Below are 144,179 nucleotides of genomic sequence, written 5' to 3'. Positions count from 1 at the left end.
CACTGATTTGTCCAATCTTCCCTTAGAAACTACAGCAAATACATTCTGGGGCCTTAGAAGCCCTGTCCTCAGCAGTCTTTTCCCAGTGTTCAGCCTAGTATCCAGTTCTTTTTGCAGCAGTTGCATTCTATCATCTTTTATCTATTTTTCCTTTGTGTAGAGAACAATTATTTCCTTCTTGCAGCTACTTCCAGTTATTTGGATTGCCATGACCTACAATTCTTTGCCTCCAACTTGAATAACTCAATTCTTTGTTTTTTGCCATAAGTCATGTTTTTCCAGACCTCTACTTTTTTTTGTGTGTTCCTCTCTTCAGTTGACTGTCTTCCTCAAAGTAGACCCAGGAATGCAGCTGAAGCCTTTCCAGTAATAAGTGGAAAACAACCTGTTTTACAGACCAGGACTTTTCACATCCCCAGGGAATATCTGTTTCTTTCAAAACACCATGACATTGTCAGTTCTTTTATGGGCATGAGCTAGTATGAATTTCAGTGCTTTCTGAAGAATCTATTCACTTGTGTCTCCTTCTCTTTGTAATTTAGCTGTAGAATCTCATTTTTAAACTTTCTGAAGTGTATTCTTTTTCAGACTGTGTCTCCAATTTGTCAAGCTTACTTTGAATTCTCATCCTGTCCTGCAGCAGCCTTGCAGCAACTCGTATCTGCAAATATACTTTGCAGTCTTATTCTATTAAATTGGTCATTAAAGCAAATGTTAGCTAGTACACAGTTCAGGAATGCCCATCAATACGTTTACCATTTTGACAATGAATAGCTTTCAGAATATAGCTTTCCAATGTATAATAGTATCTTCTGAATGTGTGCTTCCCTGTTTTCCTTAAGAAATTGCTGACATGGAACAGCACTGGAGTTCTTACTGAAGTAAAAATATGTGATGTCTCCCTGAACACGTCCTGTTACTTTGCCATTGCAAGGAAAAAACAGCTTTGACATGATTTGTTTAGAACAAATCCAAATCAGCTGTTATACATCTCCTTGTTTTCTTGTAGGAAATTGTGTGTGTATATATAAAAATGTAAATGTTCTGCCAGTGTTTTTTCTCTTTGTTAGGATTAAGCAGACTACTCTCTAGTTTTTCTTTTTCCTGCTTCTTAAACAAAACAATACTTTTTTTAGTCTTGCAGAACCCCACCCAATATCCCTGAAACAATTGTTATAACTCTGGGATTATTCATTGTCACAGTATTCTCATCTCACTATTATCAGGCCAATTGAGTACCAAACACTTACCTCATTCTCTAGTTGGGACAACAGTTTTTTTTTTCACTGCTGGTTTTACTTGGGTTTGCTGTCTGACTGCAGCCGACCTTTTCTTGAAGTACTTTGTGCGGCATCATCTACTGGTATTGCCTGCCCTAATAACAAACCAACTTCTTAGAAAACTTGGCATATTTTCATGGTTTTAGAATGTTATTTTTGATGTCCGTGTTAGTTACATCTCATCTATGTGTGGCTCTCTGGGGTTTGTCTCTTTGCTCATACCGTGTTGCTTACACTGTTTCAGAAATAACCTCATTTATTTTGATCTTTCTGCCTGACTTTCCTGTGTCAAAGTCACTGGAGAACTCTGAGTTGTGCCAGCTGGGATCTTGCCTGTCTTATCCCTGTACTGCATTCACTTCTTATCTTTTCCTTTGTTTTCTGTGGGCTTAACTGCCCATGAGATCGTACATAAGGATATTCTGTACTTATTGAAACCTGTTTTCCCAAAATACTTCCGGAATTATCTTGTCCTTGATCTCCTCCTTATAAAGTGTATTGAACATTCTCATATCTTTGCCACTTCCCTGTAAATTCCTTTCAGCAAGGTGGTTTTTTTATTTGTTTTTCTGTATTGGTTATAATAATATCTAGGAGGCCATCTCTAGCTGTTATATATTAAAAATTGTCATCAAATCTTTTTCTACACACATACTTCTGATTTTCCTATACCAACACATGATTTTGTAGTTGGAATATCCTGTTTTCTCCAGTTTTCTTTAATAATCCTTCACCTACATGGACAAGGTAGAGGCCAGTCATGAATGTCAGTGGGTGCAAATCTGTGTCTTCAAGGTTTTGGGTTTTTCAGTGTAGCTATTTTGTTTGGGTTTACTTTCTTGAAGGGGAGGTTTATGGTGGTGAATTTGTCTTAGTATTGTTTATGCTTCTAAAATGGTTTGTACTTAAAAATTGGTAGGCATTTCTATAGCCCAATTAAAGTGTTTTTCTGATATTTTTGACTTTATTAATGGAATATGAAAATATGGTTCCGTTGCTTTCAAGTATCTAGGAATGTGTTCACAATTAGGTTTTAGTTTTCATATTTTGAAAAAACCACAATATTTTTAATTAGAAATTTTATTTGCTAAAGAAATTAAGGCTCGACGGATAAAAATCTTCAGTGCTATGAAATGTACAGTCCGTGTGTAACAGTATCACTACTGCTAATAGTAATGGGCTCTCTTCTGAGTTATTGCATTGATCTTCCACACATATGTGAATAAAACAAATTATATTACCTCTTTTATGTTAGCCCATAAAACTAGAAAATGTTACTCTCTGTATGTATCACATTTGCATCACGAGGACTATGGGGGTGCTTTCATTGCATAGCTTCATATTTTTTAGAGGGTACTATATTCAGGTATTCTGAAGGGTGGGAAATAAATGGGTTTAGTGATGGAGCTGCTTAGCAGGACTCATGTGAATGTAAGTGCCTGATTTCATATTTAAAAGTACAATTACTTCATTTAACTAAGATTTAATTGGGAAGATTCACTGAACAGTTTTGCTATTGAAAATGTGTAGAATGTCTCCCTTAGATGCAAATTTTTTAAATGGATAATTTTTTCAATTTATAAAATACAGAATCTTCCAAAGGATTCAAAATTGATCACATTGCTTGTCTTGCTGAAAAACAGTCTTGTTCCTATCCAAGCTAATTTTAAAAGAAACTGCATTTTTGTTTGGTTTTTATTTAGCTAGAATTCCTAAATAAATATTTGAATACCTGCAAGACTTTTATCAATCTACATTATTATTATTAAATATATATAATATATATAAAATATATAATGTATAATAAATATATAATAATATATAAAAATATATTTAAAATATGTATAATATATAATATTAAATACATAAAATTATATATAATATAATAATTAATATATAATATATTAAATATATAATATATCATATTACATATAGTATATTAATTATATATATATTATTAAATATATATAGTATATATATAATAGTGTATGTATGATAAAATAATTATAAAACATTATTAACATTAAAGCTATGATCTTGAAACTAAAGAAATCATTATTTTTAATTGTATTGGTAATTATATTATAAGTTGAAATATCTGTATTTCATCAACTGCTGCAGACATTTTTCAGTTGGAAAATTAAAACTTTTTTTTATGAGTGCTTCATAATTAATTATTAAAGTGGACAATGCAAGCAATTGAAATTTTGAAATTATACCTGAGGAGCATCTTTGTGTTGGTTGATGAAAGAATAATGTTGTGGGTTATAATTTCTTTGGACTCAGACACTGTAATCCTGTAAAGTTGAATTCTGTGAGGATTTGCATAGATGCTTCTCTCCGCATGCAGTGAACATTCACACTGATTTCAAGCAGGTCCTGTGTCTGCTGTTAACTCAGTAGCCAAAGAACTCGTCTTTGCCTTCTTCCCTCTTCCTCATCTTGAATTAACCTATGTCTTGGTTGCTAGCTCTGCATGATCTGGACTTCTATTTTCAAAATTTGTTCCAAAACCAATGGTAGTAGAGAAGATGAGGGTCCACATTTCCATAGGTTGTTTGTAGTATAAATATTAATTTAGAATTCTAATCATTATTTTTAAAAAATTGAAAGTAATTTCCTTAATAGCAGCTTCTCTTAAAAAAATGAATTGGGAAGTAGCTGTAAAAAGCTTACCTGTTAGTGTTTCCTTTTTCATTTATCGTGCTAAGTAGCAGGAGTATTAAAATGTCCATAAATTGTTAATCAGGCTAGTTAATAATGGAAATTCCCCTATTAACTGTTACTTTCTGTCTACCAGAATAGCTAAAAATTTTCAGAGACTCAAAATACTAAAATATGTTTGAAATTTCTGCAGCTATAAATGCGATACTGAAGTCAGCCTGGTAGGAAAATAGTGTTGCTCCAGCATCGAGTTTTAGGACAGTCTGCACATGTTCCTTTAGGTGCTCAATAGCACTTTTATTTTTTCACCCATGCACACATTTTATACATTATTGTGTGACCCTTTCTTAAAAAAAAATAGCCAGTAAATAATTCAGTGTTAGCATAACATTGTTTTACTACAGATGTAACAAATATTCTTTGTTTCTCAAAAATGGCAGGACAGGACAATGTTGTGTGTAAAGCTAGAGTCCTTGAGCACCATCTGCTGGCATTCAGTTGAAGCTGATCTCAGGAATGGATTCTAAGCACCATATAGTAAAAAATTAAAAATACCTATTCACATTTTGAAGGCAAAAAAAATTCATTGGTAGTATAATTTCTTAGCCTTTTTGTTGAGATTATAATGAGAAAATACAATGTGAATTTAAGTTCAACATACGAACTGAAACAGAAATAGGTCCAGGAGTATTTTGTTAAGTGGGACCATAAAAAGAAATTGATTACATTTTTCTTTTTATTTTAAAGGGCTTTAAGAAGCACAGTGTTACATTTTTCTGTGTGTGTTACAAGTACAATTCAGTACAAAGTATATCATAGAGAAGATAGATGAAGCTTGGAAAAAGTATCCGTAGCATGTTTTTGAAAGGTATAGCAACGACTAAATATTCTTTTACCTAACATTTATTGCATTAGTCAATGTTAGCCTTGAAAGCCTCATGAAAGCTTAATGGACAGAACCCCTGATGCTGTAAATGGTCCCACAGTTCCCTGTAGCTTCACAAGTAACAAGGACTGGTGCAATCTGCATGAATCTAGAACAGAGCCTTAAATTCTGCAGCCACAAAAGGTCACTGTCCTTTCTTCTTTCAGCTGTAACACATTGATACCTCAAAGAGTTTGAGGCCTCATTGAACCTCATTGTATGGAGGCCTCCAGGTACTCTGTAAATCACATAGAAATGATGGTTCTACCTTCCACATATTTAACTGGAAAAGAGATGAGGAATAACAGGTGGATAAATTCTGGTATATCTGGAAATCTGCAATGCTGACACACAAGCCAGATAATTTTGTATTTATATAATAATAAAAGTTGTGTCACAGATACCTATGGGGACAAGGTCTTCATTGAGAAGAGTTTCAACAGACAGTTTGGAAAGCAGTTAAAAAGCCATAGTGGCTTGGTACTGATAAGCATGTAAATTTGTGTGCCATAAAGATTTGTTTTGGCTAAAAGTATATCCTACAGTATTAGGTGTAACATTTCTATCATCCTTGTTTTCAGTTAGCTAAGAGCTTGTGTGTCAGAACTTGTCAATCAGTAATTCAAAGAAGCATTGTAGAGCAGGTTTTGAGGCAACCAAGGATGTGTGTATTTTGAGACTGGAAACACAGAAGGAGTTTGGATGCTGCTCTTTTGTCAGTATCCAGCTTCAGGTGTTATTAAAATGGGATGCATGGAATTTCCAGCAGGATAAAGATGTTTAGTACTGCTTGATGCAACACAGACCTTTGAGTTCCAGGAAGAACAATGCTCTATTTATGACTTGTAACTAATAGTTGATGTGGTGAAAGGAATTACATTCTGATGGTAAATGAATACAACCTTAATGTGCACCATATACAGAGTTGTGGGATGATGTACTAATGCATCACATTTATTTACCTTGGTTGGTTGCTGAGAAAAATCACCATTCAGTTTAAAGTCTATACCATGTAAGACAGAACAGAGTAGTGCAGAAGATATAATTTATAGTCTAGAATTAGATCACAGCATAAATGTTATAAAAAACTATTTGATCAATACAAGAATCCTGACTTTGGTGAGAAATTATTTTAAAGTGTTTCTGGATCAAAATTCTAGTAGTAGCACTAGTACCATGGGGATACTGGAGTTATGGCCTGCTTCATTGAAAAAGTATGTGGTTTAAAGAGTTACTTGTAAAAAGACAGCTAACTTATGTATTCTCTGAACTTGGTGTATGCCACCAGCACTCCCAGTTACATTGGTAAGTAAAGGTGGTAAACATCTCTGTAGTACAATATCCTGCTGGTGGTAGTATTGGTTTGAAATTACCTTTATAAAAGTAATCTAATAGCTCAAGCGCAGACTTTAGAATAAATTATTTTGATGTATTTTAATAGGGGGAAATAAAAAGAACATAAAAATGTGCCAAACTAAGTGAAAGTATCGTGGGAAACCTCTCATCTCTGATTATATTTTGCCCAGTTTATGAAATACTGTATAGGTTTTAACTAGATGTAGTTATCTTGGTTTATCTTGAAACAATTTCTCAGTAGCTGCTGTTTCTGACAGAAGTAGTTGTTTGCTTGGGTTTTTTTCCTGTTTAGGTTTATTGTGTTTTTTTCTTGAACTCACTAGGTAATGGTACTATAAACCAAAAGACAGAAATATGAAGAAAATAATTTTTTTTTTAGTATAAACAAAAAAAGTCCCTTCATAAGTCTATTTTAGAACATTATTAGATAAAAATGACAGTGTTCTAAAACTTCAAAGCTGCCACTTAAGTAACAGTTTATGAAGTCAGGATGGTGCAAATATTAAAATTTCAGTGTACTCTGACCCCAAGTATTCACCTGCAGATACTTTCCGGGGCTTCAAAAAGGCCTGGGTTCATTGGGAGGGATCCTGCTGAATGACTTCCAGGACTTGCAGCAGATCAATCCCCACTTATGGAGAACCTGTTCCAGAAAGTTTTGTGTTGCACATGGTGTAGGAATTAAGAGGCTGGGGATTATTGACTTTTGAAGTCTGAATTGTAATACCCAGTTTATGAAGGCCTGTTAGATCTTCTTTCTTATTCTGTTTGTTTTGGAAGCATAGTTTTTGTGACACAGCATGTATGAAAAATCTCTCATTAATACTGATTAAATGTTGGTCACTTGTTGCACTGAGTGACACTGAGCTAAGTATAGTAAGCCCTCCTGGGTTATATTTACTGAAGCAAATCCTACAAGATAAATCTAATGTATTTTTTCCTTACTGAACAAAATATAGCATCTCCTGTGCTTTGCATGATTAGATTTGCTTCAGGATAGAATGATACATTGTTCAAAGATGTTGTTCCCTTTTCAGAAACTACAGGGTTGAAGTGTTTTTTTTTATAAAACCAAAAGTTGCATCTTGGCATAAGGTTGTACTTTTTGTGGTAAAATAAGTCTTAACAGATGGGAAGTAGTTTGAAGGAATTAAGAGGAAATGCTGATGGAGTGTCACATGAAGACACATAGACAACAATGAAGTTTCTATATAATATGAAAATATTATATTGTTATATAAAAATTCTTATTTACAAAGAAAAGATCATTCAAACTGAAACTTTAGGAATATTTCAACGATTTTGTGTGGTATCACTTGAGTAAGATCTCTCATCCATCAGGTAATTTTCTGTGCCAGTGAAATGGGGTTCTAATCATTTGGCCAATTATGTGATCTATAAATAATGTTAATGCACAGACTTTATATAATATTTGACAGTTATCACTTCAATGCAATTAAAGTCTGAAACCTGCTATATAACCAACATAGGACTTTAGCAGCAAATTAGTTTTCTTTATTTACCTATATTTTGCTGAGAGCATTTTTGTCCAGACATCCTATATTCTGTACATACCTCTGTACTTCCCATGTTTATTTCAAACCTTTTATTGTTTTCTTTATTTTTTAAATCATAAAAAGCAACTCCCAAATTGGGAAAATTTAAAAAATTATTTTGGAAGGTCTTTCTTACACATATAGTTTGGTTTGGTTGATGTATCATTCTAAGAAGGCACTCAATCACTTTTGCAAGAAATAGGTAAAAAGACAGATTAACTGGTGCTTCATTTGATTTGGATTTTGTATTGGCATAAAATTGCATAATTAATTTGCCATTTAAAAGTGCTCCACAACCTCTGAATTTAGAGAATAATTTAGAAATGGCTGTGACATAATAATTAACTGTCTTCTCAGTATAAAACATAAAAAGGAGCACAGTCAAGTATTTTATATTTTAATGTGTTGCATAATATTATCTCACCCATACATAGTAGGAAGAGTATCTTGTATTTAATAGTGCAGATTTTTAGCTTATCTCTCTTTTGGTTTCTTTTTAGGAAGGTATTTTTCTTCAAATGAGTTTTTGTGTTTGGCTCAGCTTTTACATCTTAGTGATGAAAATAAAGAAAGCAGCCATTTCAGGAATTTGCTGATGGATTTAAAATGTCATGATCCTGCTTTGTATTGTAACATCACCAAAGCTAAAAAAAAAATAGCAGAGAGAGACCCAGTAATACAAACCAATTTCTTGTTCTCTCCACTAAGGCTTTTCTTCTTCTGGATGTCATTAAACTGGAAGAAAGTTTTGACTTTGCCATAATCCCACTGTTCCTTTTTAAACATAGTCTCCAAAAGCCTAACATTTTTTCACTGATATATCACTACAGGCTGACATGATATCACATGCTCTTCTTTTATCTTCTGAAGCTTGAATTTCATGATTTAAAATGTACTTTAGTAACTTAAGTAAGAGTGATATTTTATGTTATTTTCTATGGGAAAACAGCTTTGCAGAAATTATTTATTGGAATGTAGGTGAGTTCTTTTGAAATAATTTGAATGGTTGCTGCAAAGGTAAAGTATTCTGTCCATTACTGGAAAGTAACTTTATGTGTGCCTCCTGTTACTTAAATAAATCATTGATGGCATTTGTAGCAATGTGAATGTGGCATTAAGAATGTTACAGAATTCAGCTCCAAGCAGCGATCCAGGGATGGGATAGTCTGAGGATATCACTATATCCTACACTGAAAAAGCACATCTGTAAAACTATTGTGTTCTGGTTATTAGTGCTAGGATTTGAACTATCTTTAATTTCATTTGACTTGTTCATCTTCCTTAAGGATCTCCATAAAGATTCTCTGAGTGTTCTTTTCAGCCCTTACTTAGGGTTTGCATCAGTGGTCGTAAACCTGCTTAGCGGACAAAGACTCTCTTCCCTTTGAAGTCACTTCCCTAGCTTTTCAAAAGGGTCTGTGAGTCTGTTCTCCTAAAACAATTTAGAGAAGTTTGAAGTGGTGCCCCTTAAACCAGCAACAAAATAAAATTTTCTCTTTGCATTATTGAAAACCATGACAATCTTTTGAACCAATAACAGTTTAAAAGCTTTTAAAGAAATCTGTTCTGCTCTATGACCAGCTTTTAAGTTGACCCCATTATTTGGGAAATCAGGCTTGGAAACCCCTAAAGACTCGACATTCTTATCAAAGGAGTCAGCCTGACTTTTCACAGGACTCTTCTTTTACAGTATCTATTCAAATCCTGAGTTCTTTAAAGATAATACTTAGTTTTCTTCTTTTTTTTTTTTGTTCATTTGTGTTGGGTGTATTTTTGAGGGATTTTTTTGTTTATTTTGTTTTAGTATAATTTAGTATAATAAATATATTTTAGGAAACAATTTCATGCAATCTATGAAACACTGATCCTTCTGCTTGTAGATTTATACTCTGTTATGTTTGAAGTCAAGTCCAAATTCTGAAAAGACTGTGAGTGTTACTTAGGCAATTTTATTTTTTGTGAACTATGATAAATATATATGCTCAGTTTCTACTTCTTGATTTAACAGTCTTATCTCCTACATTTAATGGATGTAGTTGCTGACAGCCTTATGCAGATAAAACCCAAAATAATGTAGTTGCTGTAAGCAAGAAGTTTACTCTCATGATTTTGTGTATCTGCAAGTCCTAATAATTCATCCAGGCATTGCTTCTCATAAGTGCTTCTAACTCCAGCATCTTACATTCATTACCTCCTGCAATGTTGTGTATTTAAAACTTCTCTGATTTCAAAAGTTGCATTAATGTGAACTGTATAATTAAAATAATTCCTTGCTGATCTATGTGAGTGTGTGTTAATTCAATTTCTGAAAGCAGAAGAAAGCAATAAAACCAGAATTCTAAAATTTTGCTAGTATAGGCAGCTCATTAAAAGAAAACAAACTAACAACACCTTTAAACACACAAAGTTGGCACATTTTAGGGCTTGGTAGTGACAAGGAGAAAGAATTGGGTCAGCAACATTAAATTGTTACTGGATAGTATGATTGTTATAGCTGCTGTTACATTTTCCCCTAAAACTGCAGGTTTGTGGCTTGGCTATATAGAGCTCATTTCTGAATCTTCTGAGGTGCCCAGCCCATGTTTGGTGGGGCAAGGTTCAATAGAGCAATTTGCTCTAAAAGGTTTGTGAGCAAAATTCACAGGATCAGCCACCTGAGAAGTACCTAGAGTACCTAGAGGTCATTAAATCCACCCTTATGCTTCTAATTTGTTGAGAGTTTTTTTTTTTTTTTTTTTCCTTTGCTCCTGAACTGTCTGCCATACTTCCTGGGCTTGGGTCTGTTTTTTCAAACATTATATGAAACAAAAGTGACAGCTTCTAATGACTGTTACTTAAGAGATTAGAACGATTCAGCAAATTGCTCTAAAGCATGTTCACATTGAAAGTGCTGGCAACATACCTGCCTGGGTGTGTACATGCATGCACACACATATATAGTGTCTGTGGCCATATCTAAGAAGAAATAGATTTATATACTTTTCAAGATTTTGTATTGCTGATACAAATTGTAATAGCAATGGCAGAATAAATCAAATTTTGAAAGGTCAAAATTCTTGATTTGAGGTGTTGTCAGAGATTATGACCTTTACTTAAAAACCACTGGAATCTGGCAGCTGCACAGATGTTTTGGGAGATTTTTTGGTTTTAGTAAAAATATTTATGCAAGCCCCGATCTTACACCTCTTTTGCAGAGAAGTCTCTCATGGAGAGTCTGAGAAACTATCCCTTTAAATACAGCTCCATGATCTCTAATAACAAACACTCAGTACCCGTATTGCTGGTGCTGCTCTACATGGACAGATTAATGACATTATGCTGGGTTTATCTTTTTGAATTTACAACCCCAAATGTAATTTGATTGATGCTAACTTAGTAACTAATGGAATCAATTGGTCCCACTATTACTCTGTGTCTTTGTAAAACCATCTCCTCTTTTGCAAGTGAAAAAAGAGGTTGATTTTACCACTGCTTTACTGCTTTGTTGGTGTCTCACATATCATCATTCATTGTGAAGCGAAATTATTCCCTGCTGCTTAAAAACTCATCTAAACCTTCTGAAAACTACATGACAGCATTGCCCAAGAAACATCCTTTGAGTTTAAATGCTTTGTAGAATGCTATGAACGAGCTAATTGTATGGTAATACAAAAATAACTTTGTGATTTTTTTAAATGCCAGCACTTTTGAAGAGGACAGTGAATAACCTATGAGCAAAGATATAAAACTATTTAAAGAGCTTTATAGCATTTGCTTACCCTTTCTCTGCCTTGACCTGGAGAATAATGTTTTTTCCTTTAAATGTGCCAGTTGTACATTTCTTCTTTTTTATTGTATCCATGTATGTTTGATTATAAAGAGAAGTACAAAAACCCCACAGTTCCTGTAGTAGGGAAATGTCTAATAGGAGCACTAATGTTGGGTTTGAGTGTGACTTCTTTGCAAATTCATCAGAAATTCATCCTGCCTGTCATCCAAAGAACTGCCTGCCTATCAAAGACCTAGACTTCATACTGTGGTTTCAGCACTGTTATTAGGTTAAAATAAAATCAGTCACTGGAAGTTTTCCTTCATCTTTGGGCACTTTAGGTGTCTTCTCTTGATAGCTACTCTAGTGATACTTGCATTTACTAATGCCTGTTGTAGGAAAGCGTAGTAATTGACTTAAATCTCTCCCCCCAGAAACTATAAATTAAAGGGGGAGAGAGAGGGAGGGAAAACCAACTTTGGTTGGTTTTACTGCACACCTGACTTTCAGTAAATATGCAGGTAGAGTGCTGCTGCTGTACTACACATGTAGGGGTAGAACACTCCCATATGCAAACAGGAGCATTGATGTGATTTGTAAGCAACATAAACATAAAGAGAGCAAGGAAACAGAAGGTTCTTCAGTGATGGAAAGCAGTGATTTTGGGAATAGATTGTAACCAAGATTGCTTTTATTGTTTTTTCACTGAAGGTGATTTTGCAACTCCTCGAGCTGTTCTGACAGGACACGACTATGAGATCACCTGTGCTGCCATTTGTGCTGAGCTTGGTCTTGTAATAAGTGGTTCAAAAGGTAAGGTAGCTCTTATCATTTATTTCTGTTTGTGAAGCTATAGTCCTAATGCCAAGAGTAATATAGTTTCAGGTGATAGAATTTATAAACTTTATGGTGATTTTATTTCTAAATTTTGTTTAGTTGCTGTGGAATTTGAAACCTCTTTTTAAACATGTTGAAACTGAGGATTGTTCAGATGTTTATAAGAAGAGAAAACCACATCAGTTTTCCTCCTGATTGCTATTTCTGTTTGTTTATCCAGTGTGCAATTGCATATAGCATAGTTGGATACAGCCTTTGAGGGCCAGGATGGTGAAGAGTGGCTGTAATGGATAACTTCTCAAAAAGGGGAAGCAAAAATTAATTTTGAGAGAAAGAGAATATATTGGTCTGTTTGTTTGATGAAGGGTGTATATAAACTGCTGGTAATTCTGTTCAGGCTCTTTCAGCTTGGCTTCAGAACCTCTAATATGCTCCATTTGTATTCTCAAAGACCTGCTTTTAGCAGGCAAATTATAAAGAGTGATGTTGATTCTGTGGATATTCTGTATCATTTTCTTTTTTGCTTAATGATACGATTTTTAAATTAAATTCACAATTATTTTTAAACTGTAAATTTCTTGGAATTAGTATCTTTCTACTTTAGTGTTTCTAAAATAGCTACCCAGAGACACTTCTTCAGAGTTAGGTATATTCATGGTCTGTACCTGTGGGCCTTTCTGCATTATGCATGTGAACTCCTGTGTCTTATGTGCAAAGCAGGTATTTGTCAGAATGTGTTGAAAAAGCAAATATTTAGTGGGTTGTGTACGGCTTACAATCTTAATATGAAAACATACACTTTAGAATACCTACATATGTAAATTCATTACTCTTACTCTGTGTGTCTGTGTTTTGATAATCTCCTTTCAATGTTTACTATGTTTAATTGTTCAAAATTAAATAATCTCAAAATTAACTCTCAAAATTAACTCTCAAAATTAACTACTACCTGCTTTAAAAGAAAATCCACAGAAGGCAATCTAGGTACTTATACCTTAATGTAAAGCTTTCAAGGGATAAGCTGTTTATCTTAGTGTCTGGTACCCTTAAAGTCACAGGCAATTCACCTAAACATGGTAACAACCATTATAAAGTAATATAATAGTGATTATTTAATTAGAATTCATTACTTTATTTTTGAAAATGATGTCTTTAATTGAGCATATGAATCAGTAACCTGAGATCCTATTCTGTCTCACCAGAAGGACCATGTCTCATACATTCTATGAATGGAGATCTACTGAGGACATTAGAAGGTCCTGAAAAATTACAGGCTCCCGAAAGCTGCCTGAGACCAAAACTCATTCAAGCTTCCAGAGAAGGCCACTGTGTCATATATTATGAAAATGGTCTCTTCTGTGTGTTCAGTGTGAATGGGAGGCTGCAGGCCACGATGGAAACAGATGACAAGATAAGGGTGAGTGTCCTCAAGTGTGTGCTACCTGCCAGCTGCATGGGGAAAAGCTGTCAATGCTGGAGTTGGGTGGATACATGGCCAGACCATGAATATCTGGTACCAGACCATAGCATAGCAGCATTCTGAAAAAAATTAAGGGAACCATGTACTCTTAATAACATTAGTGTGTAAGCATTTCCTTGAGCTGGAGAATACAAATATTACGAATTGCTGACGAAGAGAGGCTGTGCTGCATCTTTGCGTTTCAGTCTGAAGGCAGGAGGTTGGTGACATGCTATTTTGGATGTTAGTTTTCCCTTTCTTTTGGCATCTCTGACTGCATTCCAGCATGTGTTGTCCTGAGCTCCAGGAAGTTTATAGGGATATGTCTATGCTTCAACTCTTTTAGCCCTTTGGCATTTGTGAAGTGGGCAGCAGAGTTCCACATCTTTAGCTGCAGGAGACCTGGAGCAAGTCCAAAACTATGCAGGAGGCATTTTAAGCCTATGGCTTTATAAAAATTATTTTATAATACAAAATGGAGGTCTCTTGACAGTTCCTGTGTAATAGTACCTATGAAACAGAGCAGAAGCTGCCAGCTGTACTAGAGTACCACACCTCCAAGCTGATTTTTGTAATCTGATGGAAGATCCCGGGAACTCAGCTGCTGGGATTTCCAATGTTCTCTTGAGTTGAAAACTCTAAAAATTTTTCCTTTATTTGGATTACACATGTCAGGAAGAAAATCCCTCTCTGCCATCATGTTTGTTTCACAGAATTATTGGCATTCTTTCAGCTGTTGTGCAAAGTTGTGAGCACTTCTTTCCATGCTAAAGATAGAAGTATGTGTTAATGTATTTTAAAGAGTTTTGATCTTCCTTATTTTTACTTAATAGTTTGTATGGAACTGCTTCATTAGCACTGAAGGTTGTGGTACAGTTCAGTAAATTTCACTTAAAATCTTTAAAAACTCCTATAATGTACTATGCTCTTCTAATCCAGTATCCCTATGTCATCCATTCAGAAGGTCAGCTATGCTGGTGGTGGAATATACAGAAATAACTCTCTGTGTAGGTCCCTTTTCCATAGTGAGAGTGCAGTCTAGTGGGATTAGGGGCATTTGACTTCTGTGTTTTGTGGCAGCCACAGGTGCAGGTTTGAGGCTGGGGAAGTGAAGTAAAAATGTATATATTTCTGTTCCCAGACATTTTTTCCAAATTAATGTAGATTTTTGCATCAATTCCCTGAAATTGTACCTTTGGCCATCCTTGTACAAACACTTCTGAGATTTTCAGCCTGCCCTTCATCCCAGAGTTCTTTCCATAAAGCAAGACCATATCCCAGTGTTTTCTCTTTTTACATTAATAATGTTGATAATCTGTCACTTTCAGTTGAGATTATGTTGTCAGCTAGGCCAGCAAATCTGTAAAATATCTCGAAATCCCTTGTCGGCTGAAACAATTTCTGTAGTGTTTCAGTCAGTACCCACAGCTTTAGGAATGTTGCTGGAAGCAATTGAAGTTCTGCTCTCTGTAGGCCAGAATTATGTTTGTAGAGGGGTTTGGGGTTTATTTTGTTTTGTTTTGTTTTCTTTCCGTCCCAGTGGTCCGAGCTGAGCTTTACGCTTAAACAACCTACAGCGTCTCTGCCAGTGCTCCTGCACTACATCATCGCTGAAGGAGAGTGGCAACTGCATGATTAAAGTGGGGCATTTAAAATGAATAGCACCTACCCATGGGCTGTGCTGAAAAACTCTCCTCATTGCCTTTTGCTTGGGGAGGATAGAAAAGGGAATGAAAAAGGTCATAAGTGTGGAATTTGTAATATAACAGCTTCAGTTTTCCTGTGTCATTATGGGCCGGTATTTCAGGATGTTATTGGTAAAACTAGCAGTTTTCAATAGTGATGCTGGGATAAACATTCTCATTTTCTTTCTTGTATTCCTGTGCTAGAAAACTGCCATAAAAAATTCAGAACCTCTGGGGAAATTCAGGGTCTAATCAATGCCTTCCACCTGTTTTTGTTTTAAATACTGTATTGCTCAGTGAAGCTTAGGCATATCACAGTACATCTACCATGTAGTGTTTAGATATCTTAATGAATACCTTTAACTCTAAATAGTCTGCTTGTTCTGAGAGGTAAAGTTATTTTATCCTAAACAAAGACTGTGTGCTGTTTCACCCAGAGGAACCAATTTATTTTCCTTTCCTGAGTCTGTTTTGAAATGTGGAAGTACCCACAAGACTCCTGCTGCTGTAAGCCAGGGCTGTCACAGTGTCAGCTCTGCCTTTTTACAAAGCACTGCCTTTCAAAAACCTGAAACGTTAAAAGGGATTTGTGCAAAGTTTTGAGACTTTCCAGGGAAATACAAGTCAGAAATGCAGCTTTTAGAACATTGCTGAAATTGTGCACTTTGGGGATTATTTGAGAGTCTGAATCTCGTGTTGTGAGAAAGATTAGTTGCAGGGTTGTTTCAGTTTCATACCTAGCAGAATTGCAGATAAACTACGCTGGGGAAAAGCAGAACAGTAAAATTGATTCATGTCACCTTCCATACCAGCTGGAGTATTTGGAAGTAAAAGCATCCTTTCGTTTGTTAAATCTTGAAGGGCGTATCATGAAACTGAAATGTTGACAGGGTCACCTTTTTCTTCCATTCATTCCTTCATCCCTTCATTCCTTCATCCCTTCATATATATATAGGCAAGTGACTGAGAAATTTATTTATAAAAAAATAAAAAGTAAATAAATCAACATCTTGTCTTCATGACAAGCCAATGACGTAGTAAATTTGCATAGGTATTAGTAAGGGTTCAGAGCTTGTACTTTATTTAATCAAAAGATCACAAAACCTACTGCATGTTGCAGGTAGTGGAAGAGTTAAAGATTAATGGCTTTAATTTGCCTTTTAATATAGCATTTCTTCAGTAAAAGCTTCAAGTAAAAAATTCAAGTGAACCATGACCATAAGGTTAATGGATTTTCATCAGCTGAATTTTATAAGTGTAGCAAATAATTATTTGTCACGGTCTTCACTGCAATTTGGAAATACCCTTAGGAGGCTGCTATTGTTATAGAGAAGAAAACTACCCCATATTGATTTTTGCTTCTAATGAATAATCTGTTTAATACTTTTGTGGTTAGTTAGATCTTGTGATCATCCACTCAGTGCATGCATGTTCTGGATTATTTTCACTCTTACCAGTTTATTTTCTGCCCCTTTCTTACTCTACTCTTGTAAGACAGTCTCTAAATTAGAGTTTTCAAGCTCCTTGTGCCTGTGCTTTCAAGGTGCTTAGCGCGTTTCTGATATCAACAGTCACAGAAGCAATTAATGGTTGGAACATTTATTTTTGGGGGGGAGAGGAAGAAGCTTCAACTCCGAATACTCAATTCCAATCTTTGTTAGTGTTCTGTTTTCCATACTTAGCTGTGATTAGAAAAACTCTACAAGTTCTGCTTTATTGTGTCTAAATTTACATGTATGTCTTGTCATATTAGTTCAAAACACGGCTGGAGTAGGTTTATCATCTTTTCTTTTTGGCTCAGAGTTACATTTTGTTTAGAGTATATGTTTGTGTTTCAATTACACTCCTTTTAGAGTTATTGTGTGAAATAAAATTCCAGCAATGTGATCTATTCTGACTCTTTGGGAGTTGTTGCAGTAAACACTCAAAATTTATAACATAATATAGGAGCTCTATCTTAATCTAAGTGTCGCACGTCGTATAATTCTTACAGGATGTATTTGGCATTGCAGTAATAGAGTGCAGCAATACAAAAAATACAGATGTGCAATATGTCTGACTTCAGTTACTGCTGCTCACAAAGCAGTATCTTACACACACTGTATATTTTGGCTTCTAGGCTTGTCAGCAGTCTGTATAAACATTTCAGTGTTGCATGAATGCAACATCTTTGTGTTTTAGTTTCTCTGAAGTTTTTGTGGTGCGTGTGCTGTAAATTCTGTGTGTTAAGAAAAGTCCTAAACTGCTTTTCCCTGAGCTATGTAAAAAGTTTTGCATATTTGCAAACCTGTATAAGGAGAGACTGCAAATGCCAAAATAATTACAGATTTCAGTACAGAGATGTTTGCAAAATCCTGGCTTCAGTTCTTTCTACTGTTTCCTAAATTTAAATCTCTGAGCTGGAATTTTGCTTCTAGACTATTATCTTGAGGCAATGTCCTTGCCTTGACAACGTTTTAGTAAAAAAGAATAATTTTGTTTGTGGAGAGTGTGTTTATAGAATTTATAAGCCACTGCTGTGAACATCTTCCATTCTTACATCATTCTCTTGAGAAGTTGGGCCAGCTGAAATTTATCACAAATTAATCCTGATGTGAAGGGTGTGTAGTGCATTGAAAGGCTGCCCAAATTTAGCTGATTCACAAACCTTAGGTTAAATACATTTGTAGATAATGCTTAGTATCTGTATTCTGTACTGAACATATGTAGGCCATGGATGCAGTTTTTCCCTGCAACCAATCCTCCCTCACAAAGAGGTGCAAAAAGATCCATGGCAAGAAATGTGATGGTTGTGATCCTGGGCAAATAAAAGGAAGAACTGATAAGGAAGCAGAGGAGAAAGAGGAGGAGAATGGAGCGCAGGCTGTTTCTGTGCTGAGTATTGTGGACAAATCTAAAAGCAGAGAGCAGAGAAGGAAAAACAGAAGTCAAGCTGGGGAGCAAAAATCAGAAAGAGAGTGGACAAGAGGCATCTGAAAACAGGAAAAGAGCATAGGAAAACACTTGGGCTTACTTGGCATTATGATAATAATGGTCCAATATGTAGTTTCAAGGGTCTTGATCTTGCTGGTGACTCGTGCTGATGTCATTCCACATGACAGAATCTGTTCAACTTTCTGGTTTTGTTTCTTTGGAAAATGGTGCAGACCTTTCAGTTTTCCTGGACAGTTGGAGGATGAGGCTATGAAATCAGGGCCTGGTATCCTCTACTGCTTACATTTCTTTTCTGCACAACAGCAGGGCAGGAGCCTCCTTTCAGATGAAGTTTTTATCCTCAGGGTTTCTGTAGTAGTAATTACTGAGACCCATATGGAAAAATGCTCACACACTATGAGAAAAGTCAGTCATGGAGTCTTCCAAGGGTTGGTGTTGGGAACCAGCTTCATTCAATGCTTTTTGAGGTGGGGAATGCTGAAAGTTTACAGAGTGATGAAGGCAATGCCTGAGATGAATGGAGAATTCTTATTCAGGAAACTCCACAATATGAGAATGTGATGTATTCACTGAAACTGGTAGGATCATCTCCAAACATGGAATAAACATGTAATACTGTAATTACCTGCAAATACTTCTGCCAATTTCTTTCTCCCCTCAGAAGGCATCAGCAGGTGTAAGAGCCATAGTGAGGGATGTGGGACTCCAGGGGCTCTCCAAAATGCAGTTTATTGCATCTGAGATGTTACAGCAGTCCAGGGTCATGGGTGACAGAGCTGTGCCTACAGCTGTCAGCTCTAGCTGCAGGCAGGTCTGGAGACCATTTAATTTTGCTTACAATGCATTATATACTTTTCTTTGCTGAGCATCTTAATACAGTAGAACCAGTCCATACCTTAACTATTATCTATAGCCTATCATAAATGCTATAATTACCATATTCATGTTACTATTCTCCAGTCACTAAAAGTTAGTACATTACAGTTTAAGCTAGAGCAGTTTTCTTGCAGTGGAAAATTCTGAGACTTTTTTTCTACTTGCAACATTGGCAAACTTGTTTGCCTGTGCTATCTTTCTGCTTGGTAAAACCATCTTCTTGTTTGGGGTGGGTTTATCCTTTGCTCAAAGTCATGAAAACCCCTTCTAACTAACATACCCTTTGCCTTCTTAGTTATCCAGTAAGACTGGCTCAGCAATTCTTTTCTCTATCAAAACTTGCTTCCATCTCTATTTCATTCTCAGGTTCTGCATTCAAAAATCTTCCTGCCAAGCATACCTATCTGTGAGACTTCCTTATCAAACTTTAATCCTTCCCAACAAGCAGGCTCAAAAAAGATTAAGAAAATTCATGGGCAGCTTTTCCATAAATAGACACTAGAGGGAACAGGAACTTTCTGATATTCCTAATCCAGTGATTTTGGGTGCTGTGGTACGTGGGGGGCAAGGGCTGTATGCTGACCAGGCTGACAGCATTTCCTGCTGCCATTTTTGGAGATAGACCTTTGGGCTAGATGGGTCATGATCTCTCACCCCATAAATTAGCACTTGCTCTAATAAAATTTCAAGTTCAATTCTCTTAAGACCCATTTTGGCCTATTTACACTGGGAAAATCTTTCTTTTAAGAAAGATTTCTCCTGAGTCCTGTCCATTTAATATCTGGTAGTATCATCTGGTATAGTCTTCAGGTAAAAAAGGAAAATTATTCTTCTGGGTATTCAGTATGTGTCTTGATTTTTTTTCCCCAATAGCACACAAGAAATACTAAAATAAATTGAAGAATGCTGTTTGAAGAAGTCTTGACTCTGAAAACCAATGATATCCCATCTTCATGATCTGGTTCCCAAATAAAGATTTCATATACAGATTTGCCATCAGTCCCCATGATGCATACAAAACAGGGTATATGCCATTGAATTTTTCACAGGCAGTTTCAGGATGGATGATAAAAGGGAGCACAGTCTATCTTAAGAGAGGTGGATCATTATTTTATTAATCCAGTGCAGGAATCTAAAAGTGCAAGTTTCAATTAATTTTAGTGATTCGTATAACAGTTCAGTTCCTGTCAACATTCAGCTTCTGCTAGGCTGGTATTAAAGACCCTTGGGGGGATATCAGGTGCTATATTTTAATGCCAGTGCTGCTGCATCTTGTAAATCTAGCTACTTAGAAGAGTAAATTTCTTTATCTGACCTCATATTGGATCTTTGGAACATGGAATAAATCACAGGTCAGGTGAGACTTAACTAGTGACATCTAATGTATAGGAGATTTGTGTATAAGAGCATTAATTCTCTTGCTGGGTAAAATAACATAACAATAATGTTGCTTTCCAAAAGCTTGTGTTGACGTCAAAGTCTCCCTGGACATTCAGCTATCAATATGAAACCTTTTATTGAAAGGAAAAGTGGGGAAGTGAGAGCCACACATACATTTATGTGACAAATGTCCCTGTGCTTTCCCCCAGGCCATTCAGCTGAGTCGGGATGGACAGTATCTGCTCACAGGTGGGGACAACGGCGTTGTCATGGTCTGGCAGGTGTGGGACCTCAAGCGGCTCTTTGCTTACCCAGGCTGCGATGCTGGGATCCGATCCATGGCCCTGTCCTATGACCAGAGGTGAGACCAACTCTGGGCTGGACTGGAGTGTTGGGGAGTACATATTTACAATTCAATTGCATTTTTGTTGTTTTTCTAATTGGGATTTTCTGTGGGTTATAGATCCTTGAGAATTCTGTGCTGGCAAAAGTTTTTTTTTTAACATGTTATATTTAGGGCAGATAATCTTTGTCAGGATTTCAGCTCTTTGGGTAGTGAAGAGAGATAGATCCAAGAAATCTTTCTTTGGCAGACTTCAAGACAGGCTGAGTTATTGGTTTGCACCAATGTACAGTGTGAGTCACAGGGAGGTGGAAGGTTACATGTGTGCTTTCATCTCTCTTCTTTCCCTTACAACACAAATCACATTCCTGATTCCAGACTTTCGTGTTAAAAATAGAACAGTTGGAATAGGTGCACAAGAAGGTTCCCTCCACACATCCATATATTTGCCAAAGCAAAGTGTCATTCTCAGTTCTAGAACAGTTATTTTATCCACATGCAGCATGACCCTTTTTAAACAATCCTCCTGCTGAAGGTGACCAGTCAGACTTTTTTCTGCAGTTTCACATTGCACTTTCCAATGCAGCTGTACTTGACAATGCTTCAGTGCTTTTATCACAAAAATATTGTTTGTTTATAAGATGGATATTTCCCATTTCATTTGTACACCTTAAGCTTTCAGCTAGGATTTTATGTGCTGTGCTGTATTTACTAAATGGTGTTTCTGTGTACTTTTCAAGCATATTTGTCTCCTAAATCCCTTACGGATGTCTACATTATGCAGTAAAGCATGTGGCTGAGGCTCTTAGCCTTCCACTTACTGAAATCCACATTGAATGTTTTAAAAATTTTTATCTGTGTTTCTAAAACTTACACAAAATGAACTTTAAAAAATCCAAACCAGTAAAATGTGTGAACTTCAATGAAACACTGAACAGCTTCTTGAGAAGCATAATTAGAGAATATTGACATTTTGGATAAAGTGGTTTTCCATTAAAAACAAGCCCTTGCTGTTCAATGTATTACATTGTTAAATGTAATCAAAAACTGTTGAATTTTAGACCTTGTAAATTTTGCATTTAGAGAATCTTTAATTAATGGCATGTTAATGTACTGAAATTTAATATGGACATAGAGAAATTTATCCATGGCCTCAAGTTAAGAAATTATGCACTGTGGGTTGGAAGACAAGGAAGAGATTTACTCAGAGTATTTTACTGAGTAATTACTGATTAATTACAGGTAATTGCTCAGAGTTATTTAAAAGACATTTTAATGTAATAGAAAAACAATCAAAATTGTACTGTTGACATGAAATAGGTGATCTTACTGAAATGCAATGTTTGGATGATCTCACACTTAATCTTTGTTTTGAAGAAAAGATTTGCAGCCTTTTACTCTGAATTTTTTAATTCTAAGGCTTTATTCCCCCCAAATGCCAGGATTTTATACATCCTTATAGTTCTGATTTTTGTCATACTTTAATGAGACTGTAGAGAAAATGATCCAGAGACTGATTGTGTGCTGTGTCAGGGTCATGGCTTTTCAAACACATCTCAGTGATCTCCAGTAGCAGGCCAAGGGTAAGGAATTCAGAAAGAGTGTCTCAGTGGGAAAGCCCAGGGATTGCTTTCAGGGATTGCTTCCAAAACAATCAAAGACTTCAGTTTTTGTGATGGTGTTCACAGGGATCTTAGGATGAGGGAAGAGACGAGGATCTCACTCCATGTTTCATAAGGCTTGATTTATTATTTTATGATATATATTATATTAAAGCTATACTGAAAGAATAGAAGAAAGGATTTCATCAGAAGGCTGGCTAAGAATAGCAAAAGAAAGAATGATAGCAAAAGCTTCTGTCTTGGACAGAGAGTCCGGGCCAGCTGACTGTGACTGGCCATTAATCAGAAACAACTGCATGAGACCAATCACAGATCCACCTATTTCATTCCACAGCAGCAGATAATCATTGTTTACATTTTGTTCCTGAGGCCTCTCAGCTTCTCAGGAGAAAAAATCCTAAAGAAAGGATTTTTCATGAAATGTGTCCGTGACAAGGTTTAGTATTTCCAACTGAAGGCTTGTGCCCACACCCATTTCCTTCATGCAGACATGCTTAAACTGGGGGAGTTGAAACTGAAATGGACACTCCTCCTGGCCTTCCTTCCCTTTGCTGCTACACCAAGGCTTCATACCCTCTCCAATACCCCCCCTAAAACCTGCCAAGAGGTAATCCTGGGGAATCCCAAGTGGCCTTGCAGGACAGGAATGCTGGTGAGCAGTTCTGTTGTCCAGCTCTCAGGTGTAGCTCTGGCCTGACCACATGGACATTGTGTGTTTTCTGACCGGTGAATCTGCTTCCCTCAGGTGTATAATGACTGGAATGGCGTCCGGGAGCATCGTGGTTTTTTACAATGATTTCAATCGCTGGCACCACGAGTACCAAACCAGGTACTGACCATCCCAGAGGCCGGGACAAGCACTGACAGGAGCAGCTGTGGCCAGGGGGGCTGCACACAGCACTGCCTCCCTCGGGGTCGAGCCGCCGCACGGCTCCTTAGAAATACTTCTCTTACATCTGAATGTAACTTAAATTTGCTGGAAGAAGCAAACTATTTTTTAAAGTTAATTGCTATTTTTGTAGACCTTGCTTGACTTTTTTGGGGGAAGGGCAAAGAAGCAGAAAACCAGCTGCTGGGTTCTGTAGTTTAAAAAAAATCTATATTTTTAGTCACAATGAGAAGTCTATTTTGATCCCTGTATGTAAACAAAACCTAAAGTAAACATGGTTAAAACTCACATTCTAGCTATATTATGAAGAAAAAAATGTTCCATCTGAAGCTTTATCTATAACCTTGAGGAAAATATGATTTTAACATAACAGAAATTCATTATGGTGTTGGGGGAATTTTAATCTGTGCTATCTGTACCACACTTTGTCTCGTACTTTTCCAAATGATTGTACTGCATCAGCACTGAAGTTTCTGGGAATCAAGGGGTAATATTTAAATTATGGTTAATGTAATTTTAAACTTTGCAAATCATTTCCATCAATGTTACTCTTCAAGCATGTTTCTAGGCTTAGACAATTAGTTCTTTTTTAGTTGTATGTTTAGTGCAGTTACAAGAGAAATCAGCAACGGAGTTTGTGTTACATCAAGTGTGAATCCTTCTTAGTTTCTACCTGGCATCTCCTTCAAAGCACACCAAAATGTGGATTGTTCCTACAAATCAGAAAGGCTCGTTTGAAGGCTTCAAACCAGAAGCCCACAGAGGCAGGTGTTTTTTAGCAGGGGCAAGTTCCAAAGCACATTGCTGCTGCTTGACTGTGAGAGCAGGGAGGCAGCAGGAGCTTGCTGGTGCACAGTCCCTGTACAGCAGCAGAAGCACAACATTTGCTTTTTGTTCTTCTTTTTTTACTTTTTCTTTCTTTTTTGTCAGAATGTGGCCCTGCAATACTGTAGCACATGTCATATTCCTTTTCTGCCTATAGCAACAATGTCTTTCGTATTTTGCTACCACCAAATCCAGTCTGATCCTGCCTAGTCATATTAAATTACCTCTTTCTTTTAGGAAATGAAAAATAATTTATACTAAGGAACAATAAGTTATTTTGGTGTTGCACAAATCTACTTTTCTACAAGATTGCTGTGCAGAACTCTGTGAAAATATTTGTGAAAAGAACTGTTATTGTTTTGTAAGTCTGTATTGCATAAAATCTCCTTTGTATGTTGTGATCTCTGAGTTGAAATTTACATTCCATATCTGTATTGATACATACATTTCTCTAGCTGCCTACTAGAGCAGTTCTTGGTTTTTCTAAGCATTTAACTACTCTCTCTTTCAGTAAAGATTTGGAATGAGAAAATTCAGTTTGAGTGAATAAATTAAATAAAATTACATTTGTAATTGAGACCTTCAGTGGAGTACTGGGTTACTTGTGATTCAGGATATGTTCCTAACAGAGGAAAGGGGTGTATTTAATGTACTTTTGGTGAGTATGAAATGGTGTTTTCTGTGGTTTCTGATGTATCAGTAGTTACATTTTCATGTTTTGTGTAGCACAAGGATGGTGTGATTAGGCAAAGGCTGTAGTGGGTTGTGTCTGTGGGATGTGCTTGGTCTACTGAGCTCTGTGTACTGAATATTTTTTATGCAAAACTTGTATCTCGCATTTCCTGAAGTTCAACAACATTCACAGAGTTTGTATCAGCATAGTTTGAGGGGAAATTGTAATGGTCTTGAACTTAAATTTGAGTTTGTCTTAAGCCAGGGGTGATTTTTCCTAGGTGGAGGGAAAGCAAACAAGAAAAAGGTGTATTTTGCCAAACGGAAATCCTGAAAGTCTTCTTTTTATGAAGAAACCATTATTGACAGAAATAATAGCTCCTGATCTTGGAGCCAAAATATTTCATGGGGAGTTGATTTGGTAGGTTGCTTGTTTTAGAAAGGGCTCTACTGGATCAGGAAATGCTTTCCCAAACTGGAAGCACAGCTGTACCTGTGTGTGCTGTCCTGGTTGCACCTAACCCTCTTTGGGAAGCAGCAGCAGCTGCTGCAGTGTGGAGTTTTGCCTTTGGAGTGCTGCAGCCTTTCTGTGGGAAAGGACATCTTCACCTTCTCCTCCTTGAGCAGGCCTGCAAAGACACCTCTGTTCTGCACATCTCGGGTGAGTAGGACATCCCCTCCTTCCACAGGTGAACCCACAGGCCTTGGACACCACCCTGGGGCCCAGGTGTGCACTTGGGATCTCAGCTTTGGCTGAAGTAGTCCCACCTCATGCTGTTTGTGATGAGATGGAAAACAGGGTTAAATTCCCAGCACCTCAGGTACTTGTTACTCTCTTCAGAGCAGCACCTGTGTCACATGGATCACCTGAGAGCTGTCAGCAGGTGCCAGCAGCTGGGCCTCACTTGGTGTTGGCAGAATGTTCCTCAAGAGAGGGACAGACCTCTCTCCCCCCATGCATTTATGCAGAACATTTTTTATGTGACAGTCTGGCCTTTCTTTTGCCCTGGTGAGTTCAGACAGAGCTGCTGCCAGCTGTGGTTATGGGCAGTGCTCTGCAGCAGTGCTGCTTGGTTGGGATGTGCAGTACTTGGCAAATGTAGCTTGAAATCCCTTGTATTTTCTATCAGTGAATTGCTGATGGAAATGCTCTAGGATTTGGCAAGAGAAGATGGGGTGGTCAGAGTGGGGGTTTCTCTGAAGGAAGTTTGTGCTGTGGTGCTACTGCAGGCAGAGGTAAATGAATGCTCAGACTTGAGAATATTTCTGCAGTTCTTGGCTGTGTTGTGCAGCTGTGTGTGTATCTGTTATTGTTTCTTGCCCTGACATCCTCTTGGTAGTCCCTCACTTCTCTGCAGCACTTTGTTCCTGTTCAACATCCCAAAGAGCTGATCTGATACCAAGGTAATGGGAAGTGAATTTTACTGCAGCTTTAGTCAGGACATGATTGGTTTTAGTTGTATTGAATAAGAATGGCCTAGGTAAGGTGACTATCTAAATTGTAGTTTTTCCACTCTATGTCCTAAATTTCATATTCATAGAGATTTCAGTGTGCTTGTGGTATGGCATACTTCTTTTTTCTTTCTCCCAGGATAATTCCAGGGGAATTACAGATCACTATATTGTTTTTAAGAAATTGGGTTTATCCTCATTAAGTAGAACCAGAGATGGGCCATTCTGAGAGTGATGCTCTAAAGCAGTGAGACCTCTCCCATACAGGGTTAAGATGTTTGTGTAACACTTGAAATGAGTTGCTTGCATGGATTTACCATATTTCATCATTAGATTTCATAATTTCATCATTAGATGAAATTTCATCATCATTAGGTGAAATCCAAAATAGTTTACTTCTGCAGAACCAACCTAAGATCTTGAGTAAACTGATGCAGTTAATGATGCATCACAATGTAAAGCTGCTCTTTAAAAGCTCTGGACAAAAAAAAAGGTAAGAAATGGTTTTAAATTTTGCTTATATGTACTGAAATTCAACTATGTTTAACCTAAAGCTCCTCAATTCAGATACAACCATTGTTATGAAGTAAAAATGATTGAAATAATAAATTCTAACTCGTATGTGTACTTTCAGTTGAGATTTATTATCGAGAAGCATATTGTTAGAAAAGGAATGTAAAAAAATTCACAACTATTTATATATTGTAGGAAATACAGCTACATTTGTTTTTTTTGGAAATTAATTGAGGTAATAGTGGAAAGTGTAGTCTTGAAACCAAAGGGATGTGTGTATTTAGTAAAATCTGAAATTGCACACAACTTTGCCATTGGATCAGACATTGTGGTGTATGCTTTGGAAGTGATGTTGCATTGTGTGGGAATAGACAAAAAGGGGTTCCCAAAAATCTGGTACTTGCTGTTTGCTAAATGGACAACATTTGAGAAATGATTTTTTTTTCCTTCAAGTTATTCTAGTATTTTTCTTGTTGCTGTGTCAGCTCTGAGCTGCAAAATGTTGTAGGCACAGCTCAGTCTGGTTGTGTGGTGACTTTGGTGCTATGAGCAATAGCAATGTCCAATAACAGAAATTACTTTGTACCTTGCTCTCCGACTTTGCCTTGCTTATTCTGTGTGCAAGGGATGCTTTTTTCAAGCCTCTGTAGCTACAAAAACCAAAATCTGACCATTTGAAACAAAACAAGTAGTGTAATTCAAACAGTGTGTAAACATTCAGCATTTAAATGCTCTAGATGTCAGTATCTCCTGTTAATTGGCAATTATATCACCTCTTATACTGGGGAGGAGGGAACAGTTTTTGGTACTTCTTTGAAACCTGCACTTTGCATGGTTCACACTCTTGGCTTCCTGTTTCCAAAGGAAACAAAAGACCTTAAAAGTCAAACTCTCTTTGAAAAGAAAAACAAAAACCAAAAACAAGAAGAGAAGCAACACCTTCCTAGTGGGTACTTGCATGGCTGCTTGCACCTACCACTTCCTGCCCTGGAATTTTTTTTTCATAATGCTAATTTAGTTTAAAAAGAGAACAAAAATCCTGCTAGAGTGAATTCCCCTGACAGAAAAGCTCAACTAAATACCTACTTCTGTGCTTTAGACATTGAAGCTGACTGCAAGAAGGAGGGTTTGATTCGCTTGTCTTTTTTGTCATCTTAAAACCATCAGTTTTACTTAACAAGCATTTTGGGTCGGTTGCTAGATTTGTGCTTTTCTGCTGTTTCCAATTGGATGTAACTTGTTTGGATGTAACTTGAAAGAAAGAATGAGTAAATGCAAAATATAGTTTCTCATTTAAAAACTGGAAAAACCAAAGATGATTGATAGACAAATACATATATTTATGTAAAAGTGAAAGAATCAGTATCAGTATAGCTATCAAGCTATAATAATTAGACCAGTGACCACTGGGAGGAAGAAAGGTGTGAAAACCAGGGTTAAATTACTGACCCATAAATATTCTTGACAATTAGCTACTAAGAAAGAGTCAATACTTGATAAAACTAACACCATAAAACAGCATCTTCAATAATGTATTTTGAGAATTATTTTAAATATTTTTTTTATTCCAGAAGGGAGTAATTGTCTGCAAGGGTAAATATTGATGGGAATCAATCAGTGGAAGTAGTGTTGGGCTGATTTATGGCAGGAGAGGATTCAGTCCTGGGACTTTAACTCTAGAAATGCAGGAATGGCTCATTGGACTTTCGTGAACAACTACTCACTTTCAAAGGACCTAGAAAGATTAGGATATTTTAAAATATTTTTTTAATAATTATTTTTTTTAAATGTAGGCATGGTAGCGGTAGAGCTGTCACTATGGAGTGTTTGCAACAGTTCTTTCTAAAAAATGTGTAACTTACTTTCAATTTCTATAACTGTTTCTTTCCCTTTATAACAGGAAAAAAAATTGTGAGCCAGAACTATTTTTGCTTTCTTCCAGCAGCAACTGGTGGTTCTACAGCAAGAGAAGGACTAAATGAAAGTGCAGCAGGTAAGAAACCAAATGTGATACTTGGGGACCTTCATTAAGTGTTTTAGTGTTAAGCAACACATCTTTATTTTATTTTTATGTTAAAGTGTGGTATCTCCTGCACCTATGCACAGACTGAACTTATGTGGAAGTATTTTAAGGCATGGAGTAGTGCTATATTGTTGCTAAGGTTACACAAAGAGTTGGGGACTTTCCCAGCTATCCTGTTTTTGTCTGAGTGTTGGCCATATGATTATATTTTCCAGCTGTCATCACTATTTTTAAATAGGCATTTTGGAACCTGCCTCTGCTCTGTGAATCAAAATACTTGTCTAAGACTGTTTAGATGTTGATCAGTCATGAAGTTAAGGACATGAATTCAGGGTATGTCTCTTTACTTTCTTCTTCCATGAGACAAGGTAGTAATTTAGAACTGGCAGCTGTTGACCAGGCAAGCGATGATCCCTTCTGTTATAGATGCAGAATTATTTGTGCAACACAACTCACTGGAAATCCTTGCCAATCCATGGCAGTCTTTTTTCTTCATAGCTGAATCCATCCTCTTGGGAAAAACAGAACTTAACCCAGCTTTCATTATTTGCTTGTTGCTCCCTCTCTGCTGATCACTCTGTTCTGCTCTTTTGGAGGCTCCCTGTCTTTGCTGGGGGGCTGGTTAGCCTGCTCCACCTAAAATTCCACATCCTTTCTTTGGCTGAGTCTGAGACTTGTTGCAGAAATCACCAACCACACAGGTAGCCAGCTACGGAGTCTCACCAGAATCTGAATCAGGAGTTTCTCTTCTGATTAAGGTTGGAGTGATAGCTTCATCTTTTTGCGCTGTACCAAAAACCAAATTATTTTACAGAAAGGCTCTTCCCATACTCTTCAAGTATGTTAATTTACTTCAGGGAACCCACAGCGAAGTCAATTAGCAAGGATTGGTTGTAGCCCAACCGTTTTATCACAGTTTAAGACATGCCATGTCTTCCTACCTTTAATAGCATTTTCTTGCCAGGATGTTGCACATCTTTTAGCTGCCATGGCCTTAAGTTATCACTTGGCACTTTCTGATCTTTAAGTGCTCTTCAAAAGGTAAAACAACCATGTTTAATCATGGCTTTCATAGGAAGCAATGAATTTTAAAATAATGAAGTTTATGGGAATCCCTCAAATTAATTCTATTAAATTGTTTTGGTAGGCATCTAATTGTTCAGTCTCTCCAGGGAGAATAAGACAAGTGTCACTGACAAAATAACTGAGCTCTCAAAGAAAGGAATGACTTTTTGTGTTCTGTTTTTTTTAATGAAGAAAGTTTATTGCAGGTCTTTCTTTTACAATTCTAGTAGAAAGTATAGCTAAGAGAAAAAATGAACTATGACCAATTCATAAGAACGAGCAAAGGAAAAGGATTAAGCTGAATACATACTCTATTGAACTAAGCATTATGGTAAAGAGAAAACCTCACCTATTTTGTGACTGCAGGTTAAAGAGAGCTGCTTCCCAATGCTGCTTTCCAGTGCCTGCACCAGGTGAATAGGGGGATAGCACTGACAAACCTCTGACGGCTATTGATGCCAGCTCCTCTATCAGCATGTCCTAGAATCAGGAGCTGCTCAGCTCATCATAGCTTGGATAACATGCAGCAGGCTTTCCCTTCACAGGCCCAAAGTAATTTTATTTTATTTTTATTTTATTTTTATCTAACAGGTAGTCCGACCCTGGAGAAAGGTGTGGATGGGACACTTGTGGTTAGGATAGAAAATGGCAAAGCAAAAAGGCTTCCTTCACTCCAGTCTTTGTAACAAATAAATGTCCACTGCTCATGTTTACATCCCAAGTTACTTTATTTAAATTCATATTATCTAAACACTACCCTGCCTGCAAGTCAGATAACAAACTTGATGGAAAACAACCATCCTTCCCTTTCTATCTTCAAATGTTTGTCTCATGATATTTTACAGTTAGTCCACTAAAAAATTCTTTGTGAAAATTTGCCTCTTCAAGTTTAGTAGAAACTTGGCTAAAAATAGAGGCATTCGAATAGAAGGCAAATAGAAATTTTCTTCCCTTGTCTGCCTCTCCCACTTTTCTGAAAATTCCCATCAGAAGAACAGAACGGGGCCTGCTGGTGGACATGAGGCCAGGTAACTGTTCCCCACCTCACTGCTCATATAAAAATATGGTTAGCTACACCGTAAGTTAGTCTATCTAGAGCCCAAGGCTGTGTGAAATGGAGTTAATTATTGACACAGAGAACTTAAAAAACCACCTAACATTCCTGGAGTCTTTCCCCTACTGCTCTTCCCAAGATGTGGTTCGTTCACCCCCTGCGAGAGAGAGGCTCAGACCTGGCTGGGGCTTGCTATGAGAGGTGCTCACAAACTGAAAACAGTCACGGGAAATGAAGAAAAGTGTGGCCAGAGTGCGGGGAGCTTCGGGTGGGTTTGCTTTCCCCAGTCCTACGCAGCAGGCTGATCCCCAGCGAGCTCGGGAGGAGGCGGCGTGGGGGACCCGGGCGGCTCAGGAGCAGCAGGGAGGAGGGGCTCGGACCCAGCCGCACGAGGAGCAGCAGCTGCAGCAGCAATTGCAGAAATGTTCTCCACTCCAGCTCTACCAGAGTCCTGACAGCGCTTGCTGCAGAAAATCTGGCTCTCTTTATCTAGAGCTGTGTTCTACAAACAAACAAAACAAACCCAAGGCAAAACATGAAACAACACTTAAATACAGCCCTGTCTTAAGGGTTAAAACAATCTACAAGACATGAACTGCATGCAATACAGCCAGGATAAAAAAGGAGAAATAACATTAGAAATTTTTTATATAATGAATTGTGTGATTTTTGTGATGTTGACTTTAGGAAACGTAAGGAAAACTTATTTTCCAGATGTATGCTTGCCGTGATGTTGCAGGTTTAAAATTTTTGTCTTGCAAGTCTGATGTGGAAAAAAAGATGGCACGAGTGGTTGTGATAGAGAAGGAACCTGTCACAGTAACTATTAGCAAAATTTATGTACCTGTGTTTTTGCAGACACAAGGAATCAGGTGATGCTTACTGAGAACTCAGTGCTACAATTCTGGAACAAACCACACGGTACAGAAGGGGAGCCCCTGGGGAAGGTGACAGAACATTTTTTTCTTTTTTCAAGCAAAGGGACTGCTTTTCTGCTTAGTGGTGAGAGTAGGAAAATTACCTCTCATGGTTGCAAAAATGCATAATTTCTGAATTGTGTACTTAAAAATGAGTTCACAGGAGAAGGGAGCAACAGGTTGGAATGAAAACTGAGAATTCTGTAGTGAATAGGTCGATTATCTGGAGCATGTGGTACATCTGCTGAAGATAACAATTTCCATACCCTCAAAGATATGTGCTAATTGTAAAGGTCAGATGCTTTCTCTTTTCTTCAAAAATTTATTATTTTGATTGGACTTGCTTTACTAATGTGAAAATTTATGTGGTTTTAGTTGGGTTTGACTAATACACTATTCAATGAAGTATTTAATACTGAAATAATTTTCTGAGACAAGTCAAATTTAGCAGGGTTCATTTTTTTTCAGATGTGTTTATTGTATCAAAGTCATCAAGGACAGCAGATACAAGGTACTTACCCTCTTCTTTTTTGTTGTTGTTGTTATGTTGGGTTTTTTTAACTCAAGTTACATCACTACATCCCTGCATTGCGAGGTACAAGGAGAAAATTCCATAGTCCACAATTGAGTTTCTGCTACTGACAATCAACACTGCAAAGGGAGCATGCAAGGAAAGGAGCAGCTGAATTGGATCTGAGTTTTGAGATTAGTGATGGTCTAAAGGAATTTTATCATTATCAAGGCACCATTGCATTGCCTTTTTTCTTGCTGGAAAAAGTTGTAAATAGGGGTTTCTGCTATTGCAGTGGCAGGCAAAGTTATATAAAAGGGGAAGGACATGCTTTCAGTTCATGCTGACAGTGATTTTCTCCTGTGCTGTCCTCATAGCAGCAATATAGTTATATGTAATGCAGTTTAGGGTTTTCTTTTCAATTTTACTGTTGCTAAGCAAGAATGTTTTTTATTTATCTAGGACTGATTATCACTTGTCTGTCTCTAAATGAAGTTCAATTTTAAATAGAAACAATGTTTAGTTCTTTGCTTCTGTCTTCAAAAGGGTCTTATCTTTTTCTAGCTGTTTTTAGATACAATATGGATATAGACATGCAGAAAGTGACTGCCAGGAGAATAAACCAAGACATGTCTGAGGAAGTAAAAAAATTGTTGTATTGGTGTTTGCTCAGCCTATTTCAGATATGCATCACTCAAGACAGAACTATTTTTTCCTAAGTGTTTAAAAGGTATTCCTTTGCTGGTTTGGTGTGGCTGTACAGCTTTTTCCACTTCAGACTGGCTTAGTTATTTCTCCTTCCTTGTTACCAATGGAGACCATGTACTTTTTGTGCAGCAGAACAAAGCATCGCCGTTAGTACGTACCATTGCCTTGGACCTACTCAGAGGGAAGCAATGCAGGCATTGGGAAAGGAGGAAAAAAGGAAGAAAGCAAGGGACAGAAACTAGACTTACTTTAAGCAGAACTAACACAATTGCAACAAATTTAGATTTACAGAACATTTCTTAATTGACAAAAAAAAAAAATCAGTAATGAATTAAGAGCAACATGCTTTTGGGGGCAGCAGGAGCCTTCTGTGCAAGGACACTGAACTGGGGATGTGCAGTTTTACTTATCTGCCACAGGATGGGATTATCTGCATGGGCCAGGTGACAGTGTGGGAATGAGGTGATGCTAAAGGGGCTCCAGTGAATGTGCAGGTGGACTGAGAGAGCAATGCACTGCAATACACAGTGAGAGTTACAAAGTGTGCTTGTCTGAAGCTGAATGTTGGTAAGCAATGAGTGCTGGAGCAAGTGAAGAACTTCTGAACACAAAGGTAACTAAATTTCAATGCTCAAGGTAAACCAGGGCAAGAATAACAAATTGGGGGCTTAATCCTCATTAGATCACAGTGTTTTGAGCAAGATTTTACTTTTCCTTTCAGCATTAACTGGGAGCTGCATTCAGCAATTAATAATTATGCATTTACATCCTTCCATACCTGTTAGAAGGAAATAAAGCAGGAAAAGGTAAAATGAGGTGAACTTTCCTGGCTGAAGGAGTGTCAGTAGCTAACAGAAAAAACTCACACCAATAGGAAGCCAAAGCTAGGCTGTGTCAGAGATCTGAGACAGGCTTAAGTGGCATGCAAGTTGGAGAGGGGCTGAGAGTTAGAATTAAAATTGCTCTTATTACATATAGTGCATTTTATACCAGTTTTCAGCTTCAGGCTTATCCATAGTCTCAACAGTATAAAGAATGAAGCTCTGAAGTCCCTCTCAAACTGTCAAGTCAAACTGTCAAATGAAATGTAGACAAGAACATGAACCTGAAATCCATTTCCTGACTTATTTTTATGTTATCATTTTTCCTATATTTAAATTGTTTGCCTATTTAACTCACATAAATGTATTTGCAAAGACAGAGATGTAGGCAGAAACATTTTATTTAAATTTTACTGGTTCTTAGATGATTAAAAAAATTATTCCTGTTAACATAAGAGGTCTGGCCTTTGAAATAATACTAATGGGAGGGTGAGGGTGGAAGTCCCTGTTATGTTACCATGGATGGTTTTACTTTCTTTAAGTTACTGAAAATACATTTTGTGTGCAGTGTCCATCCTTGCATCAGACAAGGCTGGGCCCTGGTAAGATCATGAAGAAAGGAGGTTTCTGGAATGGAGCCTGGTTTCCTGGCACAGGTAGTGTTGAACAACACTATGCTCAAGATGAAGCAATACTTGGTCAGGCACAGAGGTAGACCCTAGTTAACTAGGTGGGCAGTATGATAAAAAAACTCTTGCTTTTTAAAATGAAATATTTGAAATTGTTAATAAACTTCATTTTAACATACACCTACTTAGTGTTCATTGAAAGCTCATTTTTATCTCTTGGGCAGCACACTGTGATAGACTTGGTTGCTCTCAAGAAATGATGAGACAATCCACATTTATACATCAATAAAGACTAGAATTAGAGACTCTTCCAATTTTGGGTTTGCTATTCTTGCACCACATGTGCTCATAGAGCACTGTCAGGAAAATATGCAGAGTATACTATCAATGTATAGAAATGTTCATTTCTCTTACCATGATGACAGAAACCCCAGCAGATGTGTTATTTTGCTTGGGTAGGGTGTTATTAAAGTGCTGCTTCAGTTTACCTGTTACTTCAGCTTGCATATTATTCTCCTGGGAAGCATCATCCTGCATAAGAAAGAACACAATATTCAAGATAGGGAAAAACCAAAAAGTTTTTTATCATCAGGTGCTTTCTGCTTTTTAATGAACAGTGAATATTCAGACAGGCAGTCCAAAAGTGAACACACTCTGCTACATGAGAGACAATTCCAGAGGAAAGGAACAGAGCAATCACTCACTGCTTTATGAATGAACTTCTATTTCTTAAAATGACATGTGACATTTCCAGTGCATTGATTTGTCCCATAATTATAAGCTGCAGGTTTGATTCAAGCAAGTTAAAAATAACATACTTGAAATAATATTGAAAAGCATATTTTTCACTTGGATTTCTTTCAAATCACCACTTTAAATGGCCCATCATGTCCTAAGTCTGGAGGTGTTATCAAGTATTATAAATACACTTGAGAGGAGCTGTTATCCATTGATACACTTGTTAAGAGTTGTTTTCTCTTGTGTCAGGGAACTCCACAGATTGTATTCAGTCCCTCTTTTAGAACACGTCTGAAAATAAGCATTGACTGGCTCCATGTAAACCTAGTACTTATTAATAATTAATTGATTTTAAATCAATAAGCAATGCACTCTGGTGTTCCCCTTTGCTGCTGCCTGAGAAGATGAAGGACCTGGCAGGCATCAGCTTGGTGTCTGTGGTAAATTAGGTGTTATATTTGCTAATTGTACTGCTGCTTCTGAACAGTGCAGGTTAATGGTTAGATTTACAGGTTTAATGTCAAATTAGAGACAAGGGAAATGTGATTTACTCACTGACACCCAGGGATGGCTTAGGATCTGTGCTGCTGTGTACCGGGCTTCAGCATTCACATGTAGCATCAGGCTGATTAACTCCTTCATGGAAAAAGAAAAAAAGAGAGTTTGAAGGGCATGGGAAAGGATATTAAAACTGAAAATAATGTTGCACCAAGTTCTTCTCAGTGCAATATTCTTGATACCTGGATGGGAAAAAACCAACCCCAGCTGATACCAGTGTGACTTAAGTGGAACTTAAATTTGCCCTTTAGGATTAAGAGTCTGCAAGGTAGTGTGTTTGATATCAGCTTCTTAACTGTACTCATGTTTCACTGAGTCTATTGAAAACAAATGAAAAAGAAACGTTAAAAAATCAGCTCTAATGTTCCACTTTGTTCTCTGTATATTCATGAACATGATCAGAACAAAAACAAACCTGGGAGACATGAGATCCTCTCTGGGCAGTGCACATGCACTCAGTAATATGACATAAAAAACATTACATCAAAAACCACAAATCAGAGACAAGAATCTGCACCTGAAAGTCAAGAAACTGATGAAATTATTTGAAAACGTTCTCTTCTGTGTTGCTGCAGAAGAATAGAAGATATTGAGCTAAGTCCTTCCCTCCAAAACCCTTTTAAAGCCTCCAAATTATCATCTTCATATTTTTATCAAGATTATTTCAAGATTATTTCAAAGGCGCTATCCATTGATTCAGTTTTGGAAATGGTTTGTTCAAGCAGATGATAACACACCTTACTGAGAGCTTTCCCAACCAGCCAAGTTCTTTAGTCTGTGGAAGTTTGAAGTGAGACATCACCTTGAATACCAAGATTGTTTGTTCAGAATGCATGTCTGGAAATCTGTGAGATGACTGGGACTTGGGAAATGTTGGTAAATGGATAAATACCCATAGGGAAATGCAGAAAAATTCAGAAAAAAAATTAACTTCTCATTGGCCAGATAAAAAACCACCTCCACTTGTTACCGAGTCCTCAAATATTATTTAGAGCACTTCAGTGAGTTAGCGTAAGAGAAATGGGTCTTACAACTTGAATCTTTGTCCTACAGACACAATCAATTTAAACAAAACTGCGGTCATCACAGAAGAACTGCTGGCAGTGGCAATTAGCCATGGCTGCGCCTCTTGAAAAGCTCTCATAAATAAATGCCTCAAGTAAAAATAGGAAAAAATGCCTACTGCAACCAATCCACAGAGCAATAATTTTCCTTTTTTTAAAGAGTTGCAAGAGGGAAAAATTCAGGGACACATTTATTTTACATCTGAAGCACTGAACCTGCTGTAAAGTGCATCATGAAGTGAGCTGGGCAGTGTGTGACATTCCCTGAATGCAGCTGGCATTCTGCTACCCTTGCTCAGGCAGCCTGAAACACCTGAGCTTTCATCAAGCACTGCTCAGCCAAACCCACTGAAAAGGCAAAAGGCACAGCTGGGCACTGGGCTGCTCTGCATCTTCCAGGCTGCCTTCCCAGCTGAGCACAGGCTGCTGCACAGGGCTTGTCAGAAATGTTCTTTCAGGTGGGAAAAAATATCAGTACCTTTGCTGAATCGGTGATGTTATCCCAGTAGGGAGAGGGAAATTCCAGCTTCCCCACAAGGATCTGATCAAAGAGGTCTTCCTGAAGGTTGTTTTCACTGTAAAACAGCAGTAACAAAAAACATGAGAGGAAAAGCCAATTTGTCATGGGGATTTTAACTTGATTTGGGGATGGAACAGAAATTATGTTAATAACTACTAGAAATACATAATTTAGAAGTTTATACAGTGATAGCTATTCTGAGCCAATACATTTGAGGTAACTTTTCCACTGGAATAGGGGCTGCATAGTTAACACACATTTATCAATCTCACTCATGACCTGGTTCTACTAGCATGATATGGACATTCTCTGTGCCTTCCCTCAAAACTCTAACCAATTTTCTTGCACAATGTATCTTTCAAAACACATTTTCAGCTTTAAACGTGAAATAACAACATGAAAACCCCAAATATGTGAACTAATATTTTTCCCCATCAAAAATATATATATAAAATAAATTTATAAAAAATAAATACATATAATATATATTTTAAAAATATATAAAATATATATGTAAAATGTATTGTTTGCAAGATATTTTCGTTCAGTGAGGTGTTTTAGTTAAACCTCTTTTGTTAAGTATCTTGCTGTAAAAATGAACAAGCAGGCCCTGCATTAGTAATTGATATGTTAAGAGCAGAATTCCCTGTTAAAATGTGCCATTCCTTCTCATTCTCTGGCAAAAAAAAAAAAAAAAAAAAAAAAAAAAAAAAAAAAAAAAAGAAAAGGAAAAGGGCCCATTTGATTTTCAGTAGAAAAACCCCACGGCTGGTTTGACACTTCCCAAAAGGCCGAGCAGGGTTCAAAAGGCGGGATGAACACATTTTCCCCTCTCCTCTCCAACGGCAGAGGGCAGCGCGCACCCGCGGATGGAGCAGCCGGAATCCGCATGGAGACAAAAGGAAAAGCGGCTCTGCCCTCGCACACCCCCAGCGCTAAAACACCTGCCCCCGTAGGAAAACGTATCTCAAAAATTGATCCCAAACCTAAAATGAAAGACAAGTGAAAACCACTCAAAGAAATTAACAATCCATGAGGAAAACACATCATTCTGATCCACCTTTTTTCCTCCCCCAAGGATGCCTCCTTCAGGGAGAAAGGTCAGACTGGCTCTGAAAGAATTTGATTGCTTTTGCTGTTTTTCCCTTTGGCACTCACCTGCGAAAAGGTGGAAATCCACATAACAGGATGTAAGTGATCACACCTGCAGCCCAAATATCCACCTTTAAGCCATACCTGAGAAAATAAGTCTGTGTTACTTGTGCTGAATTGACAACAGCAACAAAAAAAGTCATTCCAATCAAAAATAAATGATGCTGACAGGATTACGTGAGAATCTGTTCTGAATTACTTGCTGCTGCTAAGGTGATGTATTTTGTGCCTGAACATCTTTTTCTTCACACCTTTAAGAAACCATGATTCTATGATTTTTTTTTTTCCACCTCAGGGCTCTCCGGGGCCTTCTGAATATACTCAAAGCCAAGCCAGTATCCAGGTTTCCCCATCCAGAGCCACTAATGGTTAAAGACAAGGATGTGCTTTCTCAGTCCCCACAGTGAAGCAACTCTCTCAAAGGTTATCATGTGTTGCTAAGCAACAAGACACACCAATTCTCCAGCCTCTCCAGCGAGCAACATGGGCAAGAAGAGCTGCACTTTTCTTTCAAAGCACAGAAATTAAAACACTGCAGGTCAAAAAGAGGCCTTTTCTCCTATTCAGTGGATTCAGTTTGTCAAACCCTCAGGCACGCAGACGAGGCGCCCTCTGACACTGGAGCTGACTGCAGCTGTGAAATGTTTCTCAGTGCAACAAATGCACTGAACAAGGAGTGAAACAGCACAAACAAAACCTCCCTCCATCAGCAAATTCAGAGTGGTCACGGCTATGGCAAAAGCATGGAATGGAGATCTCGTAGGTCTAAAAGGAGAGAGGATTTGTGATAATCTGCCATTGGTGAAAATTTATCATTTTACAAAATTTATTTCTGTATTTATGCAATGACCTGTTAAATACAGAATAATGGAGTTGCTCAATTGTTATCAAACAGGATGCGTCACCCAAAAGGGTCACTTGAATCAACATAATCTAATTAGAACTGTCCTGAGAACAGGCTTAGACTAGGTGAGCTCTGCAGCCTCTTCCAGTATAAATGATTCCATTTCTAATGCAAACATTATGTTTTGCCTGTCTGTTCTTCCCCAAACAGCTGCCAGGGGTGGTACAGTGGGCTCTGGATGCTGAGGTGAGGCAGGGAGCACAAACAAATGGACTCCACTGCACCAGAGCTGTCCATGGGAAGGTGTGAGAGGAGGCAAAGGCAAATTCTGGGAGCAGGCAGAGCAAGGACACTGGTGCCTCTTGGAGGAACTGGGAGTGATGCCCTTGGGTGGTTTGGTTATAAAACAATAGAGGGACAGCCTGTTGGAGCATTTGGATCTTACAAGATCCTACAACCTGCTAAAAGAGTGGTTAGCAGGCCTGTGTGGTAGGCAGCCATGCTCACCCTGTCTCTGCAATGATTTCTGGAGCCACATAGGTGGGTGTCCCACACACCGTGTACAAAGGGCCTTCCACCACCGTCGCCAGTCCAAAGTCTCCAAGCTTCAAAGACTTGGTTCCATCTGAATATTCACACACCTAAAATCAGAGAAATTAACACAGAATGAGGAGGAGAACATCTGCATTTTTATATCCTCTAATTTCTTTGGGAAAACATCATCACCATACCAAGAAGATGGGAAAAAGAGGTAATTTCCACAGCCCTGTAAGGCAAGAAGAGAATAAAAAATGATATTCCCATTGATTGCAGCTGGAGCAAATTTTCAGTGGAGCTGTCTGCCAGCTATGTAGGTCAGACCATGACACAGCCTCGAGCAACTAGAGGTGGAAAAGAAAACTCAGTCCTTGAATGTTAAGAAGTTTTCAATATATTCAGGAGAATATAATACTCTCCTTTCATTTGACTGGGACCTAGAGTTTAAAATGGGACTGGCAGCTACAATCAGATTTGTTTAACATCTTGTTATCTTAGCATAAATCTAGCCAACATTCTGGGCAATTTCATCAGCAAATGTCTTCCCTGTGCTTGGTCTGGGCAAATTCAGTTTGGGCTTCGGTGCAGACCCAACTGCACCTTACCAAATGTCCAATGAACAATCTAGCACTGAGTCATTTCATTGATGAAAGAAGCTGAATTTAGTTAAAAAGAAAAGTGCTATACAACCGTGATGGCAGGAATAAACCAAACCAGACCAACACAAAGGAAACATCCCCCTAATAAATTCATCTTAGTTTCGCTCCCATAGTTAAATGTTTATATTAACCAAATTTCAAAGGCATCTAGAATGGAGGACCCCAGGATCTCCTGAATGGCTGAATTTATTTGCCTTCCTCAAACATCTGAGCACTGCAATACCTTTCTTCATTCCCCTGTGTAATTCATATCAGTAATGGAAACACTTGTTCACCTTTATATAACACCTTCATACCAGCTATGACTCTTAGGGTTTGCATTTTTTAAATGCATGACTAGCAAAGGGAATGTAATTCCCATCCAGACGGGCTGGATGACCCTGTGCAAAAAAATGAACTATGTGCAATTACAGGTAGCAGTTGATGGGAATTATTTGCATTTATATTCAATACCAGGATGTTATCTCAATATTCTCCTGCTGTCAATCACAGTGAGTAAGATTTGCATCTGTTGAGTAATCTCTTTAGGCTTTCTAGGCAGAAAGGGCATTGGTGCCTATTTATAACTGATTCAATCTCTAATGAGAGCTTAAAATTTCTTTGGACTGTCTGTGTTTGGAGATACACTAATAGTATGTGAGACTTCTACCTTCATTTTCTCTCTCAAGTGCCATGTTGCCGTGGCTACATTTTCCAGGAGAAGCTTTCCCCCATGCTTCTTTTTGCTAAACAATCTAATTTATTTGAGGGTTGATTTAAATTGCTAAACACTGTCAGTGGAATTACTGGGGAAAGAATTGACTATTAATTAGGAAATATTTTCAGCTTGTAGCCCTGTCCTTGTTACAGTTCAAAATCCAGTCCGGGATAAGCTCTGACTCCTACTCTCAGTTCGAACTCATTAAACAAGACTGACAAACACCACAAAAGACTTTTAAGAAATGTCTCAAGCAGGGGAGATTATGGCCCTGCTTGTGCAGTGTGTGACACTTAATATCCAATATGTAATGCTCAAGTGTAACCTCTGTGGGTAAGTGAGACAGCACACACTGATCCCATTCTGTGGACAGGGGAATAAAAAAGCAGACTTCATGGTAATTCTTGTCAGCACAGTTATTTTATGTCTCTGCTGAAAACAAAAGTTGCCTAAGGAAAAGAATAAATGAATGTAAAGGGTTAATTCCCAGCCAGAATTCTGGTAAAGCATCAGAAAGATGATCCTACAATGACAATGAAAGGAAAAAACCAGCTGGTAGCCATAGGATTGTTGAAGAAATGAAGAAATGCTCTCAGCCCACCTTTCTCCCACTTGCAAACCGATAAATAATTCATCGGCATAGCTTTAAAATTCACTGTTTTGTGAGACAATACTCATGCTTCTCCAAAAGGCAGCCAATCAAATTGTAAATATAGATAGGTCTAAGGACAGGTTTGAGCACAGCTCTCCTGCATTACAGTGATTGCTATCTCATGGCAAAAGATTTACTTCATACATACTTATTCTAAATTAATAAGCCTGCTGTTCTCTGCTGTGCTCCTTGACATTTCTACACAAGCATTTGCATTAATGAGAACAAAGTAAGAGAAAATACTTGAAAATAACTGGGACATACCAGAAGATTTTCTGGTTTGATGTCTCTGTGCACAATGTTGAGGCCATGCAGGTATTTGAGAGCACTGGCTAAATTGTAGACCATGGCACTCCCATCTCTCTCTGTGTATTTTGTAGATGAAGTGATGGCATCAAATAGGTCTCCTCCCTATGGAGAGGAAAAAGATCATTGTTTAAAATATAATTAGGATGGTATTTGGTTAAAAAAACCCCAAACCCTAAATTACGTAAAATCTTCCCTCTAAAACACATGCCCAAATTCCTGTTAAACAGCAAAAAAAAAAAAAAAGAAAAAAAAAGTTTTGCAGAAAAATTATCTTGTCACCAAGATACTAGACTGGGACTTTGGTCATCTGCATTAAATTCTTAACTGTTCTCCAGGCTTCTAGTGTCTGAGCTTGGGTAAATCACAGATTTTTTTCCATTGATCTTCCTACCTTTGATCACTCATTTAGATTACCTACAGGTACAGGCATACAGCATCCCTTTTCTTCATCTTATCAGTATATTCAACATATTGAAAAACAGCCCTGATTTTGATTAAAGCCTAAAATAAATTAGCCCCATAATAATAATAAAAAAAACCCCAAACTGAGAAATATTCAGCAAATTCAAATTTCTGCAGATATTGCAAGAAATACCACATAAATATAGCTGAAGAGGAAAAAAAAGATAAACACATTTCAACATAAATGCATCCATTGATTGAAATACATCAAAGTGCAGAACCTCCAGGTGATTTCTGAATGTGTCAGGCTCTGTTTATGGATGCCCTATTCCTCTGGGAATACACAGCAACGTGTGAGTGAGTTACTGATGGGGCATTTTCAGTCATTACAACAAATGTCATGTGGGTGTCTCCATGATGGTTTCCCTGGATACCTCTGTAGGAGTGATCTGTCTGAGCTGTGGGTGGCATTCCGAGCATTTCAATGCACACCAAAGAGAAGCAGCAATTCAGGGAATATAGGCCAAAATGGTGGGGAATTAAAACATAAAAAAATACTCTCTTGAAACCCCAAAAAGCCTATAGGGTATTAAAATAGCTTCTAGAAAGGAGGAAAGATGAGTGGGCTACAGAAATTATGTATTCAACAACTACACACTTTCAAGGTTTCCCAGTCTGGCAACCATTCTAGAGTCCTGAATGTAACAGGGCCTCAGTCAGAAATAAAAAGTGTTCCTCAAAAAATGAGCAGTGCTCCTACTACTGTTGCTGTATGTTATTTGTATCTGACATGCCAATCAAGCTGATGTGCAGTGTGGCCGTGCATGCACAGAACTCAGACAAGAGAATGCATGAGCAGAACCTGATGCTACTGGTGTATTTGGCTCACAAGGTGACAACAAAAAGAATATTTATGTTTTCTCCATACATGTATGAAAGCAGCATCTCAAGCAAAATGGGTGAGACTTTTTGAGTTTTGATTTTCCAGAATGAAAATTGCTTGAGCTTAATCTATTTGTCTTATCTATTAAGATAAATTCATTAGAGAGTTCATTTCTTTAATTCAATTTAGTATCTAATGAGAATAGTGAAATTTGTTAGTAAATCCATACTACTCTCATCCCTGTATATTGTAGGCATGATATAAAGCCCACTATCCACTTTTCTCTAGACTGTGCACACTGCAAAATTACCTCAAATCTGTGTTAATAGTCAAATTACAACTGAAGAGAGAGAAATCCCATTCATATAATTGTGCGACAGGTGCATTTTTATGATTTAAAAATGCAGGTTGCCACTGAAACCTATTTGATTATGTCGCCCAGGTTCTTAGCGTTCCCAGATACTGCTCAGATTTCACAGCAACACAGAGAATTCAAAGAAGACAAACAAAGGCCCCTGAGCCTCACCTTGACCAGCTCCATCACCAGGTAGAGCTCCGAGGGGGTGTCCATCTCCTCTATGAGCATGATGATGTTGGGGTGCTTCACTCGGCGCAGAATCGACACTTCATTTTCAATCAGGTGCTCCTGTTCAGAAGAGGATGGAAGTTTATCTGGAACATGGATTTGCCAATTCACTTTTCCTTTCATCAGCCAACCACTTGATCAGTGAGCATCCTTTTTGCTGATTAATTTATATAGCAGATGGTTATTTTCAGTTGCTGGATCTTAACTTGTATTTCATCACTGACCACATTTAATTTAAAATACACTTCAAAACTGGGCATCTCCAAAAATGACCCCAGAACGTGACAGCAATTCAGGAAGTGCAGGTTAAGTTCTTATGTGGGTATTATGAGGTGAAATTAAGTTCAGAACCTTTCTGCCCCCCAGCTGGATCACTGGAAGCTGTCACCCCTCATCAACAGTTAACATGGTCTTGATCCTCTCCAGCCTTCACCTCTCATTTGGTGGAGGTTACTCAAGGACAGATTACCTAGGATTTGGATCCAAGGACTTTATTTTTTTTAAAAGTTGTGGAGTATATTAAAGAAAAAAAATATTCTAAGTGCTTTGGTTATGGATTTTGGTTCATTTCATATGCTTGCTCATATTTACAATCTGCAAAATGTGTAGTAGCTCAGTTAAATTGTTGTGACTCCAACAGCTTAACAGCACACAGACTGAGTTCAATTTCCCCTTCCCTGTGCTTCTGAGGAAGTAATGGCTTTTGAGAACAAATTAGTTTCAAATGCCTTGTTCTCTAGAACATTTTAACACTGGAGAGCAAAAAAAAATTAGGTGTCCTTTCCACGTGAAGAATTATTTTAGTTTTCTTTTATAAATGTTGGAATATGGATATTGTATTTAGGTTCTTTGCAAAATAAGAAAAAATGCTTGCACAGACAGGAGTATCCTTCCACCCTGGCAGGGAACAAATCATGTCACTGGACTGGGAACTTATCCATGTTGAATGCACTGATAAGGAGCATGCACTTCATGCATTTGTGAGCAGAGCATCAGGAGGAGATGTGATCCACTGTGCATAGGCAGTGCCTGGAGACCTTACAACACTTCACCTTCTTTTTCTGGGGTTATTTACGGGTGCATTGTGCTTTTGCCAAAGCTCTCTGTGGCTGCACAGCTCAGAAACCACATGCCAGGTGTGCACCTCGATTGGTGAGAGAGCAGTACGGCACACACGGCTTACACACCACACCTTTGGCATTCACTCTGAAAGAGCAGCAATTGTCACTCTGAGCAAACATATGCCTGCTCCAAGCAAAGTGCTCTGGAGAGAAAACAAAACAGACAAACAGGAAGCAATTCTGTTAAACACAATGCTGAACCTCATCACCAGACACATGTGAACAGCCACGGCACGCTAAGCCTCAGGGATGGAAGCCTGGAAGTTCAAAACTAACATTAAGAGTCCAAACAAAAACTAAAATATTATTACAGCTTTCTCAACCTAAAGAACAGGGAACATATTAAATTTATTACACCCATTAATTACTACTAATGGAACAATGGCTTTATCTGTGCTTTCTTGACTAAACTGCTCAGGCATAATTAAAATTTAAAATAAACAGTATTTTTTTTAAAGGCTCCAGAATATTGTTGAGTTACTATTTAAAAAACTGTCCTCAAAAAATGTTGACTAATATGTAGCTAGATATTTTCAACCACTCCACTGTTTGCTATGTTTTGCCATGGAAAAAGTAGTAATTCCAAAACTCATGATGGTGTTGTCCTGGATAGTGCAATATATGCTTCAGTCTACATTAATATGATTTATTTACAGAGACATTATTGTGCAATGACCATTTAAGCCACTTGTGGAAAACAGTCAATTGGATTCAAATTTCTGAACATCCAAGATCAAGGAACAGTGAGCAACACTTATATCATCCAAATTTGGGCTGGATGGTGCTTTTAAGGCAGGGCTGTGGAACTGAGTGAGGAAGGAATAAGCTGCAGCAAAACCTAATTATTTCCTTTCTTGGAATTCTTCCAGGATGATTCTGCCACTGGCCTAAGAGGTATAAATACCTTCCAACAGTCTCTAGCTCTACAGATATAGGTCCTTTCAAAATGGGCAGCTGTGCATCCATAGGGTTGATTTCTCTTTTTATAGATGTTTTAAAGCAAGGAGAATGATAAATAGAAAATTCCTCTCAACTCCCCTGTTTAAAATAGAATATCTATCTCCAGACCATTCCAATTTATGATACCTAAGCAGCTGACTCAGACAAGTAATAAAAACCATCTAAAGTTGCAAGCTGTACACATCATCCAAAAATTTTGTTTGCAGTGGAACGCAGTGGGTCAACCTTTCCACAGCTAAAGAAATTGCAACATTTTCATCTCAGAAAGGCAATCCTAGCACTTTTTCTTCTGGCTGCACATTTTTATGATTCCTTTCTAAATTTTCTAAATAAACCTGGAGAATATGAGGTAAAATGAAACCCTCATCTCCTAGCATCTAAAACATGGTTTAAAATCTGCACAGATAAAATGTTTCTGTTTAAGAACCTCTCCTAATAGGAAGTCATCACAGCATCACACAGCTCCTTACCACACAAAGAGGGAAGGCAGTTTTTCTTCCTTTTAAAAAATGGTGTATTTTTTATACTTATATTCAATAAGTATGAAGGGAAAGAAGAGGTCTGACACTCTCAGATATTTGCTTGCATTATATGAGATACTGTTCTCCTGAAGAGACAATTTTTGATTTTTCTGTTTTAAGTTTGAATTAAAAGAAAGTTTTCAGAACACAGGAGATCTTTGTTAAAACAGGAAGGTAGCACTACATAAACAGAAAGAAAAGGTTGTGAAAATTTTTTTCAAATCCATGTTCTGCTTATAAAAGGAGCATATTGAGCTATACAGAGAGAAAAAGAAGAGGCAGAGTGGGATGGGAATTGCATAAATAAACATATAGCTGGGAATTTCCTCTCTCATATTTTACACATCAAAATAGTCCAATAAATTTTGGGTACATATTAGCATTTTTTTTTTGCCAGCCCGATAAAATAGGCAACAATTAGTTTGTTTTTTCTCTATTATGTAGTAGACTAACAGTCACTGCTTTTATTATTTGGTTCCTGGATACATTATCATCTTGTTAAAGAGATACTCTGAAAATAGTCAGCAAACCCAAACACACCCACCATTTATGACTAATGAGCAGCTGCTGGTGCTGCTTCTGTACACATGCAAATGGTTGTACTCTACCTTCCCACAGCACTTGGCCTTGTCTATGATCTTCAGGGCAAACTCCTTCCCTGTGGATCTAAGCAAGAAAAACACGACAGCCAATAATTAGAAAAATTGTGGCATTTTCTGTAAATACACCATCGTAACAATATGCTGGGGCCCATGGAGGCTGCTGGCAGGAAATCCACAGAGCAGACCTGGGTTGGTTTTTGTTTCCTCAGCAGCATTTGTGCCTGCTGTTTCCTTGACTACCACAACCCAGCTCCCTTGGTGTGCGAATCCCAGGATTCAGCTGCAAATTCTCCTTTGTGACCTGGCACAACTCTGTCACTCCTTTAAGGCAACATGCAAAATTTGCCTTCAGCCTTCCCCTTAGCTTTGTTCGACTGGTAGGCTTTGAAGGTAAAATCATACATGTGTGAAGATTGATACCCTAATAAAAAAATTCAATAGGATTCAACAGAGCTAAAATGCCATAGTCCATTACAGATAGTCTAAAATCCTGTAGAATTTATTGGGCACTGATTTTGAGCTTTTGTATAGCAAATTTTTTTTTAAAAACTATTTTGTGGAATTCTGCAGCAGTCATCTGAAGTCCCATGACATTTAACAGGCTGGGTCATATACAAAGTAAAAAAGGATTACTGTTTGCAGCAAACACTCTCACAGAAAGGAGCTCTTGTTTGTCTTTCATCCCTTTAAGCAATAAAAATCTCCATTTCTCCAGATGGGGAAAAAATGAGTGAAAAAAAAAGCAACACAATTTAATCTTAAAAAAAAAGATGAAATTATTACTTATATTACTGATGAATTAAATATAATAAGAAATTGCTGTAAGACCAAGTTTGCTGCTATTTTGTACTGTGCCAGTGCCTACAGACTCCAGTGTGCTGATGCACACCTCTAGAAAACAGGAGACAGTAACAAAAGCAAAAGGCATCCAGGGTGATTTTCACTGCATTTGGCATTAGATATAGCTGGTCACAATCATCACCTTACAGAAAAAGGAGCTGAATTAACACCTAACTTTCCATTTATGCATTATTGAAAAACTGCAGGCGAGAATCCCTGCCCTGGAAGTGCAGCTGTATCTGCGAGGTTGTCATAGTTACAACCTGATCTGGTCTTTAGATAGCAGCCCTTATCTAAATGGAGTCTGTGAAATGCCACCCTCTGATGTTACAGACCCAGAGGAAGATCGGCTACAAGCACAGCGTGGAAATCACAATCACAATTTGTACTTTACACCTGAAATCAGAAATCCTGGGAACAACTGATCAGCAACATTCACCTGGGAACCTTCCCAACCCGTGCTGAGAGCAAGAGGAGTTAACATTCACAAAGCCAATTCACCCAACAAATTCAAATCCCTCTTGCAAACATCCTCTAGTGCAGCACCCATGGAATAAAGGTGGATATAACCCCCACAGTTTGTGTGCTGACATCCCTGCACATCCTGCACCAGCATTGTCTGACAGGTTTCAGGGATTCTTCTCGAGCTGTCAGTGCCCATCTGTTGACTCACGTCTTTATATACAGACACACAGGCACAAAAGAGACCATCTTATTCTTTGCTTGTTCTTTTTGTAGAACATCCCAGCTGGTAGCTGTGTAATAGGATCCTGGCTCCATAGCTAAGGCTTCTTAGTATCACAAATTATGTATAATTAATAGAAATTAAAAGAGAAGCATTTACAGTTGGCATTTCCTCTTTCATCATTGTTATTAGCAATTGTTTTTCTATACTTATTTTACATAAAATTAATTTAATAATGTTGCACTAAAATTTGATCACATGCAAAACTAGATATTGAAGTGGAATTGTGCCTTTTTAAAATTTTTATCATTGGAGGGTTGTTTTTCTAGTCCACTTTCCTCATTCTAAAAAGCACAGATGACATTCAGAGACTTAGCAGCCCTTGTCCCATTTCCAGTGGGATTTAAGTGGTTTCCAAAAATGCACAGCTTATATTTCTGATAATAAATACCTTATCTTGTGCTTTTAACCTGCTATCTTTCATGAATACCCCTGGGTGTGGATAAGGACAGTGGAAAACAAAGGAGATGGTGTAGGGGGTGTCTGGGATCACCTGGTTGGGATGTAAGCACTGATGAGTTACCCTGTGGGTAATGATAAGAGATTACTGGATCAATAGCCCTTGCTCCTGTGGGAGATTTCAATTTTCCCAAACATTAAGTGGCAGAGAACCAGCTTGGCTGAGCAGGGAGCTCCCCGTGGTGCTCAAGAGGACCTTTGGAAGCAAGGTGGGGCTTTCAGAGCTGTGGCTGGTGCTTGCAGGGGGAAGAGAGGAAAGGCCAAAGGCCCATTAGGGCTGGAACTGGCCAATGTTGAGTCACTTAAGCCTTCCTTAAGTGTGTCAATAGCAAAGGGAGCTCGAAAGAAAACACTGGAACGTGCTGAAGACTGTCACCTGACTAACATTAAGATAAGGCAAAGGCATGGAATGCTTTTTTTGTTTGCCTCAGTCTTTAGTGCCACTGATAGAAGCTGGGCTGCCCAGACTCCTGAGCCTAAGGACCACAAGGGTGGGAGCAGTGACCTTCCATTTGCTGACACTGAATTTCCAAGGGCATGAGAGAAGACCCAGGGAACTGCAGACCTGTTAGTCTAACCTCAGTTCTGGAATGAGATGTTCCCATTCCGAATTCTTTTTCTTTCAATTTAACTAAAACCAGCAGGTGAGGATCAAATAATAGATTTTTTCTCTAACATTTATGTTTTTCACAGTCATTTGCTGAGTTTTCCCAGTATTTGCATACAAATTGGAGATTCCTCATAATATTTCAGAAACTGAGATAACTCTCAGGTTGATGAAAATAGCAGAAGGTGGTTCTAAAAAAGATACACTGAGAAAGTGACAGTCAGATCATCTGTTATGTTTGCACTGGCAGCAAATGTGACACAAGGCTTGCAGAGGAGGAGCAGCAGCCCTGCACAGGTCTGTGAAGGTGCCCTGCCTACCCCACAGGGAATCAGGCACAAGGAGATTTCAGGCATGTTGGAGGGTTCATTTGAAGTGTCTGGCTCCCCACACCACCAAACACAAGGAGCAAGCCCAGGGGAGGCACCAGCACAGGCTGATGGCCAGCAACTGCGTGTCTTTGGGAGTGCTCTACCCACAGAATGCTGAAAGCTGTGAAAAACCACGTCACAGCAGGCACTGGGGACACCACAGCAGCAGAACTGCTGAGGCAGGAGGGTGGGGGGGGTCTCTCATACTCTGTTTAGGTGCCACACAGAATTTCCTGTCATCCACAACCATCTGTGGTGTGAGAGACTTCTTGAAGAGCTGTGGGGTTTCCTGAGGAGGCACTAAGAGAAGGTGATGGCTCCTTTACTTTGTGGGATGAAAAGCCATGGTTCTCTGCTGCTCTCGGACCCCTTTGCCAGAAGAAAACACAGGGAGCTCTGCATGTTTTGCTATGCCTATTTCTCCTGAAGTGTGTGCATATTTTTGCAACTGCTCTTTGCTTTCATCTCATCACATTAGTCCAGGAAATTATGTTAATGTTAATTGTGTTATGCACAGGGCTTTATCCAGTGAAAGAAGCAGCAGGACTGAACAGTTTCCTTGCTCACCGTTCCACACACTCCTTTACAACAGCGAAATTTCCATCACCAATCACCTTCCCCACTTTATACTTCTCAAGAATGGTAGATGACCCTGAGAACTTGTTTCCATTCAAGCCTGTAAAAAAGTAGAGAAGTCAATAATGCAAGCTGAAGAGAAGTGTCAGCAGGATGCAATATATTCCCAATGGGCTCCACAGACAAAAAACAGTCACAAATACAAAACAAAACTTAAAAGTAAGCTGTTTTCTCTGTTGCAATTCCCTTGGTTTTATCTCAAGTGTAAAGAAGAACAAGATGAACCCAAAGATATTTGACCTTTGAACACACAAATAAGCCTCTTGCTATGTTTTTGTATAGGCACATTCTAAAAGTAATGAATGCAGTTAGAAGTTCTTAATGTGCAATTTTCTGACCTCAAATTACTTTTTTGACTTCTTTTTTTTTGCAAACTCAAAACAAAAATGCAAATAAGATACAAGCTACAATGCATATAAAAGACCCAAAAAGTTTTATCTGCTGAATTCCTTCAAGTTCTTATAGGTACTCCTAAAACATTCAAAATGCAAGTTATTTTGATAGCGCTTATTTCAATATTTTTAAAATGAAAACCATTACTCCAACATGGAATTTAAAAATAATTTAAAATAATTTACTTTTCTGTAAAGAAATGAGGAATGAAAGGTTTAATTTAGCTAAGGTCAGTTGATTTGCCAGTGGTTCCACCTGAAGCACAATGAGCTCTTTTGAGGAGGGTTCCCCTTTCAATCCAGCCACAAACATATTTCTAGTGATAAAGGAGGTCAAATTCAAAATCAGCCAAATTCCTGACAGCCACTATTGAAGAGCAACATGCTACCAATGGAAAAAAAAATTACCATTTATCTCCTAACTTTACTGCCTTGATGCACGAATTGGGCTAAAACTTTTCCAAGGTGAATCAACAGGGTAACAAACCTCTCCAAACAGAAAATGATTAGGAGTCATCAGAAACCAGCAGTGCTAATGCAAGTGTCACCCACAGCCAAATTCTGGCAAGGACTGGCAGCAGTTTTGGGTGCCCTACCTTCGGGACTCTGGCAACGGAGGGACTCAGGAACACCATTCACATTGGAAGAGGATCCACCATGTGGGGAGATCTGTGGAAGTACACATGAACTTCTAATTTCTGATGGTAACCATAAGGAAGAGCCATACAAAAATCCAGAAAAAATGAAAAAAAACCACTAAAAATACTTATACAGATTCAGTTTACTTTTCTACTCCCATCTTATTTTCACTCTTGTTGTCTCAAAGTTCATCAGCATTGTCACTTGTACCAATTTAAGATTCAGCCACAATATTTCTATTTAGATAAGCAGTTGAACAGATTTCAGTAAATAGCAAAGTCCTTTCAGCAACACCTGCAGTTTTGGCCTAAATAGCCAGGTACATCCATGATAATCAGATTTATTTAGCCATCTATCAGGCTATATTTTAGGCTATTATAGATGTGAAGATTTTGACACCTACAAACATTTCAATTTAGATGTATCAGATAAGTATCCATACATAGATCCAGTTTTAGTAACTGTGACACTGTAAATAAACAAATATCTATATAATTTTCAAGCATGACAGCTGAATAAAATTGATTTTCTTGCACTAACAGCTTAATTGATGCTGGATTTGAATCTTCATGATTCTACTTTAAGTCACCCTGTCATACTGCCCAGGGATGTAAACGATGCTAAGTTTTTATTTTGAAAAGGGGTGGAGGCATAGGAATGAATGCCATAAATAGTAAAATATACTGGATGTGTTCTGTGCACCATTTTTATAAGCTGTCCTATTACAGTTATGCATAGGGATGCTGCATGAAATGAAAATAAAGTTTAGATCATTCCCCCTCCTCTATGTAACATTTCTTGCTGTTCTGTGAAGTTCCAGACCTTGTTTTCTTCATGGGCCATTATGGTGGTTTTCAGCACTCACCACAGGAAGGATTAAAATGCTTCTCTGCCTTAAGCTCAGTGTCTGTTGAAATGGCTTTTCGAGACACCGGGAATGCAAATGCAGCATTTTGCCTTTTAGCTGACATTGTCTGCTTACACTGCTGAATATTTTAAATCATTAACACTATTGTCAGGGAAAGCACTGAACTGACAGATAGGGATATTGTCTAAAGGCTCATGAAATGCTAATGAATGCTTAAGTTTCTAGTGGCAGCTGAGCTGCCAAATCAGCTAAAGGTACAGTAACTAGAAGCTGCACAACTTAATTTTGCAGAGCCCCCAAAACAACAAAATTTACCAATGTTTGGCACAGAAGTAGCACCAAACAGCAAGCAGGCAGCTACTACTCTGCTCCCTGCTAATAACTTAAACCCAGCTTAAGTTAAGGCTGCTGTCTTTCTGAGTTATCTGTCTATTTAACAGGAATTAGGAACAAGGACATTTGGGTTAAATGACATTTGTACAAAATCATGAGTCAGTCTCTTAACCAGTCAGCCACATTTTCTTCAAGCATGAAGCAGAGATAGCTGAACAGACCATGGCCAAGTATTAGTCATCAGTCTAAAATATTAGCACTCTATTTTGGGTTTCCAGTGAGTGACAATACATGGGAACATCTAGCCCACATCTCCAACTTCCTTCAGTCTTGTAATCAGGGCAGAGCATGACTGGGCACATTCCTTCTTACCACAAGAAGGAAGCAAACATTAACAGGAAAAAAAGCTAAAATGAATACAAAAATAAAATAACATTAATGATGCCATTGTGGCTGAGGTGTTAGATGAGAATCTGAAATGGCAGGTTTAACCCTAGCTCTGCCACAACTCCACAGCTGGTGGGATTTTATTTTTTAAGGATCCAGATATCCTTATAAATAAACCCATATTCTCTTGCAGTAGAATGGTACCTTGGCTGGCAAACTTCTGCACTCAGGATTAAGAGTGCCCATGACATGAATGTTTGTGGAAACATTTCGGGATTATTTATTTTCATATTGAAAGAAATGCCTAACTCCTTGGCAGCTACATGGGATGGTGGTGAACCTAACTGTGGAGCATCAGTATTTTAGTGGAACTGTGGATTAATTTTGCAGAAGTATTCCCTGAAATCTGGGAACACTTTGGTTATGTCACTGTAATTCATCCTGAATGGCTGTAGTAAGAAGGAACTAAAAGATATTCTGAAAATAAGTAAAATGCTATTTATAAAATCAGTATTTCATAGAGATATTGTATTTACTATTATAATGCTTAATAGTAACATAATGTGTAAGACAGAAACTTAGCATTTTTTTTTATCCTTACACATGAATTGTAAATTCACCAAATGCATATCTTAAAGAATCCTCCTATGAACTGCTGTGGCCCCTGTGTCACTAGGCTGGATAATCACATGTAAATCATCTTTACACATAACTACACACAAAGCACATGTGTACAACTCAAAAACCTTGATGAAGATAGGCACTAATCCTTCAAATCACTTAAGCACATGTTTAACTTTAAGTACATTAACATCCTCATTGAAGTAAAAGGAACTACTCAATTGCTGAAAGTTAAGCAAGTACTTAAGTTATTTGTTGGATCAGGTTCTAATGCCCTTTCACTTTGGTTGTGTGGTCCATCAATTGCAAAAGTAACACCCAAACAAATTCAAACACAAAGCTATTTAGCATAGTTCTGAGTCTACACAAGGCTTCAACTGTAAAGCCTCTTTATTTGGATGATTTTATTTTCTTTTTAAAAATATTGCAACACTTTGTGGTCCTTAATTTGAAGAGGGGACAATAAGGCAATCCAAGTAAGCATAAGGAAGTTATGACACCATATTGTATTTCCAGGGTCCCCCATGGCAGGCAGAAATGATTAACCTGACTCCATGTTCACAGAAGGCTAATTTATTACATTATTCTACTATATCATATTAAAGAATACTATACTATACTAAAGATTACAGAAAGGATACTTACTGAATGCTAAAACGATAATAATAAAAAGTCCTGACTCTTTCCAGAGTGCCAACACAGCTTGGCCCTGATTGGCCAAGGAGTCAAAACAACTCACAGCAGAATCCAATGAAACAATCACCTTTGGGTAAACAATCTCCAGACACATTCCACAGAGCACAACACAGGAGAAGCAAATGAGATAAGAATTGTTTTCCTTTTCTCTGAGGCTTCTCAGCTTCCCAGGATAAAAACCCTCATCAAAGGGATTTTTCCAGAGAATGTGAATGCTACACCACCACTTTCCAAAGTTACACCAATTTCCAAATTTAATTTAATCTCTGGGTGTTTTTTATGGTACAATGTCTGCAGAACAACAGATGTACTGGAAGAGCTAAGAGTCAAATCACGTGTAACAGCTTTGGATGGAAATGTACACTTAGAACCAAAGCAAAATGTTAAACCTTTCCACTGCCTACAGAACAGCAAAAGGACTGCTCTTGGTCAGCTGTCCTGTGACACCAAGTGCACCATTACCATTATTATTAACCCATGCACCAGATTTTATCTCCACTGGAATTCAAAAGAAAAATAAGCAACTCAGCACATTTGATCAAAAGAGAGCACTGCTCAGAGTAGTCATTTACTTCATGCCCATACTTGTTAACTTTTATATCTAAATTTTCACCTGAAAACAAAGCCTCTGCTAAGTGAAATGCTGAGTTACAGAGTAATTCTGGGCTGTTAAAAATAAACAGCTTGAATAAGACTATACAGGGTATTGAGTGCATAGTATCCACATTTGTCACTTACTGGAATAAAGGCTTGTATTTGGGTTCATGGGGAAATTCCATCATGTTTACTATTATTAAGAAATAGTTTAATTCCTGACTTCAATATAACCTCAGAGTCCACTATTTAAAACACTTCTGCAAGCCTGGGATGCTGGACTTACTGTACATACTGCACAATTAATAGCACAAGGGCACTCTGCTTGGAAGAGCTCGAAAGGAGAGAGAGACAGCCCTTCCCTTTAAAGATGAACTGCTCACAAGGAGTCTTTCCTGGGAGGAATTTTCTGTGCCTGAACATACCTCTCCTAACAAAAGAGTTGAGAAGCAGAAGGAATCCTTGGGGACTGAAGAGACTTCTCTTTAAAGGAATAGTGGCATTCAGAGAATATGATATAAGACTCAGTGTCTGAGACTGAGAAGAAATTCCTGTTGCAGTCAGTATTTCTGCAAGCTGGCTGCCTTGATGACTAGCACTATCACTTATACTCTACATTGATTGTCAAACTACAAAAAGCTTAGCAAGGTTCTAATCTATAGTAAAATACCTTACTCTGCTCTGGCTTTTCAAATAAAACAGCTTTTAAAGTGCAGTTCAAGTGCAGCTGCTCTGATGTTCTGCTCTTTACAGGAAACAGAAACATCAACCCTGATTTTTCCCCCTTTTTTATGCTGCCTCAAGCTTGTACAAAACCATTATTCAGTCCTGCTGTTTCAGCCTCTACAAAAACAAATATATATGATTTGTGCACAATAAATCACTCAAAATATTGAACTCCCAAAGACAGAAAACTCTAAATACACCTTATTCTGTCACTGAAGTAGTATTTATATCTAAATTTTCACTCAGCTGCAGTCATGGCACCTTCTTTATACAAGTACAGGAAGCCAGACTGCCTGTCTGTGCAGCAGTGCAGTCTTAGCAACAAGGAACTAGTAAACAATAGGGAAAAGCAATGATCTCCAAATAATAAAATTGTTCCCTCTTCCCCCTTTCTCTCATCAGAGTAACCAACAAAAACCCAATTTCACAAAAGGGTGTGAAATGAATTTCTTAAAAGAATCTGGTTTTGGATAAAACTGTGCCTCGGTGTTACTGGTTTTATGCTTCCCCAGAACAGACCTTATTGGTTTTATGCTTCCCCAGAACAGACCTTACCTCTACAACATAATTGAGAAACAAGTGTGACTGAACAGCACACTTGATCCTTTTGGAATTCCCCTGATAACTTTCCCTGTCTTTTGTCTCAGGAGCACAGCTGGGACACTACTGCTAAACAGATGCATCCTAAAGGATAAAACTAGAGGTGCTCACTACCCCAGTAACACACCAGATCTGAGGGGCTTAGTTGGGTTTTGCTGTTCTCTTTGGTTGTATGGAAGTGAACAATTTGACACAAAAACCCATTAGTACCCAGCACCAATTAAATTCCAAATTGAAAACGTACAGCAGCCTACTTGAGTGAAAGTGATTGGGAAAGGAGACATGTCCCGTTTGGTGAGAATTGCTGGCTGCTATCAGAATTATCTCTGCCTTAATGGAGCTTTAATCAGTTAAAAGCAGACAGGGCAGCAGTGGAAAAAACCAAAGCAAATGATCTCGTTTCTAAACTTGTAATTTCATTAAAGAAAGACCAAAGAGCATTTGTTAAATATAGTGCAGAGCAGCTGAGAGCCTCAAGCCCAGTGATTCTGGTGTCCTCTACTGTAAGGTCCATAGAGGAGCTGTCCAGACAGATTTTAAGACACACAGTTCTAATTGTCCATGTCAGAACTATTATTGCTCTTGAAAATTATTGAGCCAAACAGCTACCGATATAATTTAAAATTAATTTAGAAATTGAACAATTAAAAAATAAATTAAACAAATAAATTAAAATAATCAAAATCCTTTGTCAGAATTATCACAAGCAGTCTGGCAAAAACCAGTGCCAATACTCCTTGCAAAACAAGATTTGATAACAATTAGCATGTCAAAACCCAAATCTGAGCACTATTCAAAGCACGTCCCTTAGCCAGACTCTTAACGGAGAAAACGGTTTTATACAGAATTATGCAGCCTCTTCACAAATGCTGTGCTCACCAATAGGAGCTATTACTTGATCAGAATAATCAGTGCAAACCATCCAGTCTGCTCCCAGAAAGGCTGCAATTTATGATTCCATAAGAAAATTCCCCTTGAAAGGACAGCTGCACAAATGCAGCAACGAGATGCTCCACTGTAGCCCAGAATGTTCCTTTTATTTCACTGAGCCAAAGGCACAGAGCAGGCTCCAAGAACTGCAAATGCAGCCAGTTCTGAAGTGGGAGTGGAGGAGAAATCTCTTGGTGCAGCACAGCAAAACGTGCCAGGCATCAGGCTGCTCCCAAAGGAAGCCCTCAAACCCTTTCTGGCAGGAGCCTGGACTGAGGGGTGAAACTGGCGCCAGGAAGAAATCAGTACCTGCTTTAGATGAAACTTGGGCAATGCTACAGACTATAACACAATACTACATTTCCATAGGCTGAAGGGATACAAACTGCTTGGAGGATTTCTGCAGTCCACAGAGCAATGGAAATTTTGGAGGACAAAGTGGCATATTCGAGCCAGCACCACACTCTGCCTTTCCTAAGCTGAGTGTTCAACCCCGACAAAACACAAAAATCTTACCTCAGATCTATTCCACATTAGCAAAAATCACACTTGCAAGGCTACCCTACAAAATTATGGGGTTTTATTTTTCCTTCAGCACCAGCGTCACACAGTCACAAAATAATGAGATTTAGGGGGTTTAATGGTTCTTGCACTTACCTTGAGTCCACGAAAGCTGCCTGGGCTTGTTGGTGAAGAGCTGGAGGACTTTGTAGATTTTGGGGTGGATAACTGACTGCTTGGGGTTCCATTAACTGGCCAAAGCAATGAAAGTGAACAAATGAAAGAAAAGACGAATAAAAATCAAAAGTTATTACTGAAGCCTGCAAACATAGACCAAAACAGAGTCCTCAGTATCTAGGAATAAACATATATATTTGCGTGTCACAAAACTGCACCCTGAAAATTCATGTGGCTGGATATGGGATCAAGGAGACATGGAAACATTGCATTGTCATTCCAGAGATTAAAAAGACCCATTCTGTCCTTTGCCAGGGCAAGAGTTTTGGGCACAGAAACAAAGGGGGGAAAAAAAAGCCACAGCCTTTAAAAATTGCATAATAAATTGTGGTATCACACAATAAAATTTATGGAAAGAAAATGTTTCTGAGGATATTTGACCCTCCTCGTCAGTTTGGATCGAGGCCTTACTTTCTACGTAGAATGTTTCACAGAACTGGAGTTCTAGCAAGAAGAATTCACTGTTTTCATAACAGAAAACTTCAGCAGTAATTCAGAAAATGTTGATTTAGGGGGAAAAAAACTCAACACGAGAAAAGTTAGTAGGTTGTTTTTGAACTTCAAGTAAATACAAGTGTCTTTGAAAATATACAATATCCTCCCTCTTGTCTTAAAGAGTTCATTCATTTTAAGTCCAGATTTTTAGACAGGCCTCATACAACATTTGTTATCTCTCTGGTGTATTGAATATTACTTAGGTCAGTCCTTGTATTTTTCTGAAAAGGTCAAACTGACAAATTTCATTATGCAGAGAGAACAGTACACTGTCCATCAGACACAAATATGATGCAATGTTATATGATGAGACATCATTTCTTTTCAGCTGATCCTCATTTTTCATGGGGAAGGAAAACACTAGGCAGAAATTTAAGAGCTAAAAATGCTTCATAGCATGGTGATGAATTATTTTTCCAGAAAGAAAAGACAACCCTGGTAAACAGAAACTGAGCTTCAAATTAAATAACCTGCACAATTCCCTTACATATTCAGGTCTGTCATGGGTTATACATCACTTCTTAAACTACTGGATTTATTTTACAGGACCCAGCACACTAACATTATCTGAGTATGGGAGATTCCTTTCAAGGACTATTTTTACAGCCTGGGCAGCCCATCTGCCACTAGGCCAGGCTGACTGCACTGCAACTTCCACAAATCCCTGGTTTTCACCAACATCTCCTTCTCTGGTGTATGATATTAAGATATAATTAATTGATGGTTAGCTATTCTACAAGTCTATCTTGAAGTCTGATAACCTGGATTTATATTCCCAGTTCCGTTACGGGACCAAGACCTTAGTATTTTCTTTAAAAAGGATTCAGTGTTTTTAGGATATTTTCATCTTGATTTTAACAATGTTTGCCTGTAAGAAAAATAGGTGATTTTAAGGTTCTTTTTTTTTTTTTTTTTTGAGAAGATGAAAGCACCTAAGAATACACTACCCTCCTGTAGATGTTAACAATTTGTTCTGGATAACCAATACATCCTTGTTTTACAAGAAATTTGCAAGTATGACAATGGCAAGGGCTAGTGACTGCTATCGTACTGTTTTCTGCTTCTTGCATGACCAAAAATGAGATACTTCAGTAGAAATGTCTCAGAGTTTGCTTCCACGTGACAAACTAGTACCACAGGAGGAAAAATATTTTTTGTTTCTTGAAAGATTCTTTTATGCAGCTCACAGAAAAGTCACTTCTTCCCAGACACGACCACTGTAAGGCATCCTTGTCCAAGTCACTACCATCCTCCTTAAGCATTGGCAGAACCACTAAGTTGTTGCAGTGAAACTGGCTGATTTAACACAACGTGCTTCCCTCCCCAAACTGCCCAAGGAAGAGGAGCCCAGATTACACACACAGCACTGCAGCTCTTTGCTAACATCTCAGCTATTCTTGGTGGAGAAGGGTGGTGCTCTGAGCCAGGGGTGTGACTAGATGACACCCAGAGGTGCCTTCCAACTTTTGTGCCTCTATGGAACACCCAGTTCATTCTGCTGAGGATCCTGCTGGAAAGAGCTGCCTGCAGATTCCTCTGTGCCCGTGCCTGAGCACTGCATGTGCCAAGCAACTGCAGAACGGGGAGAGCTGCAACTGGCCCTGTCCACATGTAAGGATTTTGCATCTATAGGGAGTCAGCCAACTGCTTCTGCTGGCTCTGGCTGGCTGCAATTAATTTTCTTCACACAGCTAGCACAGGGTTTGGATTTGTGTTGGGAAGTGCTGCTGATCCAGGGATGTTCCTGGGATTGCTGAGCATGCACAGCATTGAGGCCTTTCCTGCTCCTCATGAGCTGAGAGGGGACACAGGTGGAAGAGCTGGCCCCAGTTAATCCAAGGAATATTGCAGACCATACAGCATGGTGCTCAGCAGTACAATGACAGGGAATGCTGGCAGAGGGGACACTGCTTGGGGACAAGTCAGCTGCTCATTCACATCACTTGTTGTTCTTGGGTTTTGTTTCTCTCTCTTTGTTATTTTCACTGCAGCATCATTGTTGCTAACACTATTGTTACTGCAGTTAATAAACAACTCATATCTCAACTAATGAATTTTCTCACTTTCACCCTTCAAATTCACTTCCACAACTCAGGAAGTGCCATAAAATTCACCGCCTGTGTGGTGCTTAGTTGCTGGCTGAGGTTGAACCATGACACTACTATTTCAAACAGCAGAATTTTTTTATTCCCTCACTCAATAACCCAGCAATCTCTATTGGCACAAATGTGCTGCTATGGATTTGCTGGTTATTGCCTATGTATGCCAAACTTACCTTTTTAATCTATTTTCTAAGCATAAATTATTTTGATGTTTCTTTCCACATGCATACCAGTGAATACACAGGAAAAAAAACCCCAAACTTTTCAGTCATTCTGAAGTAGTGCATATTAAACTATATGTTTGGCACACTGGAATGTTTAAAACTTTAAAATCTATTAATGACTTCTAAATTGTTTACCTCTAGTATGACCCAAAGATTCAATTTATTTGCTAATCATTTTGTATGTTACTTGTTTCACAAATGCTTTGACTTTGAACTGAAAATTCAGCGATTCCTCAGTTTTTTTAGAATTTAGGCTGAAGTGATACAAGAAAAATAAGAAATTGCACATAAAATTGAAACATATGAGATGGTTTTGTACTGCTTTTTTTTCAGTAATTCTCACACCTGTCTTTTTGCTGACTGAAATTTCTATTTTAATATGCTTTAGAATAAACATAAAAATATATTGCTCCTTAGAATGCTCTCTACTTGTAGTCAAATTATACCTTTGAAAATCATTATTTCACTGAAATTATCTACCTCAACAACAAACAACAAAAAAATGCAACACCCAATACACCTCTGTTTCATCCAATGCAAAATGTGTTTCAAGCTTGAACACATTCACAAACACAGCACCAAAAACACAGGTAAATGGAGAGGGAGGAGACACACTAGTGATACACAGCCATGATAGTAATGGCTCACCTGGGGATTTTGCTGAAGAATGAGCACTGGAGTGGCCACCCCTCTTTACTGTACTCATATATTTGACACAAAGGAAAAAGACATTAAGGGAAGAAGTTATTAAACAGCTCTCAACATGCATGGAAGGAAGAAAGGTAAATAAAAGATAAGTAAAGACTACATGTAAAAAAAATAAAAATAAAGGCAAGTAAATAGAAGGATAAATACCAGACACTTTGCATACATTTTTCAAATTAACCAAACCAAAGAGGGTCTAAGTAGAAATAAGTATGGGAATGACAGCACTGATATCTAAATACTTTGCATAAAATTCACTGCTGATAGATATTCTACATCTCATATCTCTGGAGGTAAAAGAATTGCATGAAATGTAGATCAGTTGCAAAACTTGCCCTTCACGATATATTTTTTTGCAATCCTCCTTTGAAGCTTTCCCGTTAAACATTCAACCTTTATAAACAGATTATTAATGTTCCACTTTGAAAAAACCCAACAATAAAATGACTTTAACCAGCACTAATTAAGCAAAACAAATGTGGAGATGAGAATATGGAACATGTCACAGTTTTGAATACACACAGAAGCTTACATTTATAGCTACATTCAAAAAAGAGCATCATATATTTACATATTCAATAGTTTGATTTCAGGGGGAAAAGAAGTATTTAGAAATTAAATTCAGTGGTTAAAATTAAAAAAAAACAAACAAACAAGTTTCTCCCTTTTTTTTACATAAAATGGTTGGAACATTTGGTGTTCAGCCAAACTGGTGGCAAAATCACAGTGTGAACACCTCTCTTTGAAATTACAAGAAGCACAGGAAGAAAAATTCTCTGTTAATGGGCAATCACAGTACAGTACATCTCCTAAAATTACTCGAACCAGCAAAGGCCTGTATTGTGATAGTATTTGGCTTATATAGGAGAAATCTTTCTAATTCAAAATTTAAGGGCATACTCGGGTTCAATGAACATGAATTTAACCACATCTATAACCCTGCAGTTATTAGTTTTCAGGAAAATCAAGTGCCATGCTGAAAACATATCCCAAGAGCACAATTAGCACAAATTACTCCAATGTTCATAAACTGAAACTACATGTGCCTGTAATTAAAAAATAGAAACCATGCTTCTTCCTTGGATTTAAAAAAATAAATCGCAAATTTCTTTTAGATTAGCATCAAATCTGCGAGAGGCAAAATGAAAAAAGGGGGTTTCCCCCCTCTTGTATTACAGACAGGGTCAACAGGTTTTTTCACCCCATTAGAAAAGAATTAATTTTTGTGTATTTGCTGTGTTCAGCTCTTTGGCAGCAGCAGTACCTGAGGCAGGGGATTTGCTCCGACGGGAAGGTGCTGGGCTTTTGGATGCAGCGTGCCTCACGGCAGCGGAGCGGGAGTACGACTTCATGACACGGCATTCTGCAAGGCAAGAAACTCTGTCAAGGGCTTTGCCAACAGCTCATGCTCAGGCTCCCTCCACACAGCATCCAGAAAATGACCAGCACCTTCTAAACATCTCTGCCCAGCTGAGTCAAACAGATTTGTAAGAGCATCTCACAACCCTAACCTACTCACCATAAAAACCCATTTGAGCTACGCAATGTGACATTCTGCAGACAATATTTCTTCATGTCTTGAGGCTGGATTATTGCTGCAATTCAAGTTTGTACATATGCTGATGCCAAGGTTCTTGCTGTAATGGGACTTCCACACTGGGCAACTGCCCAGCCAGCACTATTTCCCTTCTTCTTCAAGAAACTGATGCTGTGACCAATTTTTGAACAGGTGAAAAATGCCTACTGTTTCCAGAAGGCTGAAACAACAGGTCATTTACCATCAGCTACATATCATTAAATAACCACCTCAATGGGAAAGGAATCAATGAGCACACATGCATTGCCATTTTGGTAATGCCATTTTAATCCCTATGGTTAGCATCGTTAGCAAATCACTCCCAATGGGATCATAAATTTCTCTCCTTATTTTGTCCCTGATGCCAATGCCATCATTAGGATGCCATGTCATCATAAAAAAATTAGGTTGAGCTGTATGCCCTGCCAGTCACGTATATAACCTGCTTTTATCCATAAAGACCCCTAGAGCCTTTAGAGGAAGCAAGGACCACCAAAGCTGAAGAGATAAAGGAAAGAAAGAGGAAAAGGCAAGGAAATTAGATCAATTAGTCTGTGCCTTGTGTAATGGGAAAAGCAAATTTACAGCTTTAAAATCTGCTAGGGAAATTAGGATTATAGCCAGACTGGGATTTGCATTGTGATTCAATACAACCATGCTCTTCCATTCCTTCATAAGAATAAAGTAATTTTTTAGCTGTTAACTATGTTAAAAACCACCTTTTTGGTCATCCCCACACTAACTGACTCAACATAACCAAGCAGTTCGGGAAAAGCAGCAGCCTAGCAAGAACAGCAGAATGGCAGGCAGTTGAATCCTCCATCCATCCAAATGTACAGCCAGTGGGCAGATATACATCTGTACTTTCTGCTGCAACTGAGCATTTTGTAATGAAAAAATGACATGTGTAAAAATTACAGGAACAGAAGGTGCTGTTGTTTATATTTTAAAAAAATTTAAATCCTTCATTCACAACGTGAAGCTCTTCTGGAATAATCTGATTATTCTTGCCAGGGCAAGTTTTCTTTACAAGAAATTAATTTTTTTTCATAAAAGAAAATCAGGGTGTTTGTACAGCTCAAACAATAAAGAAAGAAAAAAACATGTCTAGTAGGGCCTGTAGTGATAGAACAAGAGGAGTGGTTTTAAAGTAAAAAACCTCTAGATTCAGGCTAAATATAGGGAAGTAATTTTTTATTGAGGAAGAGGTGAAACACTAGAATAGGGTGCCCAGAGAGGAGATAGATGTCTCACCCCAGGAAACATTCAATGGAACTCTGAGCAACCCGAACTTTATTTTTGAAGGTGTCCCTGGTCTTGCCAGGAGTTGGACTACATAGGCCCTTTAAAGGTCTTTTCCAGCTCAACCCATTCTACAGTTCCATGAACATGGAGGAAAAAGACCCAAGATCTTTAATATTTGATGTTTCAAGACAATTCCAAAACTCTCTGGTAGAGGACTGCCTCATCCTTGAACTTACATTACAAAGTTTTTCATTACAGAAAAACAGCTTTCATAAGCAAGTTCAATTCATGATCTGCCCAAGGCAGACAGAAGGGCACAAAGTTCCAGATTATCTCATCTCCTTCCCTACCCAACATCCCCTATAACCTCAAAAAATACACAAGGCCAACACTTGGTCTATAGCAGACAAGACTGGAGTGTGTGAATTGTCTGGCAGGGTAATTCAAGATGGGAAATGAGCATGGCTACATATGAGATTTTTTAAAAAAAATCTCATGAAGAAAGCAGTATGGAAATTATCTTACAGTCACAGATGCCAAAAACGAACATCGTTAACAGATTTTAGATTCATTAGATCCATGACAGAACATTTTATAATTCAATTCTGCTTTCCATGTAACTTAAGGGACAGTGTCTCTTCTGGAGGAATTTGGATCAGGTTTGTTGGCACATTTTAACAGGCTTACAGAACCCAGACGATGGTTTGAAAAAAACTTTTTCATCCATTGGAAAACATCCTCCCATGTATATTTTCCTGAATCACACCATTCTTGAGGGTTGAAGAGGGGAATGGGATGGAGCATTTCCTGGCTGAGTGGGTTCAGGATGCGCAGCCTTACCGCTGTGGTCCAGCACGAAGTCATCCTGAGCATAGCGGTACTTCTCCGGCCCGCACGCGATGAACACGTCGTCATCGCCAAAGAAGTCCTGCAGGCACGTTACCTGCACAGCAAAACAAACACACGCACTACTTTCAAAACTAAATCTTGAGTTAGACAGCAGCAATTAATAAGTTTGTCTTTACCTTCTCACAGTGATACCTTAACATTCATTTGTAATGACAAAGCACTCCAGTTCCTCAGCATGTCAGATCTCTAGCAGTGCAGGGAACACCAGGGCCAGGAATGTGAAATATGACTGCCCCTTACCTCCAAAAACTCTTACATTTAGCACCTGTATTTTTGCTTATAGTTACATAAGCATGCTGATGACTTCTACCTATAACTGCACACACATTGATTTGACAGGAACATCTGAAAACACTATTCAAATATCAAAGATTCATGTATTAAGAATACATTAATTGCTTGTGGGAAGATCTGTTGAATTAAAGTGATTGCATCTGCAAATTGCTTTTTTTATGTTCTGAGGCATTTAATTTCCATGTTTTAATGTCCTGCTAAAATAAAATCATGAAGTAATTCTCCTTTTTATTAAAAGGTATTTCATATTCAAGAAAATAAAGAAATAGAGCCCTTCCATGCTCTTTGCAGTTGTCTGTTCTTAATTATATGGGTAATGATTCTACTTGGATAATGATGTTATCCAAGTAATGTATGTCAAGAAGGATTGGGATTTCAGAAAGAAAAGATGGTTTATACATTCTCTGAAAACACTAAACCAAATAACTTGAAAAAATCTCCATCCTCAGAAGTCAATAAAAATCACCTTATGAAGGAGCAAGTGTCTGCTTTCAAAACAGTTAAAACCAAAAAGCTACAACAAGAAATTCCACTCATTTTAATTCCCTTGCGAGGGAAACAAGTGTTTGCAGGAAGCAAGCTATTTTTTAAGATGTAAACAGATTAAAATTTTAATGTATAGTTGTTTCCCTTTTTTTTTTTTTTAACATTGCATGCCCACATGAAATTTAGTAGTGGAAGTTAAAATCATTTGGTAAAGCCATGAAATCAAAGAAGTAATACAAAAATCTGCTTTTAGAGAAACCAGCCTTGTTCTTTCCCAGATACCTGTCAAGACCATTTGCCTGTTTCACCCACTGTGGTCACAGCAAACACCAGCAGAAGTACAGGCAAGGCTCTCTGGTGCCTGCAGTATTCCAGAGCCGCTCGGAATGCCCGTGACCCCGAGCTCCCCGCAGGAACCTCAGCACAGGGCATTCCCCACCAGCACTGGGGTTGTCATGGCAGCTCCCCCAGGAGAGCAGCCAGATCCCCAGCCCAGAGCCACTCACAGCATCCAGCATTTGTGTCACTGTGTCACGCAGCCAAAGGGCCACAGCCAGCACCAAAACCCTTTCATTGCCCCCTTACTGATGCAGGGACAGTTTGCTCTCATTATGAGAGAGATTTTCAGCTCTGCCTGAAACTGCTGCTTTTAGTCAGCCAAAGAGGCACCAACAACTGGATTCAAAAGGCTGCACAAATTTAAGAGAAGTTTTGCCAACTTGGGATTTATTCCTCTCTGCTTAATAAACAAGAGGACTCATCATCATTTCCACAGATTTCTGGAAACCAGCTCTGCCAAGCCAACAGGAAAAGCTGTGAGAAAGCTTCCAGAACACATCACGCTCACCCAGAACACAGCAGCACTGGCAGGGCATGGGCAGAGATGTTCTGTGAGGTGCAAGCCCACACTCCAAGTCCCCAAAGCTGGGAGACATCTCCACAAGCTCTGCCTGCCCATCACTGCTCCTGCTGCCCTTCCAGTGCTGTTTCGAGCAGGCTGGAGTTATATGTTGTGGTTTAGAAGTGCCTAAAATGAATCTTTCTGTTCTGATTGTGAGCCTCACCTCACCCCTTAACCCATCCAGTCTAACAGCTGAACTGAGAGTAAAGGAGGAAGGAATGACAGATTTTATGTCAGAGTCTGGGAAATACACAGGGGTATAATGCAAGCAGCAGCATCCCTTTGTTGTCTGCAGAGCAGTTCTACAGAGTGAGGCTCAGATCTGTGCACAAAAGATGACAGGAGCACCCTTAGAAATGCTCCGGAAAATCCACTGAAAACGGCTACTAGGTGTGGGAATGAATAAGGAATTCTAAAAAACGTGTAATTCCCACATATCCCTCCCCACATGTTCATGTACATAGAGCTTCCCCAGGCAAAAATACTCAGGAGTAATCCTGAGTGCCAGTGATGAGATAAGCTGCTGAAGGTGAGACACAGCACCTGTATCTTGGAGTTCAGGCTGAGGGCAGCCTGTGCCTGCCCCCATGGGGTGTGCCTGAGCCTGTGATTCCCACCTGGCAGTCACACACCAAGACACATTGCTGTAAAAGTTTCCACCTTACTGTAAAAGTGTTAAATACAACTATAACTGAAAGCCAGATAAACACTGCTATGAGAAAGCTTTACTCAGATGCTTGCTATATTCCAACAGGGAATACTCAAAGTTTCCCTTCTCCCCACAAATATTTCAGAGTGGCTACACCTAAAATACACAAGAATGAGAAAAGTATTGAACAAGTGTATGCAGCTTAGTATAAAGACCTGCTAAAATTTACCAATCTCAAATCACCCCACATTATGAGGTGAGGACAGCATTTGCAAAATTAAATTCATGGAAATGCATTTTTATAAAAGCACAGCCTAATAGTTATTTTTCTAGGCTTTTAATGTAATAAAGTCAAGTGAGGATTTCTCCAGGTGCAAACTGATGTTAAAATGAAGTCTTCATCTCCTACAGAATTAAAACAAATGTATACACAGCAAATAAAAGATTTTTGCTCAGTGTTCAAAAAATTACTGAGTTGAAATTATTAGCTTGTTTGCATGTAATTTTGAATGCTGCAAGTCCACCATGGTGTAACTCACAAATCACATAATTCCATTCCAAAGAATATCTGAACTTAGGTCAAAGGAGAGGGGGTTTTATTACTTTAATCAGGATGCAATCAGTTCAGAAATTTATAAGCAAAAAATCTTGAAAAGTTTGGGTTTTTTTAAGTTTCATTAGCTGTGGGATCTGTGCATATGAGTAGGATGTCAGGTATTCCAGAAAGTTAGGGAACAAGATGTAGTTTATCAAAGTAGTGTATGGTGCTTCTCTTTCCACTATCCATCCATAATCTTACCCACTCTTTGTCCCACTTAGTGCTAAAAGCACTTTTCTGTTGACTTTGCATGTTGCAATTAACATGTTTAAAATATGTTACACCCTATTTATTTCTAAATGCAACACTCTTTCCCAGACAAACATTGCCTGTGACCTGGTAACTCCACTGCTATCCCTTTCATTAAAACAAGAACTGACTCACTCATGCTCCTCTGACAGCTCAAGGCTGCTCAGGTTGTCTTGCTGCACTGCTTTTCTTCAAAATACGTCTCTACACACAGCAGAGTGGAGAACGTGTGAGTGAGACTGCATTGGTTTCGTACTCAGTCCTTCCCTCAGAATCCTTTCACTGGCATTCTCTCCACAGCTTTCTGAGACCATGGGCAATCCACTAAGGGCATCCCTGCCTCTTGATGGGCTCAAAAAATACCCCAGCTCAAAGAATGAAATCTTGAGACACTGGGTGAAGTTTCTGACAAACACAAAGACCTCTCCTAGAGAGGCACATGTGACTAAATATGCACTATGTTACAGGAGTGTCAGATATAACAACAGCTTGTAAGACAAATACTGGTCAAAGCACTACAAAATCTACAGCTAAAGGCACAAAAAATGTGATTTTAATGCAGAAAAAACCCCACAAACATGGGGCATTGAAAAAGAAGGGAGAAAAACACATCTCTTTGAAAAATCATATTCCTGATCCACTGCTGTCTACTAGTGCTTTAATGTCACATACACCCATCTTATTTACCTTCCACAATAGGCCTATGTTTCTGACAAACATTTAAAACCAAAGAAGTTTGCTCTTTTTAAAGAAATACTCCTTCAGTCAGGTCAAGCCAGTGGATTAGAACATACAAATTGTCATCCATATGGAAATCCCTTTCCCCTTATCACCATACATGCCTTGAAATGTGATTTACAGCAATCCCTACTTCCACTGCATCAAACAAACAGAAGATACATTCCCTCCAGAAAAAAACATGAATAATGATCAACTATTTATAAATAGAATTAAATACGTATTTATTGATTTATTGATTGCCCTTTATGATGAAGATACAATGGACAAAAAAAGAAACAAATAGATGAAGGTTTATCCAGAAAATATTCTTCCTAGAATCTTCAGAAGAAAAATAATTTTTAAAAAAAGGGGGAAAAAAAGAGAGAGAGAGAAAAAGAGTGTGTGGAGCCAAGGAGGTTTTATAAACACTTGAAAAATTCCTGGAAATTCAAATTCCCAGAAATCTGTAGCACTCAACAGAGTTCTGTGATCATATATCAACAGTCCCCAGCCAGAAGCTTGGTGGGTAAACTGTCTCTATTCCAGCTTCAACAAATGTGCTTCATTCTAAATGTAGAAGGAAGGGCTATAAAGACAAATAGTTTGGCTAAATTTACTATGTCTGATTCCATTGAAATAATCAGCTACAGAACTGCACAGTTTAAGCCTGAAGAGCCACACCCTATGTCTGGGGAAAGCTTCTCTGGATGACAAATTCTCAGCACAGCTGAAAATGGATCTAAAACATCAAAACTTGAAAAAACTCGAGAGATTATACATATTTGTTTTAACAAAAGAAGAAACACTTGTATCTGCTGATTTCAAGAACACAGGATATGGTGTAAATATTTTTTAAAAGGAAGCACAGAACATACAAGGCAGAAAGAAAACAAGGAAAACTAGCATGCACAGCAACAGCTGGATTTGTGAATGTATTTTCAGCTCAGCAGCTGAGACAGGCATTCGAGGCTGAAATTCTTCAAGGACCACAGTGGTTTATTTTCCCCATGAATTGCTGAAAAAAAATGAGAACAATTTTTTAAACATCAGCATGACAAATCTAGATGCAACCTCCCTGCTACTGCCTTAATTGTGAGGAGTCTCTACATTTTTTGTAGGAAATGCTGCTCCTCTGACTGGGACAGATTATAACTGTGCTGCCCTGGCAGTTCTGCCCTTTGCATCAACTCTTCTTCTGAGTGAGCAAAAGTAAAATATTTGTCTACTTTACCAGTCAGGTCATATTAGCAATCAACATTTTTATTTCCTCTTTTGAAATACTTTTAGCACTGCCACTTCCTCTTCACTGCCATTCAGACTTATTAAAATTTTTGCAGTGTTTTGTGAAGCTGCCAGCCTTTCATTTCCAGGGTTTATGGTGCAAAATGCAAGGAAAGCATCCTGCACAAACAGGTCAGTTGTCTGTCTGCCATTTCAGCTCCATCACCAACAGAACCAGGCTTAACTTTCCAAAGGAAGTTTCCTGTGGGCAGCCTCAGGAACTCAAAAAGGAAGGTGAAAAGGGCATTCCCACCCTTCCCTATTGAGTACTGTGATTTTCACACAGGAGTTTTTATCTTGGAAATTCCCCTTGGTTCTGCTCTTTCTCAGAATAACCTGACCAAGGGAAAGGGGGGATGTGTTTTACCAATATTCTCAATTAGTTACTAAGCCATCAGTGACCTTCATGACTACCCAAGAGGCACACAAGAAGTTCAGTACTAAATTATGGCAGCTATTTGCCTGGTTATCCTGAGTCATGTCTTGTGACACGTCTTCAGTGAGGAAATAGCCAGATGGGTAGCTTGAATACACCCAGGAAGGAGAAATACTGAGAAAAGTCAAACCAATGAGACCATGACATGCCCTTTTAAGAAATACTGCAATTGCCAGTATTCTTTCTTTAATTAACAACCTATTCACTTCACAGAAATGACAAGGTGTCAAAGGCAAGTATGCTAAGCAATTTGGGAGCAGGCAAAAAAAAGAAACTGTTTAAGGGCCAGCAGCCCACACTGTACACAAGCACAGCAACAAAACTCACTGCTGCATCAGATCTGTAGTAAACGTGGAAAATCAGGTCAGACTGGTAGGATTCCTGCTGGTGCAATGAAGAAGCACTTGACACTTGCAAAAGCTTCTGTTCCTCACCAGCTTACGTGAGTCCCCTTTGACAGCTCTACTACAGAATCCCTCTGGGAATTCCCAACGTGCACAAAACTACACACACCAAGAGAAGGGTAGGCAAGCTGCTAACCTCTTACTTAAGGCTTGACAGAGCACAAAAGCTGCAGAGACTGGCCAAATCTGCCCAAAACAGCTTTGGGGTAGGCTGGGGAGCCCTCAAGTCTGAGGACATAAAGCTGTGAGCTTGGTAAGACCCTAGACACCCACACCTTTCCTGCTGGCCATAGCCATGAGTACTGTGCAAGGCACCACAAAAACTTCCCCAACAGTCAACTCCCATGAGGTCATTAGCAGACAAGAAGGGACAAAAATCTCTCCTTTGTTCTCTGGAAATAATTGGAATTAGGTCAAATGGCTCTTAATTTCGGAGGCTCAAATGCACAACTATTTTGTCTGCAAAGGAAACATGAAATACGGTAACAGATTGGATCATGCTGAAAGAATACAAAAGTATCAACTCTGCTGCAAAATTTAAAATTCATTACTTGATCTTCTGTTACATGACTGTGCATCTTGACCAGCAAAATCGCCTCAGATATTAAAGAGCATGTTGAAGGTCCTTTTCCTCTACAGTTAAGTACTTCACTTGGTTTTTGGTGTACTCTTACTCTAAAAGTTCCTTTTAAACCCATGCCATAGGTTAATTTTAAACTTCACAGCAATCCCACTGCAGTCAATGAAATTATTCACATTCATGAAGCCATGCACAGCCACAGCTTGGGAAAGGTCTGAGGGCTTCCTCAGCTCTGCTGGACACTGCAATAAACTATGAAATGAATGCAATTTCTAGGTCAGAGCTTCCACAAGACATTGTCCAATTTACCACTTGAGGTTTGGCATCTTGCATCCTTTTGTTTTGTCCTTCAAGTTTAATAAATTCAGTAAGCTGAGGGAGAAAAACAAAGTTTTCTGTTTCTAACAATTTGTAAATGTTGAATTTGTCTGTCTTGGATAAAGGGAGCTCATTAACCTATTTAGGAAAACAGAAAAAAGGGGGGGAAAAATTGAAACAAAGACCAAAATGAGAGCAATTCTTCTAGGTCAGCTTCTTAAATGACTATTTAATCAGTGGCTGTGTCACATAATTACAGTCACCATTAGAAAATGAACCTCTTTCCACTGATATTCCATGACAAGGAACAGCAGTGACAAAAGGAGAAGACAAGCCCTTTCCATCCCACAGGGAATCTAAGGAGTAAGAAAGGAAACAGAAATGTTAAATCTTTGCCTGCTGCCTGGTAAACAGAAAAAGTCTGGCAGAAAGCCCAGGAAACGCCTATTACAGTATGACAATGCAGAAATACTGAATAAACAGACTAGTCAGGTCACCACAACTCACACAGCCCCACAGCTGGTGGAACAGATGACAGAACAGAGCACATCTCATATTTTAGTTTTTAATCTCAATTTCAAAAAGATTTTTGCATAAATTTTTTTAACATCTCAAAAATTTAATTCTGAAAATGAACACGTGGAAATAGAAGATTGCATTTGGGTGTGATTCAAACACATCATCCTCACTGCAATGGAAATGACAGAAAGAAAAATAAGCTGTAGGAATATGCATAAGTTAAAGTGAGTTCCTACATGTACCTATTTCTTAAGGACTTCCAGTGCAGTAGGACTTCCTGGCAAGCTCTGCTCACCGGTTTTTCCAAAGGGCAAAATTGATCAGTCTGCAAAATGACATTTCAAATATTCAAACTGAATTGCACTGATTATATGCAGCTATTTAGATGTCAGAAAATAACAGTTGAAATGGCCTAAAATTCTGGAAATCTTGAATAATTTTGAATCACTCTGTACAACTCATCTGTCTCTATAACACAAAACACCCCTGAACAACCCGTACATCAGCCTGATCCACTACTTCAACAAGAGTTGACAATTTCAGTACATTAAACAGTGAAATGTAATGCCATGCTTCTCAGTTTCATGCGTTACACAAAGAAACAAAAGCCTTACTAAACATGCAGTAAGTGGAAATTGGAAACAGAAAATTAGCAAGGGCAGCTTGTGATTGTGAACATAATCCAGTTTGTCTGAAGAGAAAAACAAACAAGAGGATTTCCTGTTACAAGACAAGGATCTCTTTGCCCATAGGTGCATTAATCACAGCAGCTCACCAGTCAGCATTGCAGATTCTCTCCTTAAGTGGCATAACTGGGAACCCTAATACAGAGCCAAAAATAGCACCTGACTTCACACAGCTAACCTTCCATCCCACCAAGCAGCTAGGCTAAAAATAAAAGCTACTTGTATTATGAGAGAACATTAAAAGGAAAAGGGCACATATAAGGACAGATATCTGGTTCACCCAATTTAATCAAGTCTTACTGATTTAATGACACCCTGTTCCACAATACAAATGCAGTTAAATTTTAAGTTTTACCATTTTTTTTTCCATAAAATCACCTATCCTGCACTATTATAGAAATCATGCCTTTGGCTAATCACCCTACTTGAAAAACATGGCATCCACATAATATGGAAAACTTTAAAAATCCCAAAATTGTATGGGCAAATATTCCATGTACTTTCAGTTTTTTTGGTTCTTTAGATCAGAAGAGTTTCTGTAGCATTAATCAATAACCTATTGCAATCCTAAGTTTCCAGTGTTTATGGGCAGACAGTTTCCTGGAGACATTACAGAAGATGCAGCTCTTTAGATGAGAACTATTTTTCCACAGACCAATAAGAAACCCAAACTCAGTTTGTGGCCAGTGCAGAAAGAAAAAAAGAAAAGGCATAAATCTGGAAACGTCCTTTGATGACAGGTACAAATAATTTTTCATGACTCTTTAAGCTTTAAATGAGAGATTTATAGTTTTACACTGGAACAGGTTGTCCAGCAGGACTGTGGGTGTTTTATCCCTGGAGAAAATTCAAGGTCAAGTTGGATGTGACTTTGAGCAACCTGATCTAGTTGAAGATATCCCTGCTTATTGCAGAGGGGTTGGATTAGATGACATTTAAAGAGACATTCAATTGATAATTCTGTGATTCTATGTTTTTCCTATGGCTTGAATGTTCATGCAGGAGCTGCTAAATTCAGCTTTCTACTCAAATTCTATTAAAAATCAAATTAAGTAATTCTAAGGCACAAAATATTAGTTGACATGCATGATTCACTGAAATTTAATATTGTTATGTAGAGATATAAAAAATCCATTATTCTCTTAGTTCCTGTGTCAAGGGTTTCATCTCGCAGTCATTCAAAGCTGTTTTTCATAGCACTGCAATGGGAGGGGAAAAATCTTTCAGTGCCCTATCAATTCAGGTCTCTCTCTCAGTCCTTTTCCCTTCACAGATACTACTTCACATAACAACAAACTTGATAAAATCCATAGAGCTCCTCACAGACTGAAGGATGCTTTTCACATGTATTTTAAGTTTTGGTAATTTAATGTTATTTTAGCCCTTAAGACACTTCATTTATTTACTGTTCTATTTGTTTCATCATAACAACCACTGTACTTCTAACTAAATTCACAGTTCTATTTTTGTAATATTACCTTGCAATGCTAACAGCTTGCTAACCAGCACACACAGCTTTTAATGATACTTGATTCTTGAAGTATCCTCCTCAGTTAACTGCAAACACTGGAAGAAAATTCAGCTTATGGATGTTTTCTCTATGCACCATTTCAAACAATGACATTTCACAGATGAAAGGACTGAAATTCTGTGTAAAAATACATCCATATAAAGTGTGGAGGCATTTTGTGCTCAGCAATTTAACTTCCTTGCTTACTCTGCTTTGCCTGTCATGAATTATTGAGGTCTGTTGTACTTGCAGCTTTATGCAAAAACTGGAACAGCTATGCTGGGCTAGGGGCATCAAATAAGAAAAATGAGGATATAACTGATTAATAAAAGGAGGAGAAGCTCAAAAATGTTAAAAAAAATTAATGTACCACAGGAAATAGAAACTACTTTTTATCTCGCTTTCAAAAAACCAGTAGAATCTCATTAGCTTCCAACTTCAACCAATATTACTTCCAAGTCTGCTGCTGCTGCTGCTTCTGAATTGCTTTAATAAGCTGATAAACAGATGTAAAACACATTTGAAGACATGGAAATGTGTTTGATTTCATGTTCAGAAAGCAAATGTATTACAAATACACTTTAGGTACTGACAAAAGAACAGATGCATCAATACTGTCAGACCAGAAGAAAAGGTGTCTCCATGAGTTTCTCCTTAGAACAAAACCCAACAAAGTGCTGCACATGCTTCTTCTTAATGTCTGGAAATCTCAGTTCTTCCTTTTAACAAACTTCCACAATTTCAGGAAGAAGAGCAAAATGGATGCCCCACCCCAGATACACAGAACTAAACCCCTGCCCAATTCTCCAGATCATTTAAGAGCACAGATAAGAGGAGCTAAACCCCATTTATCAATCAGTCAGCTTCTGTGGCATCTGCTGAGGCTCATTTTAAAAACACACCACAATACTTTCATTGCTATACTGCTATTAGCAGACTGGAACTCAACTTTGGTGAGCTAGGCAGAGGATTTAGGTGACTCAGTACCTTTTATTTTCTGAGTTAAATGCTGACTCAGGATGGGTTTTTCTTTAGTTGAAGAGTGAGTAGATCAGAAGGCAAAGATGCTTAGAGGGCCATATTCAGCAATAGGCTGCTAAATATTAAAAGCCTCTAAAGCAGTCTGGATGACTCTTTCTGCTGAGCCAGAAGAGAAGAAATGCTGCTGAACACTGGAAGCATCTGGGTAGCATCACCATGTTTTATGGACCTCTGTATCAATCACATCAGAAGTGCTTTCAAAAGGCATGAGGAAGTTCATTTCATTTTGAAACTATTAGCTCAGAAATCATTAATTCTATCTGGAAATAAATTTTCAGAGACCAGGAACAAGACTTCATAGATTGTTACTGAAGATCCATTTCAAAACCTTTATTATTTTTTCTTTCTTTAAATAAGGTACTTTTAAGATATATTCCAGGCTTCCTCCTTCTGTAAGACGCTGAACTATGAAGTGTAGACTGGACCAAACACAGTCATAAAACCATAACATCAGTAACAGTAAAGCTCAACACTGAAGATTTCAGCTCAACACTGAAGGCTCTGCTCAGAAAGCAATGCTGGCATCCTTAAAGAATTTTCACTTTCTTCCACTTTTATCTGGCATAACTTGAATCCATGCATTCTTCCAAACTCCTAGTGCTCACTGAAGAGCAAATATCCCTTGTATTTACACAGAATTATACATTTATTCCTTGTAATACAAACCTCTTTTGACTCATAAAGCCAATTTACATAATGGGAGGCCCAGTGCAAAATTTGGGTTGGTACAATATTGAGATTCTGGCCGACCAAACCTTTTCAGTGGTTTGGCAAAAGCTATTTTTTTCCAAGTTTCCATTCAAGATAAGTACTGCTAAACTGACAGTCTCCCAAGTTTCTGCTTTTACAATAATAAAGTCAGAGTTCACTAAATGTATTTTTTGTTTGAGGGCTGCTTTTTCAATTAACTCTTTTTCCTCTATCTAAAAAGGATTTTAGAAGCGTTAATACATTACTAAAAGACATTTCAATACAGTAATAAATGGGAATTGGGGTATTTTTGTTAATTTCAGGGCGGTTTTCTTGTTAAATCACCAGTTCATGAAGCATTTGATCATACTTTGTCTGCAGGATGCTGAACACCCCGTGTATCAGACTTCATTATTTGCACTGCATTGATTATATTTTTTCACAGACAGAAAACCAGCAAATGCAGCAGTTAGATCTCTTCCAAGTCACATCGTGTGCAAAACTAGCTAGTCTATAAATTGGTGATCACCTATTTCTGGCTAACTAAACAAACACAAACACAAGGAAAACCTCATCTGCCTCAAGCTAAAAACTAAGACCAGGCTATGGAAGTGGAAGCAAAAGTTATTCATGTGATTAATGAGAAAAAGTTATATTGCTATATCAGTAAGAGTAGTTATGAAACAGTTTTGTGCTACTGCTTCACCATTGTGTGGAGTTTTTTTCTGCTTAACTAGTTCTCTTTAACATCTTTATGTATCTATCAAATCTGTTTCCAATTTTGATGCAAGAGGAGTTTTCAGAAACATTACTTAAACTGCAAATATATATAAAAATGCAAACTATGTTTCAGTTTACAACAAACTGGGAACAGATGAGGGCTGCAATGCTGCACAGCTAGTGACAGGACTTCAGTGATACAGAGGCTGCTCCTTGTGTTCCCGACCCTAAGCTGGTCTGTGGCACCTAAGAACAGCAAATGCAGCCTCAGCAAGTGAACTGCATTGTTATTTTGCACAGAATTAGAAGCTACTGTAGCTGCAATGTTCTCTGGTAGCTTTAATTCTGTTTCCATCACAGCTCTCAACACATGGAATTAATCAAGGTCCAGCTCAGTGTGCCCAAATCCAAGCTGCAGCACTGATGCTTTTGCTGCATACTGCGATTTAAAGAGATGGTATCATCTCAAAATGGCTCAAAATGCACCTATGACTGGAGCTGATGGAAATACCCATGCAAGTAACTGGTGAATGTTTGGATTACAAGGTTTTTTCATCACCACCATCAGGATTAATTTGCAAAGCACAAATGAAAAAAAATTCCAAAGTCCTTCCTCATTTTCCTAAAAAGCAGTGTCCTCACCAAGACTAAGCACCCATCAGATCATGACATAAAGAACCTAAAGGGGTATTTAAATAGTTTTAAAATTTATTCTGTAATAAGAATACCCCATGCAGAAGGGAGGTCTGCAGCACAGCCCCTTCCACAGTCTGCACCTCGGTTAGCAGTGGCAGAGAAAGGCACATTGTGCGCCACAGTCTGCTTGCAACAACACAACAAAAGGAATATGGGCAGCCCCTTGATAGCTCAAGAACACAAGTCCCTGCAGCCAGCAGCAGCTTCTGTTCAGCAGGTACTGAATCTGCTCACAACTACACAGGCTTTGAAGCAAACACTGCATAGGTTGTCCTTGTCACACACTTGTGACCACAAATAACAGCACAGCAACATGGCATCAAACTAAACTCCTGTTTTCTGCAGTCAGGTCAAGATTTTGTTGGTTTCAGCTGCATAAAGTACACAATGTCTGGAGAAGCATCATAATTTAAGCACATACAGGGATTTTTCTTTTTTTTTTTTTTTTTCCTTCCTGCTAACTTCCATTACACATATGGCTTAATACAAAGTTAGTTGTCTGATTCTGAAGAAACTGATTAAAAAAAAAAATACAAACCCATTTTACTAAGATTTTTAAGGTATTTTGTGTCAGAAACACCTGAATACTTGTCACTCTATTTCTCCTTAGACCACAAGAATCATACTCTCCAAAAGCAGAAAATGCTTCTGTAGGTATGATTCCTGACATTCTCTCCAAATGCTGGAATATCACCAGCCTTGAGATAATGTAGAACCATAAAAGGCTAAAACAGGTTCTTAAAGATGCCAGAATATCACCTTTGAACCAGTTATAGTGAAAGATTCCCTTTGCCCTGCCTGCTCTTACAAATCAGGAGAATTTCTGTCCACACTGGAATCCCAGTTAGAATTTAACCATTCTTACACTTGTTTACAGCAGCATTAGCCTTAATCCATTTAGCCACCATTGCTAAAGCAGGAGTAATAGTTGTGTGACTAGTCCCTCATTACTGAGGTTATTGGTGTCCTTATTTCTACTCTCAAGGTCTAAGGCTTTTGCAGATATTCCCCAGTGCTTAAAGAGCTTCCTAAGCAGCTTCTGGGAACATATGTTGTTTTTACTAGCTCTGGGTAGAGTTTCAATGTGTGTGCCAAGCCGACCTCCTTGGGGCCCTGTCAGTGATCAACTGATTCACTGTTCAAAATTAGAACCCAAGCCCAGCTACTTTTGGCAGATTCACTCTGTGGGAGAACCTTGATTTTTGGTCTGTGCTCAGCACATCCAACCATAGTTATTAGATTTATTTTACTGTGACATTCTCTCCAGTGGTTTATTAAAAAGGACTGGCATTACAGAGCACTCTGTGCAGTGCCCTGAGGTGTGCTGGAAGACACCTGCCTGACTCACAAAGACTTCCCAAACAACAACCTGTCTTAACAATTGCCTTAAAAAAATACAGAAATAATTTCTGTTGCTACAAATAATCTATTTGATATTAGCAACAGCCTTTTTGAATTCAGTTGCAAGTGGAAAGTCTGAGGCATAATAAGCAATGTCACTCATTTATTCCCAAAATACAGTCATAATGCTGAAAGGTTTTCTAAAAAGCATATACTGAAACAATAGAATATTTTCCTCGTTTTCCTGAGTCTCCCTAAAAAAAAATACTTCTAGTGGAGATGCAGACACCCAAGCAGGGAATTTTAAATTATCAGTGACTACTTTTCTATTCCTAATTAGTTTTTGGAAACCATCTGTTTTCTGTGAACACCATGTTGAAACTGCTGCTTAGAACACCATATGGAAAAGTTAACTGCAGCTCCAGGAATCTATGGCTTATCCTGCTTCTAAGTATTCTATAGATGTTTCCCTGACAGGCTTTTCTTTTGTGGAAAGAAGGCTGTAACAGTAATTTTTGTTACAAAACTACTTACTAGTAAAAAGCAAACCCCAAAACCACAACAAACTGCAGTAATTTTTACACAAATGTTTACATTCAATAGATGACAGTCTGATAATGGTGCTTTAAAAAGAGGAAGGACTATTAATAAACACAGAGGAACTCAAGCATCGTGGAAGGACTGAATGCTGCTTTTTGCATAGCTGCATTTATGTCTAAAACTCATTTTTATAATTCCTTTATTGCATCTAAGGTCTAGATCAAACAAAACAAGCAGCTCAGAGCTGTAAGTGAGCAATAGATTCTCTGGACTCACACTGAGTTTTCTCAACTCAGTATTTATCTGTATGGATATTCCTGAGAGCATCTGGAGAATGCTGTAAAAGATACGGCATGAAACGCCTGTAGTACAAAAATCAAGTTCATTCAAAGTTCCTAGTCCTCCTGGGAAGATTCTTTTCTCTGATTTGGTTGACTTATTTGTAATACTTAGGATAACTCTAAAACCAGCAGGCTTAACAAATGAAAACCACTTCCAAAACAACCCACAACAGAAGTGCAATCTCCCCCTACACACAGTTACTCATCATATGCTTCATGTTTAATTAAGTGCTGTCAACTCAAATTTAAGTTTACACACAGCCCCAAGGAATGTTCAAGTATTGCCCTGTGCCTCAGCAAGTTACCACTGTGATAAGTCTATGCAGGGAAGCAAAAAGCAGTAAGACTCAGCAAGAACAGAAAAGCACAAAAATTTAAGAGTATTGGGAGTTATGAAAATAGCACTATTTCAAACATACACATTTCACCTCCCTCCAAGCTCATATTAAATACGGCAGGAGCACAAGTTTAAAACATTTTTATAATGAGAAGGTATTCTATGTTTTTTAACAAGTGTAGAAGTTAAAAATTAAATAATATTAATTTTTATATGCCTCATAGGCTATATGCAAATGTATCTACCCTCAGTCTGTCACTGTGCCACCCTCTTGGTGATGCACTTCAGGAGTTACTGCCATCCTCTGCCAACTCACATTTCCCAGTAAATAGTGACTTGTTTTCTCAAAATTGGCAAATTTTATTGATATTCTAAGAATAAAATATTCTAAAATTAAGATTTTTACTTCAGTTAAGTAGACTGAAGTAAAGGCCATTTTATTGTGTGTCATTGTAAACCCCTTATATCCAAATGAGTGCTGAAATCCCCTATGGGGATTTATTGTCTGCCACATGAAGTAGCAGATGCTGCATCAGCTTTTTCTAAAACTGTCTGGTGACATTCTTTTAAAGAAACACTGTAAAAGTGCATTTCATTTACTCTTTGATGGTGCCTCCAATCCCCACCATTCTAGGGAAGCACAATTGTTCATTCCTTACTACCATCAAGCTTGGGACAAATTGACCCAAAGTAAAACTTTTTTTTAAATTCACTGAACTGAGTTCAATTAGGAAAAAAAATTCATTTGAAAGAATTACCTTTCTGTGCAGTAAGATTATAATTACCTAACATGACTGGCCAGAAGCATCAATATTCCATCAACTGAAACCCAAGAAGTGTTTTTCTCCAAGCTGCTTCTCTTGGTGAAAAATACTTACTCTTCCAATACAACACTTATTCTTCCAATACAATGTTTTAAATAAATTTTACCACAGTCACAGCCAAAAGTTCCCAGTAGCTTTCCAACAGATTTGCCATTAAAAGATTTTAAAATTACTCTATACTTTGCTGCAACAACAAAGGAAACCCCAAACAATAACATCGATACCACTAGCATACAAAATACACTTTTTACTACAATTCATTCCACATTGGAGGAAAGATTGCAAGAGAGGGAGGGGAAAACGTAAGTGAAAATTCTCAGTGAAAATTATTTATAAAAAGCTCATAGCATCACTGTGAATAAAGTCACACCACACCTATTATACTATAGAGAACATGCAGATATAGGTACATTGATGCAATTTTAGAATTTGTTTAATGTTACACTTACCTTTCAGTAGAAATAGTATATTATCAGTAGGAAAACCAAAAAGAATATACACCAAATATACCAAAAACAAGAAAAAAGAAAGAAAAAGCCATGGACACTCAATCCTTTTAAGTGGGAAAGATGGCAAAGAGTGTTGAAGCAGGTAAGTTTATCCCTCAACTCAAAGGCAGAACTAACACCTTGCCCAGACACACATCCATTTAAATACCTTGCCTAGCACACACCAGCAGCCCAGAGAGCAGGGGAAAAAGGGGAAAGGGGTATAAAAAAGCCTGTCATATTCAGACAGAAACCACATGGGGGATTTCCAAGGCTATCTTAATACTTCAATAATGACATAATAATGCTGCAATAGTGGAAGCAAAGCAACAAGACAAACGCAAATCAAATCCCATCACAGAGGTGATGGAAAAGGGTCACTAAATTAGAGGAAAGCAGATATCAAGTTTCTGCAAAAGAGGTGATGCACAGTAAGAAATTTGCAACCAGCAATTTTATTACCACTGTTTGGCAAATGAAGAGCTTGTCAAGTGCTCCATGCATATCCATGAACTGGTGAAAATATGCAGGTATTTTTTGAAAATTAATTTCTCAGAACCCTAATTTTGACCTGGCAATTTAATTTTTAAAATAATTGGAAATGTTCATAAGTTCACAAATCTGAAGAATAACCTAATACATCAAATTCTAAGAACTCTCAGCCAGATTTAACCAAAGAATATAGGCTAACAGAATATTAGAAGTGAACAATCTGTTTCAAATATAATATTTTAAAAAATTCTGTTGTTTTGAGGATACAAATTCTGAAAACAATTTTATCTATTTAACAAAGTACAAACCCTCAAACATATATATATATATATATATATATATAGATGTATGTATATAGATGTATGCATAGTAAAGAATGCTACATTTCTCACTGAAACCTGGTGATTCACTATTAGAATACGAGTTTGCAAATATTCTATTTCACAGAGAGCCTGCACTCTCTATTATAGCAAATGATAATTTTAAAAAGTAACTCTATAGAGTAAGACAAAGTTATAACTTGTTCCCTGTCATCTGGGGACAGTTTACACAAAATTACAAAGTTATACAAAATATCTAAAATATCTACCCTTAGCTAAAAATAAGATTTTTTGAGTGTGCTAGTCAGACTGAAAATGACTCATGGTATGAAGGAATATGAATCATCTAAAACATTTTGAGACTAATTATATGTGAATATATAAAGCACTGAGAAATAAATGAGTTCAAAAAGAGCCTCTAACTTCAGACTCATCCCTAACAAAGTCAATTTACAAAAGAAATATTAATATTCATTCCGCATATCACACCTGAAAAGATTTTTTTAGTTCACTCCCCAGTTTTGAACGTCATTTAATCTTTTTTTTCTATCATGAAATGAGAAAGTGCTGTAATTCTTATGAGTCTACTAACATGGATTCACAGTGGGGTCTGCCTGGGAAATCCCAGTTTTTCCCTCAATCCTTCCCCAACATTTACAGCAGCAAATAATTTCTGTTCAGAGCAATGATAATTTTCACAATATATTGCCAGTAATCTATATAAACTTTCAATAGCATTGAAGAGAAGGAAGAAACAGGCACTACAATGTTGGGGAAAGGAAAAGATTCCATGTAAAATATAGCTCCATTTCCAACTATCAGCCAAACAAACTGGATGACCAGGAGTATTTTGCCTCTAATGCACATGTGAATGCAAGAGAATTTCACCACTAAACTCAGCTATAGATGAAGCAAAAAGCAAACCCAAAAAAAGCACATGAAAATATTTGGAAGTACTTTCAGATACAAGCTGAAAACTTGAAAAGGGTGAAACACTGATGATTCATATTCAGAGGGAATACCCAGAGACCTATTCTCACAGCTTTTCCATAGTCCAGAAGAACATACCTCAGTGTGCATGGAGCATTTGTGTCCAACCACTGGAGAACAGCCACAGCAGGTATACATCTAATTTTTCTTTGTTTACCAGTTGACTTTTATAACCTATTTTGTGTAACCAGAAGAGTATGTACAAACAATTTTCTACACAACAGCAGTATTCTCCATAGGACACCAAGTTCCATTTCCTCTCCTCAGGGAGGCTCCAGGATAGGACCAAGTTCCATTTCCTCTCCTCAGGGAGCTCTTGGTAAAGAAACAATGCCCTCCACTGCCAGCCACCAAGTGAAGATCTGCTGACAGAGCTAATGCAATGAAAGCTGCTTTTATTGCTGAGTTAAGAATCCTTATTCAAGTAATATGGATAAACTGAAGTTTTAAATTTCAGGTAGGTGTTTAGAAACTTTTGGGTTTGCATCTGCCTCCCAAGAGATAAAGAAAGGAGGTTTAAGTGCTGTGATCTGGCCTTATAAATTCCATGTGACTAATCATATTTTAATAGCTTTAAAACTAGATGTGCTTTTTGCTTAAATATCAATCAGGCTGAGTTTTCAGGCATGCTGTTCCCCTATACTTAATAACTTTTGCTAGATATAAACTTTTGTTTATATCCAAATACTCCATGTAAATCTCATTTCTTACAAAGGACTGTGACAGAGGCTTCAGAAAGCCTCAGATAAAAATAATATAAGGTCCTAAACTACCAGTCATTTTTAAAGGCACATAGTCTCTCACTACTTCTGATGATTTGATGACTTCCTGTTAATACGTTTTTGATTTGTACTGAAACAAAATATCTGGGAAGTCCTTTCCATGTCCATTACAGTAGGTGTGGTATCATTCATACTTTATTGTGTAGACCTTAAATGAAGATGAAAAAATGAAGTTCCAGAATAGAAGCTCAAGGAATAGAAACTTAAATCTCCAACTAATTATTGTCAAAATATGTGAGCAAGCCATGAGAATTCCTTCGGAAATTGCAGACAAATGTCTATCCATAAGAAGTAATATCAAACATTTTCATTCCCCCACTAACTTTAGTACTGTTCTAAAATTTGAATATTCAGTGACATATAGATAGGAAGAAAAAGAAGTTATTGAGATAAGCTTCACAAATACATTTTTTTTTAAATCAAATGTTTGAGAAGTAGAAGATGGAAAAAGTAATGTGCAAAGTGTGCTGGAAGAAAACCAAATGTATTCACGTGCCAAACGCAATAAAATCTATAAAATAATTACTAGTTTCAAGAGTATTCAAAGGCCTCTCAGTCCCTAAAAACTTCTCAGAAAACAGCTTTGCACCTTGGACTGAAACTTCTCTCCTGGGCTTCTTGATGTTTTGTGACAGAAGACAATGACGAAGTTTTCACACATCCAATTACCTACGTCAGTCCAAAAGCAGAAGCAAATCCCTGCCAGGTAAAGGAAGATTAGTGCTTGAACCAGGAGTGTGCTCCCAAGGAGGTGACAGATTTCCAGAGCTGCAGGTAATAACACCACTCTGATACTAAAACTCCAGGAAATTGTATTGTTTGCGTATGAAAGTGAAGGAGGAAAAATACAGAGCTTTGCAAATGAGATTTCATCATTTGTTCATTGTTCCCTTAGATTTTACAAGACTAGAATATCCATTTCACTGCATTTTTGCCTTAAGTAAAAATATAAAGGAATATATTCTATTTTGCATATATATATTAAACAAATGTTAAAAACATGCTCTAATACAACAGATTAGTGTGGAAAAACTATGGAATAGACCTTTCATGGGTATCTGCAGACAGATTTCCCTGCTTAACCCCCCAGGGTCCAGGGAAGTAGAAAGAATACTTTTCCCTTCAAGACAAAAATATCAGCCACAAAGGGAATAGCCAGAATAGTTGTTTTTAGAGATGGAGGGCTTTTTGAATCAGATGTTCAGGACACCAGGGTGTCCTCTTTGCAAATTAAACCAGAACACTTTCCAACTTCCAAGACTTCTCCAGACTTCTGCCTGTACAGCCACATGGACATATTTTAAGTGTCTGCATTATTGGGTCCCTTGCAAAACACAGGGAGAATGCCTGTCTCTCACAGTTGCTCTTCTCTTCATCAACTTTATCTTGGTTAAATCAACCAGACCCTTGATTTCTTTAAAAGAGGAACAGCAGATTTTTACATGCAAGGAAACAGCACCTTCAGAAACAATTTACAAAGAGGATTTTGGCTCTTCTGGTACTCTTTGTAGCATAACCTTTTTTTTTAGCTAACTGGCCTGTTTTCCAATAATTTTATCCATAAGACCCTAGGTACATGGCAAGTTGAAAGTAAGAGATAAGATGGGAAAAGCCAAGAAAAGCCAAATCTACTAGCCAAAAATTCAACTTCCCATTTAGCTTAGAAGTTATATTTATCCTTTCTTGCTTTCTTCTGAAATATTTTGTTTTCTTCAAGAAGCCTTTCATAAATACAGAGATGTTCTGCACCACTGAGTAAATAAAACACCAAATAAATATAAACAAAATAAATATTTAAGAATGTGGCATAGATTGCATATTTGCACAACAGGAAAAAAAAGAAAAGATTGTTGGCTCAGTGAACAAGTGCTACAAGAACACTGACTTTTACTGCCTACACTGTAAACACTGAGTTATCACTCCCTCCTATGCAAAGCTTTCAATCTGCAAGCCATAAACAGGGTCACTGTTCCTTTTAAGTGCTGGGAAGCTCTTTGCTTTTAGGAACTGGCTTGTGTTACTATGACTTTAATATTGCTTTTCCATCTGAGTCTTCAGGTTTCTCTGTTTAAAGGTTCACTGCAAATTAATCAGCGAGCAATATTTTAAACATTAAAGACAAATATTCCTTTCCTCTCTCCAACAAACTGTTTCATGTTTCCTGCCATTAATTTAGTAAGAAACAGAACATCATTTTTCTTAGCAACTGGTACTAATATAAAAGTTCATATTTTAAGATTTCAGTCATGCTTCAGTAAACTTAAGAAACACTAGCTGATTACAGCCAACCAAGAAGCAGCTACAGATCCATCAATGTGACAACCTGAAGGCCAAAGCCTAAAACTAGAAATTCTGCTCATTATGAACAGGAACAAAGAAAATTCAGCATCGAAACCCTTTCATTCATGGTTGGTAAACAGCTTTACACTGTAAGATGTAGCAAGATTCTTAAAGAAAATTTGCATGTTAAAATGTTATAATGTAAGAACTGTTTGCTGAAGGAACACAGGGTAATTTGATTACCGGAAAAAAAAATTCCAAGATCTCAAAGTAATGAGGAACCTGTGACATAAATCCTAATCTGGCATATGACAGCTGCAGAATAAATTCAAAAGATTTTTACCAGACTAATTATCTGTTAATGGGCAGGCTCAGCGGGACATAACAAATTCCCAAGGTTTAGTTTCCAAGCCATGTGACCCAATCTCTAGCATGGCAGATGGCAGACAATGGCTACATACCGCTCTTTTATTCCAAGAGCTCCACACCCCATTTCTGCAACCCATCACTAAAATTATTGTAATCATACATCAACAAAGATACAACGCTACTGCTGGTGACACCACCACTTCTGCAGGGATTGTTTCCCACACTGTGCAGCATGTCATTTTTATTAAGTGCTGTCAGCTCTCAGTGTGAGCGGACAAAAATTGAAATCCCAGTAGGATTTATCTTCTCTATAGATCCACAAAGACTTCAGCAAGTTGGATGTCACTTTTAGCAGGGGACACATGCTTGCTGTTAGCTAAAATATCAGCAAATCTTTCAATTGCCACACTGTAATTTAAAAGTGCTGACTTTACACCAGGTTCTGATTTTGTGTTCATTTTTAGAAATAATCTATTATTTTAACATCACACTTCACCAAGCTGCTAGTCCAATGGCAATGGGTATTACTGCTCACATCTCTAAACTGCACCTTGCTGGAAAAGATTAAATTCACACCCAGAGGACACCAGCCATCACGCTCCAGGTAACATTAAGGCACAGCCCCACAGCCAGAATTGTGCATCCCTGTGGGAAGGAAAGAGATACGTCCTCTATTCTATCTGTACTGTATTCTGGGTTATTGATCTCCAGAAAGCAAGAATAGGACACAGGGGCTCCCCTGCTGTGACAAATTCTAAAGACCTTTGTTCCAGAGGGCCAAGTTTTCCAGGGCTAGACTGTGGCTGTTTCACATGGCATGACCTTTATTTTTTGCATATGCAACAAAGCTGAAGAGCTTCCTCAGCATTATTGCTCACTTCAAGTTTAACACACTCTTCTGAGACGACTCCCTAGATGTTCAATGCTCTGTTTCTTTTTCAATCCTTTTTCTGCAGCACCTTCAGCATCACAATTTTGCTGCTTTGAAACAAAATCCTTACAATTTTCCTTTTTATTTTTCTTAAAATTATAATTGTACTAGTAATGTGATCCTCTGGCAACTGTGAAAAAAATTGTAAATACTCTCCAGGCTAAATCATAAACCCCACATTATCTGCCTGTGTATTTTGCACCACGGCATGTAATGAAAATGCTTTGGAAAGTGTTCCATGATGAATATGTACAGAAAAGACTTCTGTACTTTCATATTTAGAGTATTTTTCAGATTGCTGCAACTATGACAGGGCAGGGTTAATTTCAGGTTACTTTCAGACAAACACTTCCTTCCACATATAACTAGAGATAGGAATATTTCTATGTCCATGAGCAGAGGCCAAAATTATCTCCTCTGCTCGAGTTTGCTACTTCCTCCTTCCTTCTAGCAATAAACAGCCCTGGCTCCCAGCTCTGAGCACACCAATTGGAGGTCTGACCAAAATACCGTGTAGCAGTGTCCATGGATGAATTCATTTCCTGCCATACAGACTTCCTGAAGATTACAGCCACTTTAATTCTTTTGTTCTCAGTAAGACTTGCAAGGTTTGTATCCCACACTGACTAGACACAGGCATCTGTCCAGAGCTGCCCTCTGAAACAATTCCAGCCTCCAGCACAAGCCCAGCTTCCCTTAAGTCACGTTTCACATCAAACATTAGAAGAGGTTTGCTAGCATTAGCATTACAGTTAAAATTTACTTTAACTGTAACCCCTGCTGGTTGAATTCTGTTGGTTGCAGGTGAGTACACATGCACACTTTAATATTAACAGATATTCTAATTGTCATTTTATCTTCAGCTTAAAAGCTCTTCCAAAGTGGTAGATCACTTTTAGTTACTGAAAACACTCAAACCAAATCAGTTTTCAGAAACCTTAGAGACTGCTGGACTCGAGTTATCTGCTGAAAACAGTAATAAAAAAATCACCTCTTCATTGTTCTTATTTTTACTGTGACTATCTACCTTCAAGTTCCACAGCATCTGATCTTTACTGTAAGCCTATTATTTCTTTTTCTATACATGGGGAAGACACAGAAGTAATTTTCTTTTGCTGCTAGGTTTTTTTTTTTTGTTTATCACCCCAAAAATCTTGTTGATTATATTTCTATCATCTCAGTGATCCATTTTCCTTTAATCTTTCCTCATAGAACATGTTTCCTTAAATCTTTTTACTCCTTTCTGGATTTCCATAATAAAGCTGTCTCTAGCTGGCATCATTGCATTGAATAGGACAGAGCACCTGACACATATATCAAGAACAAGATGATTGACTGTAACTTCCACATGGATGTTGGCTTTTCCCTCCTGCGCACAACCAGTGACACCATGAATTCATCTCCACATCTTCAGCTGTGATCCTTTACCACTTCAGCCAGGACACGTGGCATTTCTATCTGCATTGTTAACAACCAGTGAGTGCAAGATTACTCAACCTGCTTTGTCCTAAGCTCTTTTTGCAGTTTGTCAAGATTCTAATCTTCTGTTGTCCAGGCTTCCTGTAGCTCATCTGTATTTATTAAGCACATCCTCCATCCCATCTTCCAGGTCATTTCCAGAGACTCGTGCAGACACACGTTCATTGACCCCTACTCAACACGAAATTCCAGTTTGGCAGTGAGTCATCCATAACCACTGGGAACAGCAATATTCCAACAGTGCATTTGGTAAGTAGTGCATTTTTTCTGGACCATGCTTCCCTAGCTGACTGATGAGAAAAGACAGCATGAAAAAAACTTATTTCAGATACAAAGAAGTAGCCACTATTGTTTTCCTCCCCTTGTCTCTCTCCGCAGTCAAGTCATTGATTCATAACTATGTCTTGTTAAAAAAACCCCCAACAAACAACAAAAAAGCCCCCAAACCTTCCCAAAATCCCACCTCATGCTCTCAATTGAAGCATCCTGTGTTCAGAGCTCAACCCAAACAGGCAGGCTCCCTGAAGAGACAGGTGCTGTGTCAGTGCCCTTCTGGTCTGTAACACTCATAAAAGTGACTGTACAAACGTGACTTTTTACCAAACTACAATTTTTTGACTTCCAGGTAGTACAGGTATTCTACTGCTACATATTTCCTCAAACAAAGGGAGATAATCCAGCCAACCACAAGAAAGTGATTCATAGTACTGCTCCATCAATTTTTTGCCCTAAGAGTTAAGTTTGTTCAGCTCAACCTTAGGGACCAGCATCATATCTCAGGAATATCAGCTGTAAGATCATTAGACTCATGCAGAACTCCTCTAAACTGCTTTTCAGGGTTTCCCTATGCCCTGGAAAGTAATCTTTAGCTCTTCCATGCTGGTTTTGTTTCAAGTTGATCCAGTGAATAAGAATGGCTCTTGACATCTAGTATGAGTTTTCCTCTGCTCTACTGTGTGTATATTTTCTGATTTAAACTTAACAGGCCGCTTAGTTCCTGCTCTCTTGAAAAATATCTCTTTTAGAAGTTCCATTCCTTTTCTTTAAAGACAATCTAAATATACTTTCTGGGTTCATTTCCACAAAATGCTTTACTATTTCTCACACATTATTAATTTGCGGACTCCTGCCAGCTACAAAACCTCCAAACAAACTCCAAACCAGCAATAAAAATGCCTCTTTCCACAAAATAGGCAGATTCACTTCTTTTTCATGTAGATATGAACCATGAATTCTGAAAAGCATTTCTATCCAACATATCTACTCTTTGCATAGTTCTATTGGCAATCATCTCCACAGTGTCAAATCCCCAATCACTCCGCTGCACCTTGGCAAATTGTAAATCCCTTTCTGTAAGCTGACTCTACCACTTGTGACCCTCAGACTTCAGGATGAATTCAGGGCCTAACATTGCTATTCAAAATCTTGAAGTTAGCTGAGGAAAGACTCCTTGCCCACAAATTCCCTCTGTGGGATCTGCAATGCAGAGAATCACTCTCTGCAGCTGCCACTGACATTCCACAGTAACAATATATAAGCCTTATAAAGAGTTGTGAGCTATGTGAGGGCTTAAGGATTTCTTCCCCTCATACTTGCAGAATAATGCAACATTTCAGCTTAAAATAATATTTTAAATTTCAGCAGAACTAGAACTGAAAAAAAATAAATCTGGAGATTTCTCTTCTTGCAAAATTGCTTGTAGCAAAAATTCAAACCTGTGCCATTTCCAATACATTTGTACAGTGTCTGTATTAGGTTAAAGTCTGAGATGGAGGATAAACACTTGATTTACTTCGGTAGCTTTCAACTAGAAATTATGCCTGTTAACTCTGAAACAAGTTTCTATTACACTAGTTTCTTAGCCTGCAATGAGACATCAGCGATGTAACAGCATAATTAAATGACAAAAACACAAAAAGGACACGTCTAAAGCCTGGTTGCTTAAGGAACATCCTCTTTTAGTAGGAGAGAATTGAACTAAAGGGAAATATTTGCCAAAAAGTACTTAACTGAAATAAAATTAATTTTTTAAAAAATCATCTCATACAAGTAGGACTTTGCCAACGAAACAAAAAAACTAAGAAAAATGAAATTCATATGTTCTAAAACTTCTCTCAATACTAAACAATAAGATCTCTACTGAGATTAAGATTGTAGCAAAAATACTGTATTAATGGAAATTTTTGAGATCTGAATGACTAAAGCCTACCAAGAATATTGGGAAAATCTGTTACAATAATAAACAAAATCTCTCCTGCTCATCCCTTATTTTGCTTTCTGCCCTCTGTGATGGGTATGTTAAGAGCAAAGCAAATACAAAGTTCAGTTTTCAAAAGCTATCTTGTCTATTAAGAGTTTTTGAGTCTGTCACTAGAGAATAAAAAAATCACTGGGAGGAGAGCACAATGAGTGATAAATACATCCACATGTAGTAACTGTTTTCTTCAATTACCAATTTACTTTTAATGAACACTTTATAAAAAAAAATTCATTACCAGAAAATTGGAGAACTTTTGGTTCCAGAGATAGCCCCCAATATACCCATCAAAAAAGACTTTCAAAATAAGGCTAATTTTTGGTGCATTCTCACTCTTTTGACAACAGAGTATAGAAAAGGTGTCTCATCCACCTTTTCAATTCTGTCATGGACATTAATCCATGAAACTGCAACACACTGCAGGCTTAAAAAGTGTGAAGATTTAGTTTTCTTTTGTGTGTTAAATAACACAAGCTTCAGAGTTGTGTATGGGTTTTTGTGAGCTTCTCACAGGGAATTTCTCCCCCCAACTTACCACACAGTCACCACCCCACACTTCACAATTACTGAAGCTCAAAGCTTGTTTAGCAAGAAAGAAATCCTCCATTCTCTTCATAGATAACAAAGGGTTAACTTCCCAACTGGAGAAGTTTCAGTCTGACTGTCCTTGCTTCACAGTAGGACTGTGACAGATTCCAGGAAAATGCAGCCAAGTAAGGAAAACACTTTGGTCAAGCAAATATATTAGGCAAACCTCAATGTCACAAGCACAAAGACTGGAACAGCAGAAGCCTGCACTGCAAAGTTAAAGCCCAGTTACTTGCACAGAAATATTTCTCTCACTTAAAAATCTTCTCAACAATCTTGGGAGGTTAAAAAAAATTTGGTTTCTCAATAGCTTAAAAGTTAGAATTAAGCCCAGCATCAGAACAATTCAAAAATAGATCTGTACTTCAGGCTACAAAGCACTAATATGTTAAGTTACAGCATTCATTTTGAAACTGAAGATAAAAGGAAACCTTGCAATATTATAAAAACTTACAATTAAAAACCAGACACTTGTCTGTTTTCACACAGAAAAATCAAGGAAAACATCCAACTCAGGTGTTATTCTCTGTTTTACTATTATCATCAAGATTTTGCAACAGTCAAGATTAATGAAGTCAGGAGAGCAAATAAAAACTCTTTTGAAAACATCCTTTCTCTTCCACTGGTCAGAAAGATCACTGGTTTTATCACCATTTCTTCCTACACATTAAATGGTTCTAATGGAATAAAAAAAATCACACCATAAGTTAACAGAACAATGCATTCCCTAATCAAAGGATATAAGTTTTATACATGCATGTCTTAATCATCTGAATTTCACCCCCGTTTTCATATTAAACAGAAAATACAACCTAAGCCTATTCACTCAGGAAAAAAAATAAAAGTATTTCCACAGAGACAAAAATATGAAGGAGCAAGGAAAAAAATTAGAACCATGAGAAACACAAGGGCTACATTTATAGGAACACAGCCATTTACAAAATGCCTTTTTTTTAATGGTTGCCTTTCAAGCTGTGCCAACACCACAACAAACATAAAAGATCTGCCTCCCTAGCAGATTTAGAAGAATAAGCAATTACTACATTAGAGAAAATAGGCTCAGAAATTTCCACCAATTGGTAGCTGGCAGCAAAGCAACTCTTCATGTGCCAAACCCCAAAAAGCCCTTCGGCACCAACCTCTACATATACCGGCAGAGAACAAACAAATTTAAAAAAAACCCTACTGCCCCAAACTGGGGTCAGCCCTTCACTTTGGGGAAAGAGAAATAAACAAAAAAGAAAACAAAACAAGAACTCTCCATCCTCCTAGGGAAGTAGTAGAAGGCTTTTATTTTTTGCCAGGGTGTTTGAAGTGATAGGTCTTCTCTTTGGGGCACTCCATCTCACAAGCTCCTAAAACACAGTTATACTGCGGTTGTGCAACAAAGGCTCCTTCCCAAAGTCTGTGGGAAAGCACAAGGCTTGTCTTCCTAATGGAAGGGAGGTCCCCACATTTACACACTGCTGCTGCTGGAACAGTTCACACAGAGAGGCAGCTGCATGCAGCAACTCTCTGCAGAATGCTCGCAGTCAGAATTAGGGATTTCTCAATCCCGCCTCAGAACACTCCTACAGCTGAAGCCCAAGTTCACTGACTGCCTTTACCACAGAAGGGGAGGAGGAGGTCCTGCAGAAAAAAAAAAATAAAAAAAATTCGTATTTTGGAGCATTACCAATAATTGGCCATCCTCACCACAGACTGAAAACAGTCATCATCCACCATGGGTGATGGCCACATGCAAGTAATGTATATGATATTTAATAATAAAAGTAGTTAACTACTTTTATTGATCCCTGATGTACTATTGCATCCTCCATATCAGTGAAGATCAGTGGGTTTCTGCTGTTTTGACAATGCAAGAAGAGGTGAATGTGAACTGACAATCCTAGCTCTTGCAGTTTCCCTTACTGACTCCCTACTTGCTTGAGAGGACCAAAATCCTGAGACAGTGTCAGAACACTTCATGGGCTAAAGAGACTCATTACTGCATAATAAATATTTTATTATGCTATTTTATTATGAATTAAATTAAACATGACAAACACTGTTTGGATGCTCCTAGGAAGGATTCTCTGTTAAGAAGCAGCATTAACAAATCTCATTTAAAATCAAACCTATTAGAAGAACTAAGGAGCTGCCACATCATTGTGCTGCCACCAAACACTGAAAACGAAGAGTTTCAGTGAAGCCTTTGCCTTGCTACATTTTCATCAAAACACAGAAGTTATTCTTTTCACATATTTCCCTACAAAAAGTGTATTTAAGCACACAGAACATAACCAGAGACAGAGCTCATACTGAGGTAATCTAAGTGCACTTGTTCTGCAATACATCTGCTAGAAGCTTGTACCACAAAAAAAATGGTTTTTTGGCATTCAACATTATAAAAATAATGAAAATAAAAATGCCAGATCTCTGAACACAACTGAAACTTTTACAACTACTTCATGCAGATGTACAGGTATGCAGGTGTATATAAGTACTTGTTGAATAGGCAAGGATATCAATGTTTAGTCAACAATACAAGAGTCTGGGTACCTGATACCAATGTGATCTACTCTGCGCCTGTCTTGCTCTATTACTAAAGTCACAATTCTGTCAGAGTTCCACAGCAGTGTCAAATAAAAGCCTCAGGTATCAAAGTCCTGCTCTATGAAGGGCTGAGTCATTAATGTGACTGATCAACACCAAGTGTGCTCCTGACACTTTAAACTGGTGCAGCAGAACATCCTGTGGGCCACCCTTTGTATTTCTGTGCAAGAATACACACCTACCACATCATTAACCCTAGCTTTGTTTTTGCAGAGATAAAACTAAAAGCAAAAAAAAGCAAGCTGCAAAGATATGACCACCCTCCCAGAATGATTCATTTTAGATACAATTCTTGACCTCAGCTCATGTCAGTTACTACCTCTGGAAACAGCAATCTGTGGAAGTGCAATGGAAGGAGACATTGATACTTTTCTTATACCACTCAGCCACTACATGGTAGTCTGAAAACACATAGATATCTTAACAAGTTCAAATGTTTCGAATAAACTGTATTAGTCAATAAACAGTCACTTTTTTGAGCAATGCAAAAAGGCTGGCATAAAAAAAAAATTTGTTTTACTTGAATGTAAAGATCCACTTATTTTACGCTATATACAATTCTAATTGTGTTGTGCATATTAATATTTTAACAAAGCTTTTAAAAGTTGATTTTTTTAACTGTCATTATTCAGAAGCAGATCAAAGCATACACAGTAACAAGAATTAAACTTATGAAAAGTGAGCATCTCAGATTATTAGATGGCCACAGCAGTTTATTCTCCTACCTGCTTCCCATCCAGTGTACAAAGTCTCTTGACTACACCCGAGTCTAACTTAATGGCTTCGGTGATGTCATTCAAGACCTGCTCGAAGGAGTGAGCAGTCTTCTTGTTCAGCAGAATCCTCACAGCTTTCCGCGGCTTTACCCCACTCCTAATAACAGTCACCAGTTTGGGTTTAATGAAGTCTTTGCTCTCCTTCACCTCGCTCCTCGAGGATGTCAGAGACGTCAAGGAGCGGCTGGAGCCAGTCCTTATGTTCACGCACCAGTTCGGGTTGACGTTCTTGGTGTAATCAACCTTGCGGTACGGCTCATTGGACGCACACACATAGCTCTCACCTGAAAAGAAGAGGACATGTTCACAGTTGAAGGGGGTTTGCAGCTACTTTGTCAACTTAAAAACTAGAAAAACCAAAAAATACAAACATTTTGGGAGTGATTTTCCTGTATTTTGGCAAGGGGGATAGTAAATTATCAGGTTTCCAACCAAACAACACTCTCAGAGTGCTTTCAACAGGTTTCAAAAGACTCCCGGTATAAAAAGTAGTGGGTGATGAGGAGGTTCAAGGTATTTCACATGTCTTTTGGATTGAGTCATTTTGTAAGTGCTTAAATTACTTGAGCTCAACACAACATTAAGAGCTTTCTTCTACAGCAAATTCCAGGTCCTCTCCTATATATCCTTCAACCATGTATCTCAAGATATGTACACCCATGTCTGTGCTTACTTTACAACAGCAAGTTTTAACAGAATAAATTTAAGCACCTCAAGACCCCTTACCTGGAAAGGCACTTTAATCTACCAGGAGTTACTGCCTTTCTAGCAAGGACACATATTTGAAATGCATCCACATTGATATTTTTTAGACCAATGAACACCTCCTGAGGCCCCAAATGAGTATTTGAGAGTATGGGAGCATAACAATACCTCTACACTTTCCCATTTTTAATTTCATTCCTAACTCAAAGCTGGTTTGCAGGGATTTTTTGGTTTTGGTTTGGGGTTTTTTTGCTCTTTTTTGTTTTGGGTGGGTTTTTTGGTTGTGTGGTTTTTTGGGTATTTTTTTGTTTTGGTGGTTTTTGTTGGTTTGCTTGTTTGTTTTGTTTGGGGTTTTATGTTCCTGTCTTTGTTTTGTTTTTAAGGAAAAAAAAGAGGAGGACTACTTGCAGCTTGTGACAACACTTTTGACACCTGACAGCAATATGCAAGATGTAATCCATGACAAGGGCATCTTTAACTCTGGGTTATTTGTGTAACCCACATCCCTGAGGTGTCACAAAATGACATTCCAAGACATTCCTGAAAGGGCAGAGTATTGCCAGAAGGATAAATGGTAAAGCATTCAAAACTGACAGAATACACCATTGCTCCAGACAGGAGAGCTACCTATATCTTAGAAAGCTTAATCTGTTCTAAAATTAAAGCTACACAGTCAACGTCACTATTGGAAGAAACCAAACTCACTTCTAACATGCACAGCAAGAGGAGCAAAGAGTAAAACAAGCATCTAGAGGACAGAACTGTAAGAGTTACAAAATGTATGCCTACATTTAGATACATTTAGAAAACTTTTAAACAACACTTTTGCATTCTGAACTCCAGTTTGGAGAGCTGATTTATCTTAAAATTTGGAGAGCTTCTTCTAAAAGCAATATACTAAACTATTTTCAAAGTCCTGAAGAATTACCGTGAGCTGAAAAATTTCCTTGTTTCTTTTCCAATACTAATTACACTGCTTTGTAATTTATCTTCTATTTAGACCTTCTTGAAAGTCTACTTGCTGTATTTGAAAGAACACAGATTATAACTAAGCCAAGTTAACAATGATTTTGTTTGGGAAATTCTGGCAGCCAGTTCTGCCTCCACAAACACTACTGGGGACTGTATTCCACTCAGGTACTGGGAAACTGGGGTGAAGTTCTGTGGATGCCACTGCCTTTCCTGTACTCTTTCTCTTCACTCCTTATTGCTCCTCATATTCACAGATCAAGTGGTGCAAAAACCAAACTGATGCAGATAAAACTAGACTCCTCCTCCTTCCTCCAAAAAATTAGCTAAGAGAAAGGAGGTGTTTTCAGCACACAAACTCCTTGACAAAGGGCTGCATGCTGCACATTAGCACCAACTTACAGGTAGGAAGAAAAGAACCCCAAACTTCACAGAGCTTTGTAAGGACTGTAGTGTCTAGAAGCTTATGCTGCCCTAGAACTACATGCTCCATTGTGAGAAATCTCCAAGCAATCTGGTCTTATCAAACCTGAGCAAGATATTGGATGAGATGACTTCAGAAAGTCCCTTTCAGACCAAGAGGTCCTATGATTTTAAGGATGCGCACAGCTCTCTTCCAACAGTCGTTTTCATCATCTATCCTGTTATCGCAAAACATTCCAAGATATTAAAGTTTTGTGGCAGCAGCTCAGCTACAATAGAAAGCAAAGGTTTCCCCCTGCACAGCCTCTAACACTAGATTCAAAGGACTGTGCTTGTTGTCTGGACAGTTGCCCAGTAAGTCTGTCTCCAAACCCAGAGCTGCCAAAGGAGAGGCACCTCAAGAAGCTGGCAGTGGTCACACTCAGTGGAACAGAAGAGGCAAAATCAGAAGGGTAAAATAAAACTAATGGATTGAGATAGAGACAGTTTAATAGGGAAAGCAAAAGAGACAGTTTAATAGGGAAAGCAAAAGCCACAGGGGCAAGCCAAGATAAACAAGGAACTCTCAGTTCACCACTTCTCAAGGTTCAGCCTCCTCCAGGAAAGCCAGGCTCCATCATGGTAATGGTGGCTTGGGAAGCCACATGCTTTAACTCTGAACTTTCCTCCTCTTCTTCCTTCTTTCCCCAGATTTATAAGCCGAGGGTGATGTCATATGGTCTGGAATATCACTTGGGCCAGTTGGGGTCAGCTGTCCCAGCTGTGTCACCTCCCAGTGTCATTTCCCCCAGCCCACTCACTGGTGGGATGGTGTGAGCAGCCAAAAAGGCCTTGGCTCTGTGCAAGCCCTGCTCAGCAGGAACAAAAACATCCCCCTGTTATCAACACTGATTCAAAAACAAATACAAAACATAGCCCACGCCAGCTACCATGAACAAAATTAACTCTATCCCAGCCAAAGCTCTGGGGACCATCTCTCCAGCTTTTGTGCAGAAGAGCTTTAAATAAATTCTACAAAGTACCTCAAAATTCACCATCATTGAGAATGTTCAAAATTATCCTTTCTGACTCAAAACCAATGTACTTCCTAGACCATTACAAAAAAAAAAAAAAAAAAAAAACAAGCAAAAATACACCCAAAAATGCACAAAAATAAGATAATTCAAAGTTAAATCTCGGCTGAAATTTAAATTAACAAAGTTTAAAAAAATAAATAAAAATTAAAGCTACTCAGAAACAGTCTCAAACTTGAAGTGAATTAATTGTTTTACATAAAGTAAAGGTAGAGGACAAAAGGCCCCTATGCTTAAGGATTTATCATAGCAAAGTTTCAACAGGCAGGCTGGCTTTGTCTTTTACAGACTCATAATCATAACTAGAGCATCTCCTTTGTACTATCATGGAATGTGATCTATTATCTGTCACAGCTGTACTACAGTACCCTATAGGGCAGCAGAAATTGTACTTCTACAAAATTTTCAGTCAATATTAATCCAAAAGGATCTATGTTTCTTTAAAATAGCAGTGTAAGACTGTCTCCTACTACTTCCCTTGCTGGATGCATGAATAAAACAATTGCTTGATTATCTCAGTGTTGTGATGCAGATTTCTTCTTGTAACTTTTCCTTTAAGCAGAGGCCACAGTAACAAATGTCAAGAAGTGCTTTCAAGTTCAAACAATGTAATAACTTAAAAGAAAGAATTTCAATTTATTTGTTTCAGCTGCATTTAGCCAAGCCTGAAGTTGAAGCACAAACTATTTTACCTTAAAAAAAAAAGATAAAATCTGCCAAAATGAATTGAAAATTTCCTATAGTTGGCAGATACAGGAAAGTATAATTACTTGAGAATATAGTATATTACAGATTGTTTACTAAGTGCTTTAAAGTCCATGCCTGCTTTTATATACCAGACATATAAATAAAGTTAAGTAACACAAGTTTTGCATGGAAAACAGATTTTACTACTACACCTGCGAGGCAGGCACATATGGCAAGACCAGAGCAAGGGCTGCAAGTGAGAAAACACATTCACTGAGTGATTTTCCTGTTTTATGATTTAAAGGATAAAGTTTGGAAAATACTACTTAAATCTCTAATTATTTTACCTCAGCCAGGACTTCACCCATGGTTTCTAAGTTCTATTTAAATACAAAAAACTAAAGAAGCAGTATCATTAGGAAGTCAATTGCTTCTCTCTGGATAAAGAATGGTTTTCTAGGAATGAGTTAACCATTTATTTGTTTGACAGAGGTATACAATTCAATACTTACCAGATGAAAATATGTAAGGAAAAAAATGTCAGGAGTAACTTAAATCACACTTATAAAGTTAACTCCAGGAAACTTTCCTACAGAACGGTGTGCTTAAAAAGCACACCTGAGAAAACACCATCACTTGACAAGCAAGCATTAAAAAGGTGTGCTATTGTTTAAGTTATTGTAGTTATCCTCCAAAGTAAAAAATGCCTTTATGTACATCAGTTTGGAAGAAATATCATGTCATTTGTAGAAGTATTATCTGCTTTTTACATTAATTTTTTTGTAGGTAAGAACCTGAAAATATATATATACCATATATATACACCATATTTGCTCACAGCTTTCATGTATGACCTGATTTTAAATCTGTTTGGGATTAATTCAAGTACACACTTCTGATAATCTCCACAATCTTTCAGAAAACTAATATATGTAAAATATAACACACAATACTTGATTTTTGAGAGTCTAGAAGGGTTGAACCAATCAAATGTTTTTAAACATTGTTGAAACTAACAGATAAAAATATAGTTAAAAATCACAAACATAAATAAATTTGAAAGTCAGTTTCACTGACTGTCTCGAATGAGATTTTCCATGGGAATAACCTAAATGCATATCATCCCAAATAAAAAGGAAGTATTTTATGAGACAAGCAGCATTTTGATCAGGCTGTAGCTTTTTTCTTTTTGCATCTACCAGCCCACGAAAGCTGACACATCTCCAAAACCAGGCATAAACAATAATTCAAATATTTACACTGTTGACTTCAATATGGTCAATTTTATGGTTTGAAGGTCCACTTTCCATTTATACTCTTGAAAGACTTTAAAGGTAAGCATACCAGCTTCAATTAGCACAGAGTAATAGCAATTACATTATGGAAAGTAAATACCATGTCTCCAGCTCACAACATTGGCATTACCATGAATCAGTTCCCCAGGCTTCAGACCAGAGCATGAGTTTAGTCTCTAATATTACACTGATATTTGCAGGTAAAGAAGCACAATAAAGAGTAATGCAGCAGGAAGATCTATTTAGCAATGTTTTCTTTTTTTTCCTTTAGATGCAGAAAATAATGCAACACTTCCAGACGCAGGTGACATCTGGGACTCGAGCCCAGCCAAACTCTTCCACAGCAGAAAGCTCAACCAGGCTGCAGAGCCATTTTGGCAGAAGTCTGAAACCTCCTTATAAGTTCACAGCATAATTTCAACAGAGTGTACGTACAATCCATCCCATGATTCAGGACAGCACCCAGAGCAAGCTAAAGGTGCCAGCTCTTCCATGAAGAAATCCTGCTACCATCAAAAACTCCTCAATTTGGGCACAGGCTTGCTTAAAAAGAGAAACATCTCCTGATATTTTGGGTCACAATATAATCAGCAAATGGCATAAGTCTACTTCTGGTTTTCCAAGTCTTATTAACAGTAGAAAATCAGTTAGAAAACATGGAACAGTACCTATTGACAAGGAAACACTACCTGCCTCTTAATAATTTAGCTGCAGTGAATTAATAACCAGATGCACTATCATGAAACAAGCTGGTTTGAGAACAATGTAAAAGGATTCCAGCTTCAGACAGCCACCAGTCTAAACACAACACTTGCCATTCCCTCAGAGGAGGAAAATACAGATGATAAACACAGAAAATGGAAAAAGAGAAAACAAGACTACATTGGTCAGTCTGACTTTCAAATAGCCATAGGTCATCAGCTGCCTAAATACTGGTTTGCTTTCTTAGAAACTCATCCACAAAGTTTTTTATTTGTCATCTATTTCTTCAACACCAATCCTCAGGAATGTGCCTAGCTCACTTTTCAAGATAAAAATGCATGGATTAAGGAGAATAGCATGTACACCTAGTAGATGAGGGGAAGGCTGTGGATGTCTGTCCAGGGTCTATCTAGACTTCAGTAAAGTGTTTGACACCATCTGCCACAGCATCCTCCTAGAAAAACTGAGTGCTTGCAGCTTGGGTGGGTGGAGTCTTCAATGGGTAAAAATCTGCCTGGATGGCTGGGCCCAGAGTGCTGTGGTGAATGGAGATAAATCCTTTGGGCAGTTGGTCACCAGTGGTGTCCCCAGGGCTCCACCTGGGGCTGGTCCTGTTTAACACCTTTGTGGATGGTCTGGACACGGGGATCAAGTGCACCCTCAGTAATTGTGCAGAAGACACTGAGCTGATGTGCTCAGGGGATGGAAGGCTCTGCTGGAGACCTGGACAGACTCCATCAGTGGGCTGAGGACACAGCTGCAGGAAGCTCAAGAAGGTGAAGTGTCAGGTTCTGCACCTGAGCCATGCAGTGATACAGGCTGGGTGAGGAATGGCTGGGGACAGAAAGGGACACCTGGGGTGCTGGCTGACAGCAGCTGAACCTGAGCCAGTGTGCCCATGTGGCCAAGAGGGCTGATGGCACCCTGGCCTGGGTCAGCCAGCAGGACAGAGAAGTGGCTGTTCCTGGACTGGGCCCTGGTGAGGCCACACCTCGAGCGCTGTGTCCAGTTCTGGGCCTCTCACTTAAAAAGGACATTGAGGAGCTGCAGAGTGTCCAGAGAAGAGAAACAAGGCTCAGGAAGGGTCTGTAAAACATGTCTTAGGGGAATGGCTGAGGGAGCTGGGTTTGTTTAGTCAGGAGAAGAGTAGGCTCAGGCCTCATGGCTGTCTACAACTCCCTGAAAGAGGGCTGGATGGAGGTAGGGTCAGTCTCCTCTGCCATGCCCGCGGTAAGAGGAATAGAGGAAATAGTCTTAAACTGAGACAGGAGAAATTCAGATGAGATATTAGAAAAAAATCTTCTCACTATTAGGGTGATCAGGCACTGGAATAGGTTCCTCAGGCAGGTGGGGCAGTCACCATCCTGAAGGTGTTTAAGAGGCATTTGGATCTGGTGATAAGGTTAAAAGGTTTAGGGGTTACAGTGGCAGTGCTGGGTGGATGGTTGGACTGGAAGATGTCAAAAGTCTCTTTCAACCCTGATTATTTTATACCTCTATATGAACTATTCTAAATTCAGCCATGCAATATTAGATACCAACAAAAAAAGTAGGATGCATCCTGCCCTTTTGCATCACAAGTGTGATACGTGCAGTTTTGAGGGAACAAAGCTGCCTCACCATTTGGGGTTCTTCACAGCACAAGTTTTGTGAGCCAAACCTCACTGCTAAGCATTTAACAAATAGCCTAGAAATATCCAGACCTTTTGTCCTTAACAAATAGAAACTACTAAAGAAATATTTACAGATATTTACTTTTCCCTAGCGCTAGGTTAGAAACCAACTGTTTCTAACCTAATGCATGTCACATATGCACATGTTGCAAACAATAAAAGGAATTAATTAAGTGTGCAACACTCAAAAATCCTCAGTAGGGATATTTGAAACAAAAGTATCTGAATAAGATTTTCTGGCTTGCTTTTTGCAAGAGTAATAAGCACTGTCTCCTGAAAGTCACATAAAGGATCACATTTTAAATGGCATTCTGCATAACAGAGAATGGTACAGCTGACAGGTAAAAACATCCCTAAGGAAGGAAAACAGTTTCCATATTTTTGAGGCATGTGTTCCCCTGTGAATCCCATAGGACAGGGCAGGTATCTACACAGATTTCACCTATTCACCTTATGTTCCTCGGCTTCTTTGGGTGCAACTCTTTAGCTTCAAAGCCACCAAAAGCTGCTTATTTAGCACAGCAAGATAGTTATTAAGGCTACTGACCTTCTTTCTAACTTTAGGAAACTCACCAGGGTACCCTTTCCGTGTTCTGTAACACAAAGCCAAGCAGATTTCCGGAACAGCGTATTTACAGCATATGTGACTGATCTAAAAATAAAATAACCCCTTTTATGAAGGACTGGGATATTTCAATTTCTCTTTCCTTCCTTACTCTGAGCAACTTCCCTCTTCATCAGTTTCATACAATTCACTTTCATATCACCTTTAATAACCCTGTATAAGTCATGATCTTTCCTCATCCACAGCACTCAGAATTCCCCATGCAGTTTTTAAAACCTGGGACGACTGGGATTTTAGCAGATGACTGCTATTAGTTCCCTTTTGATTTGATTTAGACATTAAGATGTGTAGATTACTTCCTACAGGTTTTCACAGAACAGCTGAGATTGGAAGAGACCTCTGGAAGTTCAGCCCCCTGCTCAGGCAGGGTAAAAGCTCTCGGAAGACAGTCAATGCCACCTGGTATCAAACACACCTGACACCATGTGCCTTCTTCACAGAAACTAAAAATTTCTTTTCAGGTGAACTAGAATGTCCCCATCCATGAAACTAGGAGAGAGATGGTGATGGAACTGTTTTATTTTACTTGGATGGAAGTGAACTAAGAATTACTTCTGCATTTCACATCCACACCCCATCGCTCCAGAACTGTGTCAGTACAGTGATTTGAACACGTATTTGGAAGAATATGCTCTCAGTGTTTTTTAATCCTTCTTTCATCTTCCTTTTTTACCCTTCTTTGTTCAACTTATTACATTTGCGTCTTGTTTTTTAAAGTGCTACAGCCTCTGGCTCTAGCACAGGAGGATAATCATACCTTTTGAAATGAGCAAAAATACGAACTGCCTAATTAATTGGTGCTACCATCTGCTTGCCCTGACAAGAGAAAAGATATTCTTGACCTAATACAACAGTGCACATCAACCAAAGTCACAGGCACTTCATGCAGGATTAAAATGTAATATGCAGTAACAACTATGGTCTAAGGCAGAAAAAACTTGGATTGTTCAACGCCTCATTTCAAAACACATTCTCTAACTCTGTGTTAATGAGGCAGAGCTCTGTAAATCAGATATTGCCCTGTGCTACGTGTCCTGGCCATGCATAAGGACTGTCCTGCCTCAAAACTTCCCACCTCCTGCCCAAGGACTTCCCTCCAGATGCCTGTTGATTGTGTGCACAACCATGCAGACAAAACTCTTGACATTTTATAAAGGACTGTATTAATTACGCACTGTTGTTGAACGAACAAAGACTCTCAGCCATTTTTCTAGGGAACTAGGATTTCTATTAGATGCAAAACAAACGGAACTTCTCTTTCCAGGAATAAATTCTACAGTTGCTATCATCTCCCAAAATCCAACAATACCTCCCAGCTTTGCAGCAGACCTGTACAGTCAGGATTCTCCACATCCTTCATTAACAAGGCAATGAAAACAAAGAGACAGAGCACAACCATCCACATAAAACACATAGCTCAGGACTAAAGAGCTGCACAGCTCTATTACCATGGCATCACGCTTTAGGAAGCCTATATTTTCAAGGGAAACTGAAGGAAATAGACAAACACTTAAATAGCTAACTCTGGTAGAAAATAAAAAATAATCTACCTTTTAATATTTTATATTGAAGGGTAAGTATAAAATTACACGTGAAATGGTGTATTCTAAAATAAAAAGTAGTGTTATGTCTGAGAGTAAAGCTCTAAGAAAGAACACCATAAGAAAGCATAACAGTCCCAGCCCCCACCTCCTCTCTGGATCTGCCTGCTCAAACAGATCTGAAGCAGACAATGAAATTCCTCCCATTTTTAGAAAACAGTGAAAACTGTCAAACTCATAATGTTTCCTAATCTACAGGGGCTGAGAATATAATTTATATTTGCCTTAGGCTGGTCCAGCAGAGCATGCTTTTTTGATTGTCATATCCAGTTAAGAAAAGCAATATGCTTCATAAAATGGAGCTTCTATTTTTGACTAATAAACATGATCTGGTGCAATTTTTAACTGGCTCAACCCAGAACAGCAATATTTCATATCCTCAGTATGTCCATGCACCAGCTCTTTTTCTCTTAAAATGACAAGCAATAAAACTGATTGCCAAATACAGCCAAACTCAAAAAACCCTCAACATTTATCAGTGACTCAGCTCAGTATGATGCAGAATTTGATGTTGCCAGCTTTTATATCCCAGATAGATAAACAGCAAATAAGCCTTAAAGAGCTTGCCCTGTACTGGGACACGTCACTGTCCAAGAGCTACACACACATAGGCAGGAGCTGAGGGAGGTTTAATGCAGATCTTGCTGGCTTGGCAAGGTTTGCAGAGCACTCACCTTCTGCTCACTGCAGAGATCTGCCACTACTGAACCTGAACTGCTGTGACTCCATGTCCCAGTTCAGGAGCACTGGGAAGGTGCCAAGAGAGCAGCGAGCTCGGTATTGCATCACGCAGCCATGGCCCGTCTGGTGCTCAGCCCGCGGCTGGCACACACCACAGCACTTCAGTTTTATTTTCCTTTCTGAAAACATTGAAATACAGCAAAATACCACTCAAAACTACTTCTGGTGCTTCTGCAGTTCAAGCTTTGGGTCAACACCAATGTTGGAGCATTTACTCAAGAGCAGAAATTCAAGCTTGCTGTGCGGTAACCATGAGAAATAAAGAACATGAACCCAAATCAAATCTCTTCCAGCACCTCAAGAACAAAACAGCTGGCAAAAACCACAAATCATTTCAAGGAATGACAGATTCACTACTTGTTGGCTGTCCTTTCCTTCCTCTACATACTTTTCTTTCTCTGTGTGATTAGTCTTACACTGGTGAAGTTTTTAGCATGCTTACTGGAGAACATACTAATCCAATTATGGTGCTATAGGATTTTCTTAATATTCCTGAGAGTTGTATTGGATAGATGACTAAGTCTTTGGGATTCTTTTTTTCCCCCTTTTATTTCATTGAGAAAGCATGGAAGTAGCATTTTGACTGTGACATTTATTTTGCTTTATTCTTCCAGTAAAGAGCCACATCAAAGATTATGGTTTCAATGAGTATTTGAAGAGACAAATAGTAAGTTTTGCTTTCAATTATTAATTTACAGTTGCAAGAGTATATATGGCTGTCCAGCAAGCAATTCTGTCTTTAAGTCATAAAAGTCTAATATCATTCCTGCTGCAACATTTCAAAAGTCACCCCATGTTATTGCTAGTTTCATCTCCTTTTACTTCTGTGACCACTTCAGCATATCATATTTTTTTAAGGTGTCTCTATATTAACCACCAAATCATGACAGTTGTTTTACTTACTTCATTTCTTTTATCACCACAGGGTCAGTATTTCACTCTACAACCACTTCATACTTCAGTTGTCAGTGTAAAACAGCCTTATAGTAGATCATGTAAGTCCTCAGCACTGTGGCACTATCAGGAAGTGCCCTTCCATGCACATCATTTTTGAGGGAGACCCATTTGGCACAGCAAATTCTGCAGCCCCCCCTTTCTCTTCCATATTGTGAAGCAGCTGGTCCCTAACTCCCAATATCCTTACTGGTGGATTAAATAAAGGTCTTCAGGTTCCCTTTCTCATCCAGTTCTGCAGGTGTGATTCAGCACTGCTTTGAAAAGGAAAGCTTCCAAACCAAAGCTCAAAGGACAGGCAGCTGAAAGCCTAAGGAGCAGGAGGCATTGGAAGGCCTACAAAAAATCCCAGTTCTTCATTAATGCAAACCAGCTACACCTGGCACACAGGGTCACAGCGTGGAAGACTGTGGTGGGAGCTGATGTATTGAAAACAACCATCAAATGCAAATTCATTACAAACCTCTCAGCGTGCACCTGGGCATTTGGGAAGGAGGCAATGCTGAGCTCAAACTGTATTTTAGGACATCAGATGAAAAGACTGGGGAATTCTGCTCCTCATTCCATAATTATCACTCCCCACAAACAAGGGGCATATGTGTCATTCACAAAACAATATTTCTGGTCCCATTTTGAGACAGTCAAGCACTGCTCTGTTCAGATTTGCAAGGTCTACATAACCTCAGCAGCTAAGTCCCATTATGAAAAGCTACTTAGGAACAACTCTGAAATACATCTGATTCCATAACATGCTTTTGAAAGTCAGGCAAGGTAGATAATTCCCTCTGTTAATATGGGCTCTGATCACACTGAAACTAGGGCATTACACCTGTTAGTTTTAATAAATGGCAGGATATAGATACCCTTTTTTTCACAGCACTGGGGCTCCTTCTGTGAAGCCACTGTGAGACAACAATGACACTTGGAGAATTACAGCATTTCCCTCTATTACAAATGGAAGGTAACCAAAAACTTCACCGTTCTTGCAGATGAAAAGAGCACCTGCTGCTTAACTACCATTGGAGTCAAGCCCGGTGCATGCAGATGGCAGCGCTGAAGGTGATGGGAGAAGTGAATGGTCCACACTGGGAAAATGAGGCCCCACCGCCCTCCACAACCCCCCTACTTGCCCTTGCCCTCAGGGGTTCTGCGGCCGCCAGTTGTCACAAGGCGACCTCTCCGCTTTGATCCGGGAAGGGACTGGGAAGCTCACCCCAGGGAGTGCCCACAACCCACCACCAGCTCCAGCCGGACCTTGGCACCGTCCTCACCTTCCACCAGCTCGTCCAGGCTGGTGAGCTTCTTGCTGCCATCGATGGTGTAGATGGTGCGGACGCCCTGGGGCAGGTTCACGTTGTCCGACAGGGAGCGGGTGAGCTCCACCAGGAGGGCGTCGAAGGAGCGGAAGCGGTCGGGGGAGATGGCGTACACCAAGCCCTTGAAGTACCTGTCCCCGTTGCGGTAGAAGCGGGCTTTGCGCGCCTTCTTCTCGGAGCTGAGGGCCTGCAGGGTGCGGGTGCGGTAGAGGCTGCAGTGCGCGCTGTGCGCCGGGCTGGGCACCAGCCCATTGCCCCGCGGCCCCGCGCCGCCGCCGGACCCGGAGCCTCCGCGCCGCGGCCCGGAGCGCTGCTGCCGCTTGTCCCGCTCCTCGAAGTGCTCCAGCTCGATGCTCCGGCTGCTCGCCATGGGGAGCCGCCTGCCCGCCCTCCCAGCTCCGCACGGGAGGGCTGCTACGCCCGCCCGCCGCGCTCGCAAGGGCTCGGGCCGCCTAGAAGAGCATCGCGCCCGGCCGCTGTGGCCGGGAGGGCTGCGGCTGAGCGCGGCGCCCGACCTGCCCGGCCAGCGCAGCCCTGGCCCCGCCGCTGCCCGCTGCGGCGCACAAAAGCATCCCTCACGGCCGAGCGCGGCGCCCCCCGGCTACGGGCGCTGCCGGGGGCCGGGCGAGAGGCTCGCAGGAGCCCCGCGGCCGCGCCCCCGCGCCGTGCCCATGCGGGCTCGCACAATGCGCGGGTCCCCGCTCAGCCCCTTCCCCGCCGGCTCCGCCGGGCAGCAGCGGCGGCGGCGGGCCCGCAGCGCCGATTCCCGCAGCGGGGGCAGCAGCACCGCCACTGGCGCGGGGAGCGGGCAGCGTCCGGCTCCCGGCGGGGAAGCAGCCGCAGCGGATCCGGCGGGAGCGGCGCTGGCGGCCCGGCCGTGGAGGGCAGCGGAGCCCGAGCGGGAGCGGGCGGGGCTCGGCCGGGCCGGGCGGGAGCGGGGGCGGCGCCAGCTCGGAGCGCGTCCGGCGGGGGCGGGAGCGCCGTGGGAAGGGTGGGAGCGGCGGGAGCGGGCAGCGGGAAGGGGTTCTTGTAGGAAAGGGGAATTTGGAGGCGCAGTTTTCCTACAGGGTAGTGCTGCCCTTCTGGTGGTCCTCCAAGGGCCGCCCGCCCCTCAGGCGCACCCGCGGAGCTGCCCGCCAGCCCTCTCCCAGCTTTACGTGGGTCAGTCACTGCGTTAAAACGCTAAAATGCTCCTTCTGTACGGCCCTCAGCCCAAAATACATCCCAGGGGACAGGAGACTGTGCATCCCTGTCATTTATTGGTGGAACTACTTTAAAGGGCATGTAGCAATAGGACATGGGGTAATGGATTCAAAGTGAGAGTAGGTGATGGATGGACAGACGGACGGATAGATAGATTAGATAGATTAGATAGATAGATAGATAGATAGATAGATAGATAGATAGATAGATAGATAGATAGATAGATAGATAGATAGATAGAAAGAATGAATATTCGGACTAAATTCTTCCATAAGATGATAAGATGATGGTGAGGCACAAGGCTGCCCGGAGAAGCTGTGGCTGCCCCATCCCTGGAAATGTTCCAGGCCTGTTGGAACGGGGCTTTGAGCAAACAGGTTCAGTGAAAGGCATCCTTTCCCATGGCAGAGGGCTTGGAACTAGATCATCGTTGAGGTCCCTTCCAACCCAAACCATTCTGTGATTCTATGATTTTCCTTGTGCATTTGCCACCCCTCTCCCTAAGGAGTCAAATAAAGCCATTCACAGAGCCTAAACCCCCTAAATGTGCTGCAACCCACGTTCCATGGCTTCCCCAGGCATCTTCTCAGTGTTCTTGGGGTTGCTCAAGTCAAATTCCCTTTTCATAGAAATGGCCAACAAATGCACTGAAATGGATGCAATTTCAACTACTTTACAACTTATTCTCAACCATTACAGAACATATTTTCTTTCTTGGCACAACGAGAATTTAAATAAATATAAAAGCTTTTATAAGTACATACATGTTTTCTGGTTTTTTTACATCTCTTGCATAAAAAAAGAGATGTTGCACTTGCAACGTTGCAAGTTGCAGTTTTGTTATGTCATTACAGGTATGCTCTTCTGTCCAATATTCTTTGCCACATTTCTGGTGGATTTATTATTTTTCTCTTTTTATGTTTTGAAATACCAATAAAATCAAGCACTTTCTCACCATTATTACAAAGCAGATTAGACATTATCTAGCTACAATATTCTAAAGATGATACATAGAAAACATCAGTGAAACTCACTCTTCATTGAAGTATCAACTTCTGTGGTGCCTGAAAACCTCCACAAGCAAAAAGAAGAGATAAACCATGGAGCTAGATTATCTCCTCTGGTGGTAAGATCAACAAAAATAACTGAATGAGAGGGAATTCTGTTACAGTCAGGGCATGAATACACTTGCTAAGATTAGACTTGCCGGTCTTGCCTAGGAACCAGAACCAAGAAGTCACAAAACAGTATGGAGCAACTTTTTAGATTGGCTTTGATATATAGTTTCTAATCTTGATTACAGGCAATGTTACACAGACAAAATTCAAACTCATGTGTGTAACTTTGCTCCAAAGTGGATGGGTCTCAGCTACAAAGTTTTATTTTTTCCCAAATGGTTCCACACTGCATGGCCGTGTCTGGCCTTTACAGAACAAGTCACATTTTAAGTTCAAACCTCAGCAGATGGTAATTTGGACTAACTTTTTTCCATTTGCTCAGAAGCAGGTCACAGAAGCCCAGGGAAGTTTAATCCCCTTCTCATACATACCTTTTGTCTCTCTGAGCTGCTAACTATTGCCACAGGACAGTGCTCAGCTGTGAGCAGAGGACTCATGCAGACTAAGATGCAAATACACAAAGACACCTACATATATATACACACACACACACACACATATATATATATATATATATATATATATACACATATATACATATATATACACACACACACATATATATAAATTTAATCTATTGGCTGTGTCTGTGTTTGAATACAGCTTGGAGAATCTGGTACCAGGGTTAGCATTTTGCCATTTTCAAGGTGTTTTGCTGGGTGGTAGGATATGTCATGTGTGGGACTTGCTCTGACTTCTGAAATCTTTAGCTAGAGATGGGTGGAGGGAAAGGATTTTTATGCAGCCTCCTGTAAAGTAAAGCTAAAAGGGAATTCTCCAGCTTTCACCAGAAAAATTATCTGTCCTCCTCAAAGGGAATTCGTGCTACAGAGAACTTTTGATGTCTGTAGAGCAACTATGTTTTGTAGAGTATATAAACATGAAATTGACTTCTGATCTGTAAAACTAAACTATTTCTATATTAAGAGGCTATTTACAGAGAGGTTGGGATTAGATCTGTATGTGTAACTGCGGAGGAAATTCAACATGGTCCTACAACTTGTGCTGGTTTTGGTTTTGTTTTTTTTTTGTCCTCCTCAGATGCTATGGATATTTTTAGTAAGATCTACAAGCCCCTGTTGCACAGTGCTTCCATTGGTGTGCATGCTTTGCCTTTTCTTTGACACGTTGTTTCCCCTACAGAGTTCTCCGTAGCCAAACAGATGTTTTAAAAGACTTTACAAGATCAGGGCAATTTATTATAACCCCAAAATAACCCCATATACATCCAAAGGACATTTGTTGTTAGGGTTTAGAAAATTAATGTGATTAATGTGCAGTCCTGTATGGAGCTGACCTATGGAATCCCATAGTCTTCCTCCAAAATGGGGTTGACAAATTAGTGGTTCACTTTACAGCAGGCAAGGTTACATGTATAAATGATACCTTGCTTATTAACCTAAATCTCCAGACACTGTTAAAATGTGATTATCATTCATTCTTGTGATATTCTTACCCTGTAAATATACATTTCCTGTTTGAATAGAAAAGAGCTTGCTGTTTGCATGTCCAGATAACTAATCAGTTCTCTCACCTGACTTTGTTTTTCTCTTTTCTTTTTTATTGTGCTAGGCATAATAAATTCTTGGTTAAAATCTCATCTTGTATCTAGAAGAGCTCCTATCTGGCTTTGTAGATTGATGGGTTGTTTTAAAGCAAGCAAGCCCTGTGAGAAGTTTCTAAAAGGAAACTAAGAAAAGTTTACCATCATACACAATGTCTTTTTTCCTTCTGTTACTTGAACTCTCTACCATCCTGGTTGTAATCAGTGACATCCAAGTTACTCAGAACATTTAATAGAATTGATAGGTGAGAATCGGTTCAGAATTAGAGTTTGCAGTGGGTGGTATTAGGAAAAAAGTATGTATCTGGCCTTTACATTTAGCCCATTGATTTCACCTTGAAAATAATAATACATAATGTTACTAAAGAAGGAAAAAAAAATCATAAACTTGGGGTCTGTTTACTGAAGATTTTATTTACAGAAAATATTGTTTGAATAATTCAGTAAGGAAATGTTTACTTGCAACACCAAGAATACCAAATTTGAGTATTTAAGCAATTAGATTACTATCTGAAATTATTTGTTTTCAACCCAAGAACATTAAAATGCTTTAAAAATATTCATACAATAAAATAAAACCAAAAGTTTAAGCAGCTTGACCGAGTAGCAGAGAAATATATCAATGTAGGTGGAATAAGGAAGATGTTCAGTTGTCAGTGAGCCAGCTGTGCCCAGGTGGCCGACAAGGGCAATGGCATCCTGGCCTGTATCAGCAAGTGTGGCCAGAAGGAGCAGGGCAGTGATCATACTTGGTACTGCTGAGCCTGCACCCCAGATCCTGTGTCCAGCTCTGGACCCCTCACTACAGGGAAGACGTTGAGGTGCTGGACCCTGTCCAGAGAAAAGCAGAGGAGCTGAGGAAGGGTCTGGAGCACAAGTCCTGAGAGTGGCAGCTGAGGGAGCTGGGGGTGTTCAGCCTGGAGAAAAGGAGGTTCAGGGGAGACCTCTCTATATCCCTGAAAGGGAGTTATAGCCAAGTGAGGGTCAGTCCCCCCTCCCAAGTAAACAGGGATGGGACAACAGGAAATGGGCTCAGTTGCACCAGAAAAGGTTTATACTAGATATCAGGAAAAAAATTCTTCACTGAAAGAGTAGTCTAGCTTTGGAAGAGGCTTCCCAGGGAAATTGTGGAATCACCATCCCTTTAGGTACTTAAAAGATGTGTAAATGTGGCACTTGGGGACATGGTTTCATGATGGACTTGGCAGGGCTGGGTCCGCAGTTGGACAGGATAATTCTAAGGATCATTTCCAATTAAAACAATTTTATGGTTTCATAATCTCATTATGAAGCTGTTTTTACATTAACACTTCTTGATGAATGGGAATGTGAGCATGAGTGTTGTTGGATATTGAATTATCTCCATACAACTTAATGGATCATAGGGAAATGACTGAGTCCAAGATCTGTGATAAGTCTGTGTGAGCATTTATCAGGCCTCAGAATTATTCACTGGTTTTGATAAATTAGATGAAAATGCCATAGAAGATAATTTACTTTTTTAAATTACTTTGTACACTTCCCAAAGGACACCTTTGTCTTTAAATTTGGCTTTAAGAATATTTCTGTACATCTATTTAAGATTTTTGAAAGCAGTAAAGAACCATATGAATAAAAGCCATATAAAACCAAAGTTGAACCTGAAACAAAAAAATGTGGAGAAGAAAAGATCCTCACATTATATTTTATTGCAATTTGCTGTACCAAAGAAGACTTGAATGTATCAAAACACTTCCCAGCAAGGTCCTGGGAAAGGACCCATATGGCTGGGATTTCATGTCAGCCAGTAGCTGCTCAGATGAGGTTTTCTTTGTCTTCATATCCAGTATATTTTTCTTCCAGATTAGCATATTTCTGCAGAACATCTCTAGCACCTTGCTAACATTCAACAGAGACATTCTGTCCCATTCTCCTGTCCCTGATGTAGGAATGCATGAGGGAACGGGATGCTAGCTGTACCCAGAGCAGCATGAATGAAGTTGTAAAATGTTCTCCAAATAGATAAATGCATCATGCAAGCCTAGTTTTTATGGTGTAGTAAACATCATGGAAGAGCTAGGATACCCTCCCAACAGATTCCTTCTGAAGTCAACTGAGATCTCAGCCCTTCTGCACTCCATTAAAATTCAGCTCCTGTTTATAACTGGTTGTTCAGTGACATGAGGTAATGATCCTCACCCACTCAAGTTAGATCAGAGATGATCACCCCATTAAATAAATTGAGTATGGTTTTTTGTGACATAAATAAATGCCTAACTCCATGTGCCCATACTGGTGGATTACATAAAGGTCTCCAAGTTCTTCTGTCATTAAATTCTCCAGGCGTGATTCAGCATTTATTTGAAAAGGAAAGTTTCCAAATCAAAGTTCAAAGGATGCACAGCTGAAAGCCTAAAAAGGAGGAGGCATTAGAACACCTACACATTGTATGTCTTTGCTAATGAATCTGCATTGCAAGATATTTGCGAACTCCCTTTTTTCCCAACAGTTCAAGGCTGTCATATTGACTTCTGTGACTCATTTAGGCTTTGCATATGGCCAATTTTATCTATCAAACACCTCTGTAACTGAACAAAAATAGCTTAAAATTTAGATAATTTGAAGAGAAGAAAGGCATGATTTACAGACAAAGAAATCTTTTACTCATCTATTTTCTTGTAGCATATTTAGAAAGAAGTCATTAAGGTTTTAAAAACATCTCTATTACCTTTTTTTGCTACTAACCCCATCATCATTTTTGTAGAAGCATTAATAATTTTAATTCCATTTGTTGCTGTTTCATTAAAATACATCAAATTTCTATATTTTCAATAGAAATGTCTGTGTGAATAGTTGCTGTAATTCTGGTTGGACAAACCATGATCCAGGATTAAATGGATCATTTAATCTGTTGTTTTACTTAAAAAGTATGATTATTCATATGGTTTTAAAATTAGGAGAAATGTGGGATCTTGAAAAAACCCTTAAGAACTATGTTATTTCAGATGTTAAATAACTTATAAGGACAATATTCCAATAAATCTTTCAATAGTTATTTTGTCAATAGTTATTTTAGTGAACTACCAATCTAATTGAAAATGAAAAATTAATGTGTTTTCTGAGACAGCTACTTCAGCAAAGATATCTAAGGTAAACTGATGCCTCAAACCTGATGTCAACTAGAGATGAAAACAGTGTAGCAATACCTATTCTGAAACAATTGAACTACTAAAGGAAAAAATACAATTTTATAATATGATGGTTACTGAAGCAAAGCACAGAATTCTCTCATCTACACTCCTATTCCTTGATGGCTTTTTTCTCACCCACCTGGGGCTGCTGCCTTTATTTGAATCTGATATTTGCAAATTGGAATCTGGCAATTTTCTTGGTAGAATAATAACCATCACCTCAAAAAATGTCATGGACCAGGAAGTTATTATTGGATATTTAGGTTACTTTGAGAACAAACCCATTGTATAGTGTAGCTATATACCAAGAGCATCAGCAGGCAATAGAACAACTGCAGAGAATGAAATGAATAATAATTTTCCCTCTTGCTTTCTTCCATGTCACAGTTGACTTCACTGGCTTCAGGGGCCTTTTCATCCAAGGAATGATTTTTTGTAAAACAGGAGGGGAATGTACAAATGACTTCTATTGATAACATGGCCAAGATGCAAGAAAAGGTGAGGTACCACATTGAATCAGAGCAGTTGGTACAGCTGTCAGCAAAAGGACAGATTTTCAAGCCCACAAACCTCTTTCACACCCAAAAAGCAGCAATATATTAGCACCATTTAAAGCCAATGTTGCTCTAAGAAAAATTACTTGAGCAATCAATTAATGTTAATCAAAGTCAAGATCAGAGTGGCATATTTGCAAGAGAAAAGCAGCAGATTTAGAAGCCTTGTGATGCAGAGAGTAAAATAGGTGATTGTGGTCTGTGGGAGGTAGAGGCAGAACAAGGAACTGCCTTGAAGAAGAACACTGGGTGTAAAAGAGACCTTCTGACTTTACATTGGATTCTGTGAATTCCAATACCTGGAAGAAATAGGAATTTTAGTCCTTAGGTTTACCTTCTGGCTGGACCCTACAAATCCCTTGAGGATTTTGAAAATCATAATTAATGCAGTATAGAATAGTGATGCTTTACAGAAATACCTTGAAGATTGGAGAAGTGGAATGACTAGTAGAAGTAAAGGTATAAAGTCATATACATATAAGGATTTTTTCTACTCCAACATGGAGTAGAAACTCACCACTGGGAAACAGAAGAAAAGAAGGGGGGGGATGTACTGTTTATCAGTTTTGGCCAAGCTGCAAGAACAGTAAATGCAGCCTTTCACTTTCTTCTTCATCTGAAGATGAACAGATGTGGTATTTAATTAAAAAATAGTGCAGGGAGACTTTCAGAATAAAATATTGCTGGATATAACTTAAATTCTTTTAAAGAATAATCAAATTTTATTTATGTAAGAGTAAGCAATCTTCTATTTCTGGTCTGTTGATATGTTTAGGGTGAGCATGGCATTGTCTGTGGATGCATATCTTACTTTCAAAGCCTTTATATGGGCCTTATCCTTGTTGCTGCTTGGCTGTGGAAGTCCTCAGCCATAGGATATTCCTGGTGATAGACTTCATAAAGTGTCAGAGCCTCAACTTGTTTTGTACTGTACAAATACAGTGATGGTGATGATCAGAAGGGTTGCAGAAATTGCTGATGACAATTTTCTAACATTAATTAAAGATCTGTCACCTAGCCAGCCACTGAGGAAGACTGAGTTGTATCCCCTTAGAGTGTTCTCACTCTTTGTGAGCTAATATATGCTCTGTGCACATCACTAGAGACTGATTTCAGCTGAGTGCTCTAATAACTTGTTTTAGAGAAAGGTGTTTTTCCAGAGGTGAGATATCAAGCCCAATCCTGGCCTTCCAGTCTTATGTGACTTCTCTAGTAATTATGGTGTGGTTATTTGCATGTTTGTTGTGAGATTTACTGGAGAGTGGTATGCTGCTGTTTTGTCCTAATTACCAGCAAAGGTTTTAGTTAACTTCAGCAGAATTATTCTGTCTGTTCATCGGCACAGTACAAAATGAAGTTGAGTCAATAAGGTCAGATCCTGTACAGGAAAGAGAAAGCAGCCACTTGGCTTTCATGTGATGAGAGTGTTGCTTTAGTTTTTAAAAGGAAGTCAGATGCATTGCTGTGAAAAACCTTAATCTTCTCCTGTTCTTTCTCTATCAGTCATACTTTAGTTGGTATGTTTTTGTACTCTTTGTATCTCTGACAAGAAATCTATACATTTGACTTCTTGCTGCCAGCAAAGCCATTTGCATTAGGAGCAGAATGATGTCTCTCAACTACTACAGACAGCATGGTCGAAGTTGTGTGGGAACTTTGCCAGATTGAACTTTTAGCCTTAATAAAATAATGGAATGCTGCTTTGGGGCTTAATTTTTGGCAGTAACATTGTGAATATCACATTTCTTTTCTTCAGATGACTTAGATTGAGAATATTACTGCCTTATGACTTCTTATTTTAATGTTTCCTTTAAGACTGCTGATCCTGACAGGTCTGGAAAGACAAAAATAATCTGATTCATCAATAAATAAGGAAACCATGAGAAGTAAATGGAAGAAATCTTGGTGAGCTTCTCCGATCTTGGTACTGTGTATGGGCTTGAAAGTGAACAGTTTGCTGCAAAACCAGTCATGCTTCTTCCAGACAGAGCAGCAGTGTGTGTTGCTTTGTAAAGAGCTGGAAATATTATAGAATTAAAGCATTTGCATAGAGATTGTCAAGTGCAGCCAACTCTTATTCTTGAGAAGGCAGAACCTTAAGCAAAATAATTTCAAGGTCAGTTGTGACTCAATTAGGAATAATTCTTATTTAGACTTCTAGCTGAGAGGCAGAGGAGATGAGGGGAGCACAGATGAAGGGGCACAGAAGCTGATTGCTGACAAAAGAACAACTATGGCTACAGGCACAAAGTAACCTTGGGCTGCTCCAGAGTCCCCAGTACATTTGCTGACCCTGAATTTGGTACAAAAGTAATAATTTTGAACCTTTTTTTTTTTCCCTTGAAGGAAATTCAGATGCTAGAGTTTAATTGGAAATGAAGTCTTCTTGGAGAACTTAAGGTATTTCCATTATGAACTTCCTCAAACCTCAGAAATGGGAGATTTTAAATGCAGTATAAACTTTTGGTTCTTTGGAAGTAAGGAGAAGCAAACCTTTCCCAGAATACTCAGTCTTAGCTCTTGGTGCTTTCCATAACCATAATGGATTAAGTGCCATGAGAACACTGAAAGGACTTAGTGCTGAACCCAGAGAGGTTACATTCCCAAGAATTTGTCTGGAAGGGGTGTGCCTGCAAATGGTAATTCATCAACTGATAAACCTGACCCGTGCGTTTGCAGAACAGGAACATAAATACTGCTGACAAACACGAGAGTCCCAATAAAGTGTCCTGAGAAGGCTTTTCCCCTTACCATTAGATGTTTGGGTTCGTTTTTTCCCCTCGCCAGAATTAGAAAGTTCCTTAGTCACTCCTCTATTTTTCTCCTGCCATATACAGAAAAAAGCCTGAATGACTGAAGCCCAGGGAAAATAAAAACCATTCACAGCTACTCAGCTACAAACACAGAGGTGCTCTATGTCTTTTTCCCTCAGTGATGTAAGACACTAGATCTAGACTATTGTGTAGGAGCCAGGGGTGAATTCTAATGGTGAGAAAAATCTATGGAAAAATCTTTCCAGGAACAACTTCTCTTTTCTAGTAGAGATCTCTTAGGAAACATGATAGCTCTTACTGGTCTTTGTAAAAAAATGAATGTTTTATCTCCATATATTTTAATATCTACACACACACACATATAGTGTCAGTGTGTGTTCTGCTCTATAGAACAGCAACTGTAACACCTGGAAATGAGTAGTTAGCCAGAGCAGATAACAGGGAATTAGGCTGTTAATCTGCTTAACAAGGACATATGCCAAAGGAGTTTAAATTGTGCTAGTTTGCAGTTCTATTCTTATGTAAGAGGCATTAAAATTTAGCAAGATGTGCAGGGGTAAAAAAGAATATAAGGCTATAGTTCATTCAAAGTCTAAATGCAAGTGCAGCAACTGTCCCATTTCAGCATTTTGCCCATTAATAGACAGGCTTGTGGTCCAATATGAGCTGGGTTTACACCAGCTGGGATGGTATAGACTTGATTGATGTGCAAAGCTACATTTTTCAGCAGATATTCCATCTGTTCTCTTGTCTGATCCTCTACTGGCAAATTAGTCATGAGAGTCTGCTGTTATCATACTATGGAAATATTTCTAGTTTGATTTTCTAAAATTTTAATTCTATTTTAATTGGGCAGTTGTGTCTCCCACTGACACTTTTGTTTTGAATGGCAAGAAAACAACTTTGCTGTGAGCACGGCGGAACTTTTGCCACCCTGCTGCTCATTTACTCTGGGGCAGGTTTACTCATTTACTCATTTACTCTCACAGAGACTTGGTGACCTCTGAAATTGCAGGTCAGTATTCTTTGGCCTGGGAGCATCAATTATTGCATGTTGTGGAAATGTTGTGGATTAAACAAGGAGAATAGAGAGAGGATTAATATTTAGTTCGGGAAATATTTCTTACGTGAAAACCTTAAGAGATAAAAGATAATAATATTGGTTTTATTTTGGGTTTTTTGTTTGTTTTGGGTTTTTTTGTTTGTTTGTCTGTTTTGGTTGTTTTAACTTGGTTTGATTTTTTTTTTTAATTTAATCCTTCCTCCCCTCTAGAAGATTTTCAAGCGTAGGGAGAAAAGGTGGCACCAACTTTGCAACATCTGTTTTTATAGATGATACATGGGTTAAATACTGCTCAGCCAGTTACTGGATGGTGGTGGTTTTATAGAGAATCTGAGGAAAAACCATCTTCTGAGAGTCGTGTTTGTAGTCAGGGGAAGACTGGTTGTACCGGTATCAGGTTTGGTCAGATTACTCTGCCATCTTGTGGGTAACTCGAGGATGTGGAGGATTTTTTATTATTTACTCTAGAAATACAAGTTTTATAGGTAGGTTAATATTTGCAGGAGGAAAATTTGATATTGTTATAAGAGAGGATCAAAGGTGAAAAGAACACAATTTCCAAATGTATCAGGTTCTTTGAGCTAATTGCATGTTTGTATCCTATTATGCAGCTTAGTTAATTCTCCCTTTTTCATCTCTTTTCTTAAATTAAGGAATGCATTTGCTACCTGTGGCATTGAACAGCAATAAAAAGGCAAATTTAAATCATATTTTCTGGAGTACGCTTCTTTGTCTATTAGGAAAACAAAATCAACAAACACCCTCCAGGAAAATAGAAGAAACAAACAAACAAACCATCTCCTGCTTTTTTGTCTTATATATTCCTGTCCCACTCTTCTTCAATCCTCTGCTGTGTTGAGCTGTTTCACAGCAAATTATTGGACATTTCTCTACTGAGAGCTGGGAAGGGCTGCAAGAAGAGCTTATACATAAAACCACAGAATTTGGTAGCTCACAAATTGGGTCTATCTTGTATCTCAGTCTATGTGCTGTTATCTACTGAAAATAAATAGGTGATTTGAGTTGTGTTTTTAAGAAGTGATATCCAAACATATCATAAAATCATAGAGCAGTTTGGGTTGGAAGGGGCTTTAAAGGCCATCCAGCCACCCAATCCAACTCCCTCTGCGATAAGCAGGGACATCTTCAACTAGATTGAATGTGTGTGTGTGTGTGTGTGTGTGTGTGTGTACATACATAAATATGAAACAATTTCTAGTACCCAAAGAGTTTACCTTTTAAGTGGGCCAGGAAGAAAAAGGGAAGAACAAAGGATATTTTATCTTAATTTTAAAACAGGGAATAAGTACAGCACTATTGTGGTGAGTCTGCTGAACCTTGAACTGAACTTGTATTTCCTTTTCCCCAGACCCCTTGCATCTTTACACTTTTATGTATTGTGAATTATTTACAATGGCAGCAGATCAAGGGGAATATAATACTGGTTAAGGGTAACAAAGCAGCTCTAAAATCCAGTTTAAAGAAAAAAATCCCAAATCTTTCTACCTTTCTCTGAAGCTAGAAAACAAGCAGACTCACCCTTACAGGCTACTGCTCCTCAGGATGCTTTTATGCTTTTTCTCTGATGAAAAACAGAGGGAAAATAAGTATTAAAAAAAATAAAGCTGCACAAAGGATGTTCATAGTTTCTTTTGAAGGAGGCCCTAGAGGCTGTGACACAAGATAGCTGCTTCTCCTAAGGAGCCAGAGTTATTTGCTGGAGAAATATCCCTGTGTGCTTTGTTCCTCTTCTCAAAGGAAACAGAGCTTATGTTTGGTTCTTATTAGAAAATAGAGAAGTTCTGATAGGTTCTGTCAGTTTTATCTCTGCTGCTTAAAGCTGACCCTTCCCCAGGTGTCTTTGTCTCTGAAAAAAGTTAATTTTCCTGTCAGCTCTTCAGCTCCCTCTGTTCCCTACCTGAGGTACTATCTGTGGTATTCCGTTTGCTGGTGAATTAATCAACTATAGCAGACTCTGAACTGTGTCATTGGAGTAGTTTTATGGGTTTTCTTTTCTTGATTTTTATGGGGGAAAAGCTTTTTGTAGAAGGGAAGACTGTAAGTGATATTACCTGTTTAATCAAGTGAACCCAGGTTCAAAAGGTTGTACATTAAAAGACGTGTAATTGATTTTTAGCTGTAAATGGGGAAATATTTCACAGATCCCAGACTTCTTATTAATCTCATCAGAAGTGAGTTTTGTGATTTGCTGTTGTGGTTAAATAGTTTGTTGGACTTCTAAGAGAAAACAAAACTGGAAAAAAACAAGTAGTAGTGAAATAGAAGGTTAAAAATAAACAAAGAACTAAAAGAGCTAGAGAAATCACTCTCTGCTTCTTGGGTAACAGTACTGTAATTGATATGCAAAAATGAGAATTTACATTAAATTTTCTGAAAATTAGTTTGGAAGAAAGTTAAAGTTAAAATAACTGGAATAACTTTTAAGAGGTTGTAGTGGCAAAGTTTTAAAAATCTCTTACAAACTTTGCAGAGAAAGCAAAGGAAAGGAACAGGACAAGAATGTTGAAGCTTGAACATGGTCAGCAAAACCCCAGGCATCAGACAAATCAGAAGACATGTTGCCCTTGCTAAAAGGCAAATGAGATAATTATGAAAACATAGCTACATCAACAAAAGCCAGAGGATTTGCAAAGTAACTGCTCAGAGTCATTGTAAAGAAAAAAAGTCAGAATTTTGCAGAGCTGGAGTAAAATCCACTTACTCAGAGCAATGTGATATCAAAAAAATACTGGTACTAGCCACCTGGTGTACTGTATTGCAAAATATTAGCTGAATTAAAAGTAACTTTATTTTTGAATTTATATAATTCTTCTGGTCATCTAACAAGATATTAGGCTCTTTTTCAGCTCTTTTGGTTCAGATCCCTACTACAAGGTCATCTGCCTCTTTGCCTTAAATTTTATCCGTTCTATCCTGCTTCTCAACTAATATTTTCTATGCTCTCAAATACTTTTCCCAGGGTAGAGAAACCAAACTGTTTTGACAGAATGCTGACAGACCTCCAAACAAAATTGCAGCACGAGAGAAATCTCACCCTTCCAGTGCTAGTGGAGAAACTCTGAGTTCTTTAATGAATTTTAAAACAAAGATTTGTGATCTTTATTGCTGCACATACCTTGTTCTTTACAAATAAGATACCCTTATTTACATTTAGGTGCTTAATACTAATTGAGAACAGCTGGGTGTTCTGTGCTGCAGAGAAAGATGATGAGCTATGTGCTAGCACTTAATTAAAACTTGTAATGATACTCAATTGTCATTCTACAGATACTATGATGCTTGAATGCCAAGAAGTGGATTTTGCTATTTAAAACTCTGTGTCCTGCTAGGTTCCTGATTAAGCACAGGCTCTGTGCAGAGCCTACCAATATGTTCAAACCCCCAGTATGTATCTGGGGTTTGAAGTCTGCAGAGTGATTTGTATGTTCAGGCTGCAAAGTTGAAAGATGCAAAGGAAGCAAGAATCATGGAGCAACCACTAGATTGGAAGAGATGTCTGGAGGTCATTTTGTTCAACCTCCCATTCAAAGCAAAACCAGCTTCAAAGTTAGATCCAACTTTGTCAAGATCATGCAGCAGAGAATTATACAGACAGAATTAGAGTTCCGACATTTCTTTGATGTAAAGCTGTTAAACAAGCCACCAGAATCTGTTTCACATACTCCATCTGTGAAGCAGAGATAATTCTTGCATAAATACCCCAAAGTATTTTGATCTGTCTGGGTAAAATAAGAGCTTGAGACAGGAGCAGTTCCCTTCAGTCCTAGGGTAAAACGATTTTTTTTTCTCCTTTTCTTGAAGATGTGGAGGAAGTATAAAAGAAAAGTTGCATTTCCTGTCAGTATCAATGAGGATTACAAGTACTAGCAATATCCTCTCCATTGAGTAAATAGGTCAGATTCATATTTTTTTGCTATTTAGAGTTTGAATTGCCCATTTTGCTGTTCAGCCACTTAGGGGAGATGCTGCATTTGTGACTGCAAAAGTTCTGAAAGCTTCTATTTTTGTCCAACTATTCACATCAGGGAGGATAGAAATACAATCCTATAACATTATTTATATGAACTGAAACCAAAGGTCATGTTCTAACTGTGTTGGCTTTAGTCTTCCCCCTGAACACTGATGAATAAATAAGGAGACTTGAACTGCACATGTTAGTGACAATGGTTAAGTCCAAGCAAGAATCCCCGTGCTGAAAGCACAGTTGCATGTACTGACTGGGCAAAAGGTTACAGTTCTCTGGCTTTTTTACTGGTAACACTAGGTTTCAGTCCTCTACATGTAGCAATTACTTCTCAAAATGCTCACTGAAAGCCTTCTTGTTTTACCTGCCTTCAGGCCTGTTCAAAGGTGAAGAAATACACAGGATGTGATTTGACTAAGATCACGTCAGTCAATGACAAGAAGAGGAAAGTATTGTTATTCCCTCTGCCTGCTAACCTTTATTACCACCTTGTAGTGGAGGTTGGCAGAGCAAGGCCAGGGCAGGCAGATAAACTGGCACAGAATATGGGGCTAGGTATGAAATACAGGGATCCTGGCTGATGGGTGGGATTTTGAATAGCAGAGTTAGGGCAAGGGATTACAGAAGGATTGATGAAGAAACACCTTTAATATCTGCTACTCACCTCTTTAGTTTCCTTAGCAACACTTTAGCCATGATTTGGCCATTAAAAACTTGAGTTCTGAAAAGTAGTTTAAATTTTCTTTGAGGATTTTTCAGTTTTTCCCTCCCCCCTCTGAACTCTTTGTCTTCTGACTTTTTATTTTGTTCTTTCTGGTATTTGCAATATTTCCTAATTTATTTTCTTCTGGCAGTTTTAATTGCTATGCTGTTTTACTTCCTTGTCAAGTCATTAATGGCAAGAATATGTCACATTTGTCAGGAATAAGTCAGGTTTGTGCTTCCTATAAATAGGAAAATATTTAAGTGTAGATGTAATGCTTGCATTTACTGATATACTTCCTCACCTCTATAAATACAAGCTTTTAAAACATTCTTTATTTGTTTTTATTTATTGACTTTTAAAAGATGAAACACTTACCTCTTGCAGAAGAAATAGTTTTGTTCCATTATTTGGCCCATAATTGGAGCTGAATTTACCGACATTAATCACAAGAAAATTTTTGTATTTGTTAAAATGGTACCAGAATTGCCTTTCTTTTCTCTCATAGTTTCATATTTCTTAAGGCATGCACATCTTGAAAAAGAAATATTTTGAAGTAGTCTCTCTGAAGTCCAGAAGTTTTTAGGTAATGTTTGAAAGTTCTCTCTTACCTTCAGTCAGAGCAATGCATTACATACCTCTACCACTTGATGACTTGCCAGTTCTGTGCTCTACTTGCCTCACAGACAGCACATTTTTATAAAGCAGTGCAATACCTCAAACATTTGATATGCCTCATTAATTTCTGCAGCCTCCTCATTTATTAGAAGTCCTTCGTTATCTCCAGTTTTATTCTTTTCATGATTTGTTATAACCCATCCAATTTTCTCTTAACTGATTTGACTGCTCTAATTCATTCTGCATTTTGGCTGCCCTTCTCTTTGCTGCAATAACACTCTCAGTGTATTTATATTCTCTTGCCTGCATCACCCAGTTTGCTTTTAGTTTTAGAGTCACTATTAGTCCCTGGTTACTTCCTATTCCTTGTATTCTTTTACAGATCTTTTTTCTGTATAGCTGATTACATCCCTGCTTCAAAAGGAGTTTTCACAAAAGGCTCCATTTCATTTTTGTTGAACTTGAATGAGAAATTGCAGAAATGATAATTTTTAAACAGGTAAATGGGAGTCTGAATATTTAGCAGTCTGAATATGGGTTGCTCTGGTCAGTCTAAATGGGGGTTACTACAGACTCTGGTCTATGTTAAAACTCCAATGAAACAGAAAGACAGTGGCAATTTGACTGTCTAGTTGTGATGTTGCTGGTCTATTAGTCATGGCTCTGTATTCTTTTTTCCTTGAAATGCTTTTCACTGTATTTGCCATTTCTAATGACATCTTGATGCTTCCTTTTATACCAGGTGTTAAATTGGGTGAGTTCTACACTGCCTGATATTGAGTAGCTTTAATATTTTATGCTGCTGGAATGTGGGGGGTGTTACCAGAGCAGATGGACAGCTACTCTCCTGCAAATGCTCCTCCCAAGTGAAAACAAAAGGTCAAGAATCTGCTGCAGTCCTTCCATGTGCTTTGTAACTTAGGAGAGCTGCTTAAACTCCACCTGGAGTTTAATGAAAGCTCTTCAGACCAAGACCTCCTGCCTATGGGGAAAATTAATTTTCTTTTGGATGAACTGTCAATACTGTGCTAACCACTGCTAACTTGTCCCTAGTTAATCATAACAAAATTAGCAGGAGTCATGGGCTGACTTCTACTGAATTTACAGAGGAGCTGTTTATCATCAGGTGCCCATTGCTCGGCCTCTGTCAACAGAAACCTGTTGCATTTGCCTCTGCTAGTTCACCCATAGTGCTGTGATCAAGGAAGCAGAGATTATGTATTTCTTTTTCTGTAGGCAAAGTGTAATGACTGTCTGAAAGATCTTGGTTTGTTTATGCTGTTCAATTTAGTTTTCAAACCGAGCAGATCAGACATTAACATTCTATCAGCCAGTGCTAAGGTAAAGCAAGTCAGGATTGGATGATGATAGGGGAAGTGTGATAAATATTATATATTAAAATTCAAAATCTGTCATCAGTGCTAGGATTATATGAAATGTGGTGGAAGGGGCTAAATTATTTCAAAACTGCAAATTGAGGGACTATCCCAAAGACATGAACCAACAACTCAGGAAATCCTCTCCTAGAAAGCTGTAATGCTGGGGGGACTGGATAGCAGAAGGGGCACGTCTAATGCAGTATTTTGTGGAAATACAGAAAACACTGAGATCATTGTGAAGGTCTCATACATAGCATTGATGTTTGCACTTGGATAGCATTGTGAACCATTCTGCAAGATTTGTTTTGACATCTGTCTTCCTTTTTGCTTCCTGAGAATACTGTGTTCAATGGAAAAGGAAAAAAACCTCTTGGATGCAGAGTTTAGGGAACTGACAACAAATGGCAACATGAAAGGTGTGATAATTTTTTTTCCCCCAAGTAATGAATTTCTTGTGTGTTTGAAGAATGAAATAAATTCTATACAAATTAGAAGATAAAAAAAAGTTTCTCTTTGACTCTAGCCAAATGAATATGTTTAAAACCAACATTTCTTGTGGTCCATTTCACAAAACTCCCAATTAAATGGGACACTGTCAGGACCAATTTACTGTTTTAAAGGAAGGTAGTTTAGCATCTCTGCCCTGTGAAAAGTCAGTTTCCTCTTTCTTTATTGGGTCCTGAATTTTGAAGGCATGGTTAGTTAGAAAAGTACCTGCCAAATGCTGAACCCTTAAGTTAGGCACCAAAGTGTGATTAGTCTGGATTGTGTGATCCATCATCTCTGTGATGACTTCCCTTTATTATCATCTGTGAATCATAAAAAATACTGAATATTGAATATTCATGCTATAAAAAAGCCAATTGACTTGAATCAAGGTGGAAGCAATGTCACAACACAATTAATTCTATTTCCTATACCATTTATAGGAACAGATATTACGTGGCTGTTAGTAACTAAGATACAATTTTCTATAATTCTTTATACAGTTATTCATTAAAATCCCTGCAGGAAATTCCTTCAAACTGTAATATTATGTAAATAGACTGGGTTAATACAAATGCTATTTGAATTTCTGTGAACAATGCTGTAATTTAAAATACATTAATGCAGTTTCTATATTCTCAATCAAACTAGTTTAATTTAATCCAGTTCCTAACTTACGTATTATGCAAATCAATGTTCTTCCATGAGTATTTTTGCTCTGTGAGTGGAAACATTACCTTAGATATGCTTCTAAAATTGACTTTAACTGCCCATTTAACCAAAATTTAACCCAATTCAACTAGCCCAATTTAGCTGTGGTCAAGATTCCAATGAACATTGGAAACGTTGATGGTTTTGTTTGCAGTGCACCTGCTGTGGACAGGATAAAAACTTTGTTCAGCTGGCCCTCTTGGTATAGGAGAAGCACTCCTTCATGTAAGAGTTAAAAGGGTGAAGCAAACAAAATGAAAAGTCCCTAAAAAGAAATTGTTGCTAATGTAGATCCTAGGCATTTCATAGGAGATTGAAGCAAAGGTTACTTTGACAATCTGAAAAAGTTGGTGAAATACAGGTAAGAGTGAGTGAACTCTTGTTTAGGTAGTGTTGAACCCCACTTATGTAATATAAACTATCACTGAGAAATGCCTCTGTATCAGACAGTGGCAGATACATTATCAGGTTTTAGAAGGACTTTGGATAAGGTGTGGGAAATTGCTGACTGGTGAGTCTGATGTCTCTGGAGGGAGAAGGAAGCCATAGATAAATAAAATGTACTCAGGAAGAGCTTCTGTAGCTCCTGCAGGAAACAGACACGTCTCAAGATGCTGCTGTAGTTCTCTGAAGGAATCACTGTTGTGTGTTTGACAAAGGTGATCTAATTGAGGTTGACTTTAGAAGGTCTTCCAAATCCCTCCAAAATACTTAGAGAAGTCAAAATGCCATAGGATAAAAGGAAAGGTCTTCGCATATATTAGTAACAGTGGAAAAATCAGGAAACAGAAGGTAGGAACAAATGTTCAGTTTTCTCAGTGTAGGAATTTCACCTGGCAAATTCCAGTGAGATCTGCATCAAGACCCATTTTACTCAGTGTAATCAGTCTAGGAAACAGAGTAGAGAGGGAGGTGGCAACATTTGCTCATGGCATTAAGTAAAAGAGAAAACTTTCTGCAGTGAAGCAAAGTCTTGAGACAGGGAGTGATAAAATGGCTGATTAAATTCACTGTAGAGAATGGTACAGCAACAAAGATGAAGAAAATGATTCTCAGCTTTATATATGTGATGAAGGGTTTTGAATTGGCTGTTACCAGGCAGGAGAGTGTAGTTGTGAGTATTTTAATGACAATGTAATGTAAGTGCAGTGCTCTGTGATGATTATAAAAAAAAAAAAAAAAAAAGAAGGTAGGTGTTGGGAATGATAAATATGGAGAACAAAACAAATATCCTACTTTTTCTGATCTCAGAAGCTGATACCACAAAGAGGAACAAAGAAGATTGAAGTCAGCAGATGACTTCCACATGAGAAGTGATGACTCTAAAATCCAAAACTAATGACTCTAAAATCTCTGGGAGTCTGCTGATGGGGATTGAAATAGGATTTATTAAATGATGAGCAACAGTGAGAGAAGAGATAGGCTCCAAGTGATCATTGTCTTTTCTGCACTGTGGAATAAAAGCACCAAAATGAACTTCAGGATGCTCAAAACAAAGTAGCAGAATCCAGTGTGTTCACACAGTGTACATCTGAACTGTGGAGTTTGCTGCCAAAGGATATCGTGCATGACAAAAGGTTTGTGCAGGTTCAAAATCAGGACTTTTAGCTGAGGAAGTTAGCTCCCCAAGTCACAGACCATTGGAAGATGGGGAAATACTGGGATATATCACAGCATGTTTGTTCTGCCCTTGTGCACTTTTCCCTAAGCCTCAAGTAGGCTGCTGTTTCTGGAGAGACTAAATGGACTATTTTTATGTTCTGAGATATTGAAGATTGCAGAGTAATTTTTGTAAGCTGTTAATTTGTGTTTGTACAGTATATAACTAGCTAGAACCTAAGCAAGCCCTTCTGTGTAAACTAGCATTTGGTGACATTAAGAGAGAGAAACACACAGATGCTATATTGTGGGACATGGACAAACAAGAACACGACACAATAACGTACAGAAGACGTGTCAGAATGGTGAGGCTGGGACTTACACTTGAATTCATCACTGCTCAACAAGGCCTTGCTCTCAGTTACAGCACCTCACTTCTATCATCAGGGAATTGCTTGAGCTAAAATTAAATTCAAAGGTGTTAATGCCAGAGAGAAAGGGAAATTTTTGTCTCCTGTCCTCTGGTAAAACTATGTAATTGTGTTGCCAGTATTTCTATTATATGTGACAGCATCTTTAAGCATTATGGTTTTCTGAATGGGACACATGGGACCTACTGGTGATCAGAGCTGGGGAGCAGAAAATTAGTAAGAAACCTGCTCCTGTATTATAACTCATAGAACAACAGAACAGAAATTGCACCTAATCCCTGCAAACACCTAGATTGTCTAGAAGATGTGCAGGCTTTGATATTTCTGTCTGATACAAACCTGCAAACATTTCTTCCAGATGTGGAAACAATTTCTTCTACAGAGAGGATAACTGTTTGACCTTTTTGGAGAAGATTGTTTTACTGTGGAATTGATATGGTATTAGCCATAATATTGACAACATTGCACTATAGTGCTTTCAATGTCGTGGGTGTGAAAATTGTCTTAGATAGCAGGGGTTTTTTAAACTCTACACATAGGACAAAACTGGCTGAAGCTGCCCTAGGTGATAATGGAAGCAGCTGCTTGGAGTGTTTTGTTCTGTCAGTTTTCCTGTTCTGGGCAGGTAGCATGACAGACAACTCACCCTATTAAAAGTGCCTTTCCCCCCCCACTTTGTTTATACCCTGGGAATCGTAAAGGTTACTTTGAGAGGACTTGGATAGCTGTTTTTCTTTCCCTGCATGACTGTTTGTTTCCCCTGGGAAATACTCACTCCTTCCCTTAGGTGTCACTGTTTGTCGTTGCTAGGCTCGCACAGGCTCCACAGGCATTCAGTTTGGCTGAATGGTGGTTTTGCTCCATCCCTCAGGAGTCTTGGCAAGTGTAATGTGTGTAGCCTGCTCTGCCAGTCTGTGCTGCCTCACATACTTGTCTCCCTCCTACATCAGAGAATAGCAGTGACAGCCTGTGTAAGGCTGTTACCAGAGATCTATATTAGTGCAATGTTATAAAAGATACCTTGCCAGTAATTTCTCATGTGGGATATGTCTTAAAATGGGCTTGATGGTTGTATGTACTTATTTTCTTTAAAAAAGGGTGATGTTGCTAGTAAGCATGAAATTTCGCAGAAATCTAATCTGTGAGCCCTTTAATTTTTTTTTAATTTAGTTTTGCTTCAGAAAGATGTCGATTCTGGCAAATTTTTCCCTTTCTAGGTCAACTAGTTTTTCATATCATAATTTTATTTAAAAAATTAAATCAGTGTTTATGTGTACAAATGATGGGGAAAAAATATGGCTGTCAACACTTGCCATTTACCCAAGAATTAATTCTTATCTCAAACCATCTATCTGATGGCTTGGGTCATTATACTGACTTCTAACCAAGCACTTTAATTTCTTCCTGCTTCATGCAACTGTAGCATACAACTTCAAAACTTGTAAAATTGCCAGGGAGAGCTATTTCACCTGCCATCATCTATTCCTAGAATGAATATCTAACACTGTTACACCCAGGACCTTGAGATATTTAGTTACATTCACTAGATCTCCCTCATTACCACTGAAATTGGGACTCCTTTGCAAAATCCTCACTCTGTGTGCAACAAAGGAGGCAAGCTGTGCCTAACACCACCTCCTCAGGAGATTGCTTGCTTTGGTAGACAGGAGTTTTAAACAATTTTTATGCTTGCAGAAACCTTAATTGTTTTTACAGGAAGCTTAAAAATCTAATAATTGCAAAAGTTGAACTACCATGCATAAGATGCTTAAGTATAGGATGTTTGCAACATCATATAATAATATAACTGGAAAAAAGCTAATGAGTTGTGAAGGTCTAGGTGATTGGTTTTTATTTTTCTTAATTTGTTTTGTGTTGTGAAGGTATTAAAGAAAATTTCTCTAAGGGTGGAGTCTCTTGTTTTTAATCCAAGAATGACCTAGCATTATGGGGGGAAAAAGTAGATCAGACTGGCTAGCGGATTACCCAGGGAAAACTCTGGTATTTTTAACCATGCAAATAGCTAGTCATCTGTTTTGAAATAAAGAGGATTACTTTTGCTTGATAGCTCTGTGTTGTGTTTTTGCTGTGCCCAGAGAATGAACCCTGCAGCCTCCAAATAAGGGGAAAATGGCCGTAGATCACATCATAGCTTTAGCTCCAGGAAGAAAATGCTGTGGTCATTTACAATGTTTAATCTAGGTTTGTATAGTCGTGTGCATGCTAGCTCATTGATGGCTACACCAGCAAGAAATGCAGCAGGGATTGCTACACTCCTCATACAGAAGATTTCATTCTCAGTAAATGGAAAACAAAAACCAAAACTCACTTTTCTGTCCACAGGCAGAATTCCTTTTTATTTCATCAATAAGTAAATCAAGGAGCCATCTGTATCTCCTGCGGGGTTCAAATCTCACAGCCAGTTTCTCTGTGAGCTGGCAACAATATCCATACGCAAGAAAGAGTGCAGAAGCAGAATGAGAAGCACCACTTCTTTTAAATGACAAAGGGAACTTTTCCCCTGCTGCTAAGCTATATGTCTCTTGTTACAACTCTCCTAACAATGCTGGTTTAGGAGACTTGTTGATTTGGCAAATTAATGATTCTAAGTTACATATGGAAAAGGGTGAATTTTGTTCCTGTTGAACAGTCTGAAAGGCTTGCAAATACAACAGGAGAGCTATCTGCAAAGAGTGTGTCCCTGGGGATTTTCATACTACTGGCCAGCCTGTTTTTGTATTGCAAATATGTTATTGACATTTAAATGTTATTTTATGAGGCTATAGTCAGTAGGAAGAATATTTTGTTATTTCAGCTGAAAGGAAGTCAAAGCTCAATGTCATTTCTGGTATGTATATCTTAAAACTGAACACTAGAATAGTGTTCACTGAAGGTTTTTGTGTCTTATACTTATCTGATACCTTTCAAGTATGATACTAACACAGTCTTGTTTTAGCAGAGCAGAGGCCATTGGATAAAACCTTTCTAACTGCAAATGGCAGCCAGGTCTATTAAAAGCAGAGCTGGTCATCTTGCATGAAATGTGAGTGGAACTAACAACATGACATCTTGCCTTTTGTTTTGTTTTGTTTCGTTTTGTTTTGTCTTGTCTTGGTTTTTTTTTTTACAATCAAGGACCACAGATACTTTTGCAACTTCTTCTCTTTTTCCTGTCTTTGTCATCAATTTTATCCTACATCTGAATACCCATTACTTTGAAAGGGCATGTTTTTTCCAATAAATATTACCAAGATACATGGGTAGAAAGTTTATTTTGAAACTGTTTCTAGCTGGTTTGTTGAGTATACTCAATTAGAAAAGATGTCTGGCCAATTTTTCTCTTCTGTGTTGTTTGGCTTCTGTTGAATCTTGCATTTTAAGGTGTTCTGAGAAAAGCATGAACAGAAGAAGATTATATGCATTGGCTACAGAAATACAATGCTATAAAGAAGCAGTCTGAAGATAAGTGATGTCTCTTCTAAACATTTCCATGAATTAACTAATTATAGATATTATCATCTGCCACTAATTTTAAAATATGCTTAGAGAAATCTTTCTTAAGAGAAATTGGAACAAGGCACTGTCAAGGGTGAATAACAACTCTCTGCCCTGCACACTCCCTGCCTACTTATGCAGTATGCTGTTTGGTTTGGTTATTTTTTTCAATTCTGTTTCTATGAAGTCATTATTTTTACTTTAGAGAGGTCTAGTTTATGATTATTTTTTTAAAGCTTGGGTTTAGCATTACTACAATGGCAGGAAGGGAAAGAATCATGATGTGTGTGGGAATGGAACATAAGTTATGCCCTCACCCTTCCTTACCTGTTTGGAAATTTCTGTTTTGGTGACTCCAACACATCTATGGACATTCGTGTGATAGAAGCACTAAGAGCAGACTGGTCAAGTGATACTTTCTGATACAAGTGATACTTTCTGATGTCGGATATGCACAGCAAACCAGTCTGGTCTTGTGGCAATCAGTTTCTTGACTTGTCCCAGGGACATGGCTTTAATATCTTAAGAAACAATTTTATTTCAACAACAAAGTCTGTGTCTTTCTTGTGGGGATAATCCAGTGATAAACTTTGACGCATTTTCCTCATGTTTGTAAATTCAATTATGAGTTTTGTATCAGCACTTGTAATCTGCTCTGTTTGGCATTTTCACATTGTGAATTTAGTTGTTCACAATTACTTGCCTGCTTTAATTAACATAAGAGTCTGCCTTGGTAACCTCTTTGCCAAAAGGTGTTCTCCAAGGTAGAACTCTGCAGGGTTTCAGCTACGTCCTGCGCCCCCGCATGATCCCGGTTTGTCATTATCCTGGTTCTTGGTGTGGAGTCTGTTCAATCTCACATGACACTACACGCTGCCCCTTGGATCCAACCATTCTGTGTTCCCACGAGGCTGTTTCTGATGGATGACTGGACAGTCTGGCAAGGAAGGAAGGGAAGGAGTTCTGTTGGGTTGGCAGAAGTCAGGAACTTCACTTAGGAGTCAGATTTTTGAAGATAGACTCTGCATTCTATTGCTCCATCTCCTACTGCACCAGGTATTCTGCAAGGGAGTTATACCCCACTGTGGTGTACCTGCTGGTCTGCAGAAGCTGAAACAGCTTGAGAGAAACCAAGAGGAACTGGAGGAGTCATTCCCCCTGGGGGGTTAGAGTTTGAGTGCCTTGGTGAGCCATTGTTCACTGAACTTGCCCAAATAGGGTGATAAGAGCAGGTTGTCATTCCAGCTTCTGGCAGTTGTCATTTTGGAATATCTACTGAACAGAGTGAAGTGAATCAAGTCACCCAAGTATGTCTGACCTCTTGCACAACAAAATGAGTATGGCTTTCTCAAAGGTTTCTTGTGAACCTAATGAGTACTGGGACTGGTATGAAAACAAGGGACGTTAGAAAATGTTAGGTCCAATTCTAAATAATTCTTTGCAGTACAACTTTTGTCAGTTCTGATTACTTGCTCTCTACTTGTTCTGTCAGCTTTTAGATCTTAGGATAAGGTTTGAATTTCCTGAATTCCTGCTCACAATCTGTTTCTATTGTCTAGAGGAAAAAGAAGACCAGGAAAATTATCTCCTTATTTCAGGCCTCTCAAGCCCTATGTAGTGTGCAATTTTGTTTATAGAGACAGAAAGGTCAGATGAAGCAGGCTGCCATTTGCTATGCTCAGCAGCTGTTTTGATAATATTATTTATTCTCAGGAGCATATCTCCTTCCAAACCAGATCTCATAGAGGTAATGCCATGATCTTATCAATACTTCAAGAACTTTAATATTCTCTTTGTGATTGTCTCTCCTAACAGTTTTCGAGGGAAAGATAGTTTATTCAGTGACCCTAGTGCTTTTGCTTGCCTCAGAAAAGTATTTGAAGAACATTTGAAGCCTTTTACTACGTAACGTAGCAATGCAATTCATTATCTTCTGTCTCTTCTTGTAGTGCCTCAAGAAGACACTTCCAATTTCTTCCCTTGTTCTTCACTGCCAAGAAGTAGAGGAGCACAACAGCCTGGCTGCCCACAAATCACAGCAGGAAGTGACAAGCTCTAGCAGTGGTATAGTTTCTAGAAACCTCTTTGAATGGTAATGAAGAAAGGAAAGGAAAGGAAAGGAAAGGAAAGGAAAGGAAAGGAAAGGAAAGGAAAGGAAAGGAAAGGAAAGGAAAGGAAAGGAAAGGAAAGGAAAGGAAAGGAAAGGAAAGGAAAGGAAAGGAAAGGAAAGGAAAGGAAAGGAAAGGAAAGGAAAGGAAAGGAAAGGAAAGGAAAGGAAAGGAAAGGAAAGGAAAGGAAAGGAAAGGAAAGGAAAGGAAAGGAAAGGAAAGGAAAGGAAAGGAAAGGAAAGGAAAGGAAAGGAAAGGAAAGGAAAGGAAAGGAAAGGAAAGGAAAGGAAAGGAAAGGAAAGGAAAGGAAAGGAAAGGAGGAAGGAAGGAAGGAAGGAAGGAAGGAAGGAAGGAAGGAAGAAAGAAAGAAAGAAAGAAAGAAAGAAAGAAAGAAAGAAAGAAAGAAAGAAAGAAAGAAAGAAAGAAAGAAAGAAAGAAAGAAAGAAAGAAAGAAAGAAAGAAAGAAAGAAAGAAAGAAAGAAAGAAAGAAAGAAAGAAAGAAAGAAAGAAAGAAAGAAAGAAAGAAAGAAAGAAAGAAAGAAAGAAAGAAAGAAAGAAAGAAAGAAAGAAAGAAAGAAAGAAAGAAAGAAAGAAAGAATCCATGAAGTGGTTCAACAGTTTCAAAAGACAGACAATTATGGTACGCTTTATTCCTTCTTCTAAAACTCCCTGTGGAAAATGTCATTCATCTTCCAGAAATCATGCCCTTTACTGTTGAGTCAATTTTTCTTTACAAGTCTCTTCAGACCTGGCACCATGGCTAAGCAAGCTGTTCCTTGCAGTAGCTTTAACCCTTGCAAGCTGGCCCACAAGTAACTTTTGCAACATCTCCATGCTAAGTCCCTTAATCCTTTTCCATTCAACTCACACACATGAATCTGGAAATTAGGAGGCAATTCCAGTGTGGCTAATTTAGATATTAGCAGTAAAGAATAAAACTTGCTCAACAGCAAGGAAAGTCCTAGTGACATAATTTACCCTGCCTGTAACCCACCTTTCAAAGATTCTATTACCAGAAATCTTCCAGAATATCATTCACGGGCCTGTACCTCATTAAAGAAAGGAGCTGGACTCTGATCACTTCCAACCCCTCTTCATTTGATGTGAGGGGTAATGACTGTTTTACTCTAAACACTGAATGACTAATGACTAAACACTGGGACCTGATCCCATTGATTGTTCCACCTGAAGATTGGCCACAGTATATTACACCCCTATCCCATCCTTTATGTCTGCTTTTCTTCCCATGGGAAGTAGGGAATGGGAAAAAGTGATGGGGGGGTGTCAGAAAGTTTGTCAGCGCCTGTCTTGACATAATGGCAGGATGCAGAGACTGCAGTGAGACCAAATGGCTGGGAAGGACTCCCTGATTGTGCAGTTAAGGCATTGAAAACATTTAATATGAGAGAAAATTTAAATAAGTTGCTACTAGAAGCATGTACAAGGAATCCAGCAGTCTGGAGCCCTTTCTAACAGATGCAAAAACTTGAGTTTTTCAGTAGAAATAGTAGAAGTCACTTGTTTAGCTAGTCCATGACTTATCATTTTAAATTCCCCAGTAACTTGAGGTTGTTTAAGGGAAGTCTTCTTTAGATTCTCTCAGTGCAGGGATATAGTAATAGATCCCTTATGGAAATCGGGATTTGACAGAAAATGAGAGGGCGATTTAAGAAGAGAATGTCGAATGACGAGAAGTAGCAGCTGAAGGAGACACTGAAAAGCAGCAAAGTTATTGAAAAAAGAAAAATAAATTTTCTTTGTCATCAAAGAAATTATGAAATAAACTGGACTGATTTTCAAACCACACTATGACAGAGCTTCTCTGTATTTTTTGGGATGGTAAATTATTCTTTTTAGTAAATACCCGTTTTTGGAAATCTAGGTCATATCAGACATGGAGCAGCATGAGATTTTTATTAATCACCTATATCCTATCATATACTCTCTTCCATTACAATAACAAGAAAGATAAAACCTTTAGACACAGATCTATTTTTCCTGGTAGATACATTAAACAATTTTGCAGTAATCAGGTGTGGTATTCAGAAGCAAAGCTACTATGATTCCAGAGTGTTACTTTCAAAATCTGCCTAGCACTAAATTCCATCCCAAAAAACTCATTTGGCCCTTTTCTAGGCATGCCTGACTTTTCACTTAGAATAACCAGATATTTCTGAGTAAGTTGCAACACTTGGAAGCTATGAAGAACCATTTCTACCCTTCTGCCTCATTTCTCCCTCCTTTGTTTCCTTGTTCTCCTCCCTGATGCCTGACCAGAGTAAATGCCTGAGTGTCTCATGTTTATTCACCAGGCTGCTGATGATAATCACAATGAAATCTCAGTAGCTTTCAGCTAGGGCAAGTGCTATTTTTTAGAAGGCATTTCTATTCCAAGTTATTGCATATGATATCTTAGGCCTTGATCTTATGAAAATCATACTTGATGCCAGGAGTAGTCAGGCTGGTAAAGCCAAGCACATACATAAATGTTGGCAGGATTTGTTCATTCCTAAGTGTAAGAGTGAAATAATTTAACAAATTGTGTCATACATGTAAAGAGTATTTATCAGGCCCACATGGAACAGCTGTTAATATTTTGGAATTGTAATCCATGTATCCATGTCAATATATGTGGATGTAAACCCCAGGTGACAGTTTTTGGAAAGAGCCATCATGTGGTGTGCTGTAAAATAAGCTGGAATATGCTGTTTGTGTGTTTGGGTGTGGTTAAAATGTGGGGATTTTAGGACTGCATCTTTTCACAGTTACAGAAAATAAAAATTCTTCCAGGTTTGTTACAGGAGCTCCTGTCTGCCACCTTGTGTGACAACATCTCAAGTACAGAATTGGATATTTAGAGGAAAACTAGTAGTAACGGTTGCCAGATTTTAGAAAGAAGTGCTGTACCTTCAGATCACTGAGGTATGGACTCTCTTGGAAAACTACTTAACTGAGTGCTAGAAAAGTTCTTTGGGAGAGAAGGACCTGCACACACATTGCAAATATGTAATAATTAGAAAGACCAAACTGAAATATTTCTCTGCAGGAAAGTAATAAATGAAATGCAGGTACCTGTAGTGCTAACAGATCACTGTCCTGATGTTAAATAAGGGGAACTAGAAAACTCTCACTGCCTCCAAAAAAGCATAAGGGGATCCTATCCTTTATCTTTAAATTAATTGGCAGCATTATTTTATTTTTTTCATACTGCTCTCTGGGCTATTTCTCTTAAGCCTGAGGTGATTAAGCATTGGTAATGTTTTGCCTGTCATAAATGCTCCTTTTTTTTCCTGTGTGACATAGACTTTAATTTGTAATTTCTAATTCCATCCTTCCATAGTAAGCTTCTGCTGATCTGCTCTTTATATCTTGTTTTCAAAGTACTCCAGATGATATCAGCTGGATCTATTTTCCTGCCCCAAGATATGGTTCCTGCTCTCACTGTTGTAGTCCAAATGGGCTCTACACCTCTTTACTTAGCTCTGTTCCCAACTGTTAGTCCTTAGAGCTACTGCCAGCCTTTAATGGAGGTTTTATCCAGGCAGATAAATGAGATGCAGAGTTAACTTGGCACTGAGATCAGTAGAAGAGTAAATGCACCATGCTAAGAACATTGAAACCTGATGCATGTAGATATTTAATTACCCAGTCTTAAACTTCTGAGTCTGCGCAGATTTCAGTAGTGAGTTATCCCTCCGATTAAGAGTTGTGGCAGATAACTTCTGCTCATTTCCCTTGCCTAATTAATCTAGTAAAGGCAGTGGAACCTCTGGACTAAATAAGGTGAAATGTTTGGACACACTACAGAGCAGGTCAAGGGAGGTGATCCTTTCACTCTGCTCAGCCCTGGTGAATCCATACCTGGAGGGCTGTGTCCAGATCTGGAATCTCCAGTACCAGAGGGACATGGAGATCCTGGAGCAGGTCCAGCCAAGGGCAGCAGAGATGCTGAAGGGACCACCTTTCTCACAAGGAAAGGCTGAGGGTGCTGTGCCTGCTCATCCTTGAGAGGGGACCTCATCAGTGTCTGTCAGTATCTGAAGAAGGGATGCCAGGAGGATGGACCAGGCTCTGCTCAGTGGTGCTGGGCAACAGGGCAAGAGGAATGGGCAGAAATGGATGTACAGGAAATTCCACCTGAATATGACAAAGAACTTGTTTACTGTGCAGTTACTACACACTGGAACAAATTGCCCAGAGAGGTTGTGGAGATATCTCAGTGGAGGTATTTAAGGACTGTCTGGACACAATCCTGTGCTATACACTCAGGGGTGACCCTGCTTGATCAGGGAGATTGGACCAGATGACCCAGTGTAGTGTCTCCCAGTCTTACCCATTCTCTGATTCTGTAAGAGAAACAAGTTGTTTAAGTTACTTAGCTAATGACCTTTGTTCATTATCTAAACCACTTACCAATACTTATAAATGCAATTAAACAAATGTGGAATCAAAACCAAGATATACAAATCTAAAATTAGAAAAATAATTTGTTCTCTATTTCTTGGTTTTAAAAGGGAAACATTTTTCACCAGACTGAGAAAACTGTGAAAACTTTTTCATTGAATTGATAAAGTATTTAAAGATAATCTTGATAATTAATGTACTTAAACTCATCTTCAAAGACTTGAAACAATTTTGATATGAAAGGACATGGGCATTTCTTATGCAGTGTTATACAGATATTTGTGCATGTATGCAGTGATATATGCAAGGACCTTTTCTAGGGTGGACTTCATGTCATACTCCAACTTTAAAAGTTTATCTCTCTAAAGTTAGACGTTTAATTCAATCTGCGACTCTAGATTGCCTCACCAGCCAATGAAGAGAAATGAGGGACTCTAAACAAAGAGTTCTAAGGGATCTCATAGCTCTTACCATCTTATGAAAGATGGGATAAACCACACATTGAGAGTTCTCTTTCAGAATGGAGGGGAGTCTGTTCAGCTTGCTTGCTACTTTGATGTTTATCTTTCCAGCAGCTGACATTTGAAGAAAGACCACCATTTTCTATGACAGTAAATCACTTTTTACCAAAGAACTCATACCATTTGAATGAAACAGTGAGTTATTAAAACTCTAGGAAATCCTCACCATCCTTTCAATCCAAGACTTTGGGAAGAACCATAGGAGATTTAAAGTGGTGTGGGACTAGGGTGTTTTTATGGTGTGGGAAGGGTGGTTTCTGATCAAAGACTAGAAAATGTGTCCATTAGTTTGCTCATCCTCTGACTGTAGGAGTTAGAATTCCTGCTTGGATACAAAATCCTTGCTGTGGCTTCTGAGGAATGCTAGAAGATGAGAAAGTGGAGAAGAACATTTCATTTGCTCAAAAAACATTCCTGTGGCTACAAGATGAACAGCACCTTGTAGAATCAGTCCCCACATCACCAACCAACTTAATGAAGATTATTGCCGAAGCAATATATTCATTACTGCTGATCAAAATCTTGTGCATGCTGAATGTATACTGCCAGACATTCTACTCCCCCAGAATCACCCCATGCTATCATCCTACACTGAAAGTTTACACTTCCTCGGTCTGCTCCAGTTTATATCAAATGGAGATTATTAAGTTATACACAGGGGAACAGGTGGGTGGAGCAGCTGGCATGAGAAGTGAGCAGCCTGACAACAGAAAAAAAATCAGGGTAGATTGCAGCACAAAAATTTTTCCTAGGAAATTGCAAATTTCACAATCTGTTCATGAGAACTGATGGTATAGCTCGTGTGCCAGGTAACAAGTCTGGGAGACTCTAGACTTCACTGGAAGCAGACTATTCAAGACCTTCAAAGATCTTGTTAGTTTTGGCTTCAGTCTATTACACTATATCAAGCAATCCTACTCATTCTGGAAAGCAACTCTATGAATTTCTAAAGTAGCTTGAAAAGGTCACAGTGGTTTTTCAGTCTTAATTGACTGGCTGACTGACTGACTGGTTTACTTGTATTTTTTATTGTAGATAAAACTTTTAAGATAGCTCTGTGAACTCTCAAAGTCATGCAGAATTTGAGGGGTTTACCTTTAGTTTAATTCAGTGACATGAAGAAAATGCCATCTTGAACTGATTAATAAAGGACCAGTTTAAGAAAGCTGCCCAGCAAAAGAGGCTTCCCTAAATTTGGGTACATGGTTGAGGGTGACCTAATGGAATGAAGTATTACACATTCAGAAGTACTCAAAATTTAGATTCTAGTGAACTGGGATAGCAAAGGAAGATGCAGTAAGTCAGGACAACGTAATAAGGCTAAAGTGGCAAAGTTTCCACCATAAGTAAGAGCTTAGATGGCTATGGAGAAAGTAGGTGACAAGATCAGATGTGGAAGAAAAGATAAGCTGTCAGTAAATGTCTAATACAGGGGCAGTTTACCCTTTATCATTTACAGGGCTCCCAGAGTGAGTCTCTTAGGTCAGTGTCTCAGGACACAGCAGAACAATGTCTCATCTTTGTGAGCTCAGTGTTGCCATGCTTCATCTCTGGCTGTCTCTGGTTTTGATTTAAGAAGTTTTTCTCATTAAAGTTGCATTAAAACACATACATTTCTGCAGAAAGTTGCACTTCTAACAAATCAGCATTTTTCAAATGAAAAGTGTTTAATCAAAAAGTTTCCAGCCAAGTCTAATTATAGCATTCTTTTTAAATGTTTCAGGGTTTCAGACAGCTCTTCAAAAAGAAACACAGTGAGACATTCTTTATTACTGGTCTTTCATATTACTCAAATTACAAGAAACAATTAAATATGTGATAAAGATATCTTGATAAGCATTTGACATGCCACTGAATAACACTGGGTGTCTCGAGTTTCTAATTTCTCTCCTTTAAAAATCAAACTTCCTTGTACTTATCTGAATTACTGTTGAACACAAGCCAAAGTTCACTTGGACTTCCTTTCTACATAAATTCAATTAAGAAATGTAAACATTTGGAGTCTCTCTCGTGAGGGGAGGCAGTGAAAAAAAAGAAAAAGAAAAGGAAGACTGTCAGTGGGAAAGATGCATGTAGGCCAAAAGGAGAGAGAGAACTGTTTTTATGTGGAGAAAAGAATCCCTAGCAGCTTTTGACAGGGACAAAGTAATCTGTTACTAGAGGCAGCTTATGGCAGAGGTCAGTCAGACAGCTGTGCATGAGACAAAGGTAACCCAGTACATTCACAGGGAACAAAATGCTGCTAATGACAGGAGAAAGTGTTTCGCTTTTGAAAATATTTTTACTGTTGTGGAGCATGCAGTGAGTGCTGGTTTGAAACCAGTATATTTTGGTTTTTGTTGACATGCTGCTTCTCATAGGCCTTTGTCCAACAACTTGCAACCTCCTGGTATAATCTAAAAGACTGTGATAAAATTTACAAAAGTAACGGTAAAGAGAAATATGACAACAATAGCAGGAGGGAGAATATAGGGTAAAAGGCTGGGTATGGAATCTTGTCTGTGAATTATTTTAAGGCATACTTAATCCAGTAACATGGGAATTGTCAATACGGGTTTGAGACCACTGTGCTGGCAAAAGCTGGATAATACATGCAAAGGCCAACACACTTCTGACTCATTGTCTAGAGTCTGGTAGAGGAAGTGACAGCTGGTGGTGTTCTTAATATCAGCATCCAATCCAAGGAAACCAGCTGAAGCATGTAGCTGTGAAAATTCATTACCCATTTAAAAAGTTCAAAGGGTATGTGAGGAAAGTAGAAAAGACCTTGGCTTTTGAACATTCAGCTCTTTCACAGGAGCTCCAGGAGTTATAAAAACTTGTTTAGGAATGCATGCTGAGAATATTTCAGCTAAATGACTCTTAAAAACTGGGCTTACACAAGGTATGAATTCCAGGCAAGTCGACAAAATACTTTAGCTGCAATAGACAAAGCAGAGGGAACTCCGGAACCAACCCACCACCAACACCACCC

At 38.5% G+C, this 144,179-nt stretch overlaps 2 protein-coding genes across 10 annotated transcripts in view; one reads left to right on the top strand and one right to left on the bottom strand.

The window, feature by feature from the left end:
* The window catches only part of LRBA (LPS responsive beige-like anchor protein), a 368,498-nt gene extending 343,534 nt beyond the window's left edge, over positions 1-24,964 (top strand). For 4 of the 5 annotated variants that reach the window (XM_063156759.1, XM_063156760.1, XM_063156756.1 and 1 more), the window contains 4 exons: positions 12,241-12,342; positions 13,569-13,783; positions 20,910-21,061; positions 23,411-24,964. In XM_063156759.1, the coding sequence (XP_063012829.1) occupies positions 12,241-12,342; positions 13,569-13,783; positions 20,910-21,061; positions 23,411-23,501 (560 nt within the window). In that variant the 3' untranslated portion in view covers positions 23,502-24,964. The remainder of the gene's footprint in view (positions 1-12,240; positions 12,343-13,568; positions 13,784-20,909; positions 21,062-23,410) is intronic. The other variant, XM_063156757.1, reaches the window with a different exon arrangement.
* Positions 24,965-30,264: 5,300 nt separating this feature from the next.
* Positions 30,265-109,688, bottom strand: DCLK2 (doublecortin like kinase 2). 5 transcript variants are annotated; one of them, XM_063156755.1, is made up of 18 exons: positions 109,215-109,683; positions 96,445-96,779; positions 65,919-66,021; positions 63,522-63,620; positions 62,201-62,248; positions 58,651-58,745; positions 52,196-52,268; positions 51,139-51,247; positions 47,556-47,613; positions 44,286-44,405; positions 42,430-42,576; positions 40,128-40,261; positions 38,783-38,860; positions 37,583-37,679; positions 36,038-36,118; positions 35,159-35,275; positions 33,453-33,465; positions 31,505-31,660 (listed from the first exon to the last, which is right to left on the bottom strand). In XM_063156755.1, the coding sequence occupies exons 1-18, from the start codon at positions 109,627-109,629 to the stop codon at positions 31,644-31,646; spliced, it is 2,139 nt and encodes a 712-aa protein (XP_063012825.1). In that variant the 5' UTR covers positions 109,630-109,683; the 3' UTR covers positions 31,505-31,643. The 5 variants fall into 5 exon arrangements, 3 of the variants coding, with proteins under 3 accessions (XP_063012823.1, XP_063012824.1, XP_063012825.1); XR_010027777.1 differs by lacking the exon at positions 33,453-33,465 and adding an exon at positions 34,285-34,367 and having other exon boundaries at positions 31,521-31,660; positions 109,215-109,681; XM_063156753.1 differs by lacking the exon at positions 33,453-33,465 and having other exon boundaries at positions 30,265-31,660; positions 109,215-109,685.
* Positions 109,689-144,179: the final 34,491 nt, after the last annotated feature.

Source organism: Melospiza melodia, chromosome 5 (genome assembly GCF_035770615.1).
Source record: "Melospiza melodia melodia isolate bMelMel2 chromosome 5, bMelMel2.pri, whole genome shotgun sequence".
NCBI lineage: Eukaryota > Metazoa > Chordata > Aves > Passeriformes > Passerellidae > Melospiza > Melospiza melodia.
This window is presented reverse-complemented; position numbering and strand designations above follow the sequence as displayed.

What these genes read in the sequence shown, in the direction of transcription:
- DCLK2 (XM_063156753.1), bottom strand. Translation starts at nt 109,629, where the DNA reads ATGGCGAGCAGCCGGAGCATCGAGCTGGAGCACTTCGAGGAGCGGGAC. An exon ending in CTTCGTGCTGGACCACAGCG is followed by an intron (nt 63,621 to 65,918) that starts GTAAGGCTGCGC and finishes CTTGCCTTGCAG; the next exon opens with AATGCCGTGTCATGAAGTCG. An exon ending in CTGGGGTTTCTGTCATCATG is followed by an intron (nt 31,661 to 35,158) that starts GTAAGAGAAATG and finishes GTTTGTTTGTAG; the next exon opens with AACACAGCTCTAGATAAAGA.